The sequence below is a fragment of the Bufo bufo genome, chromosome 9 (assembly GCF_905171765.1).
Source record: "Bufo bufo chromosome 9, aBufBuf1.1, whole genome shotgun sequence".
Lineage (NCBI taxonomy): Eukaryota > Metazoa > Chordata > Amphibia > Anura > Bufonidae > Bufo > Bufo bufo.
The window spans coordinates 159,913,911-160,058,089 of NC_053397.1; the positions used below are offsets into that span (position 1 = coordinate 159,913,911).

Sequence of the window (144,179 nt, forward strand, 5' to 3'; positions counted from 1 at the left end):
ATTTTCTACTCCTAAAACTGGCATGGAAAATGAGATGGGCCTGATAGCCCGTCTCCTTCCTCGCTCATGCCACGCCTACTTTTTTAGACCTGGCGTGAGCGGGGATAAGTTGTAGATTGCAGCAAAAATACACCTAATCTAGTCGTGGAAACGCCATATTGTCCAGTTTTCTGTGCTATTGTCCTACATAAAGGTATATGATTTCTTCCAACAAGTTCATATCACTGTACAGTCAGCCAATCCTACAGAACTGCAATTACATCTGTTTACTCCTCTAGGAGCACAGTTGGCATCCCTTAACAATAAGTTGCCATGGAAGAGTTCTGCCCCTTGATGTTTCTGCAAATATTTGCTGTGCCGTGTAACAGATATATTTGAGATGCAATCATTATCTGAGGCTGCTTTTACAAGCAGATTTTTTAGTGGCGTGTTTTGCACCTGTGTTTTTGGTAAAAAAGCCAGCTCCAGATGTTTGCTGGAGGCCTATGGTAAATGTGAAACGCAGGACACACGTGTTTTTTGTTCATTAGCACTCTGGAAACCAAATAAAGTACAATAATGCCATTGTTATTGTAACTTTGAGGTTCTTTGCAAATACATTTTGTACAAAATTATTTGGGCCCGTCTGCCGGCGTCAAGGCGATCTCGATAAGACTGGAACCTAACACTAAATACTACCTGTTATGTGCCATACTGGCCACCATAAAATACAGGGAATGCAGGTTCCAAATGCATGCTGGATCCACTCTGCTTTTAACCATTTTTTTTGTGCCTTAAAGGGAACCTGTCACCAGGATTTTGTGCATAGAGCTGGGGACATGGGCTGCTAGATGGCCGCTAGCACATCTGCAATACCCAGTCCTCACAGCTCTCTGCTCTTTTATTGTGTTAAAAAACCTTTTTGATCAATATGCAAATGACCTGATATGAGTCCTGTGTCCGGAGATGAGTCAAGCGGAAAAGAGCCCAGCAACGCCCCGCGTCCTCCGAATTTCCATATGCATGCTGGGTCCACTCTTCCTTTCACAATTTTTTGTGCCATAATGACCTCAATTAAATCCTGACTCCATTTAGTCTTGCACTCCTGACTAGCCTGTCTGCCCCATAGGCAGATTTTGATTAGTGTACGTATAAAGCTGTAGTCTGCTCTCATTGTATTCATTGGAAGCCGTCTGGCACCAGGAGAAGTATAGAGTGGGCTCAGCATGCATTTTGGTACTTGGATTCCCTGGATCTAATGGAGGCAATTAACCACTTCAGCCCCCCCTACCTTAAACACCCTGAAAGACCAGGCCACTTTTTACACTTCTGCACTACACTACTTTCACCGTTTATTGCTCGGTCATGCAACTTACCACCCAAATGAATTTTACCTCCTTTTCTTCTCACTAATAGAGCTTTCATTTGGTGGTATTTCATTGCTGCTGACATTTTTACTTTTTTTGTTATTAATCGAAATTTAACGAATTTTTTGCCAAAAAATGACATTTTTCACTTTCAGTTGTAAAGTTTTGCAAAAAAAACGACATCCATATATAAATTTTTCTCTAAATTTATTGTTCTACATGTCTTTGATAAAAAAAAAATGTTTGGGTAAAAAAAAAAAATGGTTTGGGTAAAAGTTATAGCGTTTACAAACTATGGTACAAAAATGTGAATTTCCGCTTTTTGAACCAGCTCTGACTTTCTGAGCACCTGTCATGTTTCCTGAGGTTCTACAATGCTCAGACAGCATGGGTATATGTAAAAAGACACCCCAAAACACATTGCCCAACTTCTCCTGAATACGGCGATACCACATGTGTGACACTTTTTTGCAGCCTAGGTGGGCAAAGGGGCCCACATTCCAAAGAGCACCTTTCGGATTTCACCGGCCATTTTTTACAGATTTTGATTTCAAACCACTTCTCACGCATTCGGCCCCTAAAATGCCAGGGCAGTATAACTACCCCACAAGTGACCCCATTTTGGAAAGAAGACACCCCAAGGTATTTCGTGATGGGCATAGTGAGTTCATGGAAGTTTTTATTTTTTGTCACAAGTTAGTGGAATATGAGACTTTGTAATAAAAAAAAATAAAAAATAAAAAGTGGAACCAGTATGCAGTGGCGTACCGTGGATTGCCAGCACCCGGGGCAAGCCAGTTATTGTGCCCCTTTTTTTTTTTTTTACAGATAATGTAGTAGATGTCACCTGCAGTCCTATGTAACACCACACGTAACACAGTGATAACTCTCTCAGTATATCAGATAATCTAGTAGATAGATGGATTGCCTTACACAACTTGGCAGGGGGCAGTCCAGACATCGATGGGTCACATCACCAGTGACATTTCTCTCTAACAGGAGAGCCTGTGTGATACATCCAGCCCCAAGCATGGTCTGCCTCATTGTCTCATCCAGGACATAGTACAGTCTTTATTTTTTTTATCCTTTTGATGTAAGATGTTATTTATATGAATTATCTATTTTTAACCGACCCCCTGATGCCCCCTAGTGGGGAAACGCGTTGGGGTAAAAATACTGTTGACATCATTCCCAATATATAGGGTTTTACAGGGCAGGTACGGGGACAGGGAGATCCCACCATTAGGGATTATCCCTGGGCAAAGGCTAACCTAGGGCTGGTGCAGGGAGAGAGTTATCTCCAGCACCTATTCAAGTACCCTGGCCTTCCCCTAACTTATACTTATCGCCAATGTCATAAGTGCCCTTTTGGAATCTGTACTAACTATACAGCATAAAAGTCACCATTTCACGGTGGTAGCTGGGCGACATCCTGTCTTTATATATTTGAGGTCACCCAGATATCTCAGGGTGATTTACTCTCCTTTTAATAAGAATTAATAAAAGCTATATTTTAAAAGGGTCCAATACTCTAAGATAATACTCACTCTACGGACACCTGACTGTGATGTATCTAACTTTCTCTGAGATTTAGATGGATGGGAGGCCCTAGAATTCAGAACACGCACAGTGTGGCCTGGAGTCCTCCCCCCAACCCTATCACTAGATGAAACATCCGAAGTCGATTTGCATAAAATGTTGTTCTAATACTGTACGGAGCAGGAGTACACACACAAAATACTGAAGAATACAGCAGCACATACTTCTTACATCAAGTCACGTCTCTTCTGAGGTAGACTCTTTCCTCAACGTCTTCATTCGGAGATTTCAGCTGTGTCTCGTCTCTGCAGAGTTTATTACAGAATTATTTTTTTTAGATTCCTCACTTTACTATCGTCTCCCTCCTGGTGCCTCAACACTGTCATCCTGCTGCTACTCCCAATACTGTGCTAGTAGCATACAGACAGTCCCCCATAATAATACACTCCCAAACTGTCCTCAATGGTAATAGTGTTTCCTGCAGCACCCCCAATAGCAATCCCATTAGTAGTAATGTCCTCCATATTGTGCTGAATTATAAAAAAAAACCTCAGCACCCCATTATTAATAATGCCCCCATACGGCTCCTAGTAGAGATAAGGTGTCCTATAGTGCCCCCAGCAGTGACAAGGTACCTCTATAAGGTACCCCTATAAGAGCCCGCAATAGTAATAAAGTCCCCTATAGTGTCTGCAGTAGTTATAATACCTCATACAGTGGTCCAAGTATTTAAAAAGACCCCTGTAGTAGCCCCAGTATTTATGAAGACCCGTCTGTGTCCCCTCTGTATTATTAGAATATATAATGACCCCCTCTATTATTATTATTATAATATAAAATAGCCCCCTCTGTATTGTTATTATAATGGTCCCCTCTGTATTAGTAGTATGATGGCCCACATTTTTCTATTTTTTTTTTTTTGTTATAGCATTCAGCAAGCAGGAAAGACATTTTTTATTTAAAACTTTAATTGTTCGGACATTTTCACATGTGGCAAAACAAAAACCTGTGTAACTGCTCAGATACCGTAGTCGCTATTGGCCAAAGCATCTGAGGGGTTAAATGACTGTCGGGTTGCTGGCGTGGCTATATTTCACTATTACGTCAGGCCCTGTCACGGGTGCAAGGGGGTTAATTAATCCATTTCTAATTCCCATTTTGGCTCTATGCATGCCTCAACCTAACCAGCACTACGAAAAGTAATACCTGGCTGGGGCATGGGGCCTAAATGAGGACTGGCAATGGATTAATACAAAGGATTATTACTGTGAGGGCCTAAGTGGAATCTGCAGCACAATAGGCCTATGGGAAAGGATATTACTAGTACTACTCACTGTGAATATTCCACCTAGGCCCCCACAATGATCCTCCATTATTAATCCTGGTCCAGTCATGACACCTGAGGCTGAGCTGACCTGTTTGTTCCAGTCCACCACCTATTTGGGCTCCCAGTTACTCTAACCTGGAGGCAATTGGCAAAGACACCCATTTTCCCCATAAAAATTATCCCTCTGGGCAGCAAGCCCGGGTCGTAACTGAAGAAATACCTCTCTGAGCAGTACTAGCGGTGCACTCCACTCCCTAACTGGTCTGAGTGGTGCAGGCACTGTTTACTGCACTTTATTAAAATTATGCCTCAGTCGCTGAGGCCAGAGCCTCAGGGGGACTTGAACTTGGTCAGTGACTGTCAGTCACACTTTAGTCACTGTCACTCACACACTCAGGCTGCACACTTGAGTCCTGAAGCGGCATCCATCTTCTTCTTCTTGCTCCGCAGTGTCTTTCCCGCCTAGAAGGTGGGCGGTGCCGGAGCCAGTGACTAGTTAGGACTGGAGTGCCGCCACTGCCGTGTGTGCCCTGGTGATTCATCGAGGCGCGCACCTTTGGCTGAAACCACTCATCACTCCAGCTGACTGGCTGTGCAGTGCAGTCTGCGGTTATCAGCATTAAAAGTTAGTTCACATTGGCGCCGGTGGCCAGCGCCACCCTGCAGTCTGGCGCCCAGGGCAATAGCCCCCCCCGGCCCTCCCACGCTACGCCACTGCCAGTATGGCACATAACAGGTAGTATTTAGGGTTAGGTTCCCGTCTTAGGGCTCTTTCACACTTGCGTTGTCCGGATCCGGCGTGAACTCCATTTGCCGGAATTACACGCTGGATCCGGAAAAACGCAAGTGAACTGAAAGCATTTGAAGACGGATCCGTCTTCAAAATGCGTTCAGTGTTACTATGGCAGCCAGGACGCTATTAAAGTCCTGGTTGCCATAGTAGTAGTGGGGAGCGGTATACTTACCGTCCGTGCGGCTCCCGGGGCGCTCCAGAATGACGTCAGCGCGCCCCATGCGCATGGATGACGTGTCCATGCGATCACGTCATCCATGCGCGTGGGGCGCCCTGACGTCACTCTGAAGCGCCCCGGGAGCCGCACGGACTGTAAGTATACTGCTCCCCCGCTCCCCACTACACTTTACCAGAAAAAGCTAAACGTCGGATCCGGTAATGCGCTGAAACGACGTTTAGCTTAAGGCCGGATCCGGATTAATGCCTTTCAATGGGCATTAATTCCGGATCCGGCCTTGCGGCAAGTGTTCAGGATTTTTGGCCGGAGCAAAAAGCGCAGCATGCTGCGGTATTTTCTCCGGCCAAAAAACGTTCCGGTCCAGAACTGAAGACATCCTGATGCATCCTGAACGGATTTCTCTCCATTCAGAATGCATTAGGATAAAACTGATCAGGATTCTTCCGGCATAGAGCCCCGACGACGGAACTCTATGCCGGAAGAAAAGAACGCAAGTGTGAAAGAGCCCTTACAGAGATCGCCTTGATGTTTGGCAGATGGGCCCAAATGATTTTGTATAAAATGTATTTGCGAAGAATCTCAAATTTACAAGATAAGCGTAGCCTTAGCACCAGAATATTTTCTGTAACTATGGCATTATTGTACTTTATTTGTGTTTGCATTGTGTTTTTTTTTCTTTGTGTTTCTTTGGTTTTTCAAATGCGCAGCATGTTGGAGCTCTTACCGTTTTTTTCTGCCATTTTCACATCGTCTTCTCTAATGGTGGAAAAAATGCAGTGAAAAAAACACTAGTGGTAAGGACACAAGTGACAAAAAAAAGTTTTAAAAAAGTGGAAAAAATAGAGAATATTCACACGTGAGCACCCTTAGGACTGATTTTGCCGCAGATCTCACTCTTCTATTGCAAAGGATGAAGAACCACGCAAACTATTCACATGCTGCGGATTTCAAAATCTGCACAGAAGAAAAAAGCAAAGTGTACATGAGATTTGTCTACACTTTGCTGGTACTGTATTACGCTGCGGAAAAACTGACACTTAAAAACTGGTGTAAAAGTGTTGAGAAAGGACCCCCAATGTGTCCTGGAGGCCCTACAGAGTTTTGTCCCACCCAGGTTTCCAGGGATACAGTAGCGCAGAGTGCAGACTACTGCCATCAGCACAATACACATGTTTAATGGACTTGCTACAGGAATGAATGACACCCATGCTTACATGCACTGGTTGCTTGCACCCTGTTTACTGCCAGCTGTGTTTAGGCTACCCTGTGACCTTCACTCTTATGCCAGACAAGCTGTCTCAGCAAACTTCTAATAATCAACACCAACGGGCACACGCCGTCCATTTAACCCTTTCACTGCCATGCGCTGCCCATATAAAAAAATCTGATTAAATGAAGTCATCAAAACGTCCTTAGTGGAAAGTAGCTTTATTGTCTGGTGATCTCACATGGAGGTCAGCTCCACAACCAGTACATTAATGCTTTACTACCTACAGGCACACTTACAAGCTGCCACAACTGGGTAAGGTACCAGTCTCCACATGCAGTTCTGTGATGCCCAGCCTTTGCCAGCATCCTGCATCCAGCAGTGCCATGCCAATAACTTAATCTGAGTAAGCTGCGCCTGGCGGCACTCCATCCCTGGTGGCCAGGAGCATGCAGTATTACGCTCATCACAGTCAGTGTGCCTCACCCATCGTGGCCAAAAGACAGGACCCAGATCTACCCATGTGGACGTTAGCTTACAGCTAGCACGCTGCACCAACCACTGACGAAGTTCACTAAGCACAACATGGCTACTGTTAGCTGACAGTTCTGCAGGCAGTTTCAGTGAAGCAAAGTCAATGTTTTGAGCCTCCTGGGTAAGTTTCTTGCGGTAGCGACTGGCACCATCAAAAAGATCCTGGCTGAATGCAGATGAGTGGCTGGTGGTGTCATTTTCTACAGGGTTCTCAACAGACATCCAGAATGGATCAAAGGAGGATCCCAGTATTCGCAGAAGACGGGGGATCTTCAAATGCTTGGGTTTTGGAGAATAGTGGTAATCCAGTGGTGACCGGGAGAGGCTGTATGGACGCGTGCCAGAGGAGATTCTTCGTTGCAGAGTACCCATTACAGCGTCCGCTTGGGTCTCATGAAAACTCTTGGTTTTAGCTGTATTGCCTGAGTAAACTGGAGACCACAGGATTCCAAGAGGCATTAACCAGATGAAGAGCATGTACTTTTCCATAGATCCCATTTGCTGATCATATGAGTATATATTGAACTCCGCTCTTTCTCGTCTTCTCCCTCGTATGTGAGCCTCTGTTCTTAACACTGCATACTGCTTACCATCCCCTCTTTTCACTTTTATCTACCTCCTTTCACTTATCTTCTGCGGTCTGTCTGACCCTGGCACTCCCTTTGGCACTAATGTTCTGCTCCTTATAATACTTATTTCAAATGACTCCCACTCTGACTCCCCCTCCACCCATTCTGTTATAATGAAGGGGATCTGGAGTATCATAAAGTGGTAGAAGTGTGAATTACGGTATGTATTGTTGGGAAACTATACAGTGAAGTAATATAATGGTATGTTCACATGTTGAGGATTTCACATGGATTCTGGCACAGATTCTGGAAGCTTCCCTTGGACAGATCATTCAGGTGCATTATTCCGTCTGGTATAAAAACCTCACAAACCCTATATAAATCAATCTAATGGGGGTTTAGCCTGGTTATGGAGGAGTAGAGATGCACTTCAGCTCAGCTCCTGTCCCTGGACCCAAACAGAGACCCTTTACCACATCACAACTGCACAGAACATAAGTGGCAAAAGAAAAGGAGTGCCCAGATACCTGTCAGCCAGATGGAGATCTCAAACTCACAAGGCATTGGGTGTTTCCTCACTCAGTGCTCGCCATGGGTTTCATCTCCAATGGCAGCCATACCGTGTATGCCGCACATGGCCCAGACCATGTTAAACATGGAAACACCACTGTTATGGAGACAAGTGAGTAGGGTGAAGGTGACTGGGGGGTTCCTCTTTGTGTAACTCTGTGCACCAGTACTCAACTCTCCAACTCCCATGCTACTCTTGACTTCGCTACCAGGTACCCCTTCTCCTGAAGAGCGTGCTCCTCCATGCCCTATCTTAGAAACCCCTGCCCTTTTGGAATTATGGGGTCTCCATGCACATGTTAAAGCCATCCTGACATGAGACGACAAGAACTAGATCTCCAGGCGATGGTGCTGTGACTGTCACTGTTAAGGAGGTGCACCTTTGTGGATATCACTGTTAAGGGGACGAGGTGATGTGGAGGTCACAGTTAAGGATGAGGGGTACTGTAGTGCTCACTTTTAAGGGGGCAGAGCACTGTGGAGGTCACTGTTAAGGGCGCAGGGCACTGTGGAGGTCACTGTTAAGGGGATGGGACACTGTGGAGGTCACTGTTAAGGGGGTGGGTTGCTGTGGAGGTCACTGTTAAGGGGGTGGGCGGCTGCAGAGGTCACTGTAAAGGGGATGGGCGCTGTGCAGGTCACACTTAAGGGGGCAGGGTACTGTAGCAGTTACTGGTAAGGGGGCAGGTCACTGTCGATGTTACTGTTAAGGGGGGGCCTCTGTGGTGGTCACTTAAAAGGGAGCAGGGCACTGTGGATGTCACTGTTATGGGGGCACTGTGGATATCTTTGAACCACATACACAAACATTAAATAAAATAGTCTAAATATAACCGTGCAAAGCCGGGGCATCCTGCTAGTCTGTTATATATATCTTTCTTTCTGTTCTTTATGCACAGCTAAATGACTGGACCGATTTGCACCAATTTTGGCACATAGGTACATCAGATGTCCGGGAAGGTTTTCGTAAAGGTCTTAACTCTCTAGGACGGTAATCCAAGAAAAAGCAATAGTCGAGGCTCACCTGGTCCCAGTTTGAAGTGGAGGCACGGATATTCGCCAGGAACTCAGCGATAGTGGAAATATAAGTGAAAAAGGAGATCCATCTTCCAATCAACCATATAAATGCTTTAATGAAAAACATTCTAAAATCCAGACATGTACATCAGGTCTACGCATTTCAGATCAGCAAATTCAGATCCTTACTCATGACAACATGATGGTGTGAGACACTGGCCTTAAATAAGGGGCAAGTCAAACATATCAGGTGGACACAATCAACACATGGCTCCACCTGTAACACATAAAAACATATGCTAAAAATAGAAAGAAAAAGAAGAAAATCTTCAAGGGAAACAAAAAAGTACCACGGTCAGTAATGCAATATGAGATCGTGCCTACGATTCAGACCCGTTGGTACACAAGTACCCATGGTAAAGATCCAGTAGGATTCTCTATTTAAAAGAACTCTCCTATGATCACCTCCACGTTTGGGAAATTTAACCCGTTCCACCCCCTGCACCACAAGACTACTGGTATCACCTGCATGACAAGCCGCATAGTGTGAACTGACCGCAGAAACATTCCTGGTCGGCGCGTTTTTCATTAAAGCATTTATATGGTTGATTGGAAGCTGGATCTCCTTTTTCACTTATAACTCTCTAGGACGCACCATTCTTGACATATTCCCAAATAATGTATTAACCAATAGGAGCTGGCAGGCTTTACTCATATCCTAACTGCCATACACACAGTCACATGACCCATATTTGCCAATAGAAGCTCCCAGATCCTTCTGCCTTGACATACACACAGTTTTACACCAGGTTTCCATAACAACTCAGCCATTTTTCTTCACTTATTAGTTAAAGGTTACTGTTAAGGGGGTGTAGTGCTGTGGAGGTCACTGTTAAGGGGACAGGGTGCTGTGGAGGTCACTGTTAAGCTAAGCGGATGGGCCACTGTAGAGGTCACTGCTCAGGGGGAAAGCTGCCGTGGAGGTCACTTTTAACGGGGCGGGTGCTGTGGAGGTCACTTTTAACCCCTTAAGGACACATGACGTACCGGTACGGCATGTTTCCCGAGTCCTTAAGGACACATGACGTACCGGTACGTCATGGCTTTAAATAGCGATGCCGGCGCCGCGGGGGTTAATCGGAACGGGATGCCGGCTGAAATCATTCAGCCGGCATCCTGTAACAATGCAGGGGGGGGTCATTTGACCCCCCCGCATCGACGATCGCAGAAAACCGCAGGTCAATTCAGACCTGCGGTTTTCTGCGTTTCCGGTCCATTCGGGTGTCCTGTGACCCGATGAACCGGAAAAAGACTGCGATCGGTGGCGTAATTATACACCACCTATCGCAGTCCGAGGATTTGGAGAGGCGGTGCTGGCCCTGGTGCTGAATGCCGCTGTCCAGGGTGCTGATTGGTGCAGGGGAGAGAGGCGCGAGATTCAAACTTCCTGCGCTCCTCTCTCCCCTCCTCTTCCTGTCCAGCACCCTGACCGTGCAGCATCGTCCAGCACCAGCTCCTGTGTCCCCCTAATCGCCATCCATCACCCTCCTGCACCCATCGCCACCCAGGTAGGTTAGGGTCAGTGAGGGAGAGGCACCGTTAGGCAGGGAAAGAAGGGAAAAGTTAAAAAAAAAAAAAAAGCACATTTATTCTAAACTTTTTTGTTTCAGCTTTCAGACCCCAGACCCCCCCTGCCACTTGCCCCCCCGCATCCCCCCCACCACCAGCCCCCCCCCCCCACCAGCCCCCCCAATCCACCCACCAACCCCCCCCCCCCCCCACCAGACCCTTCCCCCACCACCACTTTTTTTTTTTTCTGCGTGCGCTGACTGTCCGGCACTCTTAGCGTCCGGCCACTGTTAGCGCATCGCTAGCCCCACCACCCCACCGACCGCTGATCAGCGTTGAACCGCTGATCAGCAAGTTTGAACTTTTTTTTTTTTTTTTTTTCTAACATTTGCCCATTTTTTTTGCCTGGACTTTTTAGTACGTGAACACCCGTGCCCCCACACACACGCACATAGAATAAAGGTTTACACGCACGCACATACACACGCACACACACACACCCATGGCCCGCCGGATGTTCTCGGTGGAGGAGGCATACGCCCAGATTGCCTCCGACTCCGAGAGCCCCAGTGAGGATGAGGATGACCCCACGTTCCTTTTGTCATCCGCATCCTCCTCCTCATCATCGGATGACGATGAGCCACCAAGGCAGCGGAGAGCCAGGGGCCCCACATGCTAGGGATCCTGTGGCCCACCCTAGTACGAGCCGCCCTGGGGTTCGTACTGGTTTCCCGGCCCACCAAATAAGCCCATCGGAGCCCCCTGCCGATGAACTTAGCTGGTGTCCCCCAGTGGACTTTGAGCCCGAGATTCCGGATTTTGCTGGCAATCCAGGAATCCAGATTCCCACAGTGGGGTTTACTGAAATGGACTTTTTTAGTTTTTTTTTCAGTAACCCACTGGTGAATCTGATGGTGGAGCAGACGAATCTGTACGCCCAACAGTTCGTCGCTCAAAACCCGGGCTCATTTTTGGCTAGACCCGGTGGCTGGACGCCGGTCAGTGCAGCCGAGATGAGGACATTTTGGGGCCTCGTGCTGCATATGGGTCTAGTGCAAAAACCCAGTGTCAGGCAATACTGGAGTGGGGACATACTCTACCAGACCCCACTGTACAGTACGGCCATGAAACGCTCCCGGTTTGAGGCCATCCGGAAATGTCTGCATTATTCCGATAATGCAGCATGTCCCCCCCGAAGTGATCCTGCCTATGACCGGCTGTACAAGATACGACCGGTCATCAATCACTTTGGGGCCAAATTCATGGAGGCCTACGTACCTGGAAGGGAGGTCGCGGTTGATGAGTCTCTCGTTGCGTTCAAGGGGAGACTCAGTTTCCGCCAATACATTCCCACAAAGCGGGCGAGGTATGGCGTGAAGCTATACAAAATTTGTGAGAGTACCTCAGGGTACACTTACAAATTTCGTGTGTACGAGGGGCGAGATTCCCGGATTCAACCACCAGAATGTCCCCCCACTCTGGGTGTTACCGGGAAACTCGTGTGGGACCTTATGTACCCACTGCTGGATAAGGGTTACCACTTGTACGTGGACAACTTTTATACCAGCATTCCCTTGTTCAGGTCCCTTGCCGCCAGATCCACGTTCGCTTGTGGGACCGTGCGGAAAAATCAACGCGGCCTCCCTGCCCACCCCCTCCAGGTACCCATCCCCAGGGGTGAGACCCGTGCCCTTACCAGTGGAAGCCTGTTGCTGGTCAGGTATAAGGACAAGAGGGATGTCCTTATGCTGTCCACAATCCACGGTAACAGCACCACCCCCGTCTCTGTGCGAGGTACCGCGGCAACGGTCCTCAAGCCCGATTGTATCGTCGCCTACAATCGGTATATGGGAGGAGTTGATCTCTCTGATCAAGTCCTCAAGCCATATAATGCCATGCGCAAAACCCGGGCATGGTACAAAAAAGTTGCGGTCTACTTGGTACAGGTTGCCATGTACAACTCTTTTGTACTATCCCGAAGCGCTGGCAGCACAGGGACATTCCTCCAGTTCTATGAGGCAGTCCTCAAAGACCTGATCTTTTCGGACCGGGAAAGAGCAGGCCGGAGTACCTCGGGAACTGGAGGCGCCCGGATCGTCCCTGGCCAACACTTTCCAGGTGTGGTCCCCCATACTGGAAAGAAGGGACGAACCCAAAAAAGATGCAGAGTGTGTCACAAGAGGGGGATACGGAAGGACACCACCACTCAGTGTGACACGTGCCCCGATCATCCGGGCCTCTGCATTATCGATTGCTTCAGGGAGTATCACACTTCCATGGAGTACTAAATTTTTATAATCCCCAACAGTCCACTAGAGAACATAAAAAACTATGTCTCTCAGACTTTGGAGACACAGAAACAATTTTTCTTTCCCCAAAAAATATTAGTTTTAGTGCAGGCATCCTCAAACTGCGGCCCTCCAGATGTTGTAAAACTATAACTCCCAGCATGCCCAGACAACCTACAGCCATCAGCAGGGCATGGTGGGAATTGTAGTTTTACAACATCTGGAGGGCCGCAGTTTTAGAATGCCTGCTTAGTGTCTCCAAAGTCTGAGAGCCATACATATTGGGCATCGTCGCGTGCGTAAAAGTCGTCGCTATAAAAATTACTTTTGACCAAACGCCTCGGATGAACGGTGTTAAAAATATAAAATAAAAACGGTGCCAAAACACCTATTTTTGGGCAAAATTTCAATTTGAATCCATTTTGCCGGTAATAAAGCAACGGTTAACAGCCAAACAAAACTAAATATTTATTGTCCCGATTCTGTAGTTTGCAGAAACACCCCATATGTGGTCGTAAATGGCTATATAGCCGCACGGCAGGGCATAGAACGAAGGGAACTCCATATGGTTTCTGGAAGGCAGATTTTGATGGACAGTTTTTTTTTTGACACCATGTCCCATTAGAAGCCCCCCCTGATGTATCCTAGACTAGAAACTCCAAAAAAGTGACCCCATCTAAGAAACTACACCCCTCAAGGTATTCAAAAGTTACTTTACAAACTATGTTAACCCTTTAGGTGTTCCACAAAACTAAATAGCGAATGTAGAAACAATTTTAGAATTTAATTTTTTTGTTACATTGCCTCAAAAAGAGTAATATAGAGCAACCAAAAATCAAATTTACCCCTAAAATAGTCCCAAAACAACAACCACCTTATCCCGTAGTTTCCTAGATGGGGTCACTTTTATGGAGTTTCTACTCTAGGGGTGCATCAGGGGGCTTGAAAGGGTACATGGTGTAAATAAACCAGTCCAGCAAAATCTGCCTTCCAAAAACCATATGGCGTTCCCCTTCTTCTATGTCCTGCCGTTTAGCCAAATAGTAGTTTACGACCACATATGGGGTGTTTCTGCAAACTACAGAATCAGGGCAACCCATTTTGAGTGTTGTTTGGCAGTTAACCCTTGTTTTACTCCTGGAAAAAATTGATTATATTGGAAAATTTTCCAAAAAATAGAAATTTCAAAATTGTTTCTCCATCTGCCATTAACTCTTGTGGAACACCTAAAGGGTTAACAAAGTTTGTAAACCCAGTTTTGAATACCTTGAGGGGTGTACTTTCTTAGATGGAGTCACTTTTTTGAAATTTCTATTCTAGGGGTGCAACAGGGGGCTTCAAATGGGACATGGTATAAACAAAACCAGTCCTGCCAAATCTGCCTTCCAAAACCCATATGGTGTTCCCCTCCTTCTATGTGCTACCGTTCGGCCAAACAGTAGTTTACGACCACATATGGGGTGTTTTTGCAAACTACAGAATCAGGGCAACCCATTTTGAGTGTTGTTTGGCAGTTAACCCTTGTTTTACTCCTGGAAAAAATTGATTATATTGGAAAATTTTCCAAAAAATAGAAATTTCAAAATTGTTTCTCCATCTGCCATTAACTCTTGTGGAACACCTAAAGGGTTAACAAAGTTTGTAAACCCAGTTTTGAATACCTTGAGGGGTGTACTTTCTTAGATGGAGTCACTTTTTTGAAATTTCTATTCTAGGGGTGCAACAGGGGGCTTCAAATGGGACATGGTATAAACAAAACCAGTCCTGCCAAATCTGCCTTCCAAAACCCATATGGTGTTCCCCTCCTTCTATGTGCTACCGTTCGGCCAAACAGTAGTTTACGACCACATATGGGGTGTTTTTGCAAACTACAGAATCAGGGCAACCCATTTTGAGTGTTGTTTGGCAGTTAACCCTTGTTTTACTCCTGGAAAAAATTGATTATATTGGAAAATTTTCCAAAAAATATAAATTTCAAAATTGTTTCTCCATCTGCCATTAACTCTTGTGGAACACCTAAAGGGTTAACAAAGTTTGTAAACCCAGTTTTGAATACCTTGAGGGGTGTACTTTCTTAGATGGAGTCACTTTTTTGAAATTTCTATTCTAGGGGTGCAACAGGGGGCTTCAAATGGGACATGGTATAAACAAAACCAGTCCTGCCAAATCTGCCTTCCAAAACCCATATGGTGTTCCCCTCCTTCTATGTGCTACCGTTCGGCCAAACAGTAGTTTACAACCACATATGGGGTGTTTATGAAAACTACAGAATCAGGGCAACCCATTTTGAGTGTTGTTTGGCAGTTAACCCTTGTTTTACTCCTGGAAAAAATTGATTATATTGGAAAATTTTCCAAAAAATATAAATTTCAAAATTGTTTCTCCATCTGCCATTAACTCTTGTGGAACACCTAAAGGGTTAACAAAGTTTGTAAACCCAGTTTTGAATACCTTGAGGGGTGTACTTTCTTAGATGGAGTCACTTTTTTGAAATTTCTATTCTAGGGGTGCAACAGGGGGCTTCAAATGGGACATGGTATAAACAAAACCAGTCCTACCAAATCTGCCTTCCAAAACCCATATGGTGTTCCCCTCCTTCTATGTGCTACCGTTCGGCCAAACAGTAGTTTACGACCACATATGGGGTGTTTTTGCAAACTACAGAATCAGGGCAACCCATTTTGAGTGTTGTTTGGCAGTTAACCCTTGTTTTACTCCTGGAAAAAATTGATTATATTGGAAAATTTTCCAAAAAATATAAATTTCAAAATTGTTTCTCCATCTGCCATTAACTCTTGTGGAACACCTAAAGGGTTAACAAAGTTTGTAAACCCAGTTTTGAATACCTTGAGGGGTGTACTTTCTTAGATGGAGTCACTTTTTTGAAATTTCTATTCTAGGGGTGCAACAGGGGGCTTCAAATGGGACATGGTATAAACAAAACCAGTCCTACCAAATCTGCCTTCCAAAACCCATATGGTGTTCCCCTCCTTCTATGTGCTACCGTTCGGCCAAACAGTAGTTTACGACCACATATGGGGTGTTTTTGCAAACTACAGAATCAGGGCAACCCATTTTGAGTGTTGTTTGGCAGTTAACCCTTGTTTTACTCCTGGAAAAAATTGATTATATTGGAAAGTTTTCCAAAAAATATAAATTTCAAAATTGTTTCTCCATCTGCCATTAACTCTTGTGGAACACCTAAAGGGTTAACAAAGTTTGTAAACCCAGTTTTGAATACCTTGAGGGGTGTACTTTCTTAGATGGAGTCACTTTTTTGAAATTTCTATTCTAGGGGTGCAACAGGGGGCTTCAAATGGGACATGGTATAAACAAAACCAGTCCTACCAAATCTGCCTTCCAAAACCCATATGGTGTTCCCCTCCTTCTATGTGCTACCGTTCGGCCAAACAGTAGTTTACGACCACATATGGGGTGTTTTTGCAAACTACAGAATCAGGGCAACCCATTTTGAGTGTTGTTTGGCAGTTAACCCTTGTTTTACTCCTGGAAAAAATTGATTATATTGGAAAGTTTTCCAAAAAATAGAAATTTCAAAATTGTTTCTCCATCTGCCATTAACTCTTGTGGAACACCTAAAGGGTTAACAAAGTTTGTAAACCCAGTTTTGAATACCTTGAGGGGTGTACTTTCTAAGATGGAGTCACTTTTTTGAAATTTCTATTCTAGGGGTGCAACAGGGGGCTTCAAATGGGACATGGTATAAACAAAACCAGTCCTGCCAAATCTGCCTTCCAAAACCCATATGGTGTTCCCCTCCTTCTATGTGCTACCGTTCGGCCAAACAGTAGTTTACGACCACATATGGGGTGTTTTTGCAAACTACAGAATCAGGGCAACCCATTTTGAGTGTTGTTTGGCAGTTAACCCTTGTTTTACTCCTGGAAAAAATTGATTATATTGGAAAATTTTCCAAAAAATATAAATTTCAAAATTGTTTCTCCATCTGCCATTAACTCTTGTGGAACACCTAAAGGGTTAACAAAGTTTGAAAAAACAGTTTTGAATACCTTGAGGGGTGTAGTTTCTAGAATGGGGTCATTTTTGGGAGGTTTCTATTATCTAAGCCTCACAATATGACTTCAAACCTGAACTGGTCCATAAAAAGTGGGATTTTGAAGATTTCTGAAAATTTCAAAATTTGCTTCTAAACTTCTAAGCCTTGTAACATCCCCAAAAAATAAAATATCATTCCCAAAACAATTCAAGCATGAAGTAGACATATGGGGAATGTAAAGTCATCACAATTTTTGGGGGTATTACTATGTATTACAGAGGTAGAGAAACTGAAAATTTGAAATTTGCAAATTTTTCAAAATTTACGGTAAAAATTGTATTTTTTTATGCAAAAAAATTAACTTTTTTGACCCAATTTTAGCAGTGTCATGAAGTACAATATGTGACGAAAAAACAATCTCAGAACGGCCTGGGTAAGTCAAAGTGTTTTAAAGTTATGAGCACTTAAAGTGACACTGGTCAGATTTGCAAAAAATGGCCTGGTCCTTAAGGTGAAAATGAGCCCGGTCCTTAAGGGGTTAAAGGGGTTGTCCATGATCAAAATTATTTTTTCAAATATAGTTTACTCACTATTACTAGGCGAGTCAAGATTCCCCCGATGTTTTTATGTATTTTTTAACCTGTGCTGCATGGCTCCTATGGTCCCCCACAGATTGTTGACATGGATGTTTATTTCTGTGATGACTTCCTGCTGCACTGTGGGTCCCAGCGCAGCGCGGCATCTCCTGGTTTCTACTGTCTTTCAACTCGTCCCTGCACCCGCCCCCTCATACATATTCTCCTGCCGCACATCGTCCTCTCCCCCCTCCTACATATCCCGCCTCCAGCAGCACATATTCCTCCCCCATATTTACACCCATAAACTCCTCCTAGCTCTGTCTTCATTCTGCCTCCATTCAGTAGAAAGATCTATGCCCGGTGCGGTGACGTCACCGGACTGGAGGGGCGTGGCTTAACACGATGTCTGCAAACCTAGTTACCGCCCCTCCGTGCGCTCTGCATAATGAGTTAGGCTGACGGTGACGTCACCGGGCTCCCTGCGAAGCCGGAAGAAGAGGCTTCGCTTGCCTGCAAGGGACCCGGTACGTCACTTATTTTACAAAAATAGTCACTTCCGGCCAACAATTTGCAGTATCAAAACGGGGCTTTAGAAATATGTGGTGCAGGTAGGACATGCATGTGTGACATATGTATGTCACTCTGGTACTAATACAACAATGTCCCCAATCCCGGGTGCTGTGGAGGTCACTGTTAAGGGGGTGGGACATCATGGAGGTTACTGTTAAGGGGGTGAGCTGCTGTGGAGTTCACTGTTAAGGGGGTGGGCGCTGTGGTCACAGTTAAGGGGGCAGGTGCTGTGGATGTCACTGTTAACGGGTTGGGGTGCTGTGCAGGTCACTGTTAAGGGGGTTGGGTGCTGTGGAAGTCACTGTAAAGGGGGCGGTGTGCTGTGGAGGTCACTGTTAAGGGATCAGGCTGCTATGGAGGTCAGTATTATGGGGGTACACTGTGGATATCTTTTAACCACAAACATTAAATTAAATAGTCAAAATATACCCATGTGAAGGCGGGTCACTCTGCTAGTATATTATATATATTAGTAGGTTTTACCTACTATACCCACACATGCTCGGAAGGACCAGAAGGTGAATTTCTTGGAAGCAGGCGTAGGGACAGCCTTTAAAACCTCACTTAAAATTGACATTTTGCCTAACTTTTTAGATATTTTTCAGGCTTTCCCCATATCCCTACCTTGCTCTTTATTTCAGCATTTAGAAACAGCGGTGCTCAGATTTCTGTGGGTCAAATTCGACCAAAAAAACAACAACATTAACATCCTTTATAGACCTAAGACCCTTGGAGGCGTTGACCTCCTGGACTTTAATTATTTTACCATACTCACCAGACCTATAGATTGGCATCATCATGGGTCAGAATAGAACAAACCTTTTATTTTCTCCTTAAACACTCTCGTTGGATCTCTCCCAGAGACAGGCCACAGTTGGCTAAAAACAAACACTTAGGGTGCCTTCACACGCAGAAGATTTTGATGCAGAAAATTCTGAGACTGAAACTGTTCCGTTCACCTTAATGGGGCTTGCCGAAATCTAGGTGCTTCCTGCCCCATTCAAATAAATGGAACCAGGGGCGTAGCTAAAGGCTCAGGGGCCCTAGTGCAAGAGTTCAGCTTGGGCTCAATGCTTTGTGGCCAGGGGCGCTGAGGCAAATATTGAAACGGCAACCTCCCCCCACCCATGTCAAATTCTTGACCTAACCCCTTCCCTCCAGCCAGAGGTGGGACTTGATTAGCATGCAGTTTCTCATGCGGCTTAAGGGTCTTTGGGCCCCCTCAGGCTCCTGGGCCCGGTAGCGACTGCTACCTCTGCACCCGATATAGCTACGCCCCTGAATGGAACTGATTCTCAGTTGCAGAATTTTCTGCATCAAAATCTACTGCATGTGAAAGAACCCTTAGGCCATTGGACTCTTTATCACATAAGTGTATTGGTTCATGGAGGGACAGTACCCTCACACTCATTTTACAAAACCCAGCATTCACCCCTATTTAACGTGGGACAACTTCTTTGGCTTTAAGGCCTCTTATGACCTCCACTTATACCACCTCCTGTCGGGATCCCCATTGCCTTCGATTGGAGACCCTGTTACCAAGAATGCCTCATTGCGACCCCCAAGGTTGGAATATGGGCAACTCAAGGGAACAGTATTTTGGGAGTTGGACATAACTGCAGAGTCTTAGGACTGGCAAAAGGCATTTCTGTTTTTTCCTTTCTATGACGTTTTGACCAAGAAAAAAAAGTGTCTCATTGAAAACAGGTATCCCATCGAGCTACATGCATTCTCTGCCATGGTGCTAGGCCCTTGCTAGCATTGTGAGAGAAAAAGGGGAACGATGCTTCACATCTCATGGGGCTGCAATAAAGTTAAGCTTTTTTGGGATAAGGATTTTGCAGCGTATCGCACCATTTCTAAGAGATCTATGAGCAAATCTCCTTAGGTAGTGCTCTTCTCTGTTCTCCCGGGCTCAATCTCTGTCCAAAAGAAAAGCATACTATGTTTTTGCATAACAATGGCAAGGTCAGTAATACCGAGACATTGGTGCACACTTTTATTTATCCAAGCCGTTCTGAGATTGTTTTCTTGTGACACATTGTACTTCATGATAGTCATAAATTTGAGTCAATATATTTCACCTTTATTTATGAAGAAATCCCAAATTTACCAAACATTTTGAATAATTCGCAATTTTCCAAATTAAAATTTCTCTGCTTTTAAAACAGAAAGTGATACCTCACGAAAATATTGATTACTTAAAGAGGACCTTTCACTGGATTTTATTAATTGAGATAAGTACCTGTACTTGCGGGGTACCCCCGGCTGATGCTGCCACCTTGCCTGTTTTGTTAAAATAGCGCTCTTACGACGCTCAGTATGCAAATACTGGAAGAGGACGTTGAGACCGGATAAAAAGGAACAGACCTGCCATCCCTTCCATCATCATGGGAAATGTGAGATCGCTCCAAAACAAAGCGGATGAACTTGCGGCGCTAACAAAGCATCAGCGCGTCTATAGAGTAGTTTACTCATTCTGACTGAGACATGGCTGACAGGATTAACGCCGGACATGCATGTATACATGGAAGGGTTTCATCTGCTTCGGGCTGACAGAGTAAGAAGAGAGGAGGAGGTCTGGCTGTGTTTGTGAATGATAGATGGTGTAACTCTGGGGATCTAACTATCAAAGAGACGCTTTGCTGTGAAGACATTGAGCTGCTAGCTGTTAGCATGAGACCTCACTATCTACCACGTGAGTTTACACAGGTTATTGTGTTAGCAGCCTACGTGCCCTCCTCTGCCAATGCTTCAGCTGTCATTATTCACACTGTGACCAGCAGACTCCAGACAAAACACCCCCAGGCTCTGTTTTTGATCTCTGGAGACTTTAATCACGTGTCCCTGTCTTCCACTCTTTCCACCTTCAGCCATACCAGAGACAATAGAACGCTGGACCTACTGTATGCTAATACTAAACAGGCATACAGCTCCTCACCTCTCCCTCCCCTGGGGGGCTCAGACCACAATCTGGTTTATCTTCAGCCTGTGTACAGACCCCTTGTATGCAGAGAACCAGCTGTGAGGCACACAGTGAGAGGATGGTCTGAGGAGACTGAAGACGCTCTGAGGGACTGTTTGAGCTGCACTGGGTGGGATGAGCTCTGTGCTCCTCATGGGGAGGACATCGACAACATTACTGACTGCATCACAGACTACATAAACTTTTGTGTGGAGAACACCAGTCATGAAGGTACAGTGTTTTTCTAATAATAAGCCTTGGATTAACCCAGAAATAAAGGCTCTCCTCAAGGGAAATAAAGGCTCTCCTCAAGGGAAATAAAGGCTCTCCTCAAGGAAAAGAAAAGAGCCTTTAAATCTGGAAACAAGGAGGAGCTTAAAACTGTGCAGAAGGAGCTGAGAAGGAAGATCAGAGAGGGGAAAACCATCTACAGGAAGAAGATGGAGGACAAGCTGCAGTAGAATAACACACACGGGGACTGGAAAAGCCTGAAAACCATCTCAGGTCACAAACCGGGTCAAATCCAGACTGCAGGTGACTTGGGGTGGGTTAATGAGGTGAACAAGTTCTTCAATAGGTTTGACCAGATACCCACCTCTCCCCTGACAAAATCCCACATGCTGCTACAAACAACCCCCCATCTTCTTCCCCCACCACTACTATCACTGCCTGTTCACCTCTTAGCAACCTACCACCACTCTCCCCCTCTACACCAGAAGACTCCATCGTTCACCCCCCTCCCCAGATTGTCCTTCACCACATTCCAGGTGAGGAAGGAACTACAGAAAATCAAGGTGCGTAAAGCTGCAGGACCAGACGGCATCAGCTCCAGGCTCCTGAAGTGCTGCTCAGACCAACTGTGTGGCATCATGAATCACATGTTCAACATGAGCCTGAGGCTGGGGAAGCCCTCATGTGTGGTACCAATGCCAAAGACCTCAGCAGCTACAGGCCGGTAACACTGACCTCACACTTGATGAAGACCCTGGAGAGACTGGTTCTCAACCATCTACGACCCCTGGTGAGCTCTTTATTGGATCCACTGCAGTTTGCCTACCAGCCTGGCATCGGGGTGGATGATGGCATCATCTACCTCCTACATCGAGCTCTAACTCACCTGGAGAGGCCTGGAAGCACTGTGAGGTTCATGTTTTTTTAATTTCTCTAGTGCTTTTAACACCTTCCAACCTGGACTTCTGAGGGACAAGCTGGAGATGGCAGGAGTGGACCACCACGTCACATTGTATACTTGACTACCTCACACAACGCCCAGTTTTTAAAATCTCAGGGTTGTGTCTCTGACAAGCGGATCTGCAGTACAGGGACTCCACAGGGAACAGTGCTGTCACCGTTCCTCTTCACCCTCTACACTGCAGACTTCTACATCGACTCCCCAGGCTGCCACCTACAGAAGTTCTCTGATGTCTCTGCCATAGTCGGCCTTATCACAGGGGAGGACGATTCAGAGTACAGACAGGGGACACAGGATTTTGTGGACTGGTGTCAGCGGAACCAGCTCCAGATCAACGCGGGCAAAACCAAGGAGCTGGTGGTGGATTTCCGCAGACACAGGCCCTCTGCTTTGGTTCCAGTGAACATACAGGGAACGGACATTGAGGTGGTGGACTCTTATAAGTACCTGGGTGTTCACCTGAACAACAAACTGGACTGGAGTAAAAACACTGATGCTCTTTTCAAATAGGGTCAGAGCAGACTCTCTCTGTTGAGGAAACTGAGGTCCTTTGGAGTGCAGTGGACGCTCCTAAAGACCTTCTTTGACTCAGTGGTGGCATCAGCCATATTCTATGGTGTGGTTTGTTGGGGGAGCAGCTTATCTGTGGCTGAGAGAAAGAGATTAGTTAAGTTCATTAAGAAGGCCAGCTCTGTCCTAGGTTGTCCCCTTGATCTAGTGCAGGAGGTGGGTGACAGAAGAACTCTAGCAAAATTAACATCCCTGTTAGACAATGTCTCCCACCCCATGCACAAAGCTGTTGTGGAGCTGGAGAGCTTCTTCAGTGACAGACTGCCGCCTCCTACGTGCACGAAGGAATGTTATCGGAGGTCCTGCCTCCCAGCAGCGGTTAGGATTTATAACCACCACTGTTCCCAGAAACTCTGTAGTGAATTTTTTAACTAAATTCTGTGTTATGTTTTTCTTGTATTTTACTCTTTCATTTCTAATTACTCTTATTTTTGCTCCTGTTGTGAATGTGATTGCTGCTGTTATGCCAAAATGTCCCCACTGAGGGACAATAAAGGGATTTTTAAAGGCTTCCGTTTTGCGTTCCGTCATAATAGAAGTCTATTGGCAGCATAACGTCTGTCCTGGTTTCTGTTATGCAGGACTGGACTCTGGCATAATGGAAACCAGGACGGATCCGTTATGCGGCCCATAGATTTATATTATGAAGCATCAAAACGGAATGCCTCTTAAAGGCTTCCGTTTTGACTTCCATCTTATGGATTCCGTTATTTTCCGTTAGAACCATGTTATAACGGAAAACAATAACGAAATCCATAACAGTGATGTGAGCTCACCCTTACATCTGTTTTTGTCAGAGATCTGTTATTTTAGAAGCGAACTAACAAAAGCGAAACAGACAAAAGAGGATGCAAAATAAGCACCGCAGACGCTCAACATATAGGACCTGTTTTTTTTCGTTTTTTTCTGACGGGTTATAAGAATAGAAGAATAAATGGTGATGTGAACCCGGCCTGAAAGGGGTTGTCTAAGACCCATCAAATGTGTTAAAACCTGGGGGCACTATTTTGTTTTTGATGGGTCTTGGACAGCTCCTTTAATAGTGGTTCAGGACAGTGAGAGAGTTAATGTAAACTTCCCTCCTTGTCTAATGTGAGGAAGGGGTTAATGTCAGAATACCTGGTGGTTGAGGAAAGTGAGGGCATTAATTCCAGTATGGTTGGTGCTCTTGGCCAGTGATCCCTGGGGGTCTTGTGCAGTAATGAGGTTAATGTGAGGATCCCTAGTGGAGGGCAATGAGTTAATGTGGTGTATATTGCCCTGGCTGTAACTTCCTGTTTATTCCCTGCACTGATCACACAGATGATGAGTGCAGGGAGGAGGTTTTATGGATCACACCCCAAAGCTTCACAGCAGCAGCAGCAGAGGCATTTTCATAGGAATTGTTTTTTTTCCCCGCGTTATCCGTTATGTTCAGCAACAACCGCTAGAGGGCGACAACCGCACAGTAAATCAGCCAGCTGATACACTAACGACCTTCCAGTCTGCGTATACAACCTACAGCGGCGCTGTGACCTGAGCACGTACCCTTTCATGCAAGTGTTTCCACAAGAAACGTATTACTACTACACGACCCACAGTTCTGCCTCGTCTGTTTCTCCCCACTCCATCTAGTATGGAAGTAAGCGGCCATTTTTAAGAAGCCCTGATGTTTTGAGGCGCTGGAGCGAGGAGGGTACATTTTGGCCTCTAGTGTTCGCAGTCGCGGTGTTCTCGGCGTGGATCCGTTACCGCAGAGGGCTGTGATCTGAGCGCGCGCGCGGCCCGCCTCGTTAACCCATTCTGTGCTGACAACAGACGTGTAATGTGGGTTTCTGTCGTTTTCCATGTTCACTTCGATATTTAGCTGTCTAGTAATAATGCAAGAAACCTCATTCTCATTGTATGTGTTTATAGCTGCATTAACCCTTTAGAGGGGGGGGGGGGGGTGTTATCCTACATGTATTACCCATCCACAGGTCATCAATATCAGATGGCAGGGGGCAGACTGCAGGGACCCCCAGTGATCCAGAGAATGAGGGGCCCATCAGTGACTGGAGCAGCAGTGTGCATGTTGTTCCTTTCCTCCATGGTATCATGGAGCGCTACCTGGCAGTCTACAGAAATGAATGAAGCGATGGCGCTACTGCTCTATTCAGAAAGTGACCTCCTCCTTCTAGGGATTACTACCGGTCAGACCGCTGCGATGTCCTGTGGATACAAGATGGGTACTTTCACACTAGCGGTTTTCTTTTCCGGTATTGACTTCCGTCACAGGAGCTCAATACCGGAAAAAAATGCAGAGCAATCCATGGAGAGCAGGATGCGTCAGTTCAGTCCCTCTTACGTTTTTTGGACTGAGAAAATACCGCAGCATGCTGCAGTTTTCTCTCCGGCCAAAAATGCTGAATATGTGCCGGAATGCCATTAATTTACATTGAAATGTATTCGTGCCAGATCCGGCATTAAGTGTTCCGGCAAAACGGACCTGGCTTTCCGGTCTGCGCATGAGCAAACTTTTAAATATGCAAAAAAATAATAATACCAGATGACACAGGAGAGACGGATCCGGTATTTCAATGCATTTGTCATCCGGATCCGTCTGACAAATGCCATCCGTTTGCGTCCAGCGACGGAACTGCCTGCCGGAATCCTCTGCCGCAAGTACCCTTAACTCTTTGGATACTGGAGGTTTTTTCATTTTTGCGTTTTCATTTTTATTCCCTATTTTCCGTGAGCCATAACTTTTTTACTTTTCCGGTCACTTAGCTGTATGAGGTCTTATTTTTTGCGGGACAAGTTGTACTTTCTAATGCCACCATTAAGTATGGCATACAATGTTGTGGGAAGCGGTAAAAAAAAATCCAAATGGGATGAAATTGGAAAAAAAATGCAATCCCTCCACCAGGTTTTGTTCCCACGGCGTTTTGTTTACAGCAAAACTGACCCATGCCCTTCATTCTCTGGGTCAGTACGATTACAACGATACACCATATGTATAGGATCTTTATGTCTAATTAGTGTAAAAATAAATGTAAACTTTGAGATTTTTTTTTATATCACCATATTCTGACCCCCATAACTTTTTTTTATACTTATGTTTACTGAGCTGTTTAGGGGCTCACTTTTGCGGAACCATCTGTACTTTTAATTGATATCATTTTGGAGTATGCGTGACTTTTTGATCACATTTTATTAAATTTTTTGAGGTGAGAAGCAATGAAAAAATGGCAAATTGTCAATTTTTACCATTTTTTCCGTTACGCTATTCGCCGTATTGGATTTTTTTTTTCTATTTTAATAGTATGGGCATTTTCGGTCGCGGTGATACCCATAATGTTTATATTTATTGTTATTTAGGTATTTATTTTTTAATTATACGAAAAGGGGGTGATTTAAACTTGTATACCGTATTCTTTATTTTTTATATATATTTTTTGACATATTTTTATTTTTTTGTGATCATTATGTGCCTCATATATGAGCTTATTAAATATATTTTTTTAATTTTGGTTTATCCGGAATTTATTACTAGCTTATTTTGCTCACTTTTGCTCATTTCTTACCCTGGCCTGCCATCTGGTGGCCAAAATAAGAATTGCAGTTTAAATACTGCTAGCTTTTTCAGTAAAGCTACCAGTATTCAGTGCAACTATCTATGCCCGGATTGGACACGCGGGGCATAGGTAGGAAGTCCGGAGGCGCGAGCTCTCAGGTTTTTGTGCATTTAGGTGCCGTGATCTCACTTGATCACGGCATCTAAAGCATTTAATTAGCGCGATCGGCATTATTGCCGGTTGCAGTAATTAGCCGCAGGTCTCTGCTGTTTGAAACAGCAGAGACTTGCCGGCCATGACGCCCGCTGCATGCGCGAGCGTACATGTACTGCGCTGGTAGCGAAAGGGTTAATACTTTTTGCTGGATAAACACTGTGTCACATGTTGTTGTTTTTTGCCAGTTAAAGCCAGGTAGTGACGTATAGTTTTTTCTCATTTTATTTTCTGATCTCAATTTTTCCTTTTATATTAAATTTCCTTAGCATGGTAAATGGCGCAACCATCTTGCCCGGGCTGTTTTTAAAGGGGTTCTCTGCATTTCCTATATTGATGACCTATCCTCAGGAGAGATCATCAGTAGTGATGAGCGAAGCGAGCTTCAGATTTTACGTTCAAAACTTTGGATTAATACTGTATGGAGATCCGTCTCTGTACAGTATTAGAATGTATGGGCTCTGATGAGCCCAAGTTAGTTATTTGCGAAGTCGCACGTGACTTTGTTGAATAACTTCGGTAGGTGATTCCAATGTACCAGTCGGAACCGAGGCAGAGTTTGGTTCCAAGTTTTATAGTGGTTTTCCACTTTAAAAATCAAATATCGAAGTTATTCAACAAAGACATGCGCGACTTTGCAAATAACTAACTTCGGCTCATCGGAGCCCATACATTTTAATACTGTTCGGAGTTTTGAACAAAGCAACTCTGTATGTAACATAGTTGATACAGTTGAAAAAAGACATACCGTATTTTTCGCTTTATAAGATGCAAAAGGGGGGGGGGAAATGGCAGTGCGTCTTATAAAGCGAATGGTGCACTTTTTACATTGCTGACACTGATACATTGCCGGCCGCTATGCTGCACAGCGCGGCCTGCGATGTATCAGAGCTCTATCACGCGGGGTGGGAGGAGGGGCTGGCGGCCGGCAACTGCTGTTGCATTCGCAGCGGGGCCCGGTGCATTCACTGTACTCCATTACATCGGGCCCCGCTCACAACAGTCTGCATATGTAAAGTCTAGTCATATAATCCTCAATCCTGCTTTGTTAAACTACAGTAATCATCAAACTAGCAGGCAGGCCGGCAGCGTTACGTCACTCACCCCGTCATGCTCCTCCCACTTCATTAATGAAGCTGACGGATCAGGAGCGTGAATGACTGAGTGACGTTACGCTGCCGGCCTGCCCGCCGCTTTGATAGTGATTACTACTACAAACAATTACCGTAGTTTAACAAAGCAGGATTGAGGATTACATGACTAGACTTTACCTATGAAGACTGCTGTGAGTGAGGCCCGGTGTAATGGGGGTCACTATTTACACAGGGACATGAGAAGACACAGAGGGGACCAGCATGAGATGCTATATATTTATCCACAGATCCCCTCATAACAGTGTCATCCACAGATATCCCCATAGCAGTGTATCATCCACAGATTCCCCCATAACAGTGTCATCCAAAGACCCCACCCAGATCAGTGTGTCATCCACAGATCCCCCCCATAACAGTGTCATCCACAGATGCCCCCATAGCAGTGTATCATCCACACATGCCCCCATAGCAGTGTATCATACACAGATGCCCCCATACAGGGTATCATCCACAGATCCCCGAAAGCAGTGTATCATACACGGATCCCCTCATAACAGTGTATCATACACAGATCCCCTCATAACAGTGTATCATCCACAGATCCCCTCATAACAGTGTATCATCCACAGATCCCCTCATAACAGTGTATCATCCACAGATCCCCCATAGCAGTTTATCATCCACAGATCCCCCCATAACAGTGTCATCCACAGCTCCCCCTATAACAGTGTCATCCACAGCTCCCCCTATAACAGTGTCATCCACAGCTCCCCCTATAACAGTGTCATCCACAGCTCCCCCTATAACAGTGTATCATCCACAGCTCCCCCTATAACAGTGTATCATCCACAGCTCCCCCTATAACAGTGTATCATCCCCAGCTCCCCCTATAACAGTGTATCATCCACAGCTCCCCCTATAACAGTGTATCATCCACAGATCCCCTCCATAACAGTGTCATCCACAGACCGCCATTAGTTCAAAACCCACCAAAAGCACATCTTTTGGTTCAATGTTTTTTTTTCTTACTTTCCTCCTCAAAAACCTAGGTGCGTCTTATAAAGCGAAAAATACGGTAAGTCCATCAAGTTCAACCAAGGGATAGGTGGGAATCTGAAGCTTGCTTCGCTCATCACTAGTCATCAGTATCAGATCGGCAGGAGGTCCGACTCCCGCAGCCTTGCCAATCAGCTGTTTGAAGAGAAAGCAGAGCTGGACATTGCAGCAGAGAGGTGTACTTGCAGCGTCTCTGTCCCATTCACTTCAATGGGACAGCTCCTTAGTCACATGAAGTGAACGGGGGTGGAGGAGCTGTTATTACACTGCTCACCGCTGCAATGTCGCCAGGGAGCAGGTAAACAGTGAAAAGAAGGCAGTGCTCATATCAGCACTGCATTCTCTTCATACAGCTGATCGGCGGGATGCTGGGAGTCGGACACCCGCTGATTTGATATTGATGACCTGTACTGATGATAGGTCATCAATATAGGAAAAGCAGACAACCCCTTAAAGAGCATTTAGAGATATGCCACCAATGACCATAGACACAAACGGCTGGAGAGGACTCTGACTTCTATGGGAGAGTTTTCTAGGCATGTTCTGTGACTTGTGCAGAGGTCAGGAAGGAGTAGAAAAGTTGTAATATCACCTGTTGTGAATTGTGGATCCTGTCTTACCTATACAGAGGTATATCTGTGTGATAATGAGATATTGGCAGTAAAGTGATCTACACAGACCAAGAAGTGGCGCTTAGAATTAGGCCCAGTAGCCAGAGCGAAAACTGCAGGATTGTATGTTTGTTTGTTTTTTGTAATATAGTGACATGGAAAACTATAATAACAGCTCCAACATTTTTTTTTTATTCTGTTTAACATAAAAAAGTATCTAAACAATATTTCATTTTCTGATGACACATTCCCTTTAAAGAATGTTAAAGACATTATAAACTAAGTATCAGGATACGTAGGGGATAGTGCAGGGATCTAACTGCACCTACTATTTTTTCTCGGCGCTGCTCCGTTCGCCCGCTTTGGTCCCCGTTGTATTCTCCCGCCTGGTATGCTAATTTTAGCATTGGAACAATGAGGAGGAGACTTAGTCTTTCTCCGTGGGCGTCTCCTTCTCCCTGAGAAGCTGAGCTTTTATTTATTTTTCTCCCTGGCTGTGACTCTCTCTGCTGCGTTTGGACAGCGCTACAGCCAGGGAGAAGGAGACGCCCGCGGAGAAAGACTCAGTCTCCTCCTCAATGTTCCGATGCTAAAATTAGCATACCAGCCGAGCCATGAGGACTGTCTTCGGAATACTGAAGACCTAGCTACAGACCTAGCTACAAGCAATACAACAGGGGCGACAGCGGGCGAATGGAGCGGCGCCCAGAAAAAATAGTAAGTGCAGTTAGATCCCTGCACTATCCCCTACGTATCCTGATACTTAGTTTATAATGTCTGAACCCATGAAAGGTCCTCTTTAAAGGGAACCTGTCACCGGGATTTTGGGTATAGAACTGAGGACATGGGTTGCTAGATGGCCGCTAGCACATCCGCAATACCCAGTCCCCATAGCTCTGTGTGCTTTTATTGTGTAAAAAAAACAATTTGATACATATGCAAATTAACATAAAAGAGTCATCTCTCACTTGTGTGACCGGAGAAGAGTCGTATTTTCAAGCTCTGACTCATCTCAGGTTCATTTGCATATGGATCAAATCGGGTTTTTTTAAACAATAAAAGCACACAGAGCTATGGGGACTGGGTAATGCGGATGTGCTAGCGGCCATCTAGCAACCCATGTCCTCAGCTCAATACACAAAATCCCGGTGACAGGTTCCCTTTAAGGGTGTGCCTTATATTGGCTATAAGGGTGCAGCATTTTTTTTTTTCCCATCAGTCCTAATCCAAAATCCATAACGTTTTTATTTTTCTGTCAACATAGTTTTATGAAGGCCTTTTTCTTTTTGTTTTTTACCAGGATGATTTGTATGTTTCATATCTTTGTGAATATAACTTAAAGACTAAATTTTGTTAAAGGGGTATTCTGACCAATAAATAAATCTCCCATGGCCTGCAAATGACCTAAAAAATAAACCCGCATATACACCTCGCCAATTCCCTGTTCCTGCTTCACTGTGGATAGGTGATAAAAGTGAATGAATCGCCTTTTATTTTCTTCTGGTTCTTCTTCTTTTTTTTTTTTATTCTTTTTTTTTTCTGTACGGGATTATGGGGCCATAGGGTTTGCTGTGCTACCTCATTTTCCCATGCACTGTAATGGGAGCTTCCGAAACAGTGGAGGGTCAGCCTGGTGGTCAGCGCATACTGACATCTCGCCTCAGTAACGTGAAGCTGAGACAACCCCTTTAAAGATGGCACACAGTTTTAGGGTTCATGCACATGAACGTGTGCCGGCCAGGCCCATGCTGCGGACCACAAATAGTGGTCCGCAATGCATGGGCACCGACCAGAGGTGCGGAGGCACGGATAGATCCCCCCATAGAAGTACTCCGTAGTGCTTCCGTGGGGTTCCATGCCTTCACTCCGCACCTTTCGTATTGCGGACCTATTCAACTGAATGGGTCCGCATCCGTGATGCGGTGAAAAAATGGCCATAATACGGGCCCGGCAGGCACAAGGTCGTGTGCATGAGTCCTTATTCATTTAAATTTCTGCTCCTATCAGTCTGCTCAGCTCCTCCTGTTCTAAACCATGCTGCCTGCAGATTGCCTGCATTTTTATAGTGACAGGTTCCCTTTAAGGCCTCATGCACACGACCGTGGGCAGACCGCAAATGGCTGGTCCGCAATATATGGGCACCGGCCGCATGGACTCCATATTACGGATGCTGACCCATTCACTTGAATAGGTGAGCAATCCGCCAGATATGGGGTGATGCAGAGTAGAGGCACGGAGCGGAGGCCTACGGAAGCACTACAGAGCATTTCTGTGTGCTTTCTGTCTGTGTGTCCACACTGCAAAAAAATAGTGCATGTCCTAGTTTTTGTTGTGTGGATCACGGACCCATTCAAGGATGGCTCCCATTCATTGCGGACCGCTATTTGCGCTCTGTAGCAAGGGCACTGACGGCTTACGGTCGTGTGCATGATGCCTAAGGGACACATCTTGTGGGATGAGATTGTTCAAACGGGACAGTCCCTTAATTTACATAAGTAATGTAATTGTTTTACAGCTCACATGAGTATGGATGGGCATGGAGAAGAAGAAGGTTCCACTGCTCAACAGCTCAAGAAAAATCTCCGAACTGGCAATACAGTAAAAAGGCGGCCAAAGAAAGATGGTATGAGAGGTCATTATGTAATAATTTATACGGGTATTCTGCCTTTGGGTCCTCAGCACTTGAACCTTCCACTATCAAGAGCACAGGAGTTCCTTGTTGTTTCATTAAATGGTCTCTAAAGTTCTCACACAACTTTGCATAAATCAATAGTGCGGGTGAATATAAGAAACCTTATCACAGGAAAATGGCTCAATTTATCCTTCTTTCCTAAACTAACATTCTCCATCTTGGGAGAGCGAGATGGACTTTCAGCGCACTTCCCCCATATCCCCTCCCCGCTCTATAGACTTCTATGGGCAGCATGTAATCTGATCCTTTAGATGGCTGACAGTCTGTTTTGCTCACTCAAGCCTGATCAGTGGAGAAAGAGGCATTTATCTCTGATAAGATATATTACAAAGTTTCTTATATTCACCTTTATTATTGAATTATGCACAGTTTACTGAAAGGTTAGTGGCCATTTAAAAGCCCACTCGTACTGTACCTGTACTGTTTCTTTACTGTGTTCTCCAAAAATAGGCTATATGTGATTCCATCATTACAGTTAGAGGCAGCCGAGCCATGAGGACTGAATATTCGGCAGTACACATTAGAGGCTGGTTTTTCAAACTATAGTCTGTTACTGGTTTCCAGGTTACAAGCAGAATTGTGTTTGACACTGCAAAATCTAGACTACGTGCCTGGGTAATTGCTAAATTTGTCAACCCCAGTACTCATGGCATCTAGTCTTCTCCATCATGGCATAAATGGGGAATGGAGAAGCTTGAATGTGGCCTTCGCTGGTGCATCATTGGTGCAAATTGAAAAGAAATGTCCTTATTACATGTATTGATAAATCATATTTGGGTGGAAATAGTCTTCAATAAAGACACATGGATAACAACTTATACTTTACTGACCTGGTTTTATTACTTAGAAAATCCGGGGTCAGATGATAATCTAAAATCAGAGCCGTACAGCAAGCGAAAAACGAAGAAAAGAGAAACTACAAGCAAATGCCAGGCAGAGAATACTAAAGACCTAGCTGCAAAAATGAAACCTGACCGACGTGAGCATCATCAAAGACTCCAGATTACAGCCCGTTGTAAAGCAGTGCCAACACAAGGCTGGTGATAGTGACATTCCCTTCAGGTTTCAGCAGTGCCAGAGATGTTCTTTATAGCAAAAGTGACCAAATAACATGTTCTACCAGTAGGACTATCTTAAAGGGGCTCTCCAATTTCCGATATTGATGACCTATCCTCAGGATGGATCTACAATATCGTATCGGTGAGGGTATGACACCAGCACCCCCACGATCAGCTGTTTGGAGAGAAGGCAGCACTCCTACCAGCGCTGCGTTCTCTTTACTGTTTACCTCCTTGCTTTTGACATTGCAGCAGCAAGCGGGTGTAATTATATCTGCTCTGTGCTATTCACTTGAATGGGAAGGAGTTGTAGTTACACTCCGTCTCACTGAAGTGAATGGTACGGAGGAGCTGTCATTACAATGCTGACTGCGAGCAGGTATACAGTGGCGAGAACGCAGCGCTGGTACGAGCACTGCATTCTCTCTAACAGCTGATCATCAGGGGTGTCGGGAGTCAGACATCCCACCGATATACTGAGGATAGGTCATCAATATTGGAAACCACCCCTTTAATGTTATGCTTCCAGATACAGAAGAGGAAACACTGCCTCCTCATAGGTTCCTAATTCAGTGTGCTAGTCATTACCTTTTTCTAGTGAAATGTTTATAGGCAGACCAAGGAGGGACTTTTCCTGTGGTATTAGTTGGTGGAACTTTGATGGCTAGACACTGTAGCACAGAAGAAGAGGCGGAATGTGGTCATGGAATAACAAGGCATAGCTTTGGAGCAGTGCAATAAGTAGCTTACCTTGTATATTAAAGGGGTTGTCTGGTTTCAGAGCTGAACCCGGACATCCCCAGAATTTCACCCAGGCAGCCCCTCTGACTAGAGCATCGGAGCATTTCATGCTTCGATGCTCTCCTTTGCCCTGCACTGAATCGCGCAGGGCGAAAGGATTTTGTGGAGTTCCGGTGATGTATCGGGCTCTCAATCAGGCTGCCAGGTGGAGGCTTCCGCCCAGCAGTGAGCCCGGTGACTTCATCGGCACTGATGGGCGGGCTTTACCGCTGCCTTAGCCTGTAAAATGGCTAGGGTGTCGCTAAAACTCGCCCATCAGAGCCGGTGACGTCACCGAACACACTGCTGGGTGGAAGCCTCCGCCCGGCAGTGTGTTATAGTAAATAAAAGATCCCTTGCCCTGCGTGATCCTGCGCAGGGCAAGGGAGAGCATCGGAGCATGAACTGCTCCGACGCTCATGTCAGGGGGGCTGCCTGGGTGAAATTATGGGTATGTCCGAGTTCAGCTCTGAACCCGGACAACCCCTTTAACATAGGGGCCTGGACTTTATCCGTTTTGTGATCTGCCATTCTTAGATCAGAAAAATATGGATGTGGTCCATGTGCATCTCACACTTTTTGTGGGCCCCTTTGTAAAATTGTCTCTTTTTGTACGCATAACGGATAAGAATAGGACATTTTTTATAATTTGCGGCACAGCCGCATGGATGTGGACACTACATGGATTTCAGTGATGTCATTATTATCCATGAACTCACATTCGCTTCCCACGGTAAGCCTGAAAACGTCCTGGAGTTCGTTGCACTGTTCGGGAGATGCATTACAATATAATGAGCAGGGACTGTTTGTAGGCTTACTGCAGGGAAAGAGAGGTCAGAGAATTAGTCTCTCTTCTGTTCATGGGGCGTTTCATGATGGCCGATCATCTTGACGTAAATGTTTTATGTTTAGTAAATGAATATAAATATAGTGTTTCTCAAAGGGGTTGTCCTATCTCAAGTCTTTCATGGCTGACATAGCAATAACCCACAGTAGGAGCCAGCCCAGGGAGCTGGAGCTATGGAAATGGCAGAGCGGCTGGCTTTCCACCGTTTCCCTAGCTCCCATAGCAGTAAATGGGAGTTATGCAAACCGTGTATTACACAAGCTATACTGTTTCTGTAGCTCCTAAGTTATGGAAACAGTGTAACTCATTTCACGTATCTTTAAATAGCAGAATGTCCTATCCATCTCAAATGTACTGCCTGTAAAAATTATGATCAGTCACTCCCAGCTTGTGTATCATAAGTAGTGTTCACTTCAGTAGAGTTCATGTTGTTGTCCATCTGATATGTTGACTTTTGTACTAGATAACGTATGCTCGAATGAGATTTCTAAATCGGGACCCGACAAGAAGCAAAAGTCAAAGAAAAGAGAAACGACCAAAAAAGCCCAGAAAACGAATACAGACACAACTACCAACGTGAAACCTGAAACAGGTAAGGCCACTTTCACACTGGCGTTTTGGTTTTCCATTTGTGAGATCCGTCATGGGCTCTCACAAGCGGTCCAAAACAGATCAGTTTTGCCCTAATGCTCAGAATGCATCAGTTTGCCTCCGATCAGTCTCCATTCCGCTCTGGAGGCGAACACCAAAACGCTGCCTGCAGCGTTTTGCTGTTCGCTTGACGAAACTGAGCCAAATGGTTCCGTTCTGGCGCACAATGTAAGTCAATTGGGGGCGGATCAGTCTTCTCTGACACAATCTGGCACAATAGAAAACGGATCCGTCTCCCATTGACTTTCAATAGAGTTCATGACGGATCCGTCTAGGCTATGTTACAGATAATACAAACGGATCCATTCATGACGAATGCATGTGGTTGTATTATTGTAACGGATCCGCCCAAAACGGGAGTAGTCTTAGTAAAAGGAGTTGTCTGGTTTTCTCATATTGATGACCTATACTTAGGATAGGTCATCAATATCAGATAGGCGGCGGTCTGAATCCTGGCACCCCCACTGATCAGCTGTTTGAAGAGAATGCATGGCTCGTACAAGCACTACGTCCTCTTCACTGTTTACCTGCTCTTTGTCGATATTGCGGGTGTAGAACCTAGGCCAATCTGATATTGATGACCTATCCTGAGGACCGGACTACCAGACAACATGGATCTGTCATGTGCATATGCTGCCCTATGTAAAGTACATTCCTTAGCCCAAAAACACATTCAGATGATAGATCCACTTAAAGTAATATTCCAGGATTGACTTATTTTAGAAAATACCCCCCCACACTAGCCCTGTCAAGGAAAGCATGCATTGCTGCTCTCTGCCACAGGGTTATGCGGTCACAGCTCTGTGGTTCCCCAGCTTACTTCACTGCACTTTGATCCCCTTTCGTCATGAAAGGGGTCACGTGCACTGCTGCAACCTCAGTGGTGATGTGTCCCCCATGTATCATGTCAAAGGGGGACACATCACCTTTGTAGCCAGTCATTGCTAACCCAAGCTCCGATCCTTTCTGTGGCCACTCTCTCCCTGGCTGCTTTGATTGACAAGGCCTGGCAGTGGCAAAGAAGCCAGGGAGGGGCTGGCAACAGAAAGGAGTGGAGCTTGGGTGTAACCAAAGCAGTGGTGACACCCTCATTGCATTAAAGGCCTAATTTGCATACTAAGACAAATTATCATAACTTGGGGACAGAGCCTCAGATCAACAAAAGAGAAACAGCATTTTAATCAGGTGAACCACGGCTAAGTGTCTATGCAGAAACTTGGATAGGGAGATCACTGCTGACACATTCCCTTTAAGGGCTCAAGTAACTCAGGGTATTGTTTACATGCAACAGATTCATTTCATATATTTCTGTGACTAAAAATCCATATAGTCAAAGTTGCTGTGGGGCCCGATCTCAGAAGAAGGACTAATAGATTTTATTGTCAGGGCCCCTTCAATAGTATAATACAATGACATGATATACAGTATAAATGTGTAGGAAACGGATGGAGCTATCTTGACTAGTAACAGGGGTGCGGTTTGCAGGGTGGGAGGTGGGGGACCTTGGAGCCAGTTATTTCTAGTTACGCCACTTGGCTCGTCCATTACAGTAGTGATCCATGGATTTCAGCTAGCAGTGTAGAATACATCTTTTCTACCACCGTGTCGCTGCAAGGAATATGAGGACTATGCAGTAGTTTCAACTGGTAGTAACAGCTGTTTGCAGCAGCACCCCTTCCTGGCATGAGAACTGTTATTTAGTAAGGAGTAGTCCAAATTGGATAACCTCATTAAAGGCACAACCATGATAACAACCAAGTTATATGGTCACTTATAGTTATACTCAAAAATCATAGAGGTCAGAACTTAAAGCGGGTTTACACAGCACAATGTTATAGCCGATTGTTGGGACAGTTGGCTGCTAGTTCACTGATCTCCTTCACAGTATGAGGACGAGGGATCGCTATTGCTGTCACTCATCCCCATACATGATCTGCTGCCCAGAAATGATAATTGGTGTGCCTGCACGAACCACAGGATCACCCAATGAACGAGCGTTAGATGGGCAGATTGTTGGGAATGAGTGTTCGCAGGAATGGTCATTCCCGAGAATCTGCCCGAAAATTTGGCCGTGTAAATCCGCCTTTAGTCTAGATGTTGTTTGCACATTATGTCTGTGCTGAATATATAGATGCATTAGTAATAACTGAGAAATATGTAACCACTGTAGGATATTGTGATATGTGCCATTTAGGATCAACTTAAATGTTCTCTATTTGTTCCTCATTTAGACAAGTGTAGAAACCAAACATCTGAGAGAGAGAAAAGAGTGAACAAACCCAAAAATGACACCACCAAGAAGGTAGAGGAAGAAGTGGCCGAGGCAGCACCTAAGCATTTGCACCTTAGTTTGAGCTCTCACAAGTATGTAGGTGCACATGTATCCATTCAAGGTACGTAAAAGTGCATTTCGGGAATAAGTGACGGATTCAATTACCCTCCATCATACAGTATGTACGCTGTCTTCTTTTATGAGGGCACAGGAGGACTGTGGAAAGCAGCACTAGAGGCCAAACGTATGGGGGCCAGAGCATTTGGTCTGTTTCTGAGGTCTCAGAGAACCTGGAACAGTAAACCCCTAGAAGATGAGGCTGCTGAGAAGTTCAGGAGAACATGTGATGAGTTGGGCTTTGAGTCCCGTTATATACTGCCACATAGCCCATATCTTATGAATCTGGGCTCACCTAAGCCAGGTATACTTAAAATGGCTATAGTTTGATATATTTTTTCCATTATGTGCATGATGTAGTCTCACATTTTTTTTAAAGATGTGTTTCAGAAGAGTCGTGCTATGCTAGTTGAAGAATTAAACCGGTGCCAGAAGCTTGGCCTTACATTATATAATATTCACCCTGGATCCCATATTGGTGAAATGCCAGTCGACAAGTGCCTAGAACTCATTGCTGATGGCATAAATCATGCCCACTCACAAGTTCCTGGAGTTACAGTCGGTAAGGAAATAATAAAAAAACAAACTCGCCAATTTACGTTCTTCATGATAATCAGAATAAATCCCTGGATCTGTTATAAAAACCAGTACTATCCAGAATGGCACCCAGGCTTTATTTTAATTCAAACCGTTAAAGGGGTTATCCAATAGTACAAATACCCCCTACAATACCCGGGCCCCTCCTTTAGACCATACTTACCTGGTCCCTGGCACCCACATGGCCATCGGTGCATCTACCCATCGTGTGGATCAAAACATCCGGTAACGGGGGAGTAGTCAAGTAGCACCCACTATGCTAGGGAGGCTGGTCACTGTCGTGGCCTGCTATCGGCAGCTCCCCCTGTTGCAGGATGTTTTGTTCCACGCGACGGAGAGATGCAACGGTGACCGTGCAGGAATCCGGAGGAAAGCAGATGCTGGGGACCGGGTAAGCATCGTCTATAGGAGGGGCCAGGGCATTGTGGGGGCTATTTGTACTATTGGATAACCCCTTTAAAGAGGTATTCTGGTCTTTATTTTATTTTTTTGTTTAAATAATAGGAAATTATACAATTTTCAAATATACATGTATTTTAAATTTTGCTAACATACCTTTCTTTTATTAAGTTGTTGACCCCTATCTGCATAGTAGAATGGTTTAGTTCATGTGCCAGTTAGTCCTGTGTAATGTATCCATGGCCTAACTGAAACATGGCATCGGTTATGTGACATCCCATTGAGGCTACTTTCACACTCGCGTTTTGTGCGGATCCGTCATGGACAGATCCGTTCAGATAATACAACCGTCTGCATCCGTTCAGAACAGATCAGCTTGTATTATCTGTAACATAGCCAAGACGGATCAGTCTTGAACACCATTGAAAGTCAATTGAGGACGGATCCGATTTTCTATTGTGCCAGATTGTGTCAGTGAAAACGGATCCGTTTGGCTCAATTTCATCAGACGGACACCAAAACGCCTGAGCAGCTGGCGTTCCCATACATCAGTTTTGATCCTTCAGCACAGGAGTAAGATGCCGCTGTCACTGTGCAGGGAGGGGGTTGAGGTGAGCTGTGTGCATAATTAGTATAGTGTAGTGTTTCATCATAGTAATTCTGCCTGTGCTGATAATGAGATGACTGCTGAAAAGTGATCTCTACAGAACAGGAAGTGTCAGACTGTTGTAAGCTTGCAAATTTGAATTGTGACAGGAAAATTAAAAAACCTACAATTTTTTAAAATATGCTTTATAAAATAAATGCTCTTCATTTTATGAAGATACCATTCCATTTACCTCGACAACACCCTGCTGAAAAGTATTTCGTAGCCTTAGGGCTCATGCACACGGCCGTGTTCCGTGGCCGAGAGCGGTAACCTGGCTGGGATTCCTGCTGACAGCAGGAGCGCACAACGTCATTGGTTGCTATGACACCAGCGCTTCATGCTACCGCTGCTGTACAGTGATACACTCGTATAGATCATACCAGTGTATCACTGTACAGCAGCGGCGGCATGAAGCGCACGGCGTCATAGCAACTAATGACGCCGTGCGCTCCTGCTGTCAGCAGGAATCCCGGCCGGGTTACCATGGACCGCTCTCGGCCGCGGAACACGGCCGTGTGCATGAGGCCTTTCAGGGCCAAAACTGCTGTAACTATCTTGGTAGCAGGCACAGCAGTTACCTGAACCCTGTCCCTGCCAGTGGTGAATCTCATACATCCTAACAGGTAATCATCAGTAATAAGGACAAAACCCTGTTCACATTCTATGGAAAAAAAACACAGATTTTAGGGCATGCTGCAGATTAAAAATAAATAAAACAAAAATATTTATATACATATCACAGATTTCTTTTGGATTTTTGCTGTTGGTCTATAATGCAAAAAGGTGAAAACTAGGGCAAAATCTGCATGTAGCACTTGCATATTTTTCTGCAATTCTGAAGCCTTAACCGCAGCAGAAATTATCCACCATATACTGTATATGTTGACTAGGAGCTTATAGAATAGTAGGCTTAAAGGGAAACTGTCACCGGGATTTTGGGTATAGAGCTGAGGATGTGGGTTGCTAGATGGCCACTAGCACATCCGCATTACCCAGTCCCCATAGCTCTGTGTGCTTTTATTGTGTAAAAAAACCGATTTGACACATATGAAAATTAACCTGAGATGAGTCAGAGCTTGAAAATATGACTCTTTTATGTTAATTTGCAGATGTATCAAATCGGTTTTTTTTACACAATAAAAGCACACAGAGCTATGGGGACTGGGTATTGCAGGTGTGCTAGCGGCGATCTAGCAACCCATGTCCTCAGCTCTATACACCAAATCCCGGTGACAGGTTCCCTTTAATGGATGAGAGCCATTGTCTAACAGCTTTCCTTTATTCACCTGGCACATTAGTGATATCATATAAGTTCTGTCAGCACTTTTTCCCACATATGTTTATTGATGACCTGTCCCCAGGATGCGTAATCAGTATCTGACCGTGGGAGTCTGACACCTGGGACCCCCGCGAATCAGCTGTTTGAGAAGGCACCAGTGCTTGCAGTAGCGCTGCGGTCTTCTCTCAGCTTTGCCTAGGCCATGTGATGTCATGTTCATTGGTCACATGGCCTAGACGCAACTAAGCCCCATAGAAGTGAATGGGGCTCAGCACTATACCAAGCACAGCCGCTATACAATGTACGGCTCTGTGCTTGGTGAGCAGGGAGAAGGCCTCAGCGCTACTGTACAGTGGCGCCTTCTCAATCGTTTTTAGTCATTTCACTAAATGCCGCCTCCAGCTTGCCTTCTTCTATGCATCCTGGTGCCATCTCCTCCCTATCCAAGCAATGCACACACATAAGACCATCCATGTGATGTAACAAAATGTGATTTATCAGATGAGGCCACCAGCTATTCTGTGGGATTGGACCAGACAGGTGTCTTTGCTCCCCATGGTCTCAATGAGCTTTGGGATCCCTTTCATTGGTTCACTGATTGTCCTTCCTTGGGTCACTTTTAGTGCAGGTATATTCTACCTATATGTTTCTTTTTCCATGTGTATTGCTTGTCCAATAGCTTTCTGCATATTTTATCAGCCTGTGTATTGTTTTGTCATCTCCTCAGTGTTAGAAAATATGAGCTGTCAAGGCAGCACGGTTGGAGGTCGCTTTGAGGAGCTGCGAGGAATCGTTGACCACGTCAAGGATAAGTCTCGTATTGGCGTGTGCCTAGACACATGTCACGCCTTTGCTGCTGGTGAGTTTTATGCCCATAAATCCTGTCTCTCCTCCCGTATATCTCTTTCACAGATGGTGACATGTCAATGCTTTCCCTCGGACCCTTTTGTTTCAGGTCACAACTTGTCAGAAAAGACCGGCCTCCAACGTATGTTAGATGAGTTTAATAAGATTGTTGGGCTTTCATACCTGAAAGCTGTCCACCTGAATGATTCCAAAGGTCAGTGGCTTAATTTTGCAGATTTTCCAGTGCTAAGTGGTTCTTTCATTTCTGTTACTCTGCTGCTGAAGTGGTAGGATCTTCTTCGCCACACGTTTAATATATAGCCAGTGTTTCATGTTTGAAGCCCACAATGCTGAATACCTTCATACATTCTAGGACATCTTTAATCACCTCATGACATTTATGAAAAAGTCATGGCTTAATACAAAACACAATGAACACTACCCACCTAGAGTTGTCACAATGCCTGGTGTGACCAGTAGGGGGAGTGCTGTCCCTGTACTTAGGGTTTTCTCTGTTGTGATATGTTATAAAGATTGAATTCAGTAACTTATTATGTTACTAGTTTCCAAAATGGAGGTGAAACTTGTCACTACCTTTTGGGTACTTACAAACATAAATTTGGTCCTGGCGTTTTTTACCTGTAAAAAAACCCACCAGAATAAGTATTTTTTTTGGCACCTGCGTTTTTTGCTGTGTTTGTGTTGTATTTTCTGGCATTTTATTCCACACAGTGGGGCTTACCACAAGCATTTTCTTCATGGTGTTTTTCCTCTATAGCGAAGATGATGTCAAAATGCCTGAAAAAACAACAAAAGTTCCGGCATGCAGTGTTTTTGAAAAGAAGCCAGAAATGCAGCAAGTTGGTTCTGTGATTAGCACTGATGCCTTGCAGCGCTGAGATCCTAGGTTTGAATCTGATCAAGGATAACTCCTGCATGGAGTTTGTATGTTCACCCCGTGTTTGCATGGGGTTTCCTTCCGGTGCTCCATTTTACTTCCACACAATAAAGACACACTAAGGACAGCAGGTGATGTTAACGTCTGTAAAGAGTTGTGGATTACATCAGCATTATATACAGTGGCATGAAAAAGTTTGGGCACTGTTACTCTGAAAAGTCAACCAAGTTGAAGATGAAATGATCTCCAAATGGCATAAAGTTAAAAATGAAACACAGCTTTCAACATTTTGATCAATGTCAGTATATTATTTTGGTTTTATACACTTTTAGAGTGAAAAGAAGAAAAGAGTACCTTGAAAAAGTATGGGAACCCAAGGAGATTTGAGCACTCTGATAACTTTCACTGAGGTCTCAGACCTTAAAGGGGTTCTATACCTTTTTCTTACTGATAATCTATCCTTTGTACAGGTCATCAGCATCTGACTGGCAGGGGTCCGACACCCGGGACTCCCGCTGATCAGCTGTTTGAGAAGGCAGCGGCACTTGCGTTTGCATTCCTGCTTTTAAATAGCTTGTTAGGGTTAAGGCTTGTTCACGATCATCTTTAGGAAAGGCCAAGTGATGCAAATTTCAAAGCTTTATAAGTACCCAGATTCCACTAAACTTGTCCCAAAAAACAGCAGCCATGGGTTCTTCTAAGCAGCTGCCTAACACTCTCTGAAAATGAAAATGGTTTAGGCCCACAAAGCAGGAGAAGGCTATAGGAAGATACCAAAGCGTTTTCAGGTTACCATATACTCAATTCGAAATGTAATTAAGAATGACAATTAACAGGAACAGTGAAGGTCTGGAACTCGAAGAAAAATTTCAGAGACAGCTGTTCGTAGGATTGCTAGAAAGGCAAATCAGAACCCCCGCTTGACTGCAAAAGATCTTCAGGAAGGTTTAGCAGACTCGGGAGTTGTGGATTGTACTGCTGTTCAGCTACACCTGTACAAATATGGCCTTCATGGGAGAGTCATCAGAAGAAAACCTGTCTTGCGTCCTCACCACAATAGGGAATGTGTCAACTTGATGCCTTTTGGAGACTATTTCATCTTCAACTTGCTTATCAGCGATAACCCATGATTAATGTTACAAAATAAAAATCAGACATCATGCCAGTCTCTTTCTAACTAAGCTAGAACCAGCCCTGTACCTCACATGGATCCAGAGATCTCCCCATTCATTGCACTGCTAGGTTTACATTAAGCTGGCAGCTCAGGAAGAGATGTCTTTTCTGCTGCTGCTAAGGAGGTGTGTCCATTCTGCTGCAGCTCTCTCCCTATCACAGCTCAGGAGACAGTTGAAGGATGAAACTGAGCATGTGCGGCCTTCTCAGTGATCCGGACAAAGAAATAAGAAAAAGAATAAAGAGCAGGTGGCGCTATACAGATACATTGTATTAAATAACTCAGTGGCTATGCTAGATTTTTAATTACATGCAATTACAGGTGCTGGTTTGAAAACTGTACACTATTTTTTGTGGGACAACCCCTTTAACTGTTCAAAGTAACAGTAATTTTGACCAGGGGTGCCCAAACTTTTGCATGCCACAGTAAGTGAGTAAAAAACACCAGTGTCAAAAAAAAACACTTGTATTTTCCTATCGCCCATGACAGCACCACCGGAGAGAGGAGGATCCGCCCCCCCAGAGACAGGAAACTCTCCTCCCCTTCAGTGTGGTTTCCTGTCTCTGATGGGAAGCCTGCAGCGTGTGTGCATGGATCCTTCCCTCTGGTGGCTCTCCCCTACTAACCTGCGAGTCCCTGGTAAGTTTGGCGGCATCAGGTGGTGCGCTAAGGGCAGGCAGAGGCACAGCTGAGCTCCGGAGGGGGCGGTCAGTGTGCGGGAGCTCTGGAGACGCAGGCAGCATCGTTGTATGTGCCCGGAAGACGAAACGCCGGCCACCGGGGGAAGAAGAGGAGTGGCTCCGGCTGTGAGCAGGCCGTGAAGCGCTCCTGAAGTCACGTGACTGGCTTCAGTGCGTCAGCGGTGACGTCATCTCCAGGTGCCCTATGAGTAGAGCGCGAGTTTCATCGGCGGGGTCTCTCTTGTGACCTGGGCTGAACTTCACTTCTGCAGGTATGGAAGAAGACAAGCTTTCTGAGGAGCCTACTGTCCCTCGTGCTCCGGTTAGGCCCAAAAGATTTTTTCAAAAAAGAAGAATAAGGAGTGCGCCTTATGCAGAGTGGGGTTATCTTCTGACTGGGATAAGAAATTGTGCCAGCCCTGTATAGATAAGACGGTGGCTGAGGAATCCCCCTCTTTTTACAAGTGCCTGCAAGCATTAGTCCGCTCGGAAGTTAACGCGTCCCAGGCTGCCAAAAGACAGCAAAGACCTAAGCGTAGAGAGTGCACTGGGGAACCCCTTTTGTCGGACGAGGGGGAGGCCCCTTCCTCGGTATTTGAGCCCTCTGATGTTTCATCTCAGACCTCTTCTGGGGAGGAAGAAATGGGGGGGGGGGGGAGACCCTGCTTCCCTGTAGAAGACACTGAAAAACTCCTTAAAGCCATTCGCTCGACCATGGGCATAGAGGAAACTCTGGAACCCCGCTCATTTCAAGATATTATGTTTGGGGGTTTGGAATGCAGACAACATAGTACTTTTCCAGTGCATAAAAATGTGTCGGCTCTAATAAAAGGAGAGTGGAGAAAACCCAATAAGAGGGTATTTATATCAAAGAATCTTAAACGTAAATATCCTTTTAAAGATGAAGATTCTGCCTCTTGGGATAAGGCACCTAGGATTGATGTGGCTATATCAAAGGTCTCCAGGAAGACGGCCCTACAATTTGAGGATACAGGAATATTAAAGGACCCTCTGGATAAAAAGGCGGATGCCTTTCTTAAAGGTGCTTGGGAGGCATCGACCTCCTCTTTTAGGCCCAGCATAGCCTCCACTTGTACAGCCCGGTCTCTTATTGTCTGGTTAGCAGAGCTAGAGTCTCAGTTAAAAAATAGGTTCCCCCGGGAAGATATCTTGACCTCCCTCCCTACGATTAGGAAGGCAGCCGACTTTCTGGCGGATGCCTCAGCTGACTCAGGTTGGCAGCCAGATCGGCAGCTTTATCTTACTCAGCGCGCAGAACGCTATGGCTAAAAAATTGGGGATATTGCTTCCAAATCAAAACTCTGTGGAGTCCCATGTGAGGGGGAATACCTTTTTGGTCCGAGCTTAGACGATCTTCTGGACAAGGCGGCAGACAAGAAGAAGAAGTTTCCTGGTTTCCAGGGATCTTTTTCTTATAAAAATAGATTGTCTGCCTTTTCGTCCCTTTAGGGGTAACCAGGAACAGGATATAAAGGCCAGGGAAGACCGTTTCAGAGGTTAGAGGAAAAGCAGGAACTTTTTCTTTAACCAGTCCTCCTCGGATAAGAGAAAGCCAGACCAGCAATGATGCCAAAACTCTGGTAGAGGGCAGACTGAAGGACTTCTTAGCAGAATGGAGGAAAATTTCTTTAAGCCCTTGGATTCTAGATACCATCGGCAGGGGCTTAAAATTAGAATTCCTTCAATCTCCTCCTGCCAGATTCTTACCAACTGTCGATCCATCTTCAGCTCTAGGAAAATCAGTCATAGAGGAAGAGGTGTTAAAATTAGTAGAAAAATCGGTTTTAACCCCGGTAACAGAAGAAGAAAAGGGGAGGTTCCTAAGGGTGGCAATCTATCTAAAAGGTCAACTGGAACATTTTCAATTTCAGGCTTTCCCTTTCGGCCTTTCCATGGCCCGAGGGTGTTCACAAAGCTGGTGGCGGAAATGGCGGCCCACATAAGGGAAAGGGATATTCTCTTTATCCCTTACCTAGACGACTTCTTAATTGTGGGTCAGACAGAAGAAGCCTGCATATCAGCAGTATCAGAAGTCCGGTCCATTTTAAACAAATTGGGTTGGATAATAAACAAAGAGAAGTCAAGACCCCATCCAGCAAGGAGGCAGACCTCCCTGGGCTTAATCCTGGACTCATCTCTCCAGAAATGTTTTTTACCTACAGAAAAGGTGGATATCATTCAAAACAAGATCAGAAACCTGACCAGGAGACCAGTTACCTCAATAAGAGCAGCGATGTCAGTTCTCGGCTCCCTCACGTCTTGCATCCCTGCAGTAAGGTGGGCCCAGCTACACTCCAGAGCCTTACAGTGGGAAATCCTGTCCAATTGGAAGGGAAGCAGGTCCTTAGACTCAAAACTGAAGATCTTAGTCCAGACCCTCCAGAAGCTATCCTGGTGGTTAGATACGGAGAATCTTATCCGGGGTGCCCCGTGGAAGACGGACAGGTTAGTTTGCCTGACCACGGACGCAAGTCCTTGGGGGTGGGGAGCCCACATTCAGGGAACTTCCTTCCAGGGTCGTTGGGACCCCTTACAGAGAGTAAAGTCCTCCAATCTAAAAGAGTTGATGGCGGTCGGCCTTGCAATGAGGGCGTCCCTCCCAAAAATAAAAGGAAGAGATCTAAGGATTCTTTCGAACAACAGAACTGTAGTCTCCTATTTGAACAAACAGGGAGGGACAAGATGCAGAGCCCTCATGGAAGAAGCTTATGTATTTTTGGATCTGGCAGAGAGAGTTTGCACCTCGATCTCAGCAGTTCACATCAGGGGTGTGGAAAACCCCTGTCTCAGGGGAAATGGTCTCTAGACCCTTTCATTTTCCAGAAAATAGTGGATCTTTGGGGCATCCCAGAGATCGACTTATTTGCTACCCATTCAAACAAGAAGGTGCAAATATTCTATTCCCTGAACCAAGCGGGATCCCCTTGTGGGATAGATGCCCTGGCGCAGGAGTGGAAATTCCGCCTGGCTTATGCCTTTCCCCCTCTTCCCCTAATTCCCCGGGTTTTACGGAAAATCAGGGAAGAGCGGGCCACAGTAATTCTAATCGCGCCCTTCTGGCACAGGAGTCCTGGTTCATGGGGCTCCGGACCATGTCGGTCTCCGATCCCTGGGTGCTTCCGACGGTCCAGGGCCTTCTGAGCCAGGGACCAGTAATGCATTCAGCCGTGGACAATTTACACTTAACGGCTCAGATGCTCTAATCTCTACCCTGCTAAAGAGCAAAAAAGAAATTACAATAGAGATTTATAGCAGAATTTGGCACAAATTTCTAGATTTCGCCCAGATCCAATTGAGGGACATTCCTTCAGTTGCTCCTCTGCATACTATCCTTGAGTTCCTTCAGAATGGTCTAGAAATAGGTCTAGCAATCAGTACCCTGAAAGTTCAGGTCTCTGCCCTGTCCGCTCTGTTTAAACAGAACATAGCCGGAAGCCCTTGGGTTTCCAGATTTTTCAGGGCCATGGAGAGATCTTCTCTAGTTTTGGCTCCGAGGGCCCCCCTGGAGTCTAGAAGTGGTGTTGAAAGCATTATCTGGGCCCCCCTTTGAACCCATTGATTCCATCTCAATTAGGCATCTAACTTTGAAGCTGGCCATTTTGATAGCTTTGACCTCCGCCCGCAGGATTGGTGAGATCCAAGCCATTTCCATCAACCCTCCGTACACTTTAATCTTAGAGGACAAAGTCATTATTCGTCCTGACCCGGCTTTTCTTCCAAAAGTCGCCACCAAATTTCACCCTTCTCAGGAGATTATTCTTCCTACCCTTTTCCAAAATCCTTCCTCGGAGGAAGAAAAATCTCTTCATTGTCTAGATGTCAAGAGAGCCCTTTTGGCCTATTTGTCCTCTACTTCTTCTTGGCGGAAGTCTTCTTCACTCTTCCTGCAGTTTCAGGGGAGGAACAAGGGTTCAGCTGCCTCAAAAAGTTCTATCTCGCGGTGGGTCGTTTCTGCCATTTCCTTATCCTACCTATCCTCGGGGTTGTCCCCTCCTGTTGGTCTGAGAGCTCACTCGACCAGGGCGGTAGCTGCTTCCTGGGCAGAGAGGTCTTCAGTCCCAATCGAGAGAATTTGCGGGGCAGCCACCTGGTCTTCACTTTCCACCTTTTTTAAGCACTACAGGCTGGACTTGAGCTTTTCTGGTGATTATTCCTTTGGTTAAGGGGTTTTTCTCTCTACTTCCCACCCTTAGGGATTACTCTAGTAAGTCTCTGGTGGTGCTGTCATGGGCGATAGGAAAAAATGGTATTACTTACCGGTAATTTGATTTTACAGAGCCCATGACAGCACCCTGGTTTTCCTTCCCTGGTGGTCCTTCTATACTGCACGGGTGTTGCAAAAAAAAAAAAAAAAAGTTTAATTACATGTCTAACATATGTTAGCGGCCTTTCTCCGATACTTGGAAAACTCACTGAAGGGGAGGAGAGTGTCCGCCCATTTTATTTTGCAGGTTTCCTGTCTCTGGGGGGCGGATCCTCCTCTCCGGTGGTGCTGTCATGGGCTCTGTAAAATCAAATTACCGGTAAGTAATACCATTTATCCTGCGTTTCATATTTCCCATAGACCTTCAGCTAACATCTGGAGCAAAAAATGCAAAAGGTCAGAAAACGCCACTAAAAACCTGTGTGTGAAACCAGTCTTAAAGCTTGACATGGGACAATTGAGCAGGTGATTGTCGGGAAGGAAGCGTTTACTTGTCAGTGAAGGAGGCCGCTGCATTTACATACAGAGATCTCCTCCACAGTATGGGGAGGAGCGATCATTTATGCCATCGTTCGTTCCCATACATACCATATTTTTCGCCCTATAAGACGCACTTTTTCCCCCCCAAAAGTGGGGGGAAAATAGCAGTGCGTCTTATGGGGCGAATGCTGCTGATTTTGCCATATTTTCGATGCCGCGCGGCGGGTTTATCAGCTGTGAGGGAGGAGGGGCTGGGGGCCTCAATACTGGGGGCACTTTATGAATGAAGCAGGTGGCACAGGCGCGTGACGTAGTGACTTACGCTGCCAGCGCCCGTCCTCCCGGCCTGCCTCCTCCCTCCTCTCTGCTACCTACCGAGCGCTTGTAGTTGTAAGTAGCGCTGATTATGCGATTACCGGTATATACATAATTAACTATTACAGATACGATTATACAGTGAGCGGGGCCCGTGTAGTAGAATACAGTCACTGCACGGGCCCCGCTGTCATTCTAAGATGCTATATATGTGTCATCCACAAATCCCCCCCCCCATAACTGTCATACACAGATCCCCATAACAGTGCCATCCAGAGACCCCCATAAGTGTCGCCCACAGATCCCCCGTGAGCGTCGCCCACAGATCCCCCGTGAGCGTCGCCCACAGATCCCCCGTGAGCGTCGCCCACAGATCCCCCGTGAGCGTCGCCCACAGATCCCCCGTGAGCGTCGCCCACAGATCCCCCGTGAGCGTCGCCCACAGATCCCCCGTGAGCGTCGCCCACAGATCCCCCGTGAGCGTCGCCCACAGATCCCCCATGAGCGTCGCCCACAGATCCCCCATGAGCGTCACCCACAGATCCCCCATGAGCGTCACCCACAGATCCCCCATGAGCGTCACCCACAGATCCCCCATGAGCGTCACCCACAGATCCCCCATGAGCGTCACCCACAGATCCCGCATGAGCGTCACCCACAGATCCCCCATGAGCGTCACCCACAGATCCCCCATGAGCGTCACCCACAGATCCCCCCATAACAGTTCGCCATCCACAGATCCCCCCATAACAGTTCGCCATCCACAGACCACAATTAGTTCAAAACCCACCAAAAGCACACCTATTGGTTCAAAATATTTTTTTTCTTATTTTCCTCCTCAAAAACCTAGATGCGTCTATTGGGCCGGTGCGTCTTATCGGGCGAAAAATACAGTAATCCTTGTTTGTTGGCGGCAAAGACTATTTAGATGGCACGATCTGCTGCCTGCAAATTATGATTTAGGTTACTGCACAGATGAGCATATTAACCGATAAATTAGTGAAACACTCGTTCATCAGGTAATTGGCGGCACCTTTACACTGCCAGATAATCGCTAAAGTGCGTTTATATGAATGCTTGTCAGCAGTTATCTGGCCGATTCTCGCCCCGTGTAAAGGGGCCTTTACACGTGTGCATTATTAGCATTTCCCTTCACCTTTGACAAGTGCCAGCAGTTTGCATAAAAGAACATGAAAGTGAAATTTCAGTGAGGCAAGACCACCTTCCTGGTGCTTTGTGAAGATGCTTTCTGAGATATCCAGTTGATGGTCTATGGCTTGGACTGCACAGTGATCATGGTCGTATGCATGCGCTTTAACAGTGCCCTGTACCATGAGGGCAGCATGGGAAACTTTCATTTCCTACTGTTGCCCGGCGGTTTATTAGTTTTTACTGGATGAACTAAAGTATCTACAATTCCTTATTTACTAAAGGTGGCCAAACATCTTAGATAGTCGTCAGCCAAATGGTCTTTCAATCTACAGCTATTTCTTCGGACCCCCCCCCCCCCCCCCCCCCCTCCATATAAACGTATGCTCGGCCGTGTATGCATGTGTTTTCAAGTGAGAGAGGGGAAAAAGCTGTCAGATATTCTGGTGGTTACTTATATACCGTGAGAACAAAATATTGGGCATTGAATCCAACATCACTGATCCTTATTTCTCCGACAACTTCTGTTGGGAAAAGAGCCAGGACAAATACATGTTAGGTTGGTTGGCCAGTCTCACCAAAATTGGGAGGTCCAGAAGAAACAGAAAAAACATAGAAACATAGAATGTGTCGGCAGATAAGAACCATTTGGCCCATCTAGTCTGCCCAATATACTGAATACTATGAATAGCCCCTGGCCCTATCTTATATGAAGGATGGCCTTATGCCTCTCCCATGCATGCTTAAACTCCTTCACTGTATTTGCAGCTACCACTTCTGCCGTAAGGCTATTCCATGCATCCACTACTCTCTCAGTAAAGTAATACTTCCTGAGATTACTTTTAAACCTTTGCCCCTCTAATTTAAAACTATGTCCTCTTGTAGCAGTTTTTCTTCTTTTACATATTCTCTCCTCTTTTACCTTGTTGATTCCCTTTATGTATTTAAAAGTTTCTATCATATCCCCTCTGTCTCGTCTTTCTTCCAAGCTATACATGTTAAGGTCCTTTAATCTTTCCTGGTAAGTTTTATCCTGCAATCCATGTACTAGTTTAGTAGCTCTTCTCTGAACTCTCTCCAAAGTATCAATATCCTTCTGGAGATATGGTCTCCAGTACTGCGCACAATACTCCAAATGAGGTCTCACTAGTGCTCTGTAGAGCGGCATGAGCACCTCCCTCTTTCTACTGGTAATGCCTCTCCCTATACACCCAAGCATTCTGCTAGCATTTCCTGCTGCTCTATGACATTGTCTGCCTACCTTTAAGTCTTCTGAAATAATGACCCCTAAATCCCTTTCCTCAGATACTGAGGTTAGGACTGTATCACTGATTTTATATTCTGCCCTTGGGTTTTTACACCCCAGGTGCATTATCTTGCACTTATCAACATGAAATTTTAGTTGCCAGATTTCTGACCATTCCTCTAGTTTTCCTAAATCCTTTTCCATTTGGTGTATCCCTCCAGGAACATCAACCCTGTTACAAATCTTTGTGTCATCAGCAAAAAGACACACCTTACCATCGAGGCCTTCTGCAATTTCGCTGATAAAGATATTAAACAATATGGGTCCCAGAACAGATCCCTGAGGTACCCCACTGGTAACAAGACCATGGTCTGAATATACTCCATTGACTACAACCCTCTGTTGTCTGTTCCTCAGCCACTGCCTAATCCATTCAACAATATGGGAGTCCACGCACAAAGACTGCAATTTATTGATAAGCCTTCTATGTGGGACAGTATCAAAAGCCTTACTAAAGTCCAGATAAGCGATGTCTACTGCACCTCCGCCATCTATTATTTTAGTCACCCAATCAAAAAAATCTATAAGATTAGTTTGACATGATCTCCCTGAAGTAAACCCATGCTGTTTTTCATCTTTCAATCCATGGGATTTTAGATGTTCCACAATCCTCTCCTTAAGTATGGTTTCCATTAAAGGGTTTCTATCACTTCGTATGACATAATTAGCTCTCAGACACTAGCGATCCGCTAGTGTCTGCTCTGGCCAACCATCCTAATATAACAGCTTTTGGGGCAGCCGTTTTGCTAAAAAAATAACTTTTATAAATATGCTAATGAGCCTCTAGGTGCTATGTGGGCGTCATTAGCACCTAGAGGCTCCGTCTACCTTCATACACAGCCACCGCCCAGCGCGTCCCTCCAGCCCGCCCATCTCCTGCTGAATGCGATCCTCCGTGTGACGCAGCGGACGAATTCTCGCGCATGCGCCGTGCGCGGCTGTATTCCGCGCATGCGCAGTGAATGTCTGACCGCTTCCCTGCTCAGACATCTCCACTGCGCCTGTTCCTTGGAGCACTATGACGTCATCGGCGCAGGCGCAGTGGAGATGTCTGAGCAGGGAAGCAGTCAGACATTAACTGCGCATGCGCCGAATACAGCCGCGCACGGCGCATGCGCGAGAATTCGTCCGCTGCGTCACACGGAGGATCGCATTCAGCAGGAGATGGGCGGGCTGGAGGGACGCGCTGGGCGGTGGCTGTGTATGAAGGTAGACGGAGCCTGTAGGTGCTAATGACGCCCACATAGCACCTAGAGGCTCATTAGCATATTTCTAAAAGTTATTTTTTTAGCAAAACGGCTGCCCCAAAAGCTGTTATATTAGGATGGTTGGCCAGAGCAGACACTAGCGGATCGCTAGTGTCTGAGAGCTAATTATGTCATACGAATTGATAGAAACCCTTTAATTTCTCGACTATTGATGTCAGGCTTACTGGCCTATAGTTGCCCGATTCCTCCCTACTACCTTTCTTGTGAATGGGCACAACATTTGCCAATTTCCAATCTTCTGGGACGACTCCTGTTGCCAGTGATTAGTTAAATAAATCTGTTAATGGTTTTGCTAGTTCGCCACTGAGCTCTTTTAATAGCTTTGGGTGTATCCCATCAGGCCCCTGTGACTTATTTGTATTAATTTTAGACAGCTGACTTAGAACCTCTTCCTCTGTAAAGACACATGCATCAAAAGATTCATTAGTCTTCTTTCCTAACTGAGGTCCTTTTCCTTCATTTTCCTTTGTAAAAACTGAACAGAAGTATTCATTGAGGCAGTCAGCTAGTTCTTTATCTTCTTCCATATACCTTCCTTCTTTTGTTTTTAATTTGGTAATTCCTTGTTTTAGTTTCCTTTTTTCATTTATGTATCTGAAGAATGTCTTATCGCCTTTTTTCACTGACTAAGCTAATTTCTCTTCTGCCTGTGCTTTAGAATCTCTTATAACTTGTTTGGCCTCTCTCAGGCAAATTTATAAGATTAGGCAGTCATCCTCGTTTTTTTTTTTTATAATTACTAAATGCTATCTTTTTGTTTTTAATGATTTTGGCCACTTATGCTGAGTACCACAGTGGTCTCTTCCTTTTTTTGCTTTTACTGACAAGCCTAATGCAATTTTCTGTTGCCTTCAATAGTGCCATTTTTAAGTAGTCCCATTTCTCCTGGACTCCATTGAAACTGTTTCAATCTGATAGGGACTCGTATACTACTAATCTAATTTTAGAAAAGTCAGTTTTTCTAAAATCTAAAACTTTTGTTTTTGTGTGGTGTGACTCAGTCACTGTACTAATAGTAAACCACACTGACTGGTGATCACTAGATCCCAAGCTTTCCCCTACAGTAATATCAGATACCAAATTCCCATTTGTAAATACTAAATCTAAAATGGCCTCCTTCCGGGTTGGCTCCTCAACTACTTGCTGTAGAGATAATCCCAGTAGGGAATTTAGAATATCTGTACTCCTGGCAGAACTAGCTATTTTGGTTTTCCAGTTTACATCAGGAAGATTGAAGTCTCCCATAATGATAACTTCCCCCTTCAATGTCATTTTAGCTATTTCCTCAACTAGTAGATCATCTAATTCTTTGACTTGGCTAGGTGGTCTATATATCACACCTACACGAGTTACCTTATGATTATCAAGCTGCAAGGTAACCCAAACTGACTCTAAATTGGTCTCGCTAACTTGTATCAAATTTAGATTTCATGCTATCTTTCACATACAGGGCCACCTCTTCCCCCTTCTTGCCTTCTATGTCTTTCCTGTATAGAGAGAACCCTGGTATTGTTATATCCCAGTCATTACTCCCATTGAACCACGTCTCAGTAACAGCCACTAAATCTATATTCTCAGATGCCATTATAGCCTCAAGTTCATTGATCTTATTCCCTAAACTGCAAGCATTTGTAGATAAGAATCTGAGCTTGTCATTTCTTAACCTTTGTGCTACTGGCATCTTCTGGCATTGTCCCGGGGGGCAGTCGGACTGCTGGATTATCACTCTTTTGCCCCCCTTTCCTAGTTTAAATGCTCCTTAGCAAATACTTGGAACTGTTCACTGAGGACATTCGTTCCCTTGAGAGAAAGATGCAAACCATCTTTCTTGTACAGTTCTTTTCCATTCCAATGAGAGCTAACATGAGACACAAAGCCAAACCCTTGGTTCAGACACCATTCACCAAGCCATACATTGAATTCCTTAATGTGCATCTTCCTATCATGCTGAAGGTTATGCACAGGCAAAACTGCAGAGAATGAAACAGTTGATGCAACCTCCCGTATATCATTTCCAAGTGTGTGAAAAGCTTCCTTCACCTTTGAAACCTCATTGCAAGCCAGATCATTTGTCCCAAGATGGACAATAACATCCACCTCCCTTTCCTGCTTTGCTTGCCTAACAATATTAAGGATCCGTCGTCTATCCCTGATAGCGGTAGCACCAGGGAGACATCTCACAACACCATTTTCCTCAAACTTCACACCTCTTATGATGGAATCGCTCACCAACAGCTGCTTACTATCAGTCCTCACCTTCTCCTTTTTGTCTTTGGCTGCAGTCTTGCATACTTTAGGCATGGGAGATGATTGTTTCTCACCCACTGTGCTTTAGCCATCCTCCATGTTGCTCTTGCACTCAAAGTGCTGCAAATGAATTATGGAGAGCCACAGACTGTGGGACGTGTCTTCTATCAACAACTCTCAGTCTACCAGAACCTGCAGTAACCCATCTTCCATTTCTAGGGGGCCTCTGTGGCAGTGGCATTGCAATGTTCTCAGCCTGAGTTTAACGGTTAATTTACAAATCTCAGATTTCAAAATGCTGCATTATGGAGAGCTGTCTACAGATCAGACAGCATCCAAACCTCTGAAGAGTGGAACCTAAAATAAAAGCACAACAATTCCTGCACAGAACCAGGTCTGCCATTTTAAAGAGGGGAAAGATTTTAAACAAACAAATCTTACTTTTTTAGATTGTATCCACCTCCAGATTACCTCCTGAGTATCTCCTGAATATCTCCTATGCACTTCTAAAAATCAGCACTTGGAAAAAGCAGCAAGCTGTAAATTCTTCTTATATGTACAGCAACATTAAACTGGTGTTTCCAGCTTAGACATTTATAGCATTTCCACTGGGGCAGGTTGTCCCTATGCTGAAGACAGGTGCAGGTCCTGTGACTATACCATAGATGTCTAAGAGTGCTCCTTTAAGTGCAGAGACAGCAAGAATTTCTCGTGTCTGCCTCCATGTAAACAGCACTTTTAGTCTGTTAATTCAGAGGCAGAGGAGCCATTGTTCTCCACGTCACCATATTGCATCTTTGTTCTTTCCACACACATAATAAAGGAGATTTAAATGGTGCTGAGAGTTTTAATTAGCTGCTGCCATGCTTTATTACATAACTAGCTAGCATTCGTAAAAAGGCTGAGTTATTTATGGAATATAATATACAACCTTATAACAGGGAATGGGATGCGTGTTCTTAATTTTTCACTGCAACCAAATTATACGAGAGGCAGAAGAGTTACAGTATATACCTTATGACCTTCATCACCCACTCCAGAATATTCACTGAAAAGGCAAACTACAAGCGCTACTATAGCTATGTTCTTCAGATGCCCTATAGTGGTTTGGTCACTGTACAGTGGTACAGTTTGGAGTCACCAAGTGAAAATACTTAAAGAGGACCTTTCACTAGAATAAAAAATCTAAACTAAGCATACAGACACGGAGAGCGGTGCCCAGGGATCTCCCTGCACTTACTGTTATACCCGGGTCGCCGCTCCGTTCTCCCGTTATAGGCTCCGGTATCTTCATATGTTCGGCTCCACCCAGTTGAGCCTGCCGGCGTCTCCTTCTCCCAGGCTGTAGCACTGGCCAATCGCAGCGCTCAGCTCATAGCCTGAGAGAAAAAAAAACCTCTCAGGCTATGAGCTGAGCGCTGCGATTGGCCAGCGCTACAGCCTGGGAGAAGGAGACGTCGGCAGGTTCACCTGGGTGGAGCCGAACATATGAAGATACCGGAGCCTATATTGGGAGAACGGAGCGGCGCCCGGGTATAACAGTAAGTGCAGGGAGATCCCTGGGCGCCGCTCTCCATGTCTGTATAGTTAGTTTAGATGTTTTATTCTAGTGAAAGGTCCTCTTTAAATATTACTTTATTATAAATATATTCCCAAATACCTTTCATTAGTTATAATGGCTCATTTTGTCTGTGGAGCAATGATTAGGAGAAATAAAATGGCTGCTGTCCTAATCACACAGGAGGACAATGCTCTTCAGCTAAATCTCTGTAGAAATGGAGTTCATGAGGAGGCATGAAGCACAGAGAGGAGAGTGGGGATATGGCTGATGAGCAGCAGCACTTGTCTCCATTAACACAGTCTGTCCTGTCCGTCCTCTCTGTACTTCATGTCTCCTCTTGAACTCCATTCCCACAGAGATTCAGTTAAAGTTATTATAATCAGTATTCAGTATCATAACCCCTGACAAGTAGAAGAGGAGGATGAGGCAGCTTTTTACCTCAGTGCTCAGAAGTAACATGTCCTCCTGTATGATTAGGACAGGTTTTGTATGTCAATAGAGAATTTGGGAGAGCTTAAAATATAACTTTTACTATTAGTTTATATAAAATATATAGCGCCACAAACAGATGCTTGAGATATGGCTATAATATATGGAACAGTCTTACCATTCAGACGCCCCCTGGTAGGTATCAGTCTAGCGTGGTGGAAATAATACCGCGTCTGGGCCGAGAGTTAGATGTAGTCGTAGGTAATTGCAAGATGTAGACTGGTGCAGGGAACCAATGTCCCTAGTAGGCCCTGATTGGGGAAGGGGGCAATGCTAGTGCTCACCTGCCTATCTACACAGAGTTCCTACCCCGCAAGAGGCGGCCCTGTCCGGATACCTTACCCTAGATTAGGCGGGTATCCCTATTAATGCCCTATAGGATGGTTCCCAACGTGTCACGTTTCAAGTGATAAATCATCAGGGGAAGAGATCCAAAATGTGCAAAAGTAAAATATATTTAACATGAGGATCTAGAAAAAAAAAAAGGGAACTAAAAGAAGAATCGAACAGGGACATACCTTAGATCAGTGGATCACTAGGATTGAAAAGAAAGGGACATTGATGGTCCTAAAGGAAGGAGGACCCCACAGATTCTTTGAAGAGGGGCACCTCTGGGGCAACTGATCTGATGTTATCAGCTGCACACCGAATTGCCATGAGGACGCTGTATTTAAACAGCAGAGCGCGCGCCCTGTGTCTAGCGACCACCTCTGGGGGTGGGATGGTCCGGTCACGTGATCGGAACGCTACGCCTCATCGGCAGGCGCAGCCATCCAATGGACCGCACCGCACCAAGCCGTGGAGCGCAGCGTAACATCCGGTCACGTGGGGCGGCCGGGAGAAGGGCTGAATGCAGCGCCTGTTGCTTGGCAACTAAATGACGCCGGGAGTGCTCAGACGTCCAAATTCAGCTGCTAGAGAGCGAGCATAATAGCTTGCGCTCCTATAAATATTAGTATAGCATTTGGTGCAGATTAACAGTTAGAGAGGCATGAATGCTCCTATGGTTACAAGCCAAAAAGGCATAAGGTTTATAAATATGAGCATTTAACCACAAGTGGTAAACCTCTCTTCACGGTCCCTAGACCAAACGGAGATCCGAGTCCTCGAACTGGGCCTGTCTTTTGTGCCGTATCATAAATTACTATAATAGTTCAGGTCACGGGAGCCGCGACTGACCATCGGCCCTAAACAGAAGACTAATGCATCCCATAGAATTGAATCTTTTATTGGTACTGGGTAAAGTAGAATGGCAGACTATGGGGGAGATTTATCAAGACTTGCATGTGGCGCGGCGCAGGGGATATGCGCAGGACGGTCTTGATATCCCCTGCGCCGCGACGGTCTTGATATCCCCTGCGCCGCGACGGTCTTGATATCCCCTGCGCCGCGGCGGTCTTGATATCCCCTGCGCCGCGGCGGTCTTGATATCCCCTGCGCCGCGGCGGTCTTGATATCCCCTGCGCCGCGACGGTCTTGATATCCCCTGCGCCGCGACGGTCTTGATATCCCCTGCGCCGCGACGGTCTTGATATCCCCTGCGCCGCGACGGTCTTGATATCCCCTGCGCCGCACTCGTAGCCGCTTTCCTGGGAGAGAAACTGTTGCTGAACTGTTGCAATCCAGGGAATTGGGATACACTACTGCAAGTCAGCCGTAGTTTTCTAACAGAACATTTCCAGATCGAATATCCAGCAATATTTAAGTATCATATGGTGATTTGATACTCACGCACAATGGTGATATCCAGTCCGTGGCGTAGGTGAAGGAAAGCTTACCTCTTTAGGGCAAAATTCCAATGTTTGCCTTACTGTTTCATGCCGAGTACGTGAAAGCCGTTCAAATTGTTACAGGGGTCCAGCTGCAGGTCAAAGGTCCGTGTCTATCTGACTCGCAGTCAGTTCACGATCTAGCCCTTCTTTTTTTAGTGGGCGTTACTCGTATCTCCCACAGCACTCCTGTGGATAATTAGGTTGCACCTACTTCCTGGTGTTCCTCATATATTGCCAAGTTATGGCCAAAAGGATTAGTGAAAGCCGTTCATTAAAACAACAGGAATGTTGTTATTTCAATTTTGCCGGTTATTGCCAGATCCAGGTCTATTATTCCTCCACACCAGACGCGTTTCGAAAGCTATCCTGCCTTCTTCCTCAGTGGCTTAATTAGAACTGTCTAGCTTGCCGGCTTTTATTCCCATAACTCCCAAAGGGGCTCCACAGTAAATCTGGAATGGATCCAGTGGATCTGGTGTTATTAAACGAACTCCTCTTTGCATTGCGGTTCACTTGCGTTACCTTTGCGTTTTTTAGTGGATTGATGCGTTTTTTGTTCCATAGTGTCCTTAGCTTATAGATAACATTTTCTATAAATTATTTTCGATAGAACTGGTTGCATTCTCACTGTGTATACAATTATCTCACATATATTCCCTATGTAAAGTACATATCTAAGGGTGATCAAACATTTTAAAATATATGCATATGGGCTATACAGATATGGGGATATGAAGATAGGTATGTATAGTTATAACCACGCCACTACAATTGTTTTGCGTATTTGGTTAAAGATTAGTGCGTTTTCTATTCCAGAGATGACTCTCAATTGTGTGAACAGATGCCCTCTACATGGAGCTGGTTTAGACGATCATACCCCATCCATTCCCCACGTATAGTGGTTATCAGAATGCATTGGTTAAAATATACTCAACATAAGCCAAGAATAAAATATATAAATTAGGGCTAGATATCCCACTATACACATAATAGTGGATACCACGTAAATGGTTTCCATGGGTTCAGGAAGGCTATCATTATATTCATGAAACCTACTCGCATGCCCGTTTAATTACCCAATACATGATATAGGATCAGAGTAAAATAGGGACGGATAGAATATATTAAATCAGACGTGACATATATTTGTTTCTGACCGTTTGAGCAGACACATGCACATTTGTGGCCTGCTGGAGGTCATTTTGCAGGGCTCTGGCAGTGCTCTTCCTGTTCCTCCTTGCACAAAGGCGGAGGTTGCAGTCCTGCTGCTGGGTTGTTGCCCTCCTACGGCCTCCTCCACGTCTCCTGATGTACTGGCCTGTCTCCTGGTAGCACCTCCATGCTCTGGACACTACGCTGACAGACACAGCAAACCTTCTTGCCACAGCTCGCATTGATGTGCCATCCTGGATAAGCTGCACTACCTGAGCCACTTGTGTGGGTTGTAGACTCCGTCTCATGCTACCACTAGAGTGAAAGCACCGCCAGCATTCAAAAGTGACCAAAACATCAGCCAGGAAGCATAGGAACTGAGAAGTGGTCTGTGGTCACCACCTGCAGAACCACTCCTTTAATGGGGGTGTCTTGCTAATTGCCTATAATTTCCACCTGTTGTCTATCCCATTTGCACAACAGCATGTGAGATTGATTGTCACTCAGTGTTGCTTCCTAAGTGGACAGTTTGATTTCACAGAAGTGTGATTGACTTGGAGTTACATTGTGTTGTTTAAGTGTTCCCTTTATTTTTTTGAGCAGTGTATATATCTGACATCAGAAGCCACTTAATTCAATTCGTTCAAACCAGGGCTGTAACACACTGTGTATCTCAGCAGTTTTCCAGTACGTCTGGAACATTATTTTAATAGCACATTATTGTATTTTATTGTATTGCATATTATCAGGCCTGCATTTGTATTTTTATTTTTATTCTATTTTTATGGTAATTTTAATTGCTTACTAGATATAATAGGAAGACTATCCATATATCTTGATTCGGATTGCTTTATACAATAAATATAGACATTGTCATCACACTATCTCTGTGTTCCGAATATAAGCGTGCCCATTCATTTCTTTGACATATGTTGTAAACATACCTCCAAACGCATTTTTTTTATGCAACATTAAAAATCGGATGCCGGCAGTACATCACCCGGTGTAAACAGCTGTGTGCTGCTGACGGTAATGGATGTGACCGAACAGTTGCAGTAACAATCATTCAGGTACATAGAGGTGATTGCCACATGTGAATGGAGCTAAATGAGTGTTATGTCCACAAACTGCTCTTGGTAAAGTGTTCAGGTCCTTTTACAAGGACTGACAATCGGGCCAATTATCGGGGAAAAGTATTTGCATAAGAGCTTATTCACAATAATTGGCTTGTGTATGGGCGCTGCCAAATGTTCAGGCTTTTTGATGCAGTTTTTGAAGCCAAAATCAGGAGTGGATCAGACAGATGCAACTTCTCCACTTTTTTCAATCCACTCCTGGTTTTGGCTTTAAAAAGTACATTAAAAAACCTGAACGTGTGGCTACACCCTAAACGGTGCCGGCGATGTCTCGGTAAATGAGAAAACGCTAGTTCGTTGGGTGATTGTGACATTCTACCGGCACCAAAAATCAACACAGGAAGAATGATTTTCTATGGGGACAAGCAATCTATGGTGATTGTTTGTCCCCATACAGTAGAGGTGATTGCTGCATGTCAATGTACCGCTCTTCTCTGCGTCTGTTTGTTCCCAATAGTTGTCTGGGTATGTGTAAAAGGACCTTTAGGCTACGTCTACACGACGACATTTGTCACGCGACAGATAGGGCACAACTACACTGCAACATTTGTAGCGCAACATTTTGTTGCACCAATGTCGCGCGACCATTTTTATAATGGCAGTCTATGGTGTCGCACTGCAACATGCGCGACATTAGTGCAACAAAATGTCGCGCGACATTAGTGCAACAAAATGTCGCGCGACATTAGTGCAACAAAATGTCGCGCGACATTAGTGCAACAAAATGTCGCGCGTAGACGTAGCCTAAGGCCTCTTTCAGACTAGTGTGTCCTGTGTGGAAATCATGCCAGAATCGCTGGCATTATAATGAGTTATAATGTTGTGTGTCTCTGCATGACCTATATCAACTGAATTATACTGACATAATGCTGTCAGTATAATTCTGTAGAAGTAAGTTCATGTAATTGACAGCATTATAAGGCCTCTTGCACACAAACGTTTTTTTCCCCCGTTTATGTTCCGTTTTTTGCGTTGCCATACGGTCGTGTGCAAGGGGCCTAAACCATTATAAGGTCTGTGATCCTGGGAAACAAGCAGTGTCCATAATGGGGAATGATACTCACACAGGACATGTCGTCTGAAAGAGACCTTACAGTTCACCTGCTCTGAAGTTTCTGGTCACTCTGTGATTCAGAGATTGATATCAGGAATTGCATTTACTTTTTAAGGAGGTTTAGGATGTGGGGATCAGCTGCTATTTAAATCCTGTTTCTGAGTTGAAACCAGATACATGTGTTTAACTATTGATAACACAGATAGAAATGCAGGTTTTTCTGTAGTTTTAAACAGTCCTTAAGGAGGTTTCACACAACCTTTTTTTTTTTGTATTTACTTTTGGCCAATAGAAAATTATAAAATGCTCTACAAACACTGCTTTTTGTAGTGACATTTTTAGACCTTTTCCTTTTGTGTTTTTGCTGCCTTATCCTTTTTTTTTTTTAGGTCTGGATGTGGAGTTTTTTTTTGACATTTTCCTGTGGACTTTTTCATTAGGAAAAAAAAAGTCGGAAAAAAACACAATGAAGAACGTGGCCAAAATGCTTGTAAAAAAAAAAATATGAAAAAACACAAAAGTCAGATAAATAAAATGTAGTCTGGTAGTCTGGCACTACACATATAGGGGTTTTACATATACAGGTGTGTGTGTATGTATGTATGTATATATATATATATATATACAGTACAGACCAAAAGTTTGGACACACCTTCTCATTCAAAGAGTTTTCTTTATTTTCATGACTATGAAAATTGTAGATTCACACTGAAGGCATCAAATCTATGAATTAACACATGTGGAATTATATACATAACAAACAAGTGTGAAACAACTGAAAATATGTCATATTCTAGGTTCTTCAAAGTAGCCACCTTTTTCTTTGATTACTGCTTTGCACACTCTTGGCATTCTCTTGATGAGCTTCAAGAGGTAGTCCCCTGAAATGGTTTTCACTTCACAGGTGTGCCCTGTCAGGTTTAATAAGTGGGATTTCTTGCGTTATAAATGGGGTTGGGACCATCAGTTGCGTTGAGGAGAAGTCAGGTGGATACACAGCTGATAGTCCTACTGAATAGACTGTTAGAATTTGTATTATGGCAAGAAAAAAGCAGCTAAGTAAAGAAAAACGAGTGGCCATCATTACTTTAAGAAATTAAGGTCAGTCAGTCAGCCGAAAAACTGGGAAAACTTTGAAAGTAAGGGCTATTTGACCATGAAGGAGAGTGATGGGGTGCTGCGCCAGATGACCTGGCCTCCACAGTCACCGGACCTGAACCCAATCGAGATGGTTTGGGGTGAGCTGGACCGCAGAGTGAAGGCAAAAGGGCCAACAAGTGCTAAGCATCTCTGGGAACTCCTTCAAGACTGTTGGAAGACCATTTCAGGGGACTACCTCTTGAAGCTCATCAAGAGAATGCCAAGAGTGTGCAAAGCAGTAATCAAAGCAAAAGGTGGCTACTTTGAAGAACCTACAATATGACATATTTTCAGTTGTTTCACACTTGTTTGTTATGTATATAATTCCACATGTGTTAATCCATAGTTTTGATGCCTTCATAGTCATGAAAATAAAGAAAACTCTTTGAATGAGAAGGTGTGTCCAAACTTTTGGTCTGTACTGTATATATATATATATATATATTAGGGGTGCACCGAAATTCCGGCGGCCGAAAATATCGGCCGAAAATGGGCCTAATCCATTTCGGCCGATATTGGTACATATCGGCAGAAAATATGATAGCCCCGCCCCGCCATACTAATATAAGATGTCATATTCATTTATTGGTTATTAAACATGCCCCCTCAGTCCTATTACTACCTTACATCCTAATCGCATCTGTAGAATTCAGGCAGGCCAGGCGGGCGGCAGCGTAACTCTTGTCATGTGCCTGAATGAAGCCGGCGGTGCAGGCAAGTGACGTCAGTGAGAGACGCACCGGCCGTCCCGGCTTGGGCTGCCTGAATTCTACAGAAGCGATTAGGATGTAAGGTAGTAATAGGACTGAGGGGGCATGTTTAATAACCAATAAATGAATATAACATCTTATATTTGTATACTGGCGGCAGCGGGGGGGGGAGGCGGGGGCGATCTGTGGATGGCACAGTTATGGGCTGGGGGGGTCTGTGGATGTCACTGTTATGGGCTGGGGGGGTCTGTGGATGTCACTGTTATGGGCTGGGGGGGTCTGTGAATGTCACTGTTATGCGCTGGGGGGGTCTGTGGATGGCACTGTTATGGGCTGGGGGGTCTGTGGATGGCACATATATAACAGTGCCACCCACAGATCCCCCCAGCCCATAACAGTGCCATCCGCAGATCCCCTCCTGTAACAGTGCCAGCCACAGATCCCCCCCCCCCTGTAACAGTGCCATCCACAGATCCCCCTGTAACAGTGTCCGTCATCCACAGATCCCCCCCATAACAGTGTCCGTCATCCACAGATCCCCCCATAACAGTGTCCGTCATCCACAGATCCCCCCCATAACAGTGTCTGTCATCCACAGATCCCCCCCATAACAGTGTCTGTCATCCACAGATCCCCCCATAACAGTGTCTGTCATCCACAGATCCCCCCATAACAGTGTCCGTCATCCACAGATCCCCCCCATAACAGTGTCCGTCATCCACAGATCCCCCCCATAACAGTGTCCGTCATCAACAGATTCCCCCCATAACAGTGTCCCCCCATAACAGTTGTTTTGTACAATCACTTGTGTATGAGGAAGCACCATGTTATATAATATGATTTATTAAATTCATGAAAAAGAATTATTAATAAAATCATTAAAAAAAAAGTATTTTAAAAGTATTTGGGCAAAAAGGCAGTTTCGGTTTCGGTCAAGGGCATCCTGAATTTTCGGTTTCGGACCAGAATTTTCATTTCGGTGCACCCCTAATATATATATAGATATATATATATAGATATATATATATCTATATATATCGTCAGTGTCATTTTAATTGCTCACAGAACTGAAAAACCCAATAGACATAACTATTCACAAAAAAAAACTAAATTGGTCTAAAAACTCCAGCTAATAAAAAACATAGCTGTTACACTAAGGGTACTTTCACACTTGCAGTAGAGGATTCCGTCAGGCAGTTCTGTCGCCGGCAAGTGTTCAGTATTTTTGGCCGGAGAGAAAACTGCAGCATGCTGCGGTATTATCGCCGTCCAAAAAACGTAAGAGGGACTGAACTGATGCATCCTGAACGGAATGCTCTCCATTCAGAATACATTAGGATAAAACTGATCAGTTTTTTTCCGGTATTGAGACCCTAGGACGGAACTCAATACCGGAAAACAAAAACGCTAGTGTAAAAGTACCGTACCCTAATGCTTTATCTACTAAGGCTTTTGGCAGTTCTGTAATTTTAGACAACATCAAAATTACCGTATTGTAGCAAACCCAGTTTAAAGGGGTTGTCTGGGATTTTAAGAAAATTGCCTACCAGCAGGAAATGGTATAAATTAATAGAAAATAAATATTACTTTTCCATTAAATGATCACCTGTGGTCCCTGCCGGCCCTGCAGTGATGACACGTGGTGTGACTGCTGCAGCCAATCACTGGCTTCATTAGTAATGCTTGCACGTGACCTTTCAGGCCTGTGATTGGCTGCAGCAGTCATGAAGGGGTACATTCACATCTGCATTATGAAATCCGACCAGCTGCCTGTTTTCACCGTATCGCATTAATGCCAGAACAGGCTGCCGAATTGCCTAACGCTATGTGCACCTAACGTAAATGATGTACATGATGTGATTGCTGTGGGTCTGGTGGAGACCACTGGAGCTGCAGGTGATTATTTGGGATAAGTAATGGGTATTTTTTTTCATTTTATACCTTTTCCTGCTGATAGGCAACCCCTGTAAGGGAGCATTCACACGACCGTTTTTTTCTTCCGCGTCCGTTCCGCAATATTGGGCGGACAATGCACGGACCCATTCATTTCTATGGGTCCGCAAAAATTGTGGAATGCCTTTCATTGTCATCAGTGTGCTGTCCGTTCCGTGTGTCCGTTGCTTTTATTTTAGAACATGTCCTATACTTGGCTGCAAATTGCGGTCCGTGGCCCCATAGAAAGTCATTGGGTCCGTAAAAAACGGATAGCACACGGAAATGCATCTGTATGTCATCCGTTTTTCGCGGATCCCTGGACTGAAAACATTCTAGGAAAACCCATTTCAGTCCCATTTCAGTTTTTTGCGGACCGTGAAAAACAGATGACACACGGAAGCACCACGTCCGTATTATACGGACTAACGGAAACGGAAAGATAACTGAAGACATACGGAACACACGGATCCTTGATTTGCGGACCGCAAAACCAACACGGTCGTGTGAATGCTCCCTTAGGCCTAGTTCACACGAACGTATGGCTTTTATAGTTTTTTGCGGTCCGTTTTTCACGGATCTGTTGTTCCGTTTTTGACTTCCGTTGTGTTTCCGTTCCGTTTTTCCATTCCGTTTTTCAGTATGGCATATACAGTATACAGTAATTACATAGAAAAAATTGTGCTGGGCATAACATTTTCAATAGATGGTTACGCAAAAACGGAACGGATACGGAAGACATACGGATGCATTTTCGTATGTGTTCAGTTTTTTTTGCGGACCCATTGACTTGAATGGAGCCACGGAACGTGATTTGCGGGCAATAATAGGACATGTTCTATCTTTCAACGGAACGGAAAAACGGAATGCTTACAGAACACATTCCGTTTTTAATGCGGAACCATTGAAATGAATGGTTCCGTATAGGGAACACAAAAAAACGGCCCGTACACTCACAAAAAAAAATTATTGTGTGAATTAGACCTTAGTCAGTGTAGTCCATCGAGCAACTTTTTTTTTTTTTTTGTATAATCTTTATTTTCAGAATATTTAACAAATATTTCCATTAAACAACATGACAATGGCAGGTAAGAAAATGAACAATCAACGTCAAGAAGTACATCATAGTCTGCGATGATCATACATTACAAAATATCTGTCACATCTATATCTGAGTGCGTGAAAAAATTAGACAGGAGAAAGACATACATGAACATATGTAATGCTACCAATAATGACAAGTTATATGACTCGAGCCCAATACATTGACTTATAATCAACCGGTAATGTAACCCTTGTGCCACTCAGACCACTTACCCCATGTCAGAAGAAACCTATCATGTGACAAGGTTTCCCAGCTAGTCAATTCCTCTAGGTGATAAATCTCCCTAACTTTATTAACCCATTCTCTCATACTAGGTATCTCCTTAGATAGCCAATATTTCGGGATGAGTAATTTTGCTGCAGCAATTAGTTGTGCAGGTAATGAGTTGCTAGTTAGTTTGTAATTGCTGTCAGGTAAGTTTAGGAGCGCCACTAAGGGTGTGATGGGGGAGCTAATTCTGCAAATTTTTTGGACCTCTTTCGAGATGAGATCCCAGAATTCCGTGATCTTCGGACATGACCACCACACGTGAAACATTGTACCTTTAGCCTCACCACATCTCCAGCAATCTGCAGTTATTGATGGGGTAATAGTATGCAACTTATCAGGTGTTTTGTACCATCCTGTGACTATTTTAAAGGAATTTTCCTGAATTTTAATGCACCGTTAATAACCATGTGAATGGGCCAGAACCCTGCTAATAGTCTCCTCGTCCATCTGTTGACCCATCTCCTTTTCCCACCTCTCAATATATAACGGTTTCAAATTAGAATCTATGTCTAGTATTTTGTTGAAGAGTCGAGAGACGGTACCCTTAACATGCGTTGTTTGATTCCAGATTACATCATACCAGGTGGGGGTATAGTCACTTGGGGTGCTCTCTAAGTACTTAGTGCATATCATACTGAATTGTGAGTAGTGGGTCACTGCCCACGGGATATGTGCAAACCTAGCCTTTAGAGTATGAATATCCGGTATTGTTCTACCAATTGCTACCTCACCTAGCGCCTCCCATAGTCCCATATCATCTTTGAAATCGACTTGGAGCAAATAAGGGAGATATTTAATAGGAGTGAATGGTGACAGATGTTTAGGGAAGTGCAAGTATTTTGACAATTTTGACCAGCTATTAACTACTCCTCTTAAAGATACAGGTATTGTGTCTCTTTGGGAGTGCCGTTTGTTGTTATCCCACAATGTGGCTAAAACTCTAGGTCCCAATAATTTCCTAGCAACTCGAGGGTTGGTTATTTCCGAATGTAATCTCATCTGTATTGCTCCATAGTACCCATTAATGTCTGGCAGTCCAAAGCCACCTTTATGTTTTGGTAATGTCAGTCTCCTATATGCCAGTCTAGGTTTTGCACCATCGAGCAACTTTTAAATGTGTCGTATGACAGATGCAGCATAGCATCATGACTTTCTTGGTAAAGGGAAGCCATGATGTATGTGTGAACAGGTACTAATACAGCTAATCTTTTTCCGGGTTTAAAATATTTCTGACTTGAAGAAGTTAATCTTTGTATTAACCCCTTTAGGACCCTGCCATTTTTCACCTTAAGGACCAGGCCATTTTTTGCAAATCTGACATGTCACTTTATGTGGTGATAACTTTAAAACACTTTTACTTATCAAGGCCATTCTGAGATTGTTTTCTCGTCACGTATTGTACTTCATGACACTGGTAAAATTGAGTAAAATTATTTTTTTTAATTTATAACCAAAATTCTGAATTTCTATTTCTCTACTTTTATAATAGATAGTAATACCTCCAAAAATAGTTATCACTTTACATTCCCCATATGTCTACTTCATGTTTGGATCATTATGTGAATGCCATTTTATTTTTTGGGGACGTTAGAAGGCTTAGAAGTTTAGAAGCAAATCTTGAAATTTTTCAGAAAATTTCTAAAACCCACTTTTTCAGGACCAATTCAGGTCTGAAGTCACTTTGTGAGGCTTACATAATAGAAACTACCCATAAATTACCCCATTTTACAAACTACACCCATGAAGGTATTCAAAACTGATTTTGCAAACTTTGTTAACCCTTTGTGTGTTCCACAAGAATGATTGGAAAATAGAGATAAAATTTCAGAATTTCACTTTTTTGGCAGATTTTCCATTTAAATCCATTTTTTCCAGTTACAAAGCAAGGGTTAACAGCCAAACAAAACTCAATAATTATGGCCCTGATTCTGTAGTTTACAGAAACACCCCATATATGGTCGTAAACTGCTGTACGGGCACACAAGGAAAGGAATGCCATACGGTTTTTGGAAGGCAGATTTTGCTGGACTGGTTTTTTGACACCATGTCCCATTTGAAGCCCCCCTGATGCTCCCCTAGAGTAGAAACTCCATAAAAGTGACCCCATTTTAGAAACTACACCCCTCAAGGTATACAAAACCTGATTTTAAAAACTTTATAAACCCTTTATGTGTTCCACAAGAATGATTGGAAAATAGAGATACAATTTAAAAATTTCACTTTTTTGGCAGATTTTCCATTTGAATCCATTTTTTCCAGTTACAAAGCAAGGATTAACAGCCAAACAAAACTCAATATTTATGGCCCTTATTCTGTAGTTTACAGAAACACCCCATATGTGGTCGTAAACTGCTGTACGGGCACACGGCAGGGCGCAGAAGGAACGGAATGCCATATGGTTTTTGGAAGGCAGATTTTGCTGGACTGTTTTTTTGACAGCATTTAAAGACCCCCTGATGCACCCCTAGAGTACAAACTTCCAAAAAGTTACCCCATTTTAGAAACTACACCCCTCAAGGTATACAAAACTGATTTTACAAACTTTGTTAATCCTTTAGGTGTTCCACAAGAATTAATGGAAAATAGAGATGAAACTTCCGAATTTAACTTTTTTGGCAGATTTTCCATTTTAACCTCTTCAGGACACATGACGTACCGGTACGGCATGTTGTCCCGGTACTTAAGGATACATGACATACTGGTCCGCCGTGTTTATTTCCGATCATCACCGGCGGGCGGTGATCGGAACAAGGTGCCTGCTCATATCGTTGAGCAGGCACCTTGGCTAAATGCGCGGGGGAGAGGGGGCGATTGCCGCAAAACGCAGGTCAATTCAGACCTGCGGTTTGCAGCTTTTTATGTTGCGGGCGGCGGTGTGATCGAGTCCCCGTGGGGCTGTAGGGGGGACCCGATGCCATGGAAGGCAGCGCGATGCCTAAGGAAGGCAACGCGCTGCCTTCCGGTGACGAGCCTGTGAGATCCAGCTCACAGGCCGGAAAATGTATGAGTAATACACACAGTATTACTCATACAGCCAATGCATTCCAATACAGAAGTATTGGAATGCATTGTAAAGGATTAGACCCCCAAAAGTTGAAGTCCCAAAGTGGGACAAAAAATTAAAAATTTCAAGTAAAAATAAACTGTCATTTTCCCCAAATAAAGTAAAAAGAAATTGGTAAAAATTAGAGGGGAAAAAAAGTATACATATTAGGTATCGCCGCGTCCGTATCAACTGGCTCTATAAACATATCACATGACCTAACCCCTCAGATGAACACCATAACAAATAAAAACTGTGCTAAATAAACCTAACAATTTTTTTGTCACCTTACATCTCAAAAAGTAAAACAGCAAGCGATCAAAAAGGCGTATGCCCACTAAAATAGTACCAATCTCACCTCATCCCGCAAAAAATGAGCCCCTACCTGAGACAATCGCCCAAAAAATAAAAAAAACTATGGCTCAGAATATGGAGACACTAAAACAATTTTTTTTGTTTTAAAAAAGCTGTTATTGTGTAAAACTTACATAAATATTTTTTTTTATACAAATAAGGTATCGCCGCGTCCGTAATAACTTGCTCTATAAAAATATCAGATGACCTAACCCCTCAGATGAATACCGTAAAAAAATAAAAATTAAAACAGTGTAAATTGCCTCACAAAAAGTGTAATATGAAGCCCCCCTGATGCACCCCTAGAGTAGAAACTACAGGATAGTGTGGCAGTTTTGTTGGTACTATTTTAGGGTACATATGATTTTTGGTGCTCTATATTACACTTTTTGTGAGTCAAGGTAACAAGAAATAGCTGTTTTGGCACAGTTTTTATTTTTTGTTATTCACAACATTCATCTGACAGGTTAGATCATGTGGTATTTTTATAGAGCAGGTTGTTACGGACACGACAATACCAAATATGACAACTTTTTTTGGTTGTTTGTTTCAGTTTTACATAACAGCATTTTTGTAAAAAAAATATTTTTTTAGTGTCTCCACATTCTGAAAGCCGTAGTTAAAAAATTTTTTGGGCGCTTGCTATTACACTTTTTGTGATGTAAGGTGACAAAAGTCCCTTTTTTTTTTTTACGGTATTCACCTGAGGGGTTAGGTCATGTGATATTTTTATAGAGCAGGTTATTACAGATGCGGCGATACCTAATATGTTGTTTTAGTGTCTACATAGTCTGAGAGCCATAGTTTTTTCAGTTTTTTGGCGATTATCTGAGGTAGGGTATGATTTTTGCGGGATGAGATGATGGTTTGATTGGCACTATTTTGGGGTGCATATGACTTTTTGATCGCTTGCTATTACACTTTTTGTGATGTAAGGCGACAAAAAAATTGCTTTTTTTTTTTACACCGTTTTTATTTACATTTTTTTTACGGTGTTTACCTGAGGGGTTAGGTCATGTGGTATTTTTATAGAGCCGGTCGTAACGGACATGGCAATACCTAATATGTATACTTTTTTTATTTATTTAAGTTTTACACAATAATTTTATTTTTTGGGCAATTGTCTTAGGTAGGGGCTTATTTTTTGCGGGATGAGATGACGGTTAGATTGGTACTATTTTGGCGGGCATACGCCTTTTTGATCACTTGGTGTTGTACTTTTAGTGATATATTAGGTGACAAAAAAATTGTTTATTTAGCACAGTTTTTATTTTTTCCTCGTCACAGCAGCATGGGGACCCTATGGCAGCTCTGATCCCCGCCCGACATCGCACGTGCCTCGGTCAGCACTGAACGCGGCACATAAAGGGTTAATGTGCCGGCATCGGACCCCTGCACCCGCCCGATCACCATGAAGTACATGTACGTCACGGGTCTTTAAGTCCCGGAAAGAAATGACGTACATGTACGTCATGGGTCCTAAAGGGGTTAAACATTTAAACATTTTCTAATATACTTTGTATATCAGTTCTTTGGCATTTTCAAGAATACTGCTGGAAACCCAACCAATGCCTCATTCACACATCAGTGTTTGGTCAGTGATTTCCATCAGTGATTTTGAGCTAAAACAAGGTGCGGCTCTAAACACAGAACAGGTTTTGATCAGTGGGAGTCTGAGCACTGAGACCCCCACTGATCACTATAACGAGGGGATAAAGGGACTCCCATAATGCACTCTCTCTGAAGACGGGTTAATTCAACAGTATACGAGTCCATGTCCTGCAGACACCCAGGGCTGTTTTTGTGAGCGGCAGTTGTGACAATGGCATCTGAGGCAGCTTTCCCCAGGAACACTGAGCTCCTTGGTCTTTTTGAAGAAATAAAGGCTATTATAACTGTAGTTCCTATGGAGCCCTGTAGGTGGCAGGGCTTCATAGCAACATAGTGAATCTTCCATACACTGCAATGTTAATTCATTGCGATGGAGAAGCGATTTTCCCTAAGGAGACTTAAATTAAAAGTAAAAAAAAAAATTCTAAATATATAAAAATTCAAATTGTCCCCCTTTTCCCATGATAAAAATCAACAAAAATTAAAAAACAATAAAAATAAATATTTTCTCCTCAAAACAGCCATACTATTGAAATATAAACGTATTTATCCTATACAGGGAGTGCAGAATTATTAGGCAAGTTGTATTTTTGAGGATTAATTTTATTATTGAACAACAACCATGTTCTCAATGAACCCAAAAAACTCATTAATATCAAAGCTGAATATTTTTGGAAGTAGTTTTTAGTTTGTTTTTAGTTTTAGCTATTTTAGGGGGATATCTGTGTGTGCAGGTGACTATTACTGTGCATAATTATTAGGCAACTTAACAAAAAACAAATATATACCCATTTCAATTATTTATTTTTACCTGTGAAACCAATATAACATTTCAACATTCACAAATATACATTTCTGACATTCAAAAACAAAACAAAAACAAATCAGTGACCAATATAGCCACCTTTCTTTGCAAGGACACTCAAAAGCCTGCCATCCATGGATTCTGTCAGTGTTTTGATCTGTTCACCATCAACATTGCGTGCACCAGCAACCACAGCCTCCCAGACACTGTTCAGAGAGGTGTACTGTTTTCCCTCCTTGTAAATCTCACATTTGATGATGGACCACAGGTTCTCAATGGGGTTCAAATCAGGTGAACAAGGAGGCCATGTCATTAGATTTTCTTCTTTTATACCCTTTCTTGCCAGCCACGCTGTGGAGTACTTGGACGCGTGTGATGGAGCATTGTCCTGCATGAAAATCATGTTTTTCTTGAAGGATGCAGACTTCTTCCTGTACCACTGCTTGAAGAGGGTGTCTTCCAGAAACTGGCAGTAGGACTGGGAGTTGAGCTTGACTCCATCCTCAACCCGAAAAGGCCCCACAAGCTCATCTTTGATGATACCAGCCCAAACCAGTACTCCACCTCCACCTTGCTGGCGTCTGAGTCGGACTGGAGCTCTCTGCCCTTTACCAATCCAGCCACGGGCCCATCCATCTGGCCCATCAAGACTCACTCTCATTTCATCAGTCCATAAAACCTTAGAAAAATCAGTCTTGACGTTTCAGCTTGTGTGTCTTGTTCAGTGGTGGTCGTCTTTCAGCCTTTCTTACCTTGGCCATGTCTCTGAGTATTGCACACCTTGTGCTTTTGGGCACTCCAGTGATGTTGCAGCTCTGAAATATGGCCAAACTGGTGGCAAGTGGCATCTTGGCAGCTGCACGCTTGACTTTTCTCAGTTCATGGGCAGTTATTTTGCGCCTTGGTTTTTCCACACGCTTCTTGCGACCCTGTTGACTATTTTGAATGAAACGCTTGATTGTTCGATGATCACGCTTCAGAAGCTTTGCAATTTTAAGAGTGCTGCATCCCTCTGCAAGATATCTCACTATTTTTGACTTTTTTGAGCCTGTCAAGTCCTTCTTTTGACCCATTTTGCCAAAGGAAAGGAAGTTGCCTAATAATTATGCACACCTAATATAGGGTGTTGATGTCATTAGACCACACCCCTTCTCATTACAGAGATGCACATCACCTAATATGCTTAATTGGTAGTAGGCTTTCGAGCCTATACAGCTTGGAGTAAGACAACATGCATAAAGAGGATGATGTGGTCAAAATACTCATTTGCCTAATAATTCTGCACGCAGTGTATGGTGCACAGCATAATGGAAAAAAAATCTAATGGCCGATTCACCATTTTTTTTGTCACTTCACCCCCCCAAAAAGTGATAAAAAAGATATACATAGTCGAAAATTGTATTATTAAAAGCTACAAATCGCCTCACAACAAATGAGGCCACATACAGCTCCATAGACATAAGTATGGGCAGCATAGTGGCTCAGTGCTTAGTACTGTTGCCTTACAGCGCTGGGGTCCTAGGTTAGATTCTGGTCAAGGACAACATCTGCATGGAGTTTGTATGTTCTCCCCGTGTTTGTGTTGGTTTCCTCCCACACTAGAGTTGTTGCGATACCAAATTTTTGATTCGGTTTCGATACCATGAAAAAGTATTGCGATACTCGATACCATTCGATACCACGCGAAAAAAATAAACAAAAAAAGCCACGTGCATTCCTCATTTTTAAAAATGGCGAATCGCGCAGTTTTTATTTTATTTTTTCTGTTCCGGCATTCACCACCTAGATTTTTTTTTTATATTTTAATAGTTTGGACTTTTCTGACGTGGCGATGTAATATGTTTATTTATATATTTTATATGTGAAATTGGGAAAAGGGGGGTGATTTATACTTCATATTTTAGTGTTTTTTTTTTTTTCACTTTTTATTTAATAACTATTTCCCCCCTTAGGGGCTAGAACCTGGGATCTTTCATCCCTTTTCCTATTCACCCTGATAGATCTCTATCAGGGTGAATAGGACTCCACACTGTCCCTGCTGCTCTGTGCTTTGTGCACACAGCATCAGGGATGTTACCATGGCAACCAGGGCTTCCTGGCTGCCATGGTAACCGATCGGAGCCCCAGGCTTACACAGCTGGGGCTCCGATCAGAAGCTGCCACTGCACCACCAATGAGGGGGAGTGGAGAGGTCCCTGTGGCCACTGCCACCAATGATTTTAATACTGGAGGGTTGAGAGGGGCCGGCGCACTGTGCCACCAATGATTTTAATGGGATGGGGGGATTGAGGGGGGGGGGGCACACTGCACCACCAATGATTTTACCCCTTTATACAGGAGGCGGGTACTAGCAGATCAGCGGCAGTTAACTGCCGCTGATCGCAGCTCCCTGTCAGGGGCAGGGTGCCGGCAATGCGATTCTGCTGCCGGCACCCGCCTCCTGTATGTGTTAAAGACTGACTACTGTATATGAGTCCAGACTTTCACTATCAGGCCACACAGAGCGGCGCCCAGCGATGTCTCAGCACTCACCATTTAGTCCTGGGCGCCGCTCCGTTCGCCCGCAGTGCCCCATTACTGTCTCCTCTCCTGCTCCACATGCTGCTGAGCTGATTACTATCGGAGCGATGGGAGGAGACATCAGCTTCACTAGTGGGCGTTCCTTCTCCCTGGCTGTAGCGCTGTCCAATCGCAGCGCAGGGAAAAGGAACGCCCACTAGTGAAGCTGATGTCTCCTCCCATCGCTCCGATAGTAATCCTATCATTGGGGGCGCAGTGCGCCCGCCCCTCCTCCGCCCCTCTCTTCTCATTGCCGCCCCTCCTCCACCCCCTCTCTTCTCATTGCCGCCCCTCCTCCGCCCCTCTCTTCTCATTGCCGCCCCTCCTCCGCCCCTCTCTTCTCATTGGTGGCAGCGGCAGCAGCACAGGGGGAGGGAGGACAGCTTCCTTCTCCCCGTGCTGCTGAGAGAGAACATGAGCGCGCCGATAGCAGCGCGCTCATGTTCAGAGATACTAGACTGCGCAGAAGCGCAGCCCAGTATCGAAAAAACGGAAATCCCGGTATCGTATCGATACCGGGACAAAAGTATCGATTGGGTATCGAAATTTCGATACCCGCAACAACCCTATCCCACACTCCAAAGACATACTGACAGGGAACTTAGATTGTGAGCCTCAAAGGGGACAGGCTGATGTTAATGTCTGTAAAGCGCCGAAGAATATTGTAGTGCTACATAAGTGAGTATAATAATAAAATAATAATAACTATAAAAAAAGGTTATGGTGGTCAGAATATGGCAATGCAAAGAAAAAAATATTTCCCACAATAAACAAGCCATACTGCCATGTAAACAGAAAAAAAAAAAGTTGTAGAAAATGGAAAAAACTGACCTCCTTTATAGCTAATCTACACTCATCTGTCGAGCAAGGTGCAAAAGATGTCTAAGGCACTCAGTAAATGTGATGCACGGCATGTGCACTAGAATTCTGGCGCATTTTCGCTAGTAAATCTGCACTGACGTTCCTACATAGATGTGAATTCCTTCATGATATTACTAATCAGGAGTGTGTGAATAGCGCCATACATCACAGCTGTGCAGCTTTAATCCGTCTTTATCCATAGAGGTTTCTGTATCAGTTTGATGCTGCTCATGACGGTATCTCTGTTATTTGCACAGTATTGGAATTTAGAGTTAATTTACAGTCTTCCGTCATTGAAGGTCAGGCAGCCGGCCCCCCTTACTTATTGGGGATGTGCTAGTGGGCAGCACTTTAACTAAACTGCAACTAAAGGGGAGAGTAGAAAAAAACATTACATGACAAATTATTTCTTAAAGGGCATCTGTCAGCAGATCTGTCCCTATGACACCGACTGACCTGTTACATGTGTTCCTGGCAGCTGAAGGCATCTGTGTTGGTCCCATGTTCATATGTTCCTGCATTGCTGAGAAAAATGATGTTGTAATATATGCAAATAAGCCTCTAGGAGCAATGAGGGCGTTGCCATTACACCTAGAGGCTCTGCTTTCTCTGCAACTGCCGCACCCGCCTCACTTTTTGATTGACAGGGCCTAGCAGTGTGAACGTGATCACGCCTGCCTGGCCCTGTCAAAGTGCAGAGAGCTGAGGCTCTAGGTGTAATGGCAACACCCCCGTTGCTCCTAGAGGTTCATTTGCATATAAGTGCGAAGCTGGCAGACATAGTCACATGGTGATTTTCTGTCGCCACTGCCCCTTGTTCTATTGATCGGGTGTAGTGTCAGAGGTTAGACCCCGCTGATTGGAAATTGCTGACCAATGCCTGGGATAAGACCACCCATTTATACATTATAATTGCTTTCATTTGCTCTCACAACAATCTGCACACATTGTAGAAATTATTGTCCGTTTTCTGCTAATCACTTTTTTATATCCTCCCAGGTAAAGTTGGCTGTCGACTGGACCGTCATGAAAATATAGGCAGAGGTCACATTGGAGTAGAGGGATTCAGAAAGGTGATGAATGAGCCCCGGTTTAATGAGATTCCCATGATCCTTGAGACACCTGCCAGGTTTGTGCCATCTGATTATATAATCCCACTTACTCTTATCGTCATCAGGGCTGCAACACATGGGCAGTATTTAAAGGGAACCTGTCACGATGAACATGGTGTCTGAGCTGCAGTATGTTATAGAGCAGGAGGAGCTGAGCAGATTGTTATATAGGTTTATGGGAAAAGATTCAGTATAACTTGTATTTCATTCATTTACATTGCTGCTCATTCTCATCTTTGAAGACAAGGAGACGTCCTATCAGTGACTGACAGCTATCTCTGTATACACTGTCATAGAGGGGAGGCTGTCAATCACTGATAGGACCGGCTCCTGGACTTCAAAGACTAGAATGAGCAGGAATGTAAATGTATAAAGTACATGTTATACTTTTCCCACAGAACTAAATCTCAATCAGCTCAGCTCCTCCTGCTCTATACCATGCCCATAAAAAAAGCGCCTAATCCCCACGAACATAAAACTAACCAAAAATATATACACAATTCGATGTGACGATTTGTAAAAAAAAAGGGGATGATCAACCGAATGATCGGCGATAACCGTGAATGGTAGCTTACTTCGCTGGGGGGCTGTCAAACAGGTGAAATGCACCTGCGGCAGTAACCCCCCAACCAAGGCCGCGAATAGAAAAGAGGACAGATATAAAAGTCAGTGGCTGTACACTGAAGTGAACACACTACTCACTTCACTGGGGGGGCTGTCACATAGGTCAGTGGTCACAAATACCTAGGACAGTGTACCCCCCGGCCAGGGTTGCTTGAAATCACTTGAGGAAAAAGGCAAATCTTGTAAGGCAGTTGTTACTCACTTCACTGGGGGGCCGTCAAACAGGTGTAGTGTAAAACAACTGAGACAGTACCCCCCCGGCCGAGTCTGCTTGTCGTGGTCTCCAAACTGGAAATCAGCACATCCAGTCCTAAGATTGGTTTCTTCAAATCTTTTTCTTTAATAAATGGAGCTCTACGCGTTTCGGGGTTATGCAAAACCCCTTCCTCAGGAGCAAGGTATTCGCTAATACATACAAACATAAAAACTCACACATTATATGTGTTCCTCAATCCAACGCATCTTGTTCGGGAAGTCGAGTCTATTTGCGACTTCCGGGCAGATGGAACGCATCCAAAGACCGAAAGTCGCGTATTCACCGCAACTTCCGGTTCTGTGGAACGCATGTCGGCTGCACATGGAACGCACGCCGGCTCTGGGGAACATCACTTCCTGCCTGGGTGCGCTCCAAATAGTGGAATGACTTGCTCACCACATGCGGCACCACTATAGTGGCAAGATGCCGTCACAAAGTGAGAGATGCCGATATTTACAGGCCCCTCCCTCTATCACTCCCCATGCAGGTGCATTCCACTATTTGGAGCGCACCCAGGCAGGAAGTGACGTTTCCCAGAGCCGGCGTGCGTTCCATGTGCAGCCGACATGCGTTCCACAGAACCGGAAGTCGCGGTGAATACGCGACTTCCGGTCTTTGGATGCGTTCCATCTGCCCGGAAGTCGCAAATAGACACGACTTCCCGAACAAGATGCGTTGGATTGAGGAACACATATAATGTGTGAGTTTTTATGTTTGTATGTATTAGCGAATACCTTGCTCCTGAGGAAGGGGTTTTGCATAACCCTGAAATGCGTAGAGCTCCATTTATTAAAGAAAAAGATTTGAAGAAACCAATCTTAGGACTGGATGTGCTGATTTCCAGTTTGGAGACCACGACAAGCAGACTCGGCCGGGGGGGTACTGTCTCAGTTGTTTTACACTACACCTGTTTGACGGCCCCCCAGTGAAGTGAGTAACAACTGCCTTACAAGATTTGCCTTTTTCCTCAAGTGATTTCAAGCGACCCTGGCCGGGGGGTACACTGTCCTAGGTATTTGTGACCACTGACCTATGTGACAGCCCCCCCAGTGAAGTGAGTAGTGTGTTCACTTCAGTGTACAGCCACTGACTTTTATATCTGTCCTCTTTTCTTGGCGGCCTTGGTTGGGGGGTTACTGCCGCAGGTGCATTTCACCTGTTTGACAGCCCCCCAGCGAAGTAAGCTACCATTCACGGTTATCGCCGATCATTCAGTTGATCATCCCCTTTTTTTTTCAAATCGTCACATTGAATTGTGTATATATTTTTGGTTAGTTTTATGTTCGTGGGGATTAGGCGCTATTTTTATGTGTATTTAGAAGTTTCCAAGGTCATTAACACTATAGACCAAATCCTACACATATTTCCTCTTTGGCTACTCAAGTGTTTAGCCTGGTGCTAACACTATATTTTTTGTGCAGCCTCCCCTATTACTGTCGTCCATACAACTAGATCATCTTTTCTTGGTTCACATAGTAATAATATTCCATCTTTAGTCCCATCACCGTTGGCGCCTTGCGAGTGGGATATTCCTTGTCTCAAGGTCTTCCTAACCTCCTTTCTTTTGTTGTTTTTTTGTATTTCTTCATCTATACCATGCCGCCATCAAATCAAACACCATGTTCAATGTGACAAGTTCCCTTTAATATGGCCGACTGTCTATCCGCGTAGGACACTTACCTGTCTGCCATTGGACACAGTTTTCTAGGTCTATGTTCTGTGAGACACAGACCAGAAAAGTGCGTGTCCTGAGGGTCCATGTTGAAATAAAAAAGAAGTGTGAATGCAAACCAATAATTCTGTGGATCTGTGTGAAGCTCACTATGTAGCACATGGACAGAAATTAGTTTTGTGTGAATAAGGTCTAATCAGACGAGCGTTGTGAAACTTGTCCATGATCCATCCACTAAAGACATGATTTTCCATCCGTGTGGTACCGTATCATGAAGACATTTATTAAGCTATTTACAGCACTTTTGTGGTGTAAAAAAGTCACAAATTATGGTGCATGCTATATTTGCGCCATAATTTGTGCCTCTTGGATCTTCTTGCCACTTTCCCAAAATGGCGAGAAAAAAGGGCAGGGTTTAGAGAGAGGGGTGGGGCTTAGAGTGCCTGCACAGAGGGCCAGAGATGCAACAAATTTATTAAAAGGCATCTGCCTCTTAATAAATTAGGCGCATCTTATTTCAGAGCAAGAGGATCAAGAATGGCGTATGGGAACATGAGTCTTGATAAATCTCCCCCACTGTCTCCAACTGTGCTCCATTTTCCATGTCCATAGAGCGGGCATGGCTGGGTGGCATAGTAGAAGAGGCTGCAGATGTCACTGTAAAGCTGGTCCACGGACCTCTAGTTGTCTATCCTGCCTTCACCTCTTTTTAGTGTCTCTCGTGTATGTGTCCTTTTTTTCCATACCGATTGACATGAATGATCGAGTTTAACAGTAGAGTTGGCCCGAAGAACTGCACATGTGTATTTGCCCATATAAGACTACGATGTGTCAGTGTTCAGTCTGTGTGCCCTCTGTTTCACCCTTGACATACATATCTCTCATGAATAAGCCCTAAAAGGCATGCTTTAGCAATGAAATAAATTAAACTTTCTAATATATCTAAACTAGTATCTCAGTGCGGTCCCTGAACCGAGATCTGGGCACCAAACTATATGAGGGTGAATATGTATGGTTACACGTGTCCATACAATGAGTCTGTGGCCCTGCTGTGCACATGGAAGTCTGTATGCTGCCCGTCCATGGACTGGTTATACGGTCATATCACTCAGTTCCTGAGATCTCCATTCAGTGGCTGCACTACTTTATTTCTAAAACAGACCTTATCTGCTCCCCGCTGCAGGGACCTGGCTCCTTTGTTCCCTGTCACCACTGCAGCACTGGGGTCCCCTCAGTGTCATCAATTGTTTTGATGCCACTGCAGCCAATGACTGGCTGCAGTGGTGATCTGCCCCCTTGTGTCATGTGACCAACTGACATGCTGCAAGGGGGGCAGGTCATTGCTGCAGCCAGTCATTAGCTGCAGCAGCATCAATCTGGATGTTGGCAAGGGATCCAAGTGCTGTAGCGGTAGTAAGGGAAAAGGGCGAAGGTGCAGGACCTAGTAGCAGGTAAGTTTGCTTCGGGTTTGCCGGAACAACCCCCAGAAGATGAACAACCCCTTTAAAGGTGTTACTTACTTAGCTTTAAATCCGTACTTAGAATTCGAATTTGCAAAGGCATCTTGTTGCCATTTGCGATACGACCTGCCACCACGCTGCAGTTAAATACTGCGGCAGGGCACGGAAGCTGATAGTTCCCTGCTCCCCTGATCACCCTCATAGGCCTCAGAATTAGTATGCCTGAAGCCTCTGTGTCACTACCAGAGCTTTGGGACGTTCTCACAGCTCTGTTTCTCCACCCCTGTGATTATTTCACTACTAGAGCTGGGAGGAGTTCTCACTGCTCTGTTTACTTTTGGTTTCCTTCCTTCCAGCTGTTCCTCATGCGTTTGATTTCCCTCTCTTTATATCACCCCTCCTCCTATTGTAGGGCGTGGATTATAGTTCTCATTTCAGTTGTAGCTCTTGCTTTAGTATCTTCACTTGTAGCTATCAGTTCACTGGACCTGTGTTCTGCTGCAGCAAGCACTCCGGATATTGCCAGCTGTCCTTGGATCCGTCTTCTCTGCGGCTGCAACACCTTCAGCTAAGTGTACAGACATTGTTGTGTACCTGATTATTTTCTGACTGGATCTGAGGTGGCCACGGTTCCCTCCATATACTGAGTAGGGCACCGGTGGCCGTGCCCCTTCCACTATTGTAGGGGTTACAGTGGTCATCAGTCTTAGGCACGTGGGCATGCCTCGTTCCGCCATTTGGATCCGGGCATGTGCTTTAGCAGCATAGGGAGAGCTTTGAGGGTCGGACAGGGGTCACCCTTTATCCTCCCTAGTTTGGGTCCGGTCAGTAGCTCTTTTACTGTGTATACTATTGTTGCTCACATACAGCCGTGACATTATAATCCACCAAAACCGTCCTTTTTTGACATGGATCCGCTTTCTGGCCTGGTTGACCGCATGCAGGGTCTTTCTTTGGAAGTAGCGGATCTCCGTCAATCTATGACTCAGCTTCAAGCATTGGGCTCTGCTCCGGCTCATGGAGTCTGTTGCGAGCCAAAGGTCTCACTTCCGGAAACGTTCTCCGGGGGCAGTGAGAATTTTGTTCGCTTCCGAGAGGCATGCAAACTCCATTTTTGCTTGTGTCCCCACTCCTCTGGTAATCAGGAGCAGAGGGTGAGGATTGTCATCTCCCTGCTCAGGGGTAATGCTCAGACTTGGGCTTTTTCGCTGCCATCAGGGGATCCCTCCCTTCGATCCGTGGAAAGATTTTTTGTGGCCCTGGGGCAGATTTATGATGACCCGGATCGTGTTGCTCTGGCCGAATCTAACTTACGTGTTTTATGCCAGAACAAACTGTCCGCGGAGCTTTATTGTTCTGAATTTCGGAGATGGGCAGCTGATTCGGGTTGGAATGATGCTGCACTCCGGAGTCAGTTCTGTCATGGTCTCTCAGAGAGATTGAAAGATGCGTTTGCTTTCCATGAGAGACCAACGTCCTTAGAGTCTGCCATGTCATTGGCGGTACGCCTTGACAGGCGTCTAAGAGAAAGAAACGAGACCTCTCTGTCCAGCCATTGTCAGTCTAGGGGCAGTGGTGCGGACTCATTCAGTGTGTAGGGCCTCATCCTGTCTCGGTCCCCTCTGAGGAGGAGCCCATGCAGCTAGGTCGACTTGCCCCTGATAAAAGAGGATTTAGTCCTCAGAGTATGGTGTGTTTTTGTTGTGGGGGCATAGATCATTTGGCAAATGTTTGTCCGTCTAGGAGATTCTTGAACTGTACTAAGAGCGATAATAAGAGAAAAACCTCAAAAGGTAAATCATCAAGTTCTGCTTCATCTGCTACTTTGGGCAAAGTTGATGTAGGAATTGATGCTTTTCCTCTGACCTGCAGTTCCCGTTTTCTCCTGTCTGCCAGGGTGGCGCTAGAGAGCAAAGTCATTTCTTGTGAGATTTTTGTCGATAGTCGAGCGGCCGTCAATCTTATTGACACTCAATTTGTAGCCATGCATGGTTTTCAGGTTTGCACATTAGAAAAGGATATACCTGTTTTTGCTATTGACTCTGCTCCACTCTCACAGAGATCTCTGAAGGGCATTGTTCACAATATCCGGCTGGCTGTAGGTGACACTCATGTGGAGGATATATCTTGTTTTGTCCTTAACGGATTGCCTTCTTCTCTAGTTTTGGGGTTACCCTGGCTCACTAGACATAACCCCACTATTGATTGGCAAGGAAGGCAAATAAATGAGTGGAGTGACTTTTGTAGAGAGAATTGCCTCACAGCGACTTTTGCAGAGGTGTCTACTAAAACTGTGCCATCATTTCTCTCTGATTTCTCGGACGTGTTTTCCGAGAGCGGTGTTCAGGAGCTACCTCCTCACCGGGAGTTTGACTGTCCCATTAACCTCATTCCCGGCGCCAAGCTGCCAAAAGCACGCCTCTACAATCTCTCACAACCGGAAAGAATCGCAATGCGAACTTATATCTCCGAGAGTCTCGAGAAGGGGCATATTCGTCCCTCAAAGTCACCTGTGGCCGCGGGTTTTTTTTTTGTTAAAAAAAAAGATGGCTCTCTGAGACCTTGCCTAGATTTTAGGGAGCTGAACCGTATCACGATTCGCGATCCCTATCCCCTTTCTCTGATCCCGGACCTCTTCAACCAAATTGTTGGGGCCAAGGTGTTTTCCAAATTGGATTTGAGAGGCGCGTACAACCTGGTCAGGGTCAGAGAGGGGGATGAATGGAAAACGGCCTTTAATACCCCTAACGGGCATTTCGAGAATCTCGTTATGCCTTTCGGCCTGATGAATGCTCCGGCCGTCTTTCAGCATTTTGTTAATAGTATTTTCTACCATTTAATGGGGAAATTTGTATTGGTGTATCTTGATGATATTTTGATTTTTTCCCCTGATGTTCAGACCCATCAGGATCATCTTTTTCAGGTTCTGCAGATTCTGCGGGAAAATAAATTGTACGCCAAGCTGGAGAAATGTCTTTTTATGGTATCGGAGATTCAATTTCTGGGTTTTCTCCTCTCTGCTTCTGGTTTTCGCATGGATCCGGAGAAGGTCCGTGCTGTACTTAAGTGGGAGCTTCCTGAGAATCAGAAGGCATTGATGCGCTTTCTGGGTTTTGCAAACTATTACAGAAAGTTCATTTTGAATTATTCCTCTGTTGTCAAACCCCTCACTGACATGACAAAAAAGGGGGCAGATTTTTCCTCTTGGTCGGAGGAGGCGCGTGCAGCCTTTTCTAAGATTAAAGAGAGTTTTGCGTCTGCTCCAGTCTTGGTGCATCCCGATGTTTCCTTACCTTTTATTGTTGAGGTGGATGCTTCCGAGGTGGGTGTTGGTGCGGTTTTGTCCCAGGGCCCTTCTCCTGCCAAATGGCGACCCTGTGCCTTTTTCTCTAAAAAAAACTCTCCCCGGCAGAGAGATTTTCCTCGTCTTTGTCTACCATTTGGCAAAAGATTCAGAGTAATCTTAAAAAAATGAGTGAGAGGTATAGGCGTGTGGCTGATAAGAGACGTGTGCCTGGTCCGGACCTGAATGTGGGTGATCTGGTGTGGTTGTCTACAAGAAACATTAAACTGAAGGTTCCCTCCTGGAAATTGGGTCCCAAGTTTATTGGGCCTTATAAAATCTTGTCAGTCATCAATCCTGTTGCCTTCCGTCTTGATCTTCCACGGGTTTGGAAGATACATAATGTATTTCACAGATCTCTCTTAAAACCATATGTCCAGCCCACGGTACCCTCCTCTTTGCCTCCTCCTCCGATTTTGGTTGATGGCAATCTGGAGTTTGAGGTTTCCAGAATTGTGGACTCTCGCATTGTCCGCGGTTCTCTTCAGTACCTCGTTCATTGGAAGGGTTATGGTCCTGAGGAGAGGATGTGGGTTCCGGTGTCGGACATTAAAGCCACTCGCCTCATCAGGGCATTTCATAGGGCTCATCCTGAGAAGGTGGGTCCTGGGTGTCCGAAGTCCACCCGTAGAGGGGGGGGGGGGGGGTACTGTCACTACCAGAGCTTTGGGACGTTCTCACAGCTCTGTTTCTCCACCCCTGTGATTATTTCACTACTAGAGCTGGGAGGAGTTCTCACTGCTCTGTTTACTTTTGGTTTCCTTCCTTCCAGCTGTTCCTCATGCGTTTGATTTCCCTCTCTTTATATCACCCCTCCTCCTATTGTAGGGCGTGGATTATAGTTCTCATTTCAGTTGTAGCTCTTGCTTTAGTATCTTCACTTGTAGCTATCAGTTCACTGGACCTGTGTTCTGCTGCAGCAAGCACTCCGGATATTGCCAGCTGTCCTTGGATCCGTCTTCTCTGCGGCTGCAACACCTTCAGCTAAGTGTACAGACATTGTTGTGTACCTGATTATTTTCTGACTGGATCTGAGGTGGCCACGGTTCCCTCCATATACTGAGTAGGGCACCGGTGGCCGTGCCCCTTCCACTATTGTAGGGGTTACAGTGGTCATCAGTCTTAGGCACGTGGGCATGCCTCGTTCCGCCATTTGGATCCGGGCATGTGCTTTAGCAACATTGGGAGAGCTTTGAGGGTCGGACAGGGGTCACCCTTTATCCTCCCTAGTTTGGGTCCGGTCAGTAGCTCTTTTACTGTGTATACTATTGTTGCTCACATACAGCCGTGACACTCTGAGGTGGTAAATCCCGGCGCAGGCAGGTGTGATGACGTCATTGCGCTCACCTTTGCGGAATACAATGCAATGACGTGACTGGCTGCCTGCGTCTCACCATCCCAGGCCATAGACCAGAAGAGGTTGTGGCCTGCATCGTGAACGCCGGCGAACATGGGACACAGGTGAGTATTATTTTTTGGCCTTTTTTCAGTGCCCACGTGGGGGACATTACTGACAGAAAGGAGAGCACTGTGAGGGGCACTTTAGGGGACATTATTTAAGGGGAGGAGGTGAGCACTATGAGGGACTTTACTTGGGGGGGAAATATGGGAGACATTACTATTGTAGGGGCACTGTGGAGGACTATTGGAGGAGCACTATTTGGGACATCACTATTGTAGGGGCACTGTGGAGGACTATTGGAGGAGCACTATTTGGGATATCACTATTGTAGGGGCACTGTGGAGGACTATTGGAGGGGCACTGTTTGGGACATCACTATTGTAGGGGCACTGTGGAGGACTATTGGAGGAGCACTATTTGGGACATTACTATTGGACATGCACTGAGGTGGAAATTACTATTGGAGGGGCACTGTGGTGGTCATTACTACTGGAGGGGCACGGTGGGGGACATTGCTATTGGGGAGCACTGCTGGGGACATTACTACTGTGGGGGACATTACTACTGGAGGAGCACTGTGAGGGACATTACTAATGGATGGGCATTGTGGGGAACATTAATACTGGGGGCACTGTGGGGGACATAACTGGCAGCATTATTGGGGCACTCTAGGGGAATTAATACTGGGGACAGTAAAAGGGGCCTTACTGGTGGCACTGGGGCGTTTTAGTACTGAGACACTAGTGGTGAAATTTTTTTTTGTACAGGGGCACTATTACTAGGGGCACTATAGGTGACAATATTAATACTGGGGATAAAAAAGGGTATATTAATGCCGGAGATACTGTAGCGGCATTTCTATTACAGGAGCAAAGAAGGCAACATAATTTTTGGTAACACTATACAGACATTATTACTGGGAGCACACCATAGGGTTTTATTATTATTACTGGGGGCATTTTAGTGGTGGTCTGGGTCAACAATTTTTTTTATTTGGTTTCTAAATTTTTCAGTTTAGGAGCCTCCTAGTGCTTTAAATGACCATTTGTTTTTCGACAGACCCTTCTTAATATGATTTTGCAGTATTTTTTTCCCACCACCACTTTAGCTGCAGGCAGGAGACACATGGTTCTTGGTGCTGGGACTCCATCTGTACACATAATAGACAATAGAAACATAAATCTGCCGGTATGATAGTATTTATTGTTCTCTTGCCATGAAAAGCACATAAACACTCTGCCTTTGTTTGGATTGCAGAATGGGGGTCGGGGCACCCCTATGCCCCCAATTGATGGTGGTGCCCCACCTGTCAGACACATGCCATATCCTGTGGATATGTCACAATGAAGAAAAAGAGTTTTTTGACAACATGCTTGGCACATGAGATTCACTTTAAGAGGTCTTAATATTTTCATTGAAATCCCATGACTACTGAGATATGATTGCATCGACATGCATTTATGATGTGACCGTTACATCTTTTCTTTAAGAAACCATTTCCATCACCTGACATATGGCTGCCCCCATAGTTAACACTCCATATTGAAAATCCATACATTGAACATGGGGGAGACGTGCCCTGGGGTGGGTATAGACCCCCAGCCTGTAATTTCAGCTCCAGGTCGGATCTTTAGTCCCAGCAGGAAGCTAAACTACTGATCTCCTTACAAGTAAATCCAGTCTCGGATGATGCTGTATAGTCATTAGCAAAGATATCAGGGGAGGGGGCGCATGCAAATGAACGCAACGATTCTAATAATAATTAAAAGCACAACATGTTAGGTATTAGGTTGTTATGGCAATGGAATGCTAACTGTTAACCCTTCGCGGTCTGTGCAGAACAATACGCATTGGCCTGAAGATGCTTGTATGTCGGCTGATACTAAATAATGTTTTCTGTGGTTGTATATTTACGCTAACTGAATTTTAAAAAATGAGGGAAACAAAAGCTTTTTGACATGATTTCTAACTATTGAAGCTCGGCTTTCTTGTAGCCATTACTTCTCAGTCTGGGTTCTGAAAAATTCTAGACGTAACTAGAACTGAATGGGCCCCACAGCAAAGTTTTGAATGGGGCCAGCCCTTCCTCCATTTCTGACCAAAAAACAAAACTCTCCTCTTTTCTCCTATTGCACCTCCGCTCTTCGTGCAGCACTACGTCTAGGCACGCTCTACACTGAGTTCCTGACGTCGCACAGCACCGGGTCATAGTGCACTACTACGCAAACTATGCATTCTGAAGCTGTGCGCTGCCAGGACTTAGTGCAGGCACCCAGAGAACTAATACCAGAGCTAGGACTAGGAGCACCATACTTACTGCTCCCTGGGTCCTGAAAATAAATCTCTTTGTCCTCCACCTGGGCCTCTTACTTCCCTTTAGGGCTCGTTTACACAACCGTTGGTGTCCCGCAATGCACGGGCACCTTCCTTAGGGCAGGCGCATGGGGATCGCAGACCCATTCACTTGAATGGGTCCGCAATCCCTCCGTTCCGCAAAAGGTTAGAGCATGTTCTATTTTTTTGCGGTGCGGAGCCACGGAACAGAACCCCAGAAAGCACTCTGTAGTGCTTCCTTAGTGTTCCGTTCCGCATCTCCGGATTTGTGGACCCATTGAAATGAATAGGTCCGCATCCGTGATGCGGAATGACAACGGAACAGTGCCCGTGTATTGCGGATCGGAAAATGCGGTCCACAATATGGGAACGGGACACCAACGGTCGTGTGAATGAGCCCTTAGCCAGTGATTTCCTCCAGGCCTCCTTAGCCAGGGTGCATAACCAGCCAGGTGCCCAATGCATCCCTGAGTGCCATACTGTACCGCTCCCACAATCTGGTCAGTCAGATTGCTGCTCACATGTACTTTCCATATCAGTGACCAATGGAGCACAGTGTGGGGGCACGGACAGTTAAGTACTGATGGTGCACTGTGTGGCTATGTCTGGTGGTACCTCATATATTGGCAGAATGGGGATCACCCCTTTGTGACAGTAGATGAGGTGGAGATGTAGCCATGCAGGCATCCATCTATCTATCTTCATGGTAGTTTACGGGATAAATGAAACACTCCTATACATGGCTTTCTCTTTTAGAACCCTTGTCCTATTCACCCTAATAGAGCTCTATTAGGGTGAATAGGACTTCACACTCTCTCTGCTGCACAGTGCACACAGCAGCAGGGAGCCGACTATGGCAGCCAGGGCTTCGGTAGTGTCCTGGCTGCCATGGTAACCGATCGGAGCCCCGCGAATACACTGCTGGGGCTGGGCCTCCGATCAGAAGCTGCCAACTTGGGTTTCACTGTCACCAATGATTTAATCGTGTGGAGGGGGGGCACAATTAATATAATACTTAGAAGAGGGGGAGTAGAAGGGAGGGGGTGTGGCCACTGCGCCACCAATGAATATAGTTAATATGCCTGAATACAAACGTAGCCTGCATGTGCCGGCCATATCCCATACCTGGCCTTTATTACTGCGCTCCGTGATCCGCTGCAATTAACCCCTCAGGACCTGAGGGGTTAATTGCGGCAGATCACGGTGCGCAGTAATAGAGGCCGGGTATGGGATATGGCTGGCACATGCAGGCTACATTTGTATTCAGTCCCTCCTCTCCTCCTCCTCTCTGTTCTCATTGGTGGCGCAGTGGCCCCAGTCCCTCCCCTCCTCCTCCTAGTCTGTTCTCATTGGTGGTCAGCGGCAGCCACACACAGTGGGGAGGGAGGGACTCCTCTCCTTCTCCACTGTGCCGGCTCAGGAGAACATGGTGAGTGCTGACAGCGGTGCATGCCATGTTCTACTGCGATCTGGCGATATAAATGAAATCTCTATCGTTGGCCAGATTTATATAGTTTATATCGCATATCGTCTATATCGCCCAACCCTAACTGGACTGAAATTTTTTTATTGTCTTTTTTTTCCTAGCTCTGATTTTGAGGACTATTTGGATGAGATTGATCTTCTGTATTCTCTGTGTGAATAAGGAAGACGTCTGTAAGTGACACAATTGAACTTCACTCGTACAGGACGCTGAAGATCTCCTGCACTCTTTGGTCTTGGAACATTTTTCCCTTTAATATGCTGACTTGCAAAACTCCTGAGGAAATGCAAGTATTGCCGCAAGGGAAATACTGAGAATATATTGTAAATTGTGATTTTGCTGGATTACGTACTCTTCATGTTTTTTTGCCCTGGGACAATGGGCCAGAGCAACCTATAGGAACCTCTTAGCTTGCATATTTAGACCCTGCACTAGTACAGCTACAACTAGAAAATAATTTGGTTGCCAGGCCAAAGACTTCCAACATTCTCATGACCCTTTTTTCATAATTTTTTTTACCCCTCTATGAAAATAAAATAAAATAAATATGAATTTCTCTTTTATAACATACCTGGTATACGAGACACAATTGGGTGATCCAGCAAAAATATCAATGGCTTGTTGTAAATGTAGAGTTAGTACTTTGTTCCTTCTGCATTACGTTTCTTTTGCTTTTTTTCGATTGTAAAATAGTGTAATCTTTTCTTTATAATAAATGATACCAAAGAAATTGTAATTTGATGTTTCTACAATGTTATGTTTAAAGCAAGGGTCACTGCAGCACATTTACAATTACTGCTGTGGACATTGCGTCAGCTAAATCCTAGTGTAGATGCAGATTTTGCCACTGATTTTATCTTATACATTGGAAAGGTTGAAATCCCTACAAAAATTGACATGCTGTAGTTTTAAAATCTGTGCGTGGATAAGATTTTTTAAAACTGCAACTGCTACCATGAAAAGGAAACAAGTGGTATCTAATCAACCAATTTTATATGTTGTACTCTGTCAAGAACAGGGGAAAACTGGGAACTTTAAGGGTCCATTCACACGTCTGTTGTTTCTTTCCTGATCTGTTCTGTTTTTTGCTGAACAGATCTGGACCAATTCATTTTCAATGGGTCCTGGAAAAAAACGGACAGCGTGGGTGACCCTGGAATAAAAAAAAACTTAAGTGGTCCCAACTGACAGAAGGTGGGATAACACAAGTAGGTAGGGTCAGCAATACCATAGCGCAAAATACCGACCCTTTAGAAGCATATACCACAGTGCTGCACAAAATACTGCCCCAAAAGCTGTCCCTCTGTGGTGGCCATCAATAGCTGCCACGTTCTGGCCTCCTCTTCCAGCAGGTACAGGTGTTAGAACAGGGGTCAGCAACCTTCGACACTCCAGCTGCTGTGAACCTACAACTCCCAGCATGCACACTCACTCAGCTGTTCTTGTAAGTGGATGAAGCATTCTGGGAGTTGTAGTTTCAGAACAGCTGGAGTGCCGGAGGTTGCTGATTCCTGGGTTAGAAGATGGGATGTTGCCACAGCAGTTGAATTCAGGTCTCTGGCCGTGTACATGAGTACCTCATTCTCACAGTGCTGAGAGCTCATTATGCAAATGTCCGGTGGCAGAGAGGATGGGTTGGGCAGCCCCTTGGCATCAGCCAACCAGGAAATGTCCCTATAAGCTATATGGTCAGGTCACCTCTGGTCACATATTGTTCTGCTTCTCTGATTCAGAACTCCCATCTTTAGTGATGTGGAGGTGCTCGAGGTGGCCTGCACTTCTCCGGAGACCACCATTGTCTGGTCACAGAACTTCAGATCCAGTTGGCCAAGTGAAGCATATGCTATTCTTCTGATTCTGAGATGTAGACTAGTATAAAACTGTTATCACAGCAGCAAATAAATATCATTTTTGCAAAGCAGGTTACTATCTGCAGACCACTGTCCTCTGCAAACAGTCAAGTGAAATCCTCAATATGAATTGATTGCTATGGAGTATGTTGGCGCTATAGAAAGATTTTTATTATTTTAATGAACAGAAAATTTACATTACTTATAGAAGTGATTGGCACAATGACTACACACCCTGTCTGTTCCAGCACTAGGAACATCCTCATCGTCTTACATATTCTTAATATATGAGCTCCAGAAAACTTTTGCCAAGTCAGTCATTGAGCTAAAACTTTCAAATCCGACATAAAAAAAAGCCTTAATGTGTTTTTCCATGGAGAAGCATTGCTTCATTTATTTGTACAAAGATATTTACAAGTGTGTATCCCAAATATACTTTATTTTCAGGAAAGAGGTGAAAATATAAAACCAAGTATACTGTCATCACCCAGTTGTGCTAGGCGTTAATAGAGCACAAAAAGTGAACTCAGAGTGACGCTGTCCTTTGCATAGTCCATAAGCTTCTTCAATGTCATTAGGCTTGGGTCTCGGAGTCCCGGTGTTAAACTGGCATAGGGAGGCTGAGCTTCTTGCCACGAAGAACTGTTTGGAGAGACACAAAAACAATTAACCTTTAAAAAAGGACTCGTCACTTCTCCTGACATGTCTGTTTTACTAACTACTTGCATTTACAATCTAATAAGAATTCTGGAGCAGCTTTTTCATACAACTGTGTTGTACATTTAATCTATCATTCCTACTAGAAATGTAAAAATTAAAGGGGTTGTCCGAGTTATTTTTTTTTGTACTATTGTATGCTTTACAATGCACTTACTTCATCTGCATTGGCTGCTTTCTCAGATTTTACTGAGGGTCACATGACCTGTGATGTCAGCTTCTCTCCCTGCTCTGATGATGTTTCGTGCACAAGCCTAAGAGAGCAGATATGTGTCTGTACACAACTTCACTGTTCTGGCCACGCCCCCTCTCTGGATTATTCAGGAAACTTTAACCCCTTCACCAGCACAGACTCAGGGCTTGACGTTTTGCTGGAGTAGCTGCAGGCAGCGAAGAGACACAGGATCTTCCCTCCTCATCCTGCAGACACAGAGCTGACAGACTGGAGGAGTTCTGCAGAGCATTGCACAAGAACAGGTAGGGGGAAGATCCTGTGTGTATCAGCAGTGTTATTGTACATCTGGGACTTGTAGTCCTACACATAAAACATGCTGCTGAGTCTCCCAGCAGGCGGACATGTCACTCAGGGCAGCACTTGTATTCACTCCCTTTACAGAGTAGGGGGAGGGGCACAAATATTTATGAGGAAAACCTCAGAGATTGTTGTTACTGCAGGTAAACAAAGGGTCAAAAGAGAACCAGGGAAATGAGGAAATAGATTTTTTTTTTGCCCAAAACTTGATTAGCTTATGTATATATTGCTGACCATCAGATTTACAGCGCTATATATATTTTTTCATAACTCGGACGACCCCTTTAACTACCAGCAGTCTGCACTAAAGGTTCATCTGGGTGGTACCAACGGGGTGTGTCCCTGCAGAGTTTGACGTTATCCAATCAGTGCTGCCACTGTGAAGAGGCACACCTCCAACTGGTGACACCCAAATGAAACTTTCCTGCAGAATGCTGGCAATTCATTCATGAACGTTTAGTAGGAATAACAGAGGAAATGCACAACATACAGTCTTAGGGTCCATTCACACGTCCGTTGTTTCTTTCCTGATCTGTTCTGTTTTTTGCGGAACAGATCTGGACCAGTTCTGTACCCATTTATTTTCAATGGGTCCTGAAAAGAATCGGACAGCTCAATGTCTGATTTTTTTTCAGGACCCATTGAAAATGAATGGGTACAGAACTGGTCCAGATCTGTTCCGCAAAAAACGGAACAGATCAGGAAAGAAACAACGGACGTGTGAATGGACCCTTAGGAATAGATGCTTCAGAATTATTTTATAGGGAATGCAAATAGTTACTAAAAGAGACATGTCAGACCTCCCTTTAAATATCTGTGTGCGCCATGTATGTCTCTAACACATAATTACAATCTACACAGGATATTTCATTTGTAGCAAGTGAGACTTCAAATATGAATAAACGAGTGCTACGTAATGATCCGATTTCGTATATTGTACCCTCCGTTCCATATTACTCAGCCTCCGATTCCGAACTCTTACCTTTAGTGATGTAGAGGTAGAAGAAGTCAAAGTAGAAGATGGTCTGCACCACTCCAGAAACCACCGCTATCTGGTCATAGAACTTCTCTGTGTGGTAGCGCCAGATCCAGTTGGCCAAGTAAAGCATACGATATAAGCCCAAGAAGAAGAGGTAGTGGGTGGTGATAGACTCGGCTTCTCCCGTCTTACTGATCATGAAGAGCTGCGGCAGAATGGCTACAGACTCCAGGTAAATCGAAAAAGTCCAGAGTATCTAAAAGGAACACAGGTTATCTCATATAAATTCCTACTTTATCAACAAATAATGCTTGGAGACTGGGTCTGATCTGCACTATCCTCAGGGGCGATGCTTGGGAGGGAAGTTATTTACGTGGGGTGGAGTAATGTTATTTACATGGGACTGCATGTTGGAGGTGGCTGGGGAGGGGTGATGTTATTTACATGGGACTATATGTTGAAGGCGGCTGTGGTAGGGAGTGATGTTATTTACATGGGACTGAATGTTGGAGGTGGCTGGGCAGAGGGTGATATTATATACATGGGACTGTATGCTGAAGGTCTCTGGGGGAGGGAGTGATGTTATTTACATGGGACTGAATATTGAGGGGGTGATAGTTAAATGGGACTGTATGTTGAAGGCGGCTGGGGAGGGGGTGGTGTTCTTTACATGGGACTGTATATTGGAGGGGGCTGGAAAGATCGTGTGATGGTATTTACATGGGACTCTACGGCGGAGGGAGGGAAATAATGTATTTACATGGGACTGTATGGTGAAGGGGCTGAGAAATAATTTCTGACCACACTAAACGGAGCAATATAACTACAGGGGGCACAGTATAAATACAGGGTGAGCATTATAACAGTAGGGGGCATTTTAAATCCAGGGGGCATTAGGCATTCTTATTACTACTGGGGGCACTATAAGAGGGACTTATAGATCCACATTATTTCTACTAAGAGCACTATAGGGGCCTTTTTACTACTGTGGGGTTTGTAGAAAGCTTTATTACCAGTGTGGAAACAATAGGGGGGCCTTATTTCTAGTGGGGGCTCTATGAGGGCATTATTAATACTGGAGGGCTCTTGGGGAGGACTATCACTGTTGGGGGCAATATTACTAATGAGGGCATTCTAGAAGGGAATTACTATTGATGGGACTTGGAGGAGCACCATTACTATGAAGGAGGGGAACTCATTTTTCTTCAGGATAGTACTTGGTGGAATTGGGGAGCACAGCGAGCAGCAGGGTAACACTGTTTGGGGATGATAATAGAAAAGTAAGGAACCTAAGATGTCTGTGTGTCACACTCTGCAGAGACGAGGCAGCTGAGAGAAGTGTCCAGACCGAATGGAGAAGATGATGAGAAGATCTACATCAGAGGAGGCGTCACCTGGAGGCTCTGGATGTGAGAGGTATGTGCTGCTGTATAGCAGCGCTAGTGTTTGGAGGAGGGTGGGCGGGGGATCGACTTAGAGAAGTGGGCCATATGCATTGGGGCTTGGGCCCTGGATCTTTGAGACCCTAGCAACGCCCCTGACTATACTATTCCTGCAGGAAAAACTGAATATATTTAGGAAATGTAATGGTTATCACAAAGGGTCCAGGTATGTGCTTCTAATATAAGGATACACCGGTGTGGTCAGTTACTGAGGTACGGTTAACTGATCCCGACTCCCAATACAGCAAAAAAGTGGAAAACAGCACTCCAAATCTGTGTGTATAAACAGTTAGGGCTAATGCACATGCCCATTGCACAGGCAACATCCGTGCGGATTCCACAGACGGATCCAGACCCTTAGTGCTTCCATGCCTCTGTTCCGCACATTCCAGTGCACAAATGGCCGGGGCCCGTATATTGCAGACCCGCTGTGGGCCCGGCAGGGGAACGGCCATCTGCATGAGCCCTTAGAGGTGCGTTTGCATGCCACAACAGGGTTTGGTCAAACTCACCTCAAATGAAGAGTCCACAACAGAGAATATAGGCAGCACTCTGTATGATGGACAGACAATGAGGTGCAGTTTTATTGCAGAACCAGATGTGACATCCATAGTGTGTATAGATGTCCGTACGGCGTCTGCAAATGCAAACTGCACATGCGCTGATCCCTCCCAAGGCATACGTGTCATGCTGCCTAGTAACTAGTACACTTGATCATGTCACTGTGGTTGTTGGCACACAATGATGATGTCATCTTGACACAGGTATATGTATGAGCACTATGTTTCAGTTTATGTATGCATGAGAAAGGCTTCACTGACGAAACGTCGAGTCAGGGGCTAGCGCAGATTTTACTCCAGGCACATGGACTGCCACAGATGCGCCTAACTTATGACGAGGCGCACTCCTAGTCATAAATTAGACCGATCTTATGGCAGCGCAAACTAAGACTGGTGTAAAAAGACGGTCTTAGTAAATGTGCCCCCCTGTTACACAGTCTGACCTGCTGCCCAGAAACAATCATTGTGGCATCCACATTGACAACGCTTTGACCTGATGAACAAGTGTTTGCTTGTTCAACAGGTGATCGGCAGCACCTTTGCACGGGGCAATTAGTAGTGTTCCCGATCCATCAAACAGGCCCTTAGCTTTCACATTAAATCTCTAGCTGCAATATTTGGAGAGCTGAACTTGAAGTCAGAGGTCAGGATGAAAAGGATGATCTCAATGGGGCACATTTACTAAAGTGTTGCGCCTCTTTTTAGTCTAAAAAATGCTGTTTTTAGAAAGTTTTATTTTTTTTGTCGGATTTACTACTGAAATTGCTTCTGTTTTGGAGGCTTTTGCTCCTCGTTTGCCTATTTAGATTTTTAGAGTAATTCAGAAGCTTTGCAGTGCTGGGGTCCTAGGTTCGAATCCAACCAAGGACAACATCTGCATGGAGTTTGTATGTTCTCCCCGTATTTGTGTGGGTTTCCTCCGGGTACTCCGGTTTCCTCCCACACTCCAAAGATATACTGGTAGGGACCTTAGATTGTGATCCCCATTGGGGACAGTTGGATGCTAATGACTGTAAAGCGCTGCGGAATATAGAAGTGCATAAAATAAATAAATAACTACAACTTTTTTCTGATCTATTTATGTAGATGAGCCTGAATTTGTCAAAAAAAAACAGTCAAATTTCTACTCCACTTTTTTTTTTAAACTTTTTTTTGTGTGACTTTTCTCCGCACAGATGCAACATTTTTTCAGGCGCAAATACATTACACCAGACTAAGTGAATAAGAACCCCTCTAACTGAAAAACAACCACCAGAGGTCAGACTAATAGCTATACCCAAAATTACATTATGCCCATGAGTATAAAGTGTTGGGTGGCATTTTTACAATGTGTCAAGTGTCTACCATTAGTAAGGGTGCCAACATAAAATAATTATTATAATCATTTTTATTTTATTTTTTTTAGAATTCAGGTTTTGTGTCATAATTTTCCCAGAAAATGTTAGTTATTTTTTTCGGAATTAAAAAAAATGATTGTCTATTCTGTTAATGGGAAATTAGTGTTTCATCTGCCTATTATCAGAACAAGGTGTATGTAATGGTCACTGGTGTGCTGTGACCCTTTCATTTATTTATTTATTCAGGCACACACAAGTCAGTTCAATGCGAGGAACTCGCAGCGTGTGTCAGTGAGAGTTCCCGTCCTGACCTCCGCTCCTCTGACAGGATCAAACAGCATTGTGAGGCCGTGAGTCATTGTGATAACTGCATGCTAATCTATTACACTGACTGCATTATGTCAGTGTAATTCAGTAGATTCCAAAACTCTCTGGATCACACAGTATTATAAATCATTATAATGCTGTGCAATCCTGTCAGAGGAGCAGTTCCCGTGTTCCCCTGTTTGAATGGAGTCACAGTCAGGCATGCACACTGCCGCTACACTGAACTCTATGGGACCCCCGGAGTTAGCAGAGTACTGTGCTTGGCAATATCCTGCAGTCCTATAGAGTTGAAGGGAGCGACACTGTATGTGTGACCCCCAAACCATTCAAGGGAGAACACTGGTCTCCGTTCTCATGAACACCGATCAAATTCTTATCCCCTATACTGTGGATAGAGGATAAGTGTCTGTCATGGGACAACCCCTTTAATTCACAGTAATGCCTTGTGTAAAAGTACCTGGCACATCCATGTATTACATGTACAGCCCATTGATTTCAGTGGCAACTGTATAATGTTTAATTTCCCCTGCCAGGTTTGCCCACAAAATACAACCAAGTGCACTGAAGGGCCCCAGTAGAGGGAGACTCTTCTAGCAATAAGGGGTCATCCAATGTAGATAACCTCTATAAGGATCCATGAAAAGTCTGGTATGGGCCTATATTGTATCACTGATTTTATATGGAGGCATACTAAGTAGTTTTTCTGAAGAACTCTGTATGATGAGAAAAAAATAATCCTGGCATGCCCCATCATGTGCTGTACTGCTTCTATAGGTGCCACATGGGTGAATGGACTACCTGTAGGTGCCTAAGAATTCATGCATGCGGAGTCATAATACACTTGTAGACCTCATTTTTATTTGGCACACTGGACTGACTGCAGGGAGATCGCAGTGTATTTGACACAACTGTGGATGATTTATGGATTATGAAATTTAGATCTAATGTAATTCTACTCTGAGTTTAGTTCTGCGCCAGTTCCACCCTCCGCCTTGCAGTAATGCCTCAGTCAATATTTATAAAGGTGTACATTACAGTCCTGAAATGACTTGGGTTAGAAGGGTGCGTGCCGTATAAGGCTACTTTCACACTCGCGTTTTGGGCGGATCCGTCACGGATCTGCAAAAACTGATCTGTTACAATAATGCAACCACATGCATCCGTCATGAACAGATCAGTTTGTATTATCTGTAACATAGCCAAGACGGATCTGTCATGAACTCTATTGAAAGTCAATGGAGACGGATCCATTTTCTATTGTGTCAGAACGGATCCGTTTGGCTCAGTTTCGTCAAGCGGACAGCAAAACGCTGCAGGAAGTGTTTTGGTGTCCGCCTCCAAAGCGAAATGGTGACTGATTGGAGGCAAACTGATGCATTCTGAGCGGATCCTTTTCCATTCAGAATGCATTAGGGCAAAACTCATCCGTTTTGGACCGCTTGTGAGAGCCCATGACGGATATCACAAACGGAAAGCCAAAACGCGAGTGTGAAAGTAGCCTAAGGTGTTGGATCATATTCAACGCAAAAAAAAAATTATGAAAACATATTTAAAAAAAAATCGAAAAAATGTAAATATGTGTGTTATATAATTTTTGAAATGTCCCCCTTGGTTCTGTATTCTGATATGTCTGTTGACTGCTGCATTTATGAGCTATTTTCCCCTAAAAACAATGGTGGACATTTGTCATTTGCAGTTTTTTCTGTGTCAGTTAGAAGTCTGTCGTTGCTTTCTGTGCCTGCGCCAAATTTATGAACTGGTGCTCCTTAATAATATATTTGGTGCAAGTGTAATGTGGTTTACACCTATATGTGTAAAAGTATACCAGGGGGTTGCCTGGCATAGGTTGTGACTTTTGCAAAAGTCACACATAGTAAATAAGCTATAATCCAGGTCTAATCTCACTTTTATCGCTTAAACACAGACCACTTTAAAAAGTGGTGAGGAACACCAAATGTCACAGAAAACGGCGCAGTTGCCGTGACTTACGACTTTTTAAAGCCACAAAGCTTGCATATCTGATTTTCTAAACGTCCCGCAATGTTTATCAGGGGAAATACACCCAGTAGGTTAAAGGGGCAGGGCTTGGTATAAAAGGGGTGTGGTCTCCGATGCAACAGCTCTGTACAAAACCGCTGACAGCTGTCATGCACAGGGATTGCACTGCTGGATTTTTTCCAATTTCTGGGTTCCCTCCAAAGTGCGAGTTGCACTGCGAACCCATTTCTATGCTAGCAGCGCTACACTGCGATCCTTGGGCGCAACAATCATGTGACCAAGACCGCCATGTAGCCAAACTTATGTGCTTTGTGCAGGAAACTTTAAGCTCCATGAAAAAAGGGGGTCCTTAGTGCGGCTCTGTCTATAGAGCAACCTTAAGGCTGTATTACACAGCCTGATTCTGCCAGCGATTGTCGGGAATGAAACGTTCCTTCCCGGCAACTGCGTGCTCGCTAGCGGAGGAGGCCGCTGCTATTACATGCAGCGATCTCCTCCTCAGTATGGGGAGGAGTGATCGTTATACCATCGCTCTTCCCTATACTGAATGATTGTTTGCCGGAAGCAAGATAACGATTAGACGGCATGATATGCCACCGGCAAACGATGAATTGTAAACCTGTCAAAAGATTTGGGTTGCCCAATGAACGAGCAAATCATTGGGTAATCGGTGGCAGTATTACACTGCCAGATCATCGTTAACGAGTATTACTAAGACCGCTCGTTAGTGATTATCTGGCAGAGAATCTGCCCATCTAATACAGGCTTTATAGGGGATAATATGAAGTCAGTTATCTAATATTTGCCTACTGTTACTAATGGAGATGCTTTGTGACGTTCTTACTTGTCTACCAGAAGGCAATGTATGGATTCACAGAAATCTATCCGGACCCTGCTAATTCCCCTCTCCAAGGAAAGCACAGCAGAGCCAACTACTTCTGCTCCTGGCGACTGGTGGGGGTCTCAGCACCTCAATGATCAAACCATCAACTATAACATTATAATATACATAATAAAGACTTATGTGGTAAAAGAATGTTGGCCACAGCCTTGTCGGTTTTGTAGAATTTGGTCTCTTACCTCTAAAGGTGTAAATTCATAGTTTTCCAGGAAGGAGAGCCCGATAACAGGCACCAAGAGAAACTCCAGTCGGAATGTATCGTTCTCACTGTCGTATGTCTTCCGAAGCCTTATGTAGATCAGATAAATTGTGATATATGCACAAAGTAGGAATATGATCTGTGGAAAAATGTAAGAATATGTAGTATCGAAGCCTTTGGTACCATACTATACTAGAAGTTCATTCTCATAGAAGCCCCTCTCCCTACAGCATCCTGGTGACTAATTCATAGATCCACAATAGCGAAAAAAAAAGAAAAAAAAAATTAGAATATAGGGGAGTGGGCTCAAAGGTGCTTTAAGGGTATATGTACAAAGGGGGGCTTGTGCATATGTGCCCACGTCACAACCCCTTCTCTGTCGTGAGCAGGGAAAAATTGCAGATTTTGCTGCAAATATGCAATGCGACAAAATCTGTGACTTTAATACGCCAAAAAGTGGGGTATATGACTTAATAAATGTCCTTCAAAATGCGTATTAAATGTATTTTTTCCGTGCGTAGTTTCATGCAAAAAAATCTAGTGTCATACGGTAGCAGCAAAGTTAGGCCTCATGCACACGACTGTTCAGTTTTTTGCGGTCCGCAAAACGCAGAAGCCGCCCATGTGCCTTCCGCAATCTGCAGAACGGAACAGGCGGCCCCATTGAAGTGAATGGGTCCGCACCCGAGCCGCAAAAACTGCGGCTCGGATGCGGACCAGAACAACGGTCGTGTGCATGAGGCCTAAATGACATTTTCCAAATCTCATGTACATGGTGTGTGATTTGTACTATGCTGCGGATTTTGAAAATCCCAGCATGTCAAGTGTCTGGGAGGATTTTCAATGCTGATTTCACCCTTTGAAATGCAACGGGTGAGATCTGGGGCAAATCTGCATGAACTACACTGCATTGTGCATATGCACTAAAAGCTCAGTGTGAATGGCATTGTTATGCTGCCTGGATGTCTGCAGAAGTATTCTCATCATCACAGGGAGTATGTTAAAGCTAGTCTGTCTTTTCTCGCATCAACCTGCTTGAATCACATTATATCTCATAGACGCAGTACACAAATGGTACCTTCTCTGAATGGTGGAAAAACTAAGTTTGAAGTGATATGCTTATTAGCTCGCAAGTGCCCAGGGGCATGTTCTATTGCTACAAGTGCCTGGGCCCCTCAGCATTAGGGCTCATGCACATGACCGTTGGATGTTCTGCAGTCCGCAAATTGCGGATCCGCAAAACATGGATACCGTCTGTGTGCATTCCGCATTTTGCGGAACGGCTGGCCTCTAATAGAACGGTCCTATCTTTATCGGCAATGTGGATAATAATAGGACATGTTCTATTTTTTTGCTAAACAGACATATGGACACAGCATGCACACAGAGTCTGTGTGCATGAGCCCTAACGGGTCAATAACTCCCCCGTCTTTCTGTTAGCCGGCCCAGTGTCATGCCTATGTCAGCATCTCTGCTCCTGAAATCCTGCTCTTACACATATTACCGCTGGGCCCCAAAATGTGCTGTACTATACCCACTGTGGGCAGCTGATTGGACCGTGCATGCGCCATTTGCCGTTAAAGTGTGCAGGAATGGGATTTCAGGAGCAGAGGCGCTGAAGTAGGCAGGACGCTGGGCTTGCTTGCAGAAAGTCGGGAGGAGTTATTGACCTGAAGTAAGAAGGGGAAAACAGCCAAGTGGACACGCTAGGGTTTTCACTATTGTGGGAAAGCAACCATGCTGGAAAATGGGTTACCTGATGTTCCCTTTCTCAGGATCCCCACTGATCATACATGGCATGTACAGAATTAAAGACATGCATAGAGACGTTGTGTTTGCTGAATTTATATGTTAAATATTTGTTCATATTTATCATTGGGTTTTATATGTACAGTGCCAATACTGTTTTAATAATAAATTATCATTTTCACCATTTTTCCACAAATCTGTGTTGTGTGCGTCACTTTTAGGTTTTGGCAGCTAAGTGGGCATAGTTAGCTAGGCAAGTAAGTGCACACCATGTTTCTGAAAATATATATATATATATATATAATGTCACAGATTGTTTTCGCCGTCTCACTCCAGTAGGTGGTTGGCATAAACACTTTAGAAAAATCTCAAGATATTTAACCATAATATTCATTTATCAACATTGTGCAAGGTTTTGATACACTTGTTCCAAATAACGACAGCAACGTCGCCTCCAGCAAAATGGACTTCAAGATACCGCAAGTGATAAATTCCTGCCATGTGCATAGAGTAGTTTGAGAAGCTAAAGACCGTCATTTTACACGCTGATACCTCTTAATATGAGTGTCGCATCTTTGCAGGTCTGTGTGCCAACGTGCAGATCTATAGCCGAGGTAGATTTACGCTATAATCTCTGCCAATTTCCTGATGTAGATTATAGTGTCACGCAGCATCTGAAACTCCCCAAAAGTCACAAAATGTTGCTCTACTACAGCGTGCACCACACTTTGCGACTTTTTGGTGCCAGTATTCTAGCGCAGAGGATGATAAATGTCCCCCTATTTATTTATCATGAACTGGAGGGTCCCTTTAATGTTTGTAGGAAGAATAATCCTACCTTTAAGGCATCTCCTTACCTTCATCACTGTGTTATAGAGAGATATGTATGTGGTCAGCAAGTCCAAGTAGCGCGAGGTAAATACCAGAGCAAACAGTAGCTGACTTTTCCCTGATATACCTGGAATAAAGATACAAACCACATTAATGCCTGTTCTTCTAGACCTCATGTGTAGGCAAAGAAATTCTTATAAAGTCGATTTTAGGCTTTTTATTTTCTATATAAATCTATATGACATCTTATTCTCCTACAAAAACCCACAATAACCTGGAATATCAGAAGGTGAGTACATCTGATGACATGGGCGCATAGCCATGGCTTCCCTGATTACACAGGACAGCATCCGATCTCAGCACTAAATGTACGGCCGGCATATGGGCCTGCATGACAGTCATGTGTAGGATTCTTGAACTGCATGTTAGACATTTTGGAAGTCACAAAGAATCCTGCTTACTATCACCACTTACCTTTTTACAAGTCTGCCATGACACACAATCAAGGGGTTGTCCAGGTTTTGACATTGCTGGTCTGTCCTGAAGACAGCCTAGTAATATCAGATCGGCTGGAGTGCGGTGGACAGAGCTGGTAACTAATGGAAGTGAATGGGAGCAGTCCTGGAATCGCCAGCCTCGTCCACTGGACAGAGCGGTGTAGTTTTGGCGCCAGGACTACAAAGTAACAGTCAGGTGAGGTTTGGGGTGTCAGACCCCCACAATCTGATAATAATGGCCTATCCTGAAGAGAGGCCATCAATATCAGATTCCTGAAATACCCCATTAAAGGTGATGTCCAGGATTAAAAACATAAACACACAGCCCGAGGACAGGTGTGGCGCCATTTCTGGAAGAAAGCAGACATGTTTTAATCCTATGCAATCCCCTATAAATGCAAGTCTTTTTTTATAAGTGGTTTTCTGAGATTTTTTTATTAATGACCTATCCTCAGAATAGGTCATCAATATCAGATCGGCGGGGGGTCAGACACCCAGCACCTCCGCAGCTCATCTGGTTGAAGAGGAGGCCGCGCAACTTCCCTTCATTGTTTATCTGCTCGCTGTTGACATTGCAGCGGTGAGCAGGTGTAATTACAAGCCGTCCCATTCACTTCAATGAGACGTTCATTCCTATACACTTGTGCTCGTTCCTATACACTTCTCTTCAACCAGCTGATCGCTGGGGGTGCTGGGTGTCTGACCCCGCCAATCTGATATTGATGACCTATCCTGAGGATAGGTCACTGTGACGAATACCACACCTCATGCCCGCTTGACGTCAACTACGTCGAGCTCAGGAGATGCGGTATAGTCACGGGTTACCAAAAATGTGACGTTACGCCCTCCCAGAGGAGCAGGTAAGGTCAGGTTGGTACAGTTTACATACACACCTCCTGTCCACGCGGGCACAGAGAGGCAACAAGCTGAGAGAGCCTTTTCACTGCCGCAGTGAAAACAGCGCTGTCTCAGCCCGGGAAATCTGCCACCAGCTTCTCGTTTGATATAAGCCCGGTCCGCTAACGGGATTATATAGGGTGAGAAACCAACCCGCGGTAGCTTATAACTAGGCCAAAACACGGACATGGGGATTCGTGATCGAGATACAAGATAGCACAAGATTAAATTATATATTTAATTGCCGTAAGGGCACACTAGATGACACAATATACACAGAGAATATATACAGTGGTCTGAGGTTACAGATACAGATTATATGGGTACAACAGGGTTAAGCAGTGTAAAAGTCAGTTACCGGGTAAGATGAAAGTTCCTTTTGGTGGTGAGGTGTTCTTTGCTGCAGTCCACATGAAGGGCCGTGATCTCAGCTAGTTCCTGGGTCCCTCTAAACACATTACACGATGTGACCCTTCTTCAGAGAAAGACCCGCCCGCTTGCTGGCACAAGCCTTTTAACCTGTAGCTGACCCCTCCCCTCCCAGCCTCAGGGAGTGGTCCACTCCCCCTCTTCTGGGCTGGCAGCAAATGACCCACAAAACCCTTTAGGGTTCATAGCTCCAGACCAGAGGGTCACAGGGAGATGGTTCTGGGACCAACAGACCTGCCTGGGTTCCGGCTATAAGTAGAGTCCAAATCTGGTACCGTTATTTGGTTTCTGTGGGGATATATGGATATCTCCCCTCCCGGGCATCCTAGTCCAAAGCCAGGACTACGTGGATGTTTGGCTTTGCCCCAGGATCGCAAAAATATAACCGAATTATGCCTGGGAATTATTTCTAGTTTGCGGACAAGGATAGGCATTATTACAATGGATCCGCAAAAAAAACGGATCCGCAAAAAAAACTGATGCCATACGGAAAGTCATCTGTTTTTTTGGCGGATCCGCAATTTGCGGACCGCAAAACACATACGGTCGTGTGCATGTAGCCTTACCTTGGCCTGGCTCCTAGTTGCTGGAAGAGGTGTGACCTTCTCCACCTGGGGCCACCTTGAAGCCTGGACCCCTGGGGCTTTCTTCCTTGCCAGCTAACACTCAGATGGCTGGGGGGTGGGAACTTATTTTGCATGTACACTGATGAACGGCCAAGAGGTGAATCAAATGACAATCAGGGCTGGGGCTTTGAAGCAGGGCCCTCCTGTGGAGTTCACTACCTCTGCTATCTGTCAGCAAATGGGGGTGTGAGGACATGGCTGACAGTAAATATTAATCCATATTCCTCACAGTCACCAATAAAAGTATCTTGGAAAACCCCTTTAATATTTCAGTTTACTGCTACAAAATGTTGGATTTGTGAATTGTTGCCATATCCTCCTCCTCTAGGCTCGACTAACTCTTGGATGAAATATCTGGCTAGCTGGCCACTATCTTTTGCTGTATCTTTCGGATCTCAGACACATTCAAGTCAATCGGTCCGTACCGGAGCAAGGAGTTCACACGGCCGATGCCCCTGATTTGCGGACCTGCGATTTGGGGTCTGCTACACGGGAATGACTACACCACGGTCATGCGAATGTAGCCTAACCCTGTTGATAGGTAGCATGTGGATTCACCATGGATTTCACATCTGCTAGATGGTAAAATCTGCACCAGTATTTGACATTCTGCATGTGGCGAGATCTGTTACTGGATTCTGCTGCAGAGCTTACCTGCACAAATCATTAGGTAAAATCCACCGCATTTCTGGTAAATGTGGACTTACAACATCTACAGTCACCTCTTGTCATAAGAAGTTTTGATTAACATTCACAAACGTACATCTGAAAGGCTGCAATGTCTGGCGGAAAGTGAAAGGGAATCTGTCCCAGAACTTCTCTTTCTATGGAAGTCGTCCACAGCGCGGTGCAGCGACAGCCTGACACCTTCAGAAGTGGAGAAGGACACTGGACTTTCACATTCCAGATCCACAGATCGCAATGCGGCCATACACACTAGTCTAAAGTTCATCAAAAAGGCGATTTCACCGAAAAGGATGTGGGTGAAATGTAACAACGACCGATGGTTCTAGCTGACTGGTAATAGACCATCATCATTTGAAAAGAAGTCACCGTGTTCAATATTTTTGGGCAAAAGTGGGATAAAAGATTTTCCTTTGAAAGAAGGTTCCCAGAAAGATCTTTCGTCCATCACACAGTTTCATTTAACGTGTATGGACAGTTTGAACAACTGTTATAGGCAATATGGACTGAAATATTTATGACCATGTCTACGAAATGAATGTTCACCAGATGATTGATTGCCCAATTGCTGTTCAACAGTCAACCAACTTCTATCTAAAGTGTATGGCCAACTTTACTCCGATCCTACTGCTCTCCTGTGCTATAGACTCCCGCTATAATGTTTTTATGTGCTAGCCGGCCAGCTGTTTTAGGTCAGGGACTGGACACAACCGGTATATGTTTATATATGATATATATATATATATATATATACAATATATGAATAGATCCGGCATCTATACAGTGATAGCTCTGGACAGGAAACGTAGCATGCAGCATTATTCCATCTGGGACTATTTGACATCCGGCGTTGTCAGTGATGCGCCAGATGAAAATGATCAATCCTATATGACCAGTTCTGACTTCAGTTCCCCACCAGCGTTTTCTGCCCCACACCAGAGGGGAACTGAGCCGGATCATTGGATATATGTGAAGCTGACTTTAGACATATGAACCAGAGATGTTCTGTTGAGAGCACCCCATTGAACTGTATTACAGAACAGCAATAATTAGGGTGGCTCAGTGGTTAAGGCTACATGTCCTATCCTTTGTGGTGCTGAGGAAACGGCTTCCGTGTGTTTCTGATCTGTGGCTCCGCACTGCAAAAGATAAGACGTCCTATCTTTTGCTGTATCTTGCGGATCTCAGACACATTCAAGTCAATCGGTCCGTACCGGAGCAAGGAGTTCACACGGCTGGTGCCCCTGATTTGCGGACCCGCGATTTGGGGTCTGCTACACGGGAATGACTACACCACGGTCATGCAAATGTAGCCTAACCCTGTTGATGGGTAGCATGCGGATTCACCATGGATTTCACATCTGCTAGATGGTAAAATCTGCACCAGTATTTGACATTCTGCATGTGGTGAGATCTGTAAGATCTGTAGTTACTGGATTCTGCTGCAGAGCTTACCTGCACAAATCCTTAGGTAAAATCCACTGCATTTCCAGTAAATGTGGACTTACAACATCTACATTGCCTTGCAGTGCCTTTTCGTATTTTGGTGCCTCACAACCTGGAATTAACATGGATTGTTTGAGGATTTGCATCATTTAATTTACAGAACATGCCCACAACTTTGAAGATGTTTTTAGTTTTTTTTTTATTGTGATGCAAAACAACAAATGGGACAAAATAACAGAAAAAGTCAATGTGCATAACTATTCACCCCCCTAAAGTCAATACTTTGTAGAGCCACCTTTTAGGGCAATCACAGCTCCAAGTCTCTTTGGATAAGTCTCTATGAGCTTGCCACATCTTACTACTGGGATTTTTGCCCATTCCTCCTTGCAAAACTGCTCCAGCTCCTTCAAGTTGGATGGTTTGCGCTTGTGAACAGAAATCTTTAAGTCTGACCACAGATTGTCTTTTGGATTGAGATCTGGGCTTTGACTAGGCCATTCCAACACATTTACATGTTTCCCCTTAAACCACTCAAGTGTTGCTTTAGCAGGGTGTTTGGGGTCATTGTCCTGCTGGAAGGTGGACCTCCGTCCTATCCTCAAATCACACACAGAGTGGTACAGGTTTTGCTCAAGAATATCCCTGTATTTAGCACCATCCATCTTTCCCTCAACTCTGACCAGTTTCCCAGTCCCATCCCCACAGCATGATGCTGCCACCACCATGTATTACTGTGGGGATGGCGTTCTTTGGGTGATGTGATGTGTTTGCACCAGACATAGTGTTTTCTTTGATGGCCGAAAAGTAAAATTTTAGTCTTATCAGACCAGAGCACCTTCCTCCATACATTTTGTGAGTCTCCCACATGCCTTTTGCCAAACTCACAACGTGCCTTTTTGTTTTTAGCTGAAAGTAATGTCTTTCTTCTGGCCACTGCCATAAAGCCCAACTCTATGGAGCGTACGGCTTATTGTCGTCCTATGTACAGATACTCCAGTCTCTGCTGTGGAACTCTGCAGCTCCTCCAGGGTTACCTTAGGTCTATGTGCTGCCTCTCTGATTAATGCCCTCCTTGCCCGGTCCGTGAGCTTTGGTGGGCGGCCGTGTCTTGGCAGGTTTGCTGTTGTGCCATGTTCTTTCCATGTGGTTATGATAGATTTGATGGTGCTCCTGGGGATCATCAAAGATTTGGATATTTTTTTATAACCTAACCCTGACTTTTACTTCTCAACAACATTGTCCCTTACTTGTTTGGAGAGTTCCCTGGTCTTCATGGCAGTGTTTGGTCAGTGATGCCTCTTGCTTAGGTGTTGCAGCCTCTGGGGCCTTTCAAAAAAGGTTTGTATATGTAACGACATATCATGTGACACTTAGATTGCACACAGGTGGACATCATTTCACTAATGATGTGACTTCTGAAGGTAATTGGTTGCACCAGAGCTTTGTATGGGCTTCCTAACAAAGGGGGTGAATACATACACACAGGACAATTTTCTGTTTTCTATTTCTAAACAATAGTTTTATTTATATATTTTTCTCATTTCACTTCACAAACTTAGACTATTGTGTCCTGATCCATCACATAAAATTTAGATTAACAAAACATTGAACCTAAGGCTGTAATGTAACAAGGGGGGTGAATACTTGTGCAAGGCACTGTATGTGGAATTTGTACATTCCCTCTGGTTGCAAGTATATTTCCTCTAAGAATCCAAAAGCATACTGGTGGGTTAAAGGGGGTTGTCCCATTACAACTACTTATCCCCTATCTAGAGGATAATGGGAATGTGTATTATTGGCGGGGGTCCAACCGCTGGGGCCTCCACCGTGCATAAGGGCCTGTGGTTTCCCATGTGAATGCACTGGCAGACATGTCATTGCTGAAGAGAGCGGAGTTACTTGTACTCAGCTATGTAAGGCAGTCACATAGAGCTGGATGGATGCATGGGGGGAACACGACCCCTGTTCTTGTGACCAAAAGGTGCCCCAGCGGTTAACCCCCCTTGCCAGGTGTCAACGTCATATAGTATGTCAACAAGTGGAGGATATTTGCACAGCTTAAAGCCTTGTTTTAACAGGTCTTCCCTCAAAGCAGCGAATGCCAGCGTGGTAACTGTACAGAGCTAATGGAAGACTACAACCGGCCGATCACATCACACAGGTGAGAATACACTGCCACACAGTCACGCCACCGCAGTCAACAGACAGTGACAGCCGCACACAACTGTATGTCCGTAAACGGCTATGGAAAAAGGAGTGTCAGGCCATGTTCACATTGTGCGGTTCTGGTTCAGTGCAGGAGCAGCACTTAAAGAGAGGAGAAGTATAAAGGAAAACTTTCTACATCTTTTCTACTGCTTTTCTAGAAAAGCAATGGCGGCACTGAGCAGACTGAGGGCGGGTGCTATGTCCCAGGGCATATGTCCAAAGCCCAAATGTAAAAAACGGAAAATCGGACAGCACTCCAAATGAAAAACAACATTTATTCACCCATGTGGCAAAAAAAGGAGCAACGTTTCGGCTCAGCAATAGAGCCTTTCTTAAGCTTGAGAAAGGCTCTATTGCTGAGCCGAAACGTTGCTCCTTTTTTTGCCACATGGGTGAATAAAGTTTGTTTTTCATTTGGAGTGCTGTCCGATTTTCCGTTTTTTACATTTGGGCTTTGGACATATGCCCTGGGACATAGCACCCAGTGCTGCCATTGCTTTTCTATATCCTGCAGGGAACAACACAAATTATCCTCCCCCCATTTACAGGCTGCCATCTTTCAAACCGCTATGGGCTCATGCACATGACAGTGGTTTTGGTCCACATCCGATCCACATTTTTGGCTGGTCGGATGTGGACCCATTCTTTTCAATGTAAAATATTGAACATGTCCTATTCTTGTCTGTTTTGCGCATATGGACAGAACAGTTCTACAGAGGACAGTACGTTCTATTCTGAATGCACACGGCCGGTATCCGTGTTTTGTGGATCCTCAATTTGGGAACGACTACAGCCATGTACATGAGCCCTAAAGAACATTCGATGGATTGAAAAAAATAGGACAGTGTCATCAATAAGATGAATGTACAGTATGTATGTCACCATATCTGAATGGAACATCAATCACTCTGGCACACCGTGGCAATTGCACACATGAGGAGTGGTGATCTCTCCGCTTATTATATCGCCCTATGGCAGGGTGGCATGCTACAACTACAGGTCCATTTTTTTATTTTTAACAAAGAACGTTGTGCCATTTGGCTATTAAGAATACAGCAGACTTATGGTACTGAGCTGATGTATCCATAAGCGGAGCGCCCCCAGTGCCCTTTGGACAGGTGACTGGCAGGGTACTGTTTATACATGCATAGGCAGCAGCCTGGCATCGCGGCAGAGAGCATCTATTCTTATGACTCTATATTGTGCAATTCCTTTATTATTCCTGCTAGAAGTTATGAATGAATTGTGGGGGGTTTCCCTGCATAGGACTGATTTTATTATGTTTTATAATTTGCTCCTGATGCTCCAGAATTGTTATTAAAACAGAAAGATGAAGAGGTTAGAGGTCCTCTTTAAGCAAGCTTGATAAATTTTCATCCGTGATAGGTGATGGCTTTTTTGTATATCACTGATCTGTATGTGCATTTACACTATGCAATAATCAATTATAAGAGCTTAAAGGGATTCTGTCATGAGATTTGAGGCCTATAACCTAAACATATGGCCAGGTCCCTACTAATACCCTGAATCCGAAACTGACCTTATCAAATGTGCCTGTGGCTCTATTAGCATATAAAACAGGTTTATATAACCTGTCACTCACGTCCCAAATGTGTCCAAGGGGACGTCTCATCATGCAGGGTGCCCGGCTGCAGCCATCTCCTTTCAGTGCCCAGCTCCGCCTTCCGACAAGAAATTGCTGCCCTCCCTTTCAATAGAGCCGCCTACCTCACATCATCGCCGCCTCTCTAACCTCAGCGCCGCCTCCGAAATCGTCCGCCGGCGCATGCGCACTTCGCTTAACGAGGCCGCTGCCAGGAGTCCGCATGGGCGCATCTGGTTATACCTAGTGCGCATGCGCGGGATCTGGTTGAGGAGAGCGGACGATTTCAGAGGCGGCGATGACGTGAGGTAGGCGGCTCTATTGAAAGGGAGGGCGGCGATTTCTTGTCGGAAGTCGGCGCTGGGCACCGAAAGGAGCTGGGCACCCTGCATGTTGAGACGTCCCCTTGGACACATTTGGTACGTGAGTGACAGGTTATATAAACCTGTTTTATATGCTAATAGAGCCACAGGCACATTTAATAAGGTCAGTTTCGGATTCAGGGTATTAGTAGGGACCTGGCCATATGTTTAGGTTATAGGCCTCAAATCTCATGACAGAATCCCTTTAACGAAAGGCCCCTTTACGAGGTTCTACTGATGAGGCAATTATCGGGAATTAACCATTCATGCCTGATAATTGCCTGCTCATCATTTACATGCAGCATATGTATTTTGAGGCCTGCAAAAAACGGATCCGCAAATAAAAATACGGATGACATCCGTGTGCATTCCGTATTTTGCGGAATGGAACAGCTGGCTCCTGATAGAACAGTACTATCCTTGTCCATAATGCGGACAATAATAGGACATGTTCTATTCTTTTGCGGAACGGAAACACGAACATACGGAAACAGAATGCACACGGAGTAACTTCCGTTTTTTTTGCAGACCCATTGAAATGAATAGTTCTGTATACGGTCCTCAAAAAAAAAAAATGGTACGGACGCGGAAAGAATATACGTTCATGTGCATGAGCCCTAAGTATGAGCAGTCGCTGCTGTGATCAATGTGTCTGTGCCAAAAAATTTGCACATCTAGGGTCTCTACGATTTTACCCCTGACAAACTCGACAAGGGGGCGAAGCCTAAGATGCACCATTTTGCGCCAAAATGAGGCCACAATTCTGCCATTAAATTCTGCCACTAAATTCACCAGATGTAGCCTCCAGCCTGAGCCCCTGTGATACATCTGGTGCAGGTCTAGACGGTCTGTCTATAAGCTTAGACCATTTATAGGATTAGTAAATGTGGCCATTGTTGCTGGTCCTGTTCACACAGAACAATCTGTGCTGCATCCATGATGCTTTTACCCAACAAACGCTCATTAGGTGATTTACACAGGGCAGTTATCGGGAACAAATGTTTGTACACATGAACATTCCTAATAATGGCCCTGATAATCTGCTCATGTAAAGGGGCCTTAAAGGGGCATTCCAGTACCATCCACCCCCAAGTGAACAGGTTGAGCATAATCACTGCTGCTCCATTCATCTTTATGGGAGTTCTGGAAATAGACGAGTGCAGTACTCTCCCATAGAGATACATGGAGCAGCAGTGCACATGCCTGACCCGTGGCAGTACTGCACGGCACTGGGTCCCTGTTCTTATGATTGGTGGGGGGCCAAGCAGTAGGACCCCCACTGATGTAATAGTTAGGGTACTTTCACACTTGCGGCAGAGGATTCGGGCAGGCAGTTCGGTCGCCGATTTGGGCAGGCAGTTCGGTCGCCGAAACTGCCTGCCGGATCCGGCAATCCTGACGCAAACGGATGGCATTTGTCAGACAAATCCAGATGCGCTTCCGTCTGACAAATGCATTGAAATACCAGATCCGTCTCTCCGGTGTCATCCGGAAAAACGGATCCGGTATTTTTTATATATTTTTTGCATTTTTAAAGGTCTGCGCATGTGCAGACCGTAAAACCGGATCCGTTTTGCCGGAACACTTAATGCCGGATCCAGCACTAATACATTTCAATGGAAATAATTCCGGCAGTCCGGCAAGTGTTCAGGATTTTTGGCCGGAGATAAAACTGCAGCATGCTGCGGTATTTTCTCCGTCCAAAAAACATAGGAGGGACTGAACTGATGCATCCTGGACAGATAGCTCTCCATTCAGAATGCATTAGGATAAAACTGATCAGTTCTTTTCCGGTATTGAGCCCCTAGGACGGAACTCGACACCGGAAAAGAAAAACGCTTGCTACAACCGGAATGCCCTTTTGGCTACGTTCATATCAGTGTTTTGAAATCCGGCAGAAGAGAACGGCCTGCAGGAATTCACCGGATCCAGCATAGCCAGATAATGCCTTCCACTGCTGGATCCCATTGACTACAATGGAATCTGACAGGAACCGGTCACTTTCCTGCAGAAATGCAGTCTTCAAGCCCAGTAAGGCTACTTTCACACTAGCGTTTAAGTTTTCTGGTATTGAGTTCCGTCATAGAGGCTCAATACCAGAAAAAAACGCTTCAGTTTTGACCCCAATCATTGTCAATGGGGACAAAACTGAACTGAACAGAACGGAATGCTCCAAAATGCATTCTGTTCTGTTTAGTTACGTTCCCATACCGGAGAGCAAACCGCAACATGTTGTAGCTCGCTTTCCGTTCTGGGAAAAAGGCAAAAACTGATCTGTCATGACCCCCAATGCAAGTCAATGGGGACAAATGCCACAATAGAAAACGGATCCGTCCTCCATTGACTATCAATGGAGTTCATGACGGATCTGTCTTGGCAATGTTAAAGATAATACAACCGGATCCGTTCTAAACGGATGCAGACGGTTGGATTATCAGTAACGGAAGCGTTTTTGCTGAACCCTGCCCGATCCAGCAAAAACGCTAGTGTGAAAGTACCCTAAGGCCTCTTTCACACGGGCGTTGCGGAAAAATGTCCGGGTGCGTTGCGGGAACACCCGCGATTTTTCCGCGCGAGTGCAAAACATTGTAATGCGTTTTGCACTCGCGTGAGAAAAATCGCGCGTGTTTGGTACCCAAACCCGAACTTCTTCACAGAAGTTCGGGCTTGGGATCGGTGTTCTGTAAATAGTATTATTTTCCCTTATAACATGGTTATAAGGGAAAATAATAGCATTCTGAATACAGAATGCTAAGTAAAACAGGGCTGGAGGGGGTTAAAAAAAATAAAAAATCATTTAACTCACCTTAATCCACTTGCTCGCGATGCCGGGCATCTCCGTCTGACTCTTTTACTGTCTAGGACCTGTGGAGAGCATTAACTATAGTTTAAGGACCTGGGATGACGTCACTCTGGTCATCACATGGTACGTCACATGATCTTTTACCATGGTGAATCACCATGGTAAAAGATCATGTGACGTACCATGTGATGACCGGAGTGACGTCATCCCAGGTCCTTAAACTATAGTTAATGTCTCCACAGGTCCTAGACAGTAAAAGAGTCAGACGGAGATGCCGGCTACGCGAGCAAGTGGATAAAGGTGAGTTAAATGACTTTTTATTTTTTTTTAACCCCTCCAGCCCTGTTTTACTATGCATTCTGTTTTCAGAATGCTATTATTTTCCCTTATAACCATGTTATAAGGGAAAATAATAAGGTTCGGGTCTCCATCCCGATCGTCTCCTAGCAACCGTGCGTGAAAATCGCACCGCATCCGCACTTGCTTGCGGATGCTTGCGATTTTCACGCAACCCCATTCATTTCTATGGGGCCTGCGTTACGTGAAAAACGCACAAAGAGGAGCATGCTGCGATTTTCACGCAACGCAAAAGTGATGCGTGAAAATCACCGCTCGTGTGCACAGCCCCATAGAAATGAATGGGTCAGTATTCAGTGCGGGTGCAATGCGTTCACCTCCCGCATCGCATCCGCGCGGAATACTCGCTCGTGTGAAAGGGGCCTAAGGCTCCATTCACACGTCCGCAAAATGGGTCCGCATCCTTTCCGCAATTTTGCGGAATGGGTGCGGACCCATTCATTCTCTATGGGTACAGAATGGTTGCGGACAGCACACAGTGTGCTGTCTGCAGCCGCAATTGCGGAGCGCGGCCCCGATTTTGGGTCCGCAGCTCCGCAAAAAGATAGAGCATGTCCTATTCTTGTCTGCAGCTTGCAGACAAGAATAGGCATTTCAATGGGGGTGACGGGCTGGTGTGTTGCGGACCAGCAATTTGCGGGTCCGCAACACACCACGGACGTGTGAATGGAGCCTAAGAAGTCCTGCATGCACATCTTTTTCTCCGGCCAAAAGCCGCATTATACCGGAAAGCAGATGGATCCCAGTGTAGTCAAATGGGATCCAGTGGTGTGTGGCATTATCTGGCAGAGGAGCAGCCTGCAGGAATTCACCGGATCCAGTATAGCTGGATAGTGCCCCATTGACTACAGGGATCTGACGGGGATCCAGGCACTTTCCTCCATAAATGCCGGCTTTTGGCCCAATAAAAAGTCCTGCATGCACAACTTTTTGTCTGGTCAAAGGCATTACACCGGAAAGCGGCCGGATCCCTGTGTAGTCACTGGGGATCCAGCCGTGTGCGGCATTTTCCGGCAGAGGAACAGCTGATGTGAATGTATCCTAAAGGCAGATAAATTAACCCCCTAAAGATCACCAATTAATATAGCAAGTCGATCAGCGCCCATTCACTAACCTTTAAATGTTGCGATTATTGTGATTTTTTTTTTTTTTTACAAAAATCGTTTGTTTTGTACAGATCCTATAATTGTCGGCAGCACATCCCGTTTACATGAAGGACGTACTGCCAACTAAAGATGATTTCTTCTGTCATTATCATACATCGCTCCATCACTGGATCCACACTGGGCGATGACCGGGAATGTCGTACGAATTATTGGGCGACTATGGTCCACGTAAAAAGGCCCTTATCGAAGCTGCAATGATACTGGCCACAGGGTGAGAAATGACCACAATGGTCACACGCTGAAACGCGTCATAACTGTGTTATGGCGCTATTTTAACAAGACCTCCCAAGCGGTTATCGCCAATCGTGTAAGGGTCAATCCATAGTGATGGAGAGGAGACCCCCCTGGAGTCAGGGCACACAGAAAGTTCTAAGAAGCCCCCTCCACACATCTGCCTGCCCTCCCCTGCCCAGAACATACCAGCGCAGGACTTGCTCTTCCACATTTTCATCAGCAGGATGATCATCGCCAGTAAATGGGACACATCTCCTAAAATCCTGAAGACATTCATCTTTTCTGAGCAACTAGAACCGCGCCGTGCTGGGTGCCCGGTGTGCGGCTGGCAGAGGGTGCCCGTGTGACTCCCTGCGAGCGGGTGACGTGGCTGCTGCTTGCCTGGACACCGGGGCACTGCACGAGAGGGGAGGAGGGGAGGAGGAGGAGGAGGAGGAGGGCTCCATACACATCAGGGGAGAGTCCGCCGACAAAAACTGTGAGGAAAGTTCTGCCACGTACAGGGCGGGTGTCCGGGAGCAGCAGGCACGGCCTTAAAGGGAAAGCCTGTTCTAAAAACGAACAAGGGCTCTTTAGAGTAAAAGTTTTCTTCAAGAGGGCTGCCCCCTAAAACCCAGGGCTAAGTGCCCCTCCTGGAGACACAGACACCTCATCCTAACCCCTCTGCCCCTCTATTTCACACCAGGCTTATTCACTAAAAAAGTCTTCTATTTTTCTAGTCCATTTATGAGGAGAACTTAGGCTACTTTCACACTAGCGTTAATATTTTCCGGTATTGAGATCCGTCATAGGGTCTCAATACCGGATAAAAACGCTTCTGTTGTGTCCCCATTCATTGTCAATGGGGACAAAACGTAACAGAACGGAATCCTCCAAAATGCATTCCGTTCTCATACCGGAGAGAAAACCGCAGCATGATGCGGTTTGCTTTCCGTCCTGAAATGCGGCGCAAAATGGATCCGTCTTGACCCACAATGCAAGAGTTATCCAAGTTCTCAAACAGCCCCCCATGTGCCGGGCCCCTCACAGGTAATATACTTACCCGGCTCCCGGCGCCGCACCTGGTCCCCGCACAGCTGCTGCTGCTTCTCACTGTATACGGATGAAAACATCCCGTGTCGGGGGAGAGCCTGCCTAGCATCGCGGGTGACGCTAGGGAGGCTTGTCCCCATCCCCCACCAGCCATTGGCTGCTCCCGACACGGATGTTCTCATCTGTGTACAGGGAGAAGCAGCAGCGGCGGTGCGGGGACCAGGAGCGGCGCAGGGAGCGGGGTAAGTGTATTTCCTGTGAGGGGCCCGGCACATGGGGGGCTGTTTGAGAACTTGGATAACCCCTTTAACTTTCTCTACATGATAAATGCCATTTTCTGAAGTAAGACAACCCCTTTAACAAAAACCTAAACAACTGCTACCAAAATGGGCACTAAGAGTGTGATTAAGGCTCCATTCACATGAATGTAAGGCGTCCATGCCCGTATTGCCAACCACAAACAGCGGGTCCACAATACATGGGCACTGGCCATGTGCACTCCGTGCTGCGAATGCAGAATGGGTCAGTGATCTGCAAAATGCGTCAAAAGATAGGACATGTCCTTACCTTTGTGGAGCGAAGGCACAGATCGGAAGCCCACGAAAAAACACTCAGAAATGTTTTCGTGGGGCTTTCGGGTCCATGCCTCCGCACTGCAAAAGATATGTCCTATCTTTTGCCATTTCTTACGGATCACGGACCCATTCAAGTCAATGGGTCCGCACCACAGTATGGGATTCACAGGGCCGGTTCCCATGCATTGCGGACTGCTGTTTGCGGTTCGCAGCACGGACATGGCGACCATATGGTCATTAGAGATGTCGCGAACATAAAATTTTCCGTTCGCGAACGGTGAACGCGAATTTCCGCAAATGTTCGCGAACGGGCGAACCGCCATAGACTTCAATAGACAGGCGAATTTTAAAACCCACAGGGACTCTTTCTGGCCTCAATAGTGATGGAAAAGTTGTTTCAAGGGGACTAACACCTGGACTGTGGCATGCCGGAGGGGGATCCATGGCAAAACTCCCATGGAAAATTACGTAGTTGACGCAGAGTGTGGTAAGTTGAATTCGCAATGCGATTAATATAACCTGCATTAATCGCATTGTGATTACAACTTAGGTCTGAGTTCATAATGGTTGTATTGGTCGCGCCGTCACGTGGTAAAGGGGGACGGGGGTGTGACTCACTGCAGCCTGGTGAGGGGTGGGGCGCCGCGGCAGCTGCCCTGCAGGAGTCTCTGGTGCCGGGAGGAGGAGGTAGGTAGAGCGGCTCTGACTTTATAGACCAAATTATTTTAATAATACCCCAATAATAATAAGTTAATAACCTAACCCCATTCATAAATTACTGTGGATTATTATAGAGATGGCCCCAGGCCAGGAGACATAAGGGGTTGGGTTGAACTGTGGGCTGGGACCACCCAGCCACATTTACTAATCTTTGCTCAGGGGGGCCCTCATAAATATAGACCCACATGGTGTGGACTGGTCATTTTTACTAAGGGCTCTTTCACACCTGCGTTCTTGTCTTCCGGCATAGAGTTCCGTCGTCGGGGCTCTATGCCGGAAGAATCCTGATCAGGATTATCCTAATGCATTCTGAATGGAGAGTAATCCGTTCAGGATGCATCAGGATGTCTTCAGTTCCGGTACGGAACGTTTGTTGGCCGGAGAAAATACCGCAGCATGCTGCGCTTTTTGCTCCGGCCAAAAATCCGGAACACTTGCCGCAAGGCCGGATCCGGAATTAATGCCCATTGGAAGGCATTGATCCGGATCCGGCCTTAAGCTAAACGTCGTTTCGGCGCATTGCCGGAGCCGACATTTAGCTTTTTCAGAGTGGTTACCATGGCTGCCGGGACGCTAAAGTCCTGACAGCCATGGTAAGTGTAGCGGGGAGCGGGGGAGCAGTGTACTTACCGTCCGTGCGGCTCCCCGGGCGCTCCAGAGTGACGTCAGGGCGCCCCAAGCGCATGGATCACGTGATCGCATGGATCACGTCATCCATGCGCATGGGGCGCTCTGACGTCATTCTGGAGCGCCCGGGGAGCCGCACGGACTGTAAGTATACCGCTCCCCCGCTCCCCGCTCCTACTATGGCAACCAGGACTTTAATAGCGTCCTGGGTGCCATAGTAACACTGAAAGCATTTGGAAGACGGTTCCGTCTTCAAATGCTTTCAGTACACTTGCGTTTTTCCGGATCCGGAGTGTAATTCCGGCAAGTGGAGTACACGCCGGATCCGGACAACGCAAGTGTGAAAGAGGCCTTAGGAATATAGTTTAAACGTTTATGTGCAAAAGAGAAAAGAAGAAGTCAGCTCCAATCAGATATCTGCACATAGACCAAGACTCTGGGTCTATGCAGATATCTGATTGGAGCTGACTTAGTGACTTCTTCTTTTTTCTCTTTATCTCTTTATTATGGCTTTGGGGGGGGCGTTCAGGGGTGACACCATTTTTTTCTACCGCATCGGGTGACACCAGCCATAGCAACGCCACTGTAACCATTAGGAACCCAGCTCTAAGTTGAATTCGCAATTGTGATTAACCTCTTCACGACCGCAATCTCTATATATACGTGATAGCTGCACATGCCCCGTGCAGCTACCACGTGTATAGACGTCATGGCAGCTCTTTAATCCAAGCGCTGCAAAGCGCTTGGATTAAAGCTTCTGCCCCTGCCCTGGTGCTGTCACGGACAGCATACAGTCTAGTAATGCCAGCAAGGGGCCAATCAGAGTGGCCCCTTGCCGGCAATCGATCCAATTGGTTAGTCTGTGCAGACTAACCAATCGGATCGCGGCAGTGTTAAAATGCCGGTTTCAGGCTCTGATCTGCGCTCTACAGATCAGAGCCTGAAAGCCGATAGTGTTACTCATGCCCCCCGATCTGTGCCCCTCCAAGCCCTTAGTGCCCCTCCAAGCCCTTAGTGCCCCTCTGTGCCCCGACGATCTGTGCCCCTCTCCTGCGCTGATGGCATGCGGTCCGCCCCCTGCATTAATTTTCTAGCCGCCCCTCCTGCCCCAGCCTTCCTCGATATTGTGGGCAGCCTCCCGAACCCCTCCTTTCCAGCGCTGCCCCCCCCCCCGATCCCCCTGCTGTGTGCGATGGCGGCGGCTCCATTACTGAGCCGCCGCCATCAGCAGAGAGTGTCAGCTCTATGCTGACACTCTTCTGTAACCCCTATAGATGCCGCGGTTGCGGCATCCATGGGGTTAACAGAGGGAGGGAGCTCCCTCTCTCCACCATCGGGGCTGCAGCGCTGTGATTGCAGCACCCGATAGTTGCCATGGCAAAGGCGTCCAGTGCTGCCACCTACAGGCAATCTGGAAGCACTATACTTTGGAATGCAAGAGCATTGCAAAGTATAGTACAACTATCAGCCCCACTGGATCTTCAAGATCCAAGAGGGAACTGATAAAAAAAAAGTGAAAATAATAAAAGTAAAAATAAATAAATATGTAAAATTAGAAAAAAGAAAATTGCCTTTTCCTATAAAAAAAATGAAAAAATAAATCACACATATTAGGTGTCACCACGTCCGTAACGACCATCTCTATAAATATATCACATGATAGACCCCGTCCGATAAACACCATAAAAATAAAATTAAAAAAACAGTGCCCAAAAAGCTATTTTTGTCACCTTATATCACAAAAAGTGCAACAGCAAGTGATCAAAAAGGCTTATGACCCCCAAAATAGTACCAATCAAACCGTCACCTCGTCCCGCAAAAAATGATACCCTATTTAAGACAATCGCCCAAAAAATAAAAGCTATGGCTCTCAGACTATAAAGACACTAAAACATCATTTTTTGGGTTTCAAAAATGCTATTATTGTGTAAAACTTAAATAAATAAGAAAAAGTATACATATTAGGTATTGCCACGTCCGTAACGATCTTCTCTATAAAACTATCACATGACCTAACTCCTCAGATGAACGCTGTAAAAATAAATAAATGAAAATTGTTCCAAAACAGCCAATTTTTGGGTCACCTTGCCCCATAAAGTGTAATAATGAATGATCAAAAAATCCTATGTACCCAAAAATGGTACCAATAAAGACCTCAACACTTTCTGCAAAAAACGAGCCCCTGCACAAGACGATCGGCACAAAAATAAAAAACATATGGAGTTCAGAAAACCAATCCAGCACAATCTACCTTCCAAAAACCGTATGGCATTCCTTTCCTTCTGCGCCCTGCCGTGTGCCCGTACAGCAGTTTACGACCACATGTGGGGTGTTTCTGTAAACCGCGGAATCAGGGTAATAAATATTGAGTTTTGTTTGGCTGTTAACTCTCAATGTGTTAAAGAAAGAAAAATTATAAAATGGAAAATCTGCCAAAAAAGTGAAATTTAGAAATTTCATCTCCATTTTCCTTTAATTCTTGTGGAACGCCTAAAGGGTTAACAAAGTTTTTAAAATCAGTTTTGAGTAACTTGAGGGGTGTAGTTTCTACAATGGGGTCATTTATGGGGGTTTCCACTATGTAAGCCCCACAAAGGGACTTCAGACCTGAACTGGTCCTTAAAATGTGAGTTTTGGAAATTTTCTTAAAAATTGTAAGAATTGCTTCTAAACTTCTAAGCCTTCTAACGTCCTAAAAAAATAAAATGACATTTCCAAAATGATGCAAACATAAAGTAGACATATGGGAAATGTTAAGTAATAAATATTTTATTAGGTATGACTTTCTGTTTTAGAAGCAGAGAAATTGAAATTTGGAAAATTGTGAATTTTTCCAAATTTTTGGTAAATTTGGGATTTTTTCATAAATAAAGGTAAAATATATTGACTCAAATATATGACTATCATGAAGTATAATGTGTCACGAGAAAACAATCTCAGAATGGCGTGGATAAGTAAAAGTGTTCCAAAGCTATTACCACATAAAGTGACGCATGTCAGATTTGTAAATTTTGACCTGGACACTGGGGCATCAATGACCCTTGGTCATAAAAGGGTTAATATAACCTGTATTAATCGCATTGCGATTACAACTTAGATCTGAGTTCCTAATGGTTGTATTGCTAGAATTGACGAATATAACGAATATAGAACTATATTCTCAATCTTCGTTATATTCTAGCAATAGAACCATTAGGAACCCAGCTCTAAGTTGAATTCGCTAAGCGATTAATATAACCTGTATTAATCGCATTGCGATTACAACTTAGTCAAATTTGTGACACTGCAGCTTCAGAATGAATCTAAGATGGATGCTGTCCCTAAAATGGATGCTGTCCTTGCTATTTGATAGGAGGTGGGAGGGTCTGGGAGGGAGGGTCTTCTGCTGATTGGCTGGAATGTGTCTGCTGACTGTGAGGTACAGGGTCAAAGTTTGCTCAATGATGATGTATAGGGGGCGGACCGAACATCGCATATGTTCGCCCGCCGCGGCGAACGCGAACAACGCCGGCGAATAGTTCGGGACATCTCTAATGGTCATGTGAATGAGCCCTCAAAGGGGTTTTACAGTTTTTTCTTTCTTATGAACTACACTCTGAGGTGTACATTTTTTGTAGAAAGCAATACTAGATCACCCAACACAAAGTTTGGATCAACAATAACTTCCAGAGCAGGATTTACAAAGCTGGACCCAGATACAGAGGAAAAACACGGATTAAAACCATAGTTAAAATAAAAAGGTGAAATGCCACTAGATGAGCTGACATAAGTTTGCAGAACGTAATATGAACAAACCAAAAAGATATGTAAACACTGAAATAATAAATAAGAGAAAGGGAAGGGGAGGAATAGGGAAGGATACATAGGGGAAGAGGGGGAGGGGAGGGCTCCATGTGGCCAGCAATTCTCCACTAGATAGCCATACGGAACTGCCTCAGTATTCCATAAGTGACAAAGTGTGATCTATATGCTTACAAGATAGGGCTGCCTAGATAAAAGGGTGTGGTGTCTATGGCGCCTTGTTAGGTCCTGACGCACGGTATTGTTTCCAGGGTCCCCAAAGTTTCATATATCTCTGGTGATTCCTGTTTTCCCACCCCGCCAGGTCTTCAAGCCGACATATGTGATCCACTTTATCGACCCATTGCTCTAAAGTGGGGGATTCTTTACTAAGCCATTTGTAGGTGATAGGGCGACATTGATGTCACCATCTACTATACGGATACCGTACCTTCAGCGAACTGATGTAACTTGGCCAAAGTAAGTTTGAGCCATTGTTGTTGGCCTCTATTGGGTGTATATAGACTTGCAAACGTAACAACATCCACTCCTATTTTACCCTTAATGAAATATAGCATCCCTCAGGGTCAGATTGTGTGAGGATATGGGTAAAGAGTAAATTTTTGGAGATAGCAACACCCCTTTAGAGGCGCTAACATAAGAGCTATGGAACCACAACTTAACCTCTTAAGGACACAGGGCGTACAGGTACATCCCTGATGTCCTGGTACTTAAGGACACAGGGCGTACCTGTACGTCCTGTGTATTTCCGATCACCGCCGTGCGGCGGGCGGTGATCGGAACTGGGTGCCTGCTCAATGATTTGAGCAGGCACCCAGTTCCGATCACCGCCCGCCCGCAGGCACCCTGGAACAATGCGCCGGGGGGTCCTGTGACCCCCCTTGTCGGCGATCGCAGCAAACCACAGTTCAATTCAGACCTGCGGTTTGCTGCGTTTCTGGGTTATTCGGGTCTCTGGGGACCCGATAACCCGGAACAGGATGGTGATCGTGGTGTGATAATACACCACCAATCACCATCCTGCGATCCTGAGAGGTGATATAAGGACAAGAGGGATATACTGTCCACAATTCACAGTAACGGCATCACCCCTGTCCCTGTGCGAGGTACCGCGGCAACGGTCCTCAAGCCCGATTGTATCATCGACTACAATCAGTATATGGGAGGAGTGTATCTCTCTGATCAAGTCCTCAAGCCATATAATGCCATGCGCAAAACCCGGGCATGGTACAAAAAAGTTGCGGTCTACTTGGTACAGGTTGCCATGAACAACTCTTTTGTGCTGTCCCGGAGCGCTAGCATCACAGTTCCTTCAGTTCTATGAGGCAGTCCTCAAGGCCCTGATCTTTTCTGACAGGGAAAGAGCAGACCGGAGTAACTCGGGAACTGGAGGCGCCGGGATCGTCCCTGGCCAACACTTTCCAGGTGTGGTCCCCCATACTGGAAAGAAGGGACGGACCTAAAAGAAGTGCAGAGTGTGTCACAGGAGGGGGATATGGAAGGACACCACCACTCAGTGTGACACGTGCCCCGATCATCTGGGCCCACTGCATTGACGGTTGCTTCAGGGAGTACCACACTTCCATGGAGTACTAAATTTATAATCCCCTTCCCCAATTTTAGCCACTGACAATTGGAAAAAACTATGGTTCTCAGACTTGAGACACTAAAACTAAAAATATTTTTTTCACAAATATTATTTAGTAAAACATATTAGGTATTGCCGCGTCCGTAAGAATCTGCTCTATAAAAATACCCCATGACCTAACCCCTCAGATGAACACGGTCAAAAAAATTAAATAAAAACGGCGCAAAAAAAGGTATTTTTTTTCACCTTACATCACAAAAATTGTAATAGCAAGCGATCAAAAAGTCATATGCCCCCAAAATAGTGCCAATAAAACCGTCCTCTCATCCCGCAAAAAATGAGCCCCTACCTAAGATAATCAGCTAAAAACTAAAAAAAAACTGACTCAGACTATGGAGATACTAAAATGTTTTTTTTGTTTGTTTATAAAAAGATAATATAGTGTAAAACATAAATAAATAAAAAAAGTAGACATATTAGGTATCGCCGCGTCCATAAGAATCTTCTCTATAAAAATACCCTATGACCTAACCCCTCAGATGAACACGGTCAAAAAAATAAAATAAAAACGGTGCCAAAAATTTTCAATTTTCCGTTTTTTTCCAGTAACAAAGCAAGGGTTAACAGCCAAACAAAACTTATTATTTATTACCCTGATTCTGCAGTTTGCAGAAACACCCCATATGTGGTTGTAAACTGCTGTATGACCAAACGGCAGGGCACAGAAGGAAAGGAACGCCGTATGGTTTCTGGAAGACAGATTTTGATGGCCTTTTTTTTTGGCACCATGTCCCATTTGAATCCCCACTGATGCACCCCTAGAGTAGAAACTCCATAAAAGCAACCCCATATAAGAAACTAAACCCCTCAAGGTATTCAAAAGTGATTTTACAAACTTTATTAACCCTTTAGGTGTTCCTCAACAGTTTATGGCAAATGGAGATGAAATTTCAGAATTTCTATTTTTCGTAACCTTGCCTCACAAAAATGTAATATAGAGCAATCAAGAATCATATGTTCCCAACAAAACTACCACCTTATCCCGTAGTTTCCAAAATGGGGTCACTTTTATGGAGTTTCTACTCTAGGGGTGCATCAAGGGGGTTTCAAATGGGACATGGTGTAAATAAACCAGTCCAGCAAAATCTGCCTTCCAAAAACCACACGGCACTCCTTTCCCTCTACGCCCTACCATGTGCCCGTACAGTAGTTTACGGCCACATATGGGGCGTTTCTGCGAACTACAGAATCGGGGCAATAAATATAGCATTTTGTTTGGCTGTTAACCCTTGCTTTGTTACTGGAAAAAGTGGATTAAAATGGAAAATTTGACAAAAGAATTTAAATTCTCAAATTTAATCTCCATTTGCCAATAATTTTTGTGCAACACCTAAAGGGTTAACAAAGTTTGTAAAATCAGTTTTGAATACCTTGAGGAGTTTAGTTTCTTAGATGGGGTCAATTTTATGGAGTTTCTACTCTAAGGGTGCATCAGGGGGGCTTCAAATGGGACATGGTGTAAATAAACCAGTCCAGCAAAATCTGCCTTCCAAAAACCACACGGAGCACCTTTCCCTCTACGCCCTACCGTGTGCCTGTACAGTCGTTTATGGCCACATATGGGGTGTTTCTGCAAACTACAGAATCAGGGCAATAAATATAGCGTTTTGTTTGGCTGTGAACCCTTGCTTTGTAACTAGAAAAAAATGGATTAAAATGGAAAATTTTACAAAAAATCGAAATTCTGAAATTTCTCTCCATTTGCCATTAAGAATGGGGTCATTTTGGGGTGGTTTCTATTATGTAAGCCTCACAAAGTGACTTCAGACCTGAACTGGTCCTTAAAAAGTGGGTTTTTGAAAATTTCAGAAAAATTTCAAGATTTGCTTCTAAACTTCTAAGCCTTGTTACATCCCCAAAAAATAAAATGTCATTCCCAAAATGATCCAAACATGAAGTAGATATATGGGGAATGTAAAATAATAACTATTTTTGCAAGTTTTACTATGTATTATAGAAGTAGAGAAATTGAAACTCGGAAATTAGCAAATTTTTTTAAATTCTTGGCAAATTTGGTATTTTTTATAAATAAAAGTGATTTTTTTTTTACTCTATTTTACGAGTGCCATGAAGTACAATATGTGACGAAAAAACTATCTCAGAATGGCCTGGATATGTCAAAGCGTTTTAAAGTTATCACCACATAAAGTGACAGTGGTCAGATTTGCAAAAAATGGCCTGGTCCTTAAGGTGAAATATGGTCGTGTCCTTAAGGGGTTAAAGTACGCTTTTGGCAGAGACGGAATGCACCCCGCTTTCAAACTAGTTTCCTGAAAAAAAAAACATATGTCTGTCTTGGATTTACGACATAATTGAGACGTTTTTTGTGGCGTGTTCATGCCTCTTACATTGTATGTGGTATATATAACCTGGGCCATAGACAGAAGTCATTGTTGAACATCTTAATGCATATGATCCGGAGATGTGCCGCATGAAGGAGGGAGGGTGGAGAGAATGAGGGAAGATGGGGCAGGAGAGAAAAGGATAGAAGGATTCTAGAAAAATTGCAAGTGTTTTTTTCTGTAATTTAAAGACATAGGTGATGAAAATGTCCAAATCCTCCTTTTCCACAAACACACTGTACACTGGTATTCACGATTTACAAATGCTAATAATGCAATTTTTGCAGTGAAACGTGTTTTAACTACACGCTCTGAGGCAGTAATGCTGGTCCATCACTAAAACCTATGTGACCATTTTTTTGCAGTGATGCCAGACGTCTTTTAAACCAAACGCTGTGTTGCAGTTGCCTTCAGTAACACAGTTATAATTTGCCTTATTGATGTGAAATGCCTTAGATACTGTATCCTATCCACCCCTCATCTTGCAGAAATGTATGTGTTCAGTAAAATGGCTATAACGCACTGGTTTTGCCGTTTTACGCAATTTGTCCGAACCGAATCAAAAAAGCTTTGGATGTGTTTATCAGATGAATTCTTCTGAAATTCGTAATGAATCCGGTTTGTTTAGAGCTGATTCGATCATCCTTAATATATAGTTTTGTGGGAAAAGATTTTCATTATTTTAAATTCCTACTAATTCTGGACTTTGAAGTCAAGATGGCAGTCCTATCAGTGATTGACAGCCTTCCCTCTGTATATACAGGGTAGGCCATTTATATGGATACACCTTAATAAAATGGGAATGGTTGGTGATATTAACTTCCTGTTTGTGGCACATTAGTATATGTGAGGGGGGAAACTTTTCAAGATGGGTGGTGACCATGGCGGACATTTTGAAGTCGGCCATTTTGAATCCAACTTTTGTTTTTTCAATAGGAAGAGGGTCATGTGACACATCAAACTTATTAGGAATTTCACACGAAAAACAATGGTGTGCTTGGTTTTAACGTAACCTTATTCTTTCATGAGTTATTTACAAGTTTCTCTTTGTTTACAGCCATTGACATGTCGCCGAGGTTAACACGTGAGGAGCGGATAGAAATTGTGTTGATGTCTGGTGAACGCAGTAACCGGGTCATTGCAGCAGATTTCAATGCATGACACTCTACGAGACCACCCATCTCCCATGCTAGAGTTAGCAAACTGCTTGCTAAGTTTCGTGAAACTGGTTCAGTGTTGGATTTGCCAAAATGTGGACGCATGGAATCTGTCTCTAATGAAGAAACATCAGTGTCCTAGCTTCATTCAGCAAGAGCCCACAGCGTTGCACTCGCCGCATGTCACTGGAGAGTGGCATTAGTCGAACATCCCTTCGGCGTATATTAGCTACTCACAAATGGCATGTCACGACTGTGACTGATCCAGACAGGTCTGGGAGGAGAAGGTCGCAGCGACTTGCTACTCGCGATAGCTTGTGAGTTTGCTCCGTGGTTCAGGGTATGTCATCTGAGTTTTGAGTCCTGACTGGGAGTTTGTAGGCATCCTTCTCAGGTGAGTCCTGTCTGCCACTCCCAGCTACTATATTAGTTTCACTTTCACTTGCAGTCATTGCCAGATATAGTCCTTACTTCCAGTTCTATTCTGACCTTTGAAGGAGATCGTTTGATGGTGTTGCTGTGGAGCTCTTGTCCGGCGTGGACTGTCGTGATTGGGATCGCCTTCTCTGCTCGTGACTGGATAAGTCTATCTCTGATATAGTTTGTTTGTTGCTGTCTTCCCCTGCTGTTCTCCTAGACATGAGTGATGGTGACTAGTGCTCCCATCGGCCTTTCCCCACTCTAAGCTTGTTAGGGTGACTGAGGGTTTTAGGCATCCTGCTCGCCGCACGGGTTCGCACCCCATCTAGGGTATCAGGGCAGACAGGTGCCAGCTTGGGGTTAGTCAGGGGTGGCCATACTATTCCCATCCGTAGATAAGGGTCCCCCTTCCCCTCCGTCTGGTGCGACACGACTGCTGCTGGGGTAGCGGTCGTGACAGTATATCTGGCCTTTTAAAAAGAAAAAAAAAAGTGACATTTCTTTTTTTTTTTTTTTTTTTTTGCTTGCTGTTTTGCTTTGTATTTTTCTGTTCCACTATGGATCCGGTTACGGTTTTGGCGAAACAATTACAGGGATTATCCCTTGAAGTGGCAGGATTAAAAGCAACAGTGCTGCAGCAGCCATCCTTGGGTTCCACCGTTGCTACGGGAAACCAAGGTACTCCTGAGCCAAAAGTGGCTTTACCTGATTGGTCTCTCCCTCCTGAGAACCTATTTGTAACTTTCAGAGAAGCTTGCAAATTGTTCTTCAGGTTACGCCCTAGATCCTCCGGCGGTGAGAAACAACGGGTGGGGATTGTAATTTCTCTCCTGCAAGGAGATCCGCAGGCTTGGGCTTTCTCCCTACCATCAGACTCTCTGGCCTTACGATCAGTGGAGGAGTTTTTTGAAGCCCTGGGTCTCGTATATGATGACCCGGACAGGGTCTCACTGGCTGAGTCTAAGCTACGTAGACTTCGGCAAGAGAACCGGTCTGCTGAACTATATTGTTCCGAATTCCATAGGTGGGCTACTGATACGTTATGGAACGACTCGGCCCTTAGGAGTCAGTTCTGCCAGGGGTTGTCTGAAAAATTAAAAGATGCGCTGGCGGTATACGAGGTTCCTGGGTCTCTGGAGGCTGCTATGTCTCTGTCCATAAGAATCGACAGACGACTCAGGGAGAGACTATTAAATTTTATGGAGGCCTCTATAGGGCAGGGATCGGTTTGTTATGATCCAGTCGAACCAATGCAAATAGGGGGCGCCACTAGACGGGTAAATCCTCCCAAGTTCCGCTGTAGGTCAGAGGTTTGTTTTCGTTGTGGGGGGAGGGGTCATTTTGTAAAGGTTTGTCCCTCAGAACCCAAGAGACCACAAACAAAGGAGCCGCCGGAAAACTAGAGTCCCCAGATTGTGCGGAGGATAACAGTCTGGGCGTATTCGTTTCCTCCATACGCATGTCTCAGTTTTTGTTGTCCGCTACCGTTGAGGCGGGCAATAAGACTGAGATCTGTTCCGTCTTTTTGGACAGTGGGGTGGGGGTCAACTTGGTGGATTCACGGTTTGCTCAGGCTCTGGGTTTTACTCCAGAACCGATACGCAGAACTATTCCTGTTTTTGCCATCGACTCCTCCCCTCTTACTCAGAAAGAGTTAACTCAGATCAGGACCATATCTCGTGTTATGTCCTGGACGGTCTTCCGGCTCCTATGGTATTGGGGCTTCCCTGGCTGGTGACTCACAATCCAGTGGTGGATTGGCAGGCCGCGGAGATTGTGGAGTGGAGTGAACATTGTAAGGACAACTGCTTGAGTAGTAGGTGCTCTACACTCTCTAACATCTTTACCTGCCTTTCTGTCAGATTTTATGGATGTGTTCTCTGAGAAGGGTTGTCAGGGGTTACCACCTCATCGTCCATATGATTGCCCGATTAATCTACTACCTGGGGCCAAACTACCTAAAACCCGGTTATACAATCTTTCCGGCCCGGAGAGGAAGGCTATGAAAGATTATATTTCGGAGAGTTTGGCTAAGGGACACATCAGACCCTCTTCTTCACCTGTGGCTGCAGGGTTCTTTTTCGTTAAAAAGAAAGATGGGGGCCTACGTCCTTGCCTGGATTTCCGGGAATTAAACCGGATAACTATCCGAGATCCCTATCCTCTTCCTCTCATTCCCGACCTCTTTAATCAGGTTGCTGGTGCTAAATGGTTCTCCAAAATGGATCTCAGAGGAGCCTATAACCTGGTTCGCATCAAAGAGGGGGATGAGTGGAAGACGGCTTTTAATACTCCAGAAGGGCATTATGAAAATCTGGTCATGCCATTTGGTCTTACTAATGCGCCTGCGGTATTCCAACATTTTGTCAACGATATTTTTAGTCACCTTATCGGGAGATTTGTTGCGATATATCTTGATGACATCCTGGTCTATTCCCCGGATCTGGATACACATAAGATCCATGTGAGACAAGTGCTGCAGATATTAAGGGCCAACAAATTGTTTGCTAAGTTAGAAAAATGTGTGTTCGCCGTAAAAGAACTACCATTTCTGGGGTATGTGTTGTCAGATTCAGGTTTCTGCATGGATCCAGAGAAAGTCCGGGCGATTATAGACTGGGATCTGCCTGAGAACCTGAAGGCATTGCAACGCTTCCTGGGGTTTGCCAATTTTTATAGAAAGTTTATAAAAAACTATTCCTTGGTGGTCAAACCACTGACGGACATGACCCGAAAGGGATCCGATTTTTCCAAATGGTCACATGCAGCCAAAACTGCCTTTGCATCTCTGAAGGAGAGATTCACCTCGGCCCCTATTCTCGTACAGCCAGATGTCTCGCTTCCTTTTATTGTAGAGGTTGACGCATCAGAGGTGGGGGTGGCAGCGGTACTATCTCAGGGCCCGTCCCCTGGTGAATGGCGTCCGTGTGCTTTCTTTTCGAAGAAATTGTCTACTGCAGAAAGGAATTATGATATTGGCAACAGGGAACTTTTGGCTATTAAGTTGGCTTTTGAGGAGTGGCGTCATTTTTTGGAGGGGGCGGTTCATCCCGTCACGGTGATTACTGATGACAAAAACTTATTATATCTGGAGTCTGCTAAACGTCTCACCCCTAGACAGGCTCGGTGGTCGTTATTTTTTACTAGGTTTAATTTTGTAATAACCTATCGCCCGGGGGCAAAAAATACTAAGGCGGATGCATTGTCTCGAAGTTTTCCTGGAGGGGGTGATGTTGAGGTACCAGAGCCCATTTTGCAAAAGGGGGTGGTGGTCTCTGCATTACACTCAGGTTTGGAGGGGAGGGTGTTGGAAGCTCAGGGGGACGCCCCGGCCTCCTGCCCCTCGGGTGAACTGTTTGTGCCAGAAAATTTACGACTGGAGATACTAAAAGAACACCATAACTCCACACTGGCAGGACACCCAGGTAGTAGGGCAACCTCTGAGTTAGTGTCTCGTCGGTTCTGGTGGCCTAAATGGCGCCAGGAGGTGTTGAATTTTGTGTCTGCATGTGCTACCTGTGCTCGTTCTAAGGTAGATCATACTCGTCCGGCAGGGCGTCTTTTACCTCTGGCCATCCCCAACAGGCCTTGGACGCACCTGTCAATGGATTTCATTACGGATCTACCAGTATCAGCGGGGAAGACTGTTATTCTTGTAGTTGTTGACAGATTCAGTAAAATGGTGCACTTTATTGCTCTCGCCGCATTGCCTAATGCTAACACACTGGCTCAGGTTTTTATTGACCACATTGTGAAGCTTCACGGGGTCCCTTCCGATATTGTTTCGGATCGTGGTACCCAATTCGTTTCTAAATTTTGGAAAGCTTTTTGTTCTCGTTTAGGGGTTCATCTGTCGTTTTCTTCATCTTTCCATCCACAGTCCAACGGTCAGACTGAACGTACCAATCAAAACCTAGAGACATATTTGAGATGCTTTGTTTCCGAAAATCAGGAGGAATGGTCATCTTATTTACCGTTAGCCGAGTTTGCCATTAATAATCGTCGTCAAGAATCCACCGATAAGTCACCATTTTTTGGTGCGTATGGTTTCCATCCTCAGTTTTGTACGTTTAGTGAGGGGGGGCCGTCTGGGATTCCCGAGGAGGAACGATTTGCGTCTTCACTTTCTTCAGTGTGGCAGAGTGTGCAAGAAAGTTTGAAGAGAATTGGTGGTAGACACAAACGTGCGGCTGATAGGAAGCGCTCTGAAGGTCCGGACCTTGGGGTGAATGACTTGGTGTGGTTGTCTACCAGAAATATCAAGTTGAAGGTTCCCTCGTGGAAATTAGGTCCGAGATTTATTGGTCCTTATAGGGTAATTAAGATCATTAACCCGGTGGCTTTTCGTCTGGAGCTACCTCAGACTCTAAGGATCCATAATGTCTTCCACAGATCTCTGCTTAAGAGATATGTAGAACCTCCTGAACCATTGCCACTACCGCCTCCACCGGTGGTTGTTGATGGCAGTCTTGAGTTTCAGGTAGAAAAGATTGTTGATTCACGATATGTTCGCCGCTCTCTTCAGTACCTGGTGCACTGGAAAGGTTATGGTTCCGAAGAGAGAATGTGGGTTCCAGCATCAGAGATAAAAGCGGACAGACTCATTCGGGCTTTTCATAGCTCCCATCCGGAGAGGCCTGGTCTTGAGGGTCCAGGGGCCCCTCGTAGAAAGGGGGGTACTGTCACGACTGTGACTGATCCAGACAGGTCTGGGAGGAGAAGGTCGCAGTGACTTGCTACTCGCGATAGCTTGTGAGTTTGCTCCGTGGTTCAGGGTATGTCATCTGGGTTTTGCCTTGTGAACCTTTTTGTCCTGACTGGGAGTTTGTTGGCATCCTTCTCAGGTGAGTCCTGTCTGCCACTCCCAGCTACTATATTAGTTTCACTTTTACTTGCAGTCATTGCCAGATATAGTCCTTACTTCCAGTTCTATTCTGACCTTTGAAGGAGATCGTTTGATGGTGTTGCTGTGGAGCTCTTGTCCGGCGTGGACTGTCGTGATTGGGATCGCCTTCTCTGCTCGTGACTGGATAAGTCTATCTCTGATATAGTTTGTTTGTTGCTGTCTTCCCCTGCTGTTCTCCTAGACATGAGTGATGGTGACTAGTGCTCCCATCGGCCTTTCCCCACTCTAAGCTTGTTAGGGTGACTGAGGGTTTTAGGCATCCTGCTCGCCGCACGGGTTTGCACCCCGTCTAGGGTATCAGGGCAGACAGGTGCCAGCTTGGGGTTAGTCAGGGGTGGCCATACTATTCCCATCCGTAGATAAGGGTCCCCCTTCCCCTCCGTCTGGTGCGACACGACTGCTGCTGGGGTAGCGGTCGTGACATGGCACCCTTACAAACTCCAGCTACTGCAGCATCTCAACGAGGATGACCCAGATCGGCGCACTGAATTTGCAGAATGGGCAAAACAAAAATTGGAACAGGACCCTCAGTTTACGCAGAAGATTTTGTTCAGTGATGAGGCAAACTTTTATGTGAATGGTGAAGTTAACAAACAAAACCACCGCTATTGGTCTGACACTAACCCACATTGGATAGATCCCTCTAAGACTGTTGGAACAAAAAAATTGATGGTATGGTGTGCTATATGGGGTACAAAGATAGTGGGGCCATTCTTCATCAATGGAAACCTCAAGGCCACTGGATATGCGAAATTGCTACATGATGATGTGTTTCCCTCTTTATGCACTGAAGCTGGCACGTTCCCTGAGTTTTTCCAGCAAGATGGTGCACCACCACATTATGGGGGTCAGGTCCGAGCATTCCTAGACGACCAGTTTCCTGGAAAGTGGATTGGTCGTCGTGGGCCAGTTGAATGGCCCCCAAGGTCTCCCGATCTGACCCCCTTAGACTTTTATCTTTGGGGTCATCTGAAGGCAATTGTCTATGCTGTGAAGATACGAGATGTGCAGCACCTGAAACTACGGATACTGGAAGCCTGTGCATTTCTCCTGCGGTGTTGCTATCAGTGTGTGAAGAGTGGGAGAAGAGGGTTGCATTGACAATCCAACACAATGGGCAGCACATTGAACACATTTTATAAGTGGTCAGAAACTTGTAAATAACTCATGAAAGAATAAAGCTACGTTAAAACCAAGTACACCATTGTTTTTCTTGTGAAATTCCCAATAAGTTTGATGTGTCACATGACCCTCTTCCTATTGAAAAAACAAAAGTTGGATTCAAAATGGCCGACTTCAAAATGGCCAACATGGTCACCACCCATCTTAAAAAGTTTCCCCCCTCACATATACTAATGTGCCACAAACAGGAAGTAAATATCACCAACCATTCCCTTTTTTTTAAGGTGTATCCATATAAATGGCCCACCCTGTACAATCATAGAGGGAAGGCTGTCAGTCACTGATAGGACCGCCATCTTTACTTCAAAGGTCGGAATGAGCAGGAATTTAAATGAATGAAATACAAGTTATATTGAATCTTTCCCCACAAATCTATACATCAATCTGCTCAGCATCCCCTGCTCTATAACATGCTGCCTGCAGCTCAGACACCATGTTCAACATGACAGGTTCCCTTTAAAAAGGATCTCACATTGAAAAGAAGTTGGTCTAGTGCACAAGCCCTTACACCGTGGGGAACAGGTACTTCCTCTACAAAATATATGAATAAGGTATAATGGTAGCACTACCGCGTCTGATTCCAATGAGGGGTGCTCACAGCAAACAGATTCACCCAATCTATAATATAAGCAACAAATTAATAAAGAGCTGGGCACTCACACTTATCTGGAGTAGGTGGTAATTAATTTTTAACATAAAATAAAGATTAAAATTAAATATAACATATACTTTTAAAATGCATGTGTTTACATATTTAAAAAAAGTCTTTGATAAGAGGATGATCAATTGGTAGTCCTGATAAAAAAACATATGTCTGTCTTGGATTTACGTAATAGATGACATAATTGAGACCTTTTTTGTGGCATGTTCATGTCTCTTACATTGTATGTGGTATATATAACCTGGGCCGATGTGGTTTGTCAGAGGCGGAAGTCGAGGATGTTGGTTCGTAATGTGATGTCTCGAACAAATGTTTTCTGTTAGTCCATATAGTCCTTACCGGCGTCTGTCATATGCAGATAATTTCGTCATTGGCACCGAAAGAAAACTTTGAAGTCCGTGGTGACCTGTGATCTGAAGTTACTGGCACAAGTATCGGCGCCAATTCCGAAATTATCTGCATATGACAAATGCCGGTAAGGACTATATGGACTAACAGAAAACATTTGTTCGAGACATGACATTACGAACCAACATCCTCGACTTCTGCCTCTGGCAAACCACATTGGCACTCACATAAGTAAACAGGAGCGGGGGGCCTGGTGCAGTATGCCACTCGGGACGCCGCAGAGCATGCACTGAATCCCGCCCGTGAAAGAGCCTGTTTGTGAGTATACCGTACGATCCAGAGGAATGTTCAAGTGATTTGCAGGGTGTGATGCTCATTTCTTAATGTTCTTACAAATTTGGTACCGAGTCGACATTTGTGTGGACAAAGGTATTTAAACTTGGAATAGATAGTAACATAGTAACATAGTACATAAGGCCGAAAAAAGACATTTGTCCATCCAGTTCGGCCTGTTATCCTGCAAGTTGATCCAGAGGAAGGCAAAAAAACCCTGTGAGGTTGAAGCCAATTTTCCTCACTTTAGGGGAATAAAAAATTCCTTCCCGACTCCAATCAGGCAATCAGAATAACTCCCTGGATCAACGACCCCTCTCTAGTAGCTATAGCCTGTAATATTATTATGCTCCAGAAATACATCCAGGCCCCTCTTGAATTCCTTTATTGTACTCACCATCACCACCTCCTCAGGCAGGTGGTGATGGTGAGTACAATAAAGGAATTCAAGAGGGGCCTGGATGTTTTCCTACGGACAATTTCCTGTTGCAAGTATTGTGGAAGCGCAATTGATAGACTGACTTACCACATGCGATTTATTTTCTGAGTTGCGATTTTGCACTAGCTGGATGGACGAATTATATGAATAATTTTAGATCAGTGTGATTCATCACATGGCGGACTGGTTCGGACATACAATTGATTGTTTGTGATAAATCCGTGCCTAGTCCCGGATTTTGGTGGATTGATAGCCCTTTTAGAGTCTGGCCAGACTACCAATTGATCATCCTCTTATCAAGGACTTTTTTTTAAAAGTATATGTTATATTTAATTTTAATCTTTATTTTATGTTAAAAATAAATTGCCACCTACTCCAGATAAGTGTGAGTGCCCAGCTCTTTATTAATTTGTTACTTCCCCTACCAAACCATCAGAAGAGGCTGCTAGTTGTGACACGGATAACTACTATCACAACCATTCAACTCTTCAGATGTTGCAGCCAGATAACAGCGACTCTGCATTGCAGACAGGCATAACACATTGCAGTACAGGAGAATGAGTGATCTAAAAACAAAGGGAGTCATTTACTATGCTGAAATAGAAGATGGTCTAAATGTAAGACCGCTGGAAAGCTGTCTTACATTTAGAACTGGTGCTGGATGCACCGAAGTTATGGAGAAGACTGCACCTCTTCATAACTTCCGCTGATCCACCTCCAGTTTAGGGCTTTATTAAGACCAGCATCTAAAACGTGCCCCAAATTCCTGAAAAAGAATTCAGAACGGCTGCTTTTTTCCATTCTTCAGAAATTTGGTGAAAATTATCAAATACAATAAATGTAACCCTAAATTATGCCGTTAAAGTATAACTCATCCCACAAGAAACAAGCCCTCATGCAGAAAAAAGTTTTAGGTCTTGGAATTAAGCGTCCCAGCATTTTTACCAAACCAGCACATACTGGAAAATTATTAGGAACACCAGCTAATATATCCAGAGTAACCATGGCCTGGGAGTGACTCAGTATGGTCTGGGTAGGTTGTCACAGGTATCTGGAGCCAGGCTGACTGCTGTGCATCCCTCAGCAGCTAGAGGGAGCGTGGGGGAGGATCCACAGAGCGAACACAACAATTGAGGTGGTCCCACATATGCTCAATTGGGTTCAAGTCTGAGGAATTAGGGTGCTAGGGTAGTACTTGGAAGTCTTGGTCGTGTTCTTCCAATGTTGGACATTTCTAGCCATGTGACATGTCGCACTGTTTACTGGAAGATCCCATCCGCCCCATGGAAGACAGCATGTATGGTTGTACGTGATCTGCAAGGATGGATTCATACCCAAATTGGGTGAGAGTGCCTTCTACAAGGATGAGTGGGCCCAGAGAATACCACAAAAACAGAACACCACTGTGAAGTGGTTCTGTGGGCTTTCGGGTCAGTGCCTCCGCCATGCAAAAAGCTAGAACATGTTCTACCTTGGTCCACATCAGCCAATGTGTGCACATGGCCGGTGCCCGTGTGTTGTGGACCACTATTTGCCGACTGCAATACAGTCGTGTGCATGAGCCCTTATACCAGTTTCCTGGTGTAAGTGATGACTGAAATCTACGCCAGCTATGACCAGGCGTAGATCTCATTCTAGGCCCACGGATTTGCTTACTTTAGGACAAGTTTGTAAATGAAAGAATAGAGCTCTTTGTAAAAGGGGGTGCACTTTGTTTCAACCCTCTTACATGCCTCTGAAATAGAGCAGAACAAATGAAATAACACAGTTGCGAATGAAGGTTTACAGCATTGTCTGTAATACATGTACCTAAAGCTAAAACCGTGGACTACTTTTACTCCCTATGTGGCGTCTTTCACATCAGTGTGACAGGTATATTTGTCATCTTATCTCTATCGATCAGAGGTAACAGTCTTAGGGCTCATGCACACGGCCCTTGCCCGGCCGTTCTGTGCATTGCGGGCCGCAATTTACGGTTCCCAATGCACGGGCAACATCCATGCGGATTCCGCCGACGGATCCAGACCGGTTCAACTTGAATGGGTCCATGGTCCATCTGCACTGCAAAAAAGTATTACATGCACTACTTTTTTGCTGTGCAGAGGCACGGAGAGAAACCCCACAGAAGCACTCCGTGGTGCTTCCATGGGGTTCTGTGCCTCCATTCCGCATCGGACCTTCCAGATTGCTGACCCATTCAAGTGAATAGGTCCGCATCCTTGATGCGGTGCAGAAACAGTCGGGCCCGTATATTGCGGACCCGCTGTTTGCAGGGCGCAATGCAGGCCTGGCCGGCACATGAGCCCTTATTAGGAGCAGTTTGTTTTTCTACACCCCTGGAAACACACCTTAGGATATGTTCCCCCAATTGTGTCTTCAGTAGATGAGCTTTTTTCCTCTCCTGCTAAAGTGTCTGGTCAGAACTGAGTAATCGTGCCTCCATTTCTCATGTTCCAATCTGTCACAATCTGTTATGTTAAAACGTTTTATACACTTTCTCCAAATTTCTCACAATTTAACTGCCGATTTATTCAGTCTGGTCTGCTTCCAGTGAAAAAAATGGGCAACAAACAAATTGTTTTCTGTTTTCTCTCCAACTCCATACAATTAAAGGGAATCTGTCACATCCTGCTAGCCTTATTAAAGGGGTTTACCGAGAGTAGAATATTGATGATGTAGCCTCAGGATAAGTCCTCAATATCTGATTGGTGGGAGGCAGATCAGCTTTGAAGAGGCTGTGGTTTCTTTCTAGGCCAATGGCCACATGGGCTATGTGCAGCTCAGTCCTGGGCTGCAATACCAAGCACAGCCACTATACAGCATGCAGCGCTGTGCTTGGTATGCTGTAAGGAGGCCGCAGCACTCCTCAGAGCTCCATGGTCTCTTCAAACAGCTGATCAGTGTTGGACCCCCACTACTCAGATAATGATGACCTATGCTGAGGATGTCATCAACATTCTACTCCCAAAAAACGTCTTTAAAGGGGTTGTCCCATGAATAACATTCTAAAGTTTTCAAACCAGCATCTGGTTCTGAATACTTTTATAATTGCATGTAATTAAAAATGTATTATAGCTACTGGTTTATTCAATGAAATCTATCTTTATAGTGCCATCTGCTGTTTGCTCTTTTTCTCATTGTTCTGTCCTGCTCACTGAGATGGAAGCACATGCTCTGTTCCATCCTTCAACTGATAAATGCTGCAGCAGACAGGACACTTCCTCTGAGAAAGGGCACACCCCCTAAGCTGCTAGCTTGAAAAAAATCTAGCAGAACAATTGAAGCAATGGGGAGATCTCTGGATCCATGTGAGGTACAGGGCTGGTTCTAGCTTTGTTAGAAAGAGGTTGTTGTGTACTATATGATTTCTCACATTATTCATAGTATAACCCTTTAAGTACAGTAGATTGATACTCACCCTCATTCTCCCGCTCTTTGTCACAGGCCGGAACTACAATACATTGAGAGGACTGACCATGGAGTCCTGTCCATTATGTGTGTGTGCTCATGACTTCTCTCAATTCATTCTGTGGGCAGTTTGTGGAGACATAGTATGGAGTATGTAAGTTTGGAAACAAAGGAAATACAAATGACCAGGACATTGGCAGATTTCCATACCTGTAAAGTAGTGCCTTAATGAGTCTAATTATATAATATTAGAATTAGTCATTTATTTATTCAACAAAATGATCAAATATCACGTCTGTGAGTGCCAAAAGTATGTGAATCTTTAGGATGAGTCGATAATTTGAAGGTTAAATTTGTCACGTGTTTTCAATCAATGGGATAACAATCAGTTGTGAGTCTAATGTGAACCTTTGCTTTTAGTATCTGCTGTGACTAAAACATTTCCAGTAATTGTTGATTAGTCCTGAACATCGGCTTGGTGGAATTGTAGCCCATTCCTCCGTACAAAACAGCTTCAACTGTGTTATGTTGGTGGGTTTCCACTCATGAACTGCTTGCTTCAGTTCATTCCACAACATTTCTATTAGATTAAGATCAGGACTTTGACTTGGCCATTCCAAAACTTTAACTTTATTCTTCTTTAACCATTCTTTGGTAGATCAACTTGTGTGCACAGGGTCTTTGTCTTGCTGCATGACCCACATTCTCTAAAGATTCAGTTCACAGATAGATGTCCTAACATTTTCCTTTAGATTTTGTTGCTGGTATATTTCAGAATTCATTGTTCCATCAGTGATGGCAAGCCTTCCTGGCCCAGATCCAGCAAAACAGAATAATAACAGTCTTGAATTTCCTCCATTGGTACATAATCTGTCCGACTGTGGATTGGTAGGTAGAGTCTATACTCTTCAGAGATGGTTTTGAATCCTTTTCCAGCCTGATGAGCATCAACAGTTTTTCTTCTGAGGTCCTCAGAAATCTCCTGTTTGTGCTATGAAAGACAAACATGTGTTGTGAAGATCAGACTTTGATAGAACTTTGTTCTTTAAAGAGGTATTCCCATCTCAGACATTGATGGCATATAGAATGTGTCGGCAGATAAGAACCATTTGGCCCATCTAGTCTGCCCAATATACTGAATACTATGGATAGCCCCCGGCCCTATCTTATATGAAGGATGGCCTTATGCCTATCCCATGCACGCTTAAACCCCTTCACTGTATTTGCAGCTTCCACTTCTGCAGGAAGGCTATTCCATGCATCCACTACTCTCTCAGTAAAGTAATACTTCCTTATATTACTTTTAAACCTTTGCCCCTCTAATTTAAAACTGTGTCCTCTTGTGGTAGTTTTTCTTCTTTTAAATATGCTCTCTTCCTTTACCGAGTTGATTCCCTTTATGTATTTAAAAGTTTCTATCATATCCCCTCTGTCTCTTCTTTCTTCCAAGCTATACATATTAAGGTCCTTTAACCTTTCCTGGTAAGTTTTATCCTGCAATCCATGTACTAGTTTAGTAGCTCTTCTCTGAACTCTCTCTAGAGTATCTATATCCTTCTGGAGATATGGCCTCCAGTACTGCGCACAATACTCCAAGTGAGGTCTCACCAGTGTTCTGTACAGCGGCATAAGCACTTCACTCTTTCTACTGCTTATACCTCTCCCTATACATCCAAGCATTCTGCTGGCATTTCGTGCTGCTCTATTACATTGTCTTCCCACCTTTAAGTCTTCTGAAATAATTACTCCTAAATCCCTTTCCTCAGATACTGAGGTCAGGACTGTGTCAAATATTCTATATTCTGCCCTTGGGTTTTTACGCCCCAGGTGCATTATCTTGCACTTATCCACATTAAATTTCAGTTGCCAGAGTTCTGACCATTCTTCTAGTTTTCCTAAATCCTTTTCCATTTGGCGTTTCCCTCCAGGAACATCAACCCTGTTACCTATCTTTGTGTCATCAGCAAAAAGACAAACCTTACCAGCGAGGCCTTTTGCAATATCACTTATGAAGATATTAAACAAAATCGGTCCCAGTACAGATCCCTGTGGAACCCCACTGGTAACATGACCTTGTTTTGAATGTTCTCCATTGACTACCACCCTCTGTTGTCTGTCACTCAGCCACTGCCTAATCCACTCAACAATATGGGAGTCCATGCTCAATGACTGCAGTTTATTGATAAGTCTTCTATGTGGGACAGTGTCAAAAGCCTTACTAAAATCTAGATATGCGATGTCTACTGCACCTCCACCGTCTATTATTTTATTCACCCAGTCAAAAAAATCTATAAGATTTGTTTGACATGATCTCCCTGAAGTAAACCCATGTTGTTTTTCATCTTGCAATCCATGGGATTTTAGATGTTCCACAATCCTATCCTTTAATAGGGTTTCCATTAATTTGCCTACTATTGATGTCAGACTCACTGGTCTATAGTTGCTCGATTCCTCCCTACTACCTTTCTTGTGAATGGGCACGACATTAGCCAATTTCCAATCTTCCGGGACGACTCCTGTTACTAATGATTGGTTAAATAAATCTGTTAACGGTTTTGCCAGCTCACCACTAAGCTCTTTTAATAATTTTGGGTGTATCTCATCAGGCCCCTGTGACTTATTTGTCTTCACCTTAGACAGCAAACTTAGAACATCTTCCTCTGTAAAGATACATGCATCAAACGATTTATTAGTCATTCTTTCTAGTGGAGGTCCTTCTCCTTTTTCTTTTGTAAAAACTGAACAGAAGTATTCATTAAGGCAGTCGGCTAGCCCTTTATTCTCTTCTACATACCTTCCGTCCTTTGTTTTTAATTTAGTTATTCCTTGTTTTAATTTCCTTTTTTCATTTATATATCTGAAGAATGTCTTATCCCCTTTTTTCATAGACTGAGCTAGTTTTTCTTCTGCCTGCGCTTTAGAAGTTCTTATAACTTGCTTGGCCTCTCTCTGCCTAATCTTGTAGATTTCCTTATCTTCATTGCTCTGGGTTTTTTTATAATTACAAAATGCTAGCTTTTTATTTTTAATGATTTGGGCCACTTCTGCTGAGTACCACAGTGGTCTCCTCCTTTTTTTGTTTTTACTGACAAGTCTAATGCAATTTTCTGTTGCCTTCAATAATGCACCTTTTAAGTAGTCCCATTTCTCCTGGACTCCATGTAATCCGTTCCAGTCTGATAAGGACTCATTTATGACTAATTTCATTTTTGAAAAGTCTGTTTTTCTAAAATCTAAAACTTTTGTTTTTGTGTGGTGGGACTCTTTCACAGTTCTTATATTAAACCACACTGACTGGTGATCACTAGATCCCAAGGTTTCGCCTACAATGACATCA

The 144,179-nt window shown here is 44.7% G+C and overlaps 3 protein-coding genes across 4 annotated transcripts; 1 reads left to right on the forward strand and 2 right to left on the reverse strand.

Annotated features, from left to right (window-relative positions):
- Positions 1-6,669: 6,669 nt before the first annotated feature.
- Positions 6,670-7,413, reverse strand: LOC120979827 (noggin-like). The gene has a single exon (XM_040408782.1). The coding sequence runs from the start codon at positions 7,411-7,413 to the stop codon at positions 6,670-6,672; it is 744 nt and encodes a 247-aa protein (XP_040264716.1).
- Positions 7,414-24,524: 17,111 nt separating this feature from the next.
- LOC120979487 (probable endonuclease 4) lies at positions 24,525-91,037 on the forward strand. Of its 2 annotated transcripts, XM_040408268.1 has the most exons (11): positions 24,525-24,636; positions 31,856-31,963; positions 32,880-33,011; positions 35,181-35,309; positions 37,600-37,761; positions 37,852-38,061; positions 38,137-38,319; positions 41,409-41,540; positions 41,637-41,741; positions 77,823-77,952; positions 90,614-91,037. In XM_040408268.1, exons 2-11 carry the CDS (start codon positions 31,861-31,863, stop codon positions 90,669-90,671), a joined length of 1,344 nt encoding a protein of 447 aa, XP_040264202.1. In that variant the 5' UTR covers positions 24,525-24,636; positions 31,856-31,860; the 3' UTR covers positions 90,672-91,037. The 2 variants fall into 2 exon arrangements, with proteins under 2 accessions (XP_040264202.1, XP_040264203.1); XM_040408269.1 differs by lacking the exon at positions 35,181-35,309 and having other exon boundaries at positions 37,624-37,761.
- A 1,686-nt stretch (positions 91,038-92,723) lies between these two features.
- KDELR3 (KDEL endoplasmic reticulum protein retention receptor 3) lies at positions 92,724-117,688 on the reverse strand. Its single transcript, XM_040408217.1, has 5 exons — positions 117,430-117,688; positions 103,958-104,058; positions 101,332-101,490; positions 94,591-94,843; positions 92,724-93,001 (listed from the first exon to the last, which is right to left on the reverse strand). Exons 1-5 carry the CDS (start codon positions 117,518-117,520, stop codon positions 92,961-92,963), a joined length of 645 nt encoding a protein of 214 aa, XP_040264151.1. The 5' UTR covers positions 117,521-117,688; the 3' UTR covers positions 92,724-92,960.
- Between the last annotated feature and the right edge of the window lie 26,491 nt (positions 117,689-144,179).

What these genes read in the sequence shown, in the direction of transcription:
- LOC120979827 (XM_040408782.1), bottom strand. Translation starts at nt 7,413, where the DNA reads ATGGAAAAGTACATGCTCTTCATCTGGTTAATGCCTCTTGGAATCCTG.
- LOC120979487 (XM_040408268.1), top strand. Translation starts at nt 31,861, where the DNA reads ATGAGTATGGATGGGCATGGAGAAGAAGAAGGTTCCACTGCTCAACAG. An exon ending in AAGGCGGCCAAAGAAAGATG is followed by an intron (nt 31,964 to 32,879) that starts GTATGAGAGGTC and finishes TTTATTACTTAG; the next exon opens with AAAATCCGGGGTCAGATGAT. An exon ending in ATCCTTGAGACACCTGCCAG is followed by an intron (nt 77,953 to 90,613) that starts GTTTGTGCCATC and finishes TTTTTTTCCTAG; the next exon opens with CTCTGATTTTGAGGACTATT.
- KDELR3 (XM_040408217.1), bottom strand. Translation starts at nt 117,520, where the DNA reads ATGAATGTCTTCAGGATTTTAGGAGATGTGTCCCATTTACTGGCGATG. An exon ending in GAAGAGCAAGTCCTGCGCTG is followed by an intron (nt 104,059 to 117,429) that starts GTATGTTCTGGG and finishes TCTTTATTCCAG; the next exon opens with GTATATCAGGGAAAAGTCAG. An exon ending in CTACCTCTACATCACTAAAG is followed by an intron (nt 93,002 to 94,590) that starts GTAAGAGTTCGG and finishes CTCTCCAAACAG; the next exon opens with TTCTTCGTGGCAAGAAGCTC.